General features: G+C 43.0%; 1 non-coding gene across 1 annotated transcript; it reads left to right on the top strand.

Annotated features, from left to right (window-relative positions):
- The first annotated feature begins 45881 nt into the window (after positions 1-45881).
- On the top strand, positions 45882-45956 carry Trnas-cga. Its single transcript has one exon. It is a non-coding gene; the product is annotated as a tRNA-Ser (tRNA).
- The last annotated feature ends 98223 nt before the right edge of the window (positions 45957-144179 follow it).

Raw genomic sequence — 144179 nt, 5'->3', positions numbered from 1 at the left:
AAAATGGCCCCAGTCGATGTTGGTCGCATCAGCGCTCAACTCGATCACGTTCGGACTTATTACCTGGAAATGAGCTATATTCAAGATACTTCACAGCTGCTTAACACCAGAAGGACCTATTACCACCTCACGAGACACCATAGGCAAAACCCAATTGAAGCGAAATATCCAGCTGTCAACTGGAGTAACGTCTGAAAAACATTAACAATCCCATCCTCCACTCCAAAGTAGTGTACACGTGGTATGACATTGTGAACGAGAAGGTCCCCACAGGCGAAAAGTTGCACAATATCAAAATGAAGCAGATTCCGTACTGCGATCATTGCCATACTGTAGATACCTTGGCACACATTCTCATCTGCCGCCACCAATACCACACATGGAACTGGACTAGAAAAAAACTCATAATAATTACTAGAACCACAGACTCTGTTATAACACTTAAAGATGTACTTCAACCAGACTGGCATTTCTTTCCTGCAACAAAGCACAATAGCTATGCTTGGATTATCGGCCAGTTTGCATATTTTGCAGTTACAAATACACATGCGAGTATAGACGAGTACATACAGTATATAATGGAAGAGCACCACAACCTTAAAAAGAGTCGGAAATACAAAGCTTTGTTTCAAAATTTCTTACTTCACACTATGCCATAATGAAGCGGATTTTTTTATACTACTTGTGCTTCATTATAATTAAGTTGGCATTTATTTATTTATTTATTTTTATAGTACAGCAGGTGAAAGTGCCTCAGGAAAACTAATTTTGGATGAGCCGTAACATAAAACAAATCAGAAGTGCTTGATTGATTTCGTGTTCTTCTGTTTCACGGGTATTGGACAGATTGTCACGGCAAGAAGATTTATTCAGTTCCTTTATATATTATTAAAAAAAAATAATGAAAAAATAAATAAAAAAGTAGGTTAAGTTAGGGTGAAAGTGGCGGTGGCAACAGATTTTTTTTTTTTTTTAATACGTTAGATAGGAAATAAAAATGGTTTAGGGGTAGCATCTTTGATTCATAATCAATACGTCTACGGTCCCGGGTTCGATCCCCGCCACTGCCTAAATTTTGATAAATAATCAGCATTGGCGGCCGAAGACTTCCGGCATAAGAAGTCAGCCTCATTCTGCCAACGGCCTACTCAAAGAGGGCGGAGGAGCGGATAGAGGTTCAGGGCACTCTCTTGTCCTATGGGTGGGAAATTGCCCCTAAAGGCGGAAGAATCAGCAATGATCAACGACATGAGGATGCAGAAGGCAATGGAAACCACTGCATTAAAGACACGTAACGTGTATCCACAGGACATGTGGCCTGTAATTGAGAAAGTGTCATGATGATCTCTCCATTGGCAAAAGATTCCAGAATAGTCCCCCATTCGGATCTCCGGGAGGGGACTCCCCAGGGGGAGGTTACCATGAGAAAAAGATTGAATAATCAACGAAAGGATAACATTCTACGAGTCGGGGCGTGGAATGTCAGAAGCTTGAACGTGGTAGGGAAACTAGAAAATCTGAAAAGGGAAATGCAAAGGCTCAATCTAGATATAGTAGGGGTCAGTGAAGTGGAAGGAAGACAAGGATTTCTGGTCTGATGAGTATCGGGTAATATCAACAGTAGCAGAAAATGGTATAACAGGTGTAGGATTCGTTATGAATAGGAAGGTAGGGCTGAGGGTGTGTTACTGTGAACAGTTCAGGTCTAATCAGAATCGACAGCAGACCAACACCGACAACGATAGTTCAGGTATACATGCCGACGTCGCAAGCTGAAGATGAACAGATAGAGAAAGTGTATGAGGATATTGAAAGGGTAATTCAGTATGTAAAGAGGGACGAAAATCTAATAGTCATGGGCGACTGGAATGCAGTTGTAGGGGAAGGAGTAGAAGAAAAGGTTACAGGAGAATATGGGCTTGGGCCAAGGAATGAAAGAGGAGAAAGACTAATTGAGTTCTGTAACAAGTTTCAGCTAGTAATAGCGAATACCCTGTTCTAGAATCACAAGAGGAGGAGGTATACTTGGAAAAGACCGGGAGATACGGGAAGATTTCAATTAGATTACATCATGGTCAGACAGAGATTCCGAAATCAGATACTGGATTCTAAGGCGTACCCAGGAGCAGATATAGACTCAGATCACAATATAGTAGTGATGAAGAGTAGGCTGAAATTCAAGACATTAGTCAGGAAGAATCAATACGCAAAGAAGTGGGATACGGAAGTACTAAGGAATGACGAGATACGTTTGAAGTTCTCTAACGCTATAGATACAGCAATAAGGAATAGCGCAGTACGCAGTACAGTTGAAGAGGAATGGACATCTCTAAAAAGTGCCATCACAGAAGTTGGGAAGGAAAACATAGGTACATAGAAGGTAGCTGCGAAGAAACCATGGGTAACAGAAGAAATACTTCAGTTGATTGATGAAAGCAGGAAGTACAAACATGTTTCGGGATAATCAGGAATACAGAAATACAAGTCGCTGAGGAATGAAATAAATAGGAAGTGCAGGCAAGCTAAGACGAAATGACTGCAGGAAAAATGTGAAGTCATCGAAAAAGATATGATTGTCGGATGGACAGACTCAGCATACAGGAAAGTCAAAACAACCTTTGGTGACATTAAAAGCAACGCTGGTAACATTAAGAGTGCAACGGGAATTCCACTGTTAAATGCAGAGGAGAGAGCAGACAGGTGGAAAGAATACATTGAAAGCCTCTATGAGGGCGAAGATTTGTCTGATGTGATAGAAGAAGAAACAGGAGTCGATTTAGAAGAGATAGGGGATCCAGTGTTAGAATCGGAATTTAAAAGAGCTTTGGAGGACTTACGGTCAAATAAGGCAGAAGGGATAGATAACATTCCATCAGAATTTCTAAAATCATTGGTGGAAGTGGCAACAAAACGCCTATTCACGTTGGTGTGTAGAATACATAAGTCTGGCGATATACCATCTGACTTTCGGAAAAGCGTCATCCACACAATTCCGTAGACGGCAAGAGCTGACAAGTGCGAGAATTATCACACAATCAGCTTAACAGCTCATGCATCGAAGCTGCTTACAAGAATAATATACAGAAGAATGGAAAAGAAAATTGAGAATGCGCTAGGTGACGATCAGTTTGGCTTTAGGAAAAGTAAAGGGACGAGAGAGGCAATTCTTACGTTATGGCTAATAATGGAAGCAAGGCTAAAGAAAAATCAAGACACTTTCATAGTATTTGTCGATCTGGAAAAAGCGTTCGACAATATAAAATGGTGCAAGCTGTTCGAGATTCTGAAAAAAGTAGGGGTAAGCTATAGGGAAAGACGTGTCATATACAATATGTACAAGAACCAAGAGGGAATAATAAGAGTGGACGATCAAGAACGAAGTGCTCGTATTAAGAAGGGTGTAAGACAAGGCTGTAGCCTTTCGGCCCTAATCTTCAATCTGTACATCGAGGAAGCAATGATGGAAATAAAAGAAAGGTTCAGGAGTGGAATTAAAATACAAGGTGAAAGGATATCAATGATACGATTCGCTGATGACATTGCTCTCCTGCGTGAAAGTGAAGAAGAATTAAATGATCTGCAGAACGGAATGAACAGTCTAATGAGTACACAGTATGGTTTGAGAGTAAATCGTAGAAAGACGAAGGTAATGAGAAGTAGTAGAAATGAGAACAGCGAGAAACTTAACATCAGGATTGATGGTCACGAAGTCAATGAAGTTAAGGAATTCTGCTACCTAGGCAGTAAAATAAGCAATGACGGACGGAGCAAGGAAGACATCAAAAGCAGACTCGCTATGGAAAAAATGGCATTTCTGGCCAAGAGAAGTCTACTAATATCAAATACCGGCCTTAATTTGAGGAAGAAATTTCTGAGGATGTAAGTCTGGAGTAGACATGAGGGAATGACTTCCATGGTACTAGAGGGAGCTGTAGAGGGCAAAAACTGTATAGGAAGACAGAGATTGGAATACGTCAAGCAAATAATTGAGGTCGTAGGTTGCAAGTGCTACCTCTGAGACGAAGAGGTTAGCACAGGAGAGGAATTCGTGGCGGGCCGCATCAAACCAGTCAGTAGACTGATGACCAAAAAAAAAAAAGGAACCCTTGTCCAGAACCGTACCAATTGGATATAAAATCAGTTTTCAGATCTGCTCACTTTCAAATCTTCCCATTTACAGTATGCCCGGAGAGGGTAGAGCTGAGCTTTCGACATACGCCAGACCGATCCAAATTATTAGGACAGGTCGACGGCCAGACTCCTCCCCCTGGGCTCAAGGCCATGTAACAAAATATGTTCTATAATGAATAACTAGTAGGACAGGTATGGCCCTAGCTAACAAGAGACAAGGGTGTTGCACCGCAGAAAAGATAAGAGTGATCAACTAACTATGAAATGAAACAGTGGTCCACACTAATCACTGTCTATTGCAGAGTTCCCTGCTAACACTCACGAATAACAAATTATTCGGAACTCAGTTGTGCAGAGAGCAGTGAGTGTATTATTCTGCTGCAGACAGCAAGACATCAGCTCTCTTTCGGATTCCCCATTCTACCCGAACCGAAGTCTGTTCTCTACCAAGTTCTTTCTCCTCTGTAAATATCCGCGCATTTCCCGTGCGCTAATGAAACTACTCTGCAAAATGCTGGCCAAATCAAATTTGTAGAACAATCAACAGTCGTTAAATACCCATGAACGCAGTTCTAAAACAATTTTCAGTTACTTTCCCCCTCCTCACCTAACTTCTCTACTTCAGCCAATACACTCGTCTCCATGTCCTAATTTCTCGGGAACTTGCATCCTCACTCGCCCTACTCTGTTATTTCTTTGTATTAACCAATTTCCCTCTTCTAACTTCCCACGTTAGAAGTTATAAATCACATGAGAAACGGTGCTGAAAAATCGGCTCATCGGTTTATGAAGACAAAAGAGCCCCTGTCCACAAAGCAGCGCTTCTTACGGAACACCGAGATGTTTATCTGTCGTCGACTTCCCTTGGCCCAGAGTTCTCGGAAGTAGACTCTTTGGTACAAAGAATGTGTTTTGTCAGCCCGCATGTCACTGCTTGTAAAAACTGAGACTCTGTCCAAGTGCAGGTGTTTGTCAAACTGCGTTACATGATTTCTGTGAAAGAAGCCCTGCACACCTTATCGTGCAGGGCGCATTATGTGAAAAACTGCAGGAATGCGACTCACAGACACCAGCACTAACAATGCACAGATCCCCGTCCGTTACATGTCGTGAGCAGTCAGCTCGTCTGAAAGGCGAAATACAACTGCCAGGCCGAGCGATGTGGCGCAGTGGTTACCACACTGGACTCGCGTTCGGGAGGACGACGGTTCAATCCCTTATCTAATCCGATGAGACCGATGGCCTGGGTGTTTGGTCTCTTCCCCCAAACAACCCAACCCCAACAACTCCCAGAGGGGTGAGTCGGACTACTAAGGCATTGGCCAGATCCACTGCACCCAGTCTGACTCATCACGTATCCAGCTAAAAGTCGGAGAATACTTCATGGAAAAGAGCCCCTGAGAAAGAGAAGAAATTAATATAAAAGTAGACAGCTTCATTCTGGCATTCACTAACGTTACTAGTCGCAAATATTAACAGTGGCTCTCATGTCACCTTTTCTTCCTGTTCTACCATGTCAGAAACGGGTTCAGTTCATGTTGGACTCCCGAAAACTCTACGTCAATATGGTTTACTATACAGGGTGATTCAAAAATGCATGTAAATATTTCAAGGGTGTATTTGTGAGGTAAATATAAGACAAAAATGTTCTATACAATTTTTTCCATACTTGGCTTATTACAGAGGTATGAACAAAACAGGATAATACATTCAATACAACGTAAGGTATTTAATTCCCAGAGTCCACAGTTTAATTACAGTGCATTTGGACTAACAACGCAAACTGATAAATAAACGTGACGTAACAAACTGAAACAATTCCTCGCGAACACTGTATTAATTTAGGTCCTGTTGATTGAACTACAGCAATGCACAATAACTAAGGAAAATTGAAGCATTTTACAGACTGTACTGTATTTGCACAAATCTTAATGCAATGCATGTTCAAAATGCTGTCCCTGAACTTGCAGACAGACCCGTGCTCGTCGCATCAATGATCTCTGCACATTACACAGTCCGTTCAACTCTCCACGAATAATTTCACAACCACCTTCAATTCTTTGTTGTAGCACTTCTCTGTTCGGTACTGCAGAAGAATACACCAATGTCTTTAGTCGGCCCCATAAATAAAAGTCTAAAGGGTTCAGGTCAGGTGATCTGGCTGGCCAAGCAATTGGTCCTCCGCGACCTATCCATCGATGTGGATACGCAGAATTGAGGTACGCCCTTACGTTGCGGCTGTAATGGGCGGGAGCACCATCGTGCATAAACCACATGGTGGCTCGTGTTGCAAGAGGGACATCCTGTAACAATCCAGGCAATTCTCCCTCCAAAAATTCGCAGTACGCGTGCCCATTCAGCCTTGGAGGCAGAACATGAGGTCCGAGTAAGTAATTCCCCACAATACCACACCAAATGTTTATGGAGAATTGATGTTGATATCCACGCACAATTCTCGCGCCAGGATTCTCGACAGCCCACTGGTGCATATTATGCGAATTGATTACACCCGCACGAGTAAACATGCCTCATCTGTGAATAATATCCGCCGAATGAACATTGGATCATTCAAATGACGCTCTTGTAACCACTGGCAGAATTGCTGACGGCGAGGATAGTCTTCAGGTGTCAATTCGTGCACTTTTTGCAGGTGAAATGGATGCAACTGTTGTCTCCGAAGCAGCCGCCATACAGTAGATTGTGGAAGTCGTACAGCTGCACTAATTTGTCTCGTACTGATAGATGGATCTTGGTCTACCAGGTCCAAAACATGTTCCTCGACGTTCACTGCATGCTCAAGTGGTCGACCTGAATGTGGCCCAGGACGAATGCCATACTCCCGCATACGTCTGTCCACAGATACAAACGTCTGATGACTTGGTAACCGTCTTCCTGGAAACAGCTCACTGTACCTTCGTCTTGCTGCAAGTGCATTTCCATCTGCTGCACCATACACAAGGTGCATATCAGCATACTCACTGTTTGAGTACATCATGTGCACGAAACCTTTAGCCTTCCGACGATGAATGAACGACAGGACGTACTTTTCCGTTACCAACAACATCAGCGCCATCTTCCGTACAGTAGGAGTAAACATCACGTGCAAACAAAAACAAACACTATTCATGCAGTTTCGAATCAACTGTTGGGAGATACGTATGTGAATTACGTACCAGAATATGGCATCCTGCTGCTTGCACTGCCGTCGTTTTGATACGGACATGACTTTCGTATTTAACGATAACTCTGGAATTAAACGTTTATGGAAAAACATTTATAGAACATTTTTGTCTTATATTTACCTCACAAATACACCCTTAAAATATTTACATGCATTTTTGAATCACCCTGTATACACGTTGGATTAGTGTTGCGTATTGTTACATGTTAGCAGCAGCGTGGTGCATATGTTTGCTTTCATGATATAGTGTCAGTTGATTCTTCTGTCTTGTAATTTTAAGCACTGAAGATGACTATTTAGTAGTTCAAATATAAATCTGCAGTAATAACACGACGAATTTCGCTATCGATTGCTGTTCTTTCCACCGCTATCTATATTTGACGGTATCTGAGTACAACGGGATCACACGGATTCCAGTGCGATTAACTGTTTTATTAGCTGATGAGAATAGAATTCAGATGGTAGGAATCTTAAAACAATTACGAATAATACATAAGACGTGCCAGTCCAACAATGGAGGGATTTGTATCAGCAACAAACGAAGAGCAGGGTACCATTACCAATCACACCAATCCCTGTGGCAGTTTTGGCATGACGTACCATTACAACAACTGCTGCGAGGAAGTGGTACGTTCGCATCTAGGAGGGACGGTTGTGGTGCTCCAAGGATGCGCCGCACCCATGTCTTCATCACGGAGAAGAGAAGCCGACGATGATTAATCGAATCATTGCCCAAGCCATGGGCTTCTGTAGGCCACACAGGTCAGCTTGTTGTCTTTTCTGTGTGAGTAGCTTGAAGCCGAAGCTTTGAAAGTGACCCTATCTTCAAATTCATTTTACATACAAACGGTACATTTCCAGACATAGCTTCCTTACAAAAACTTTATGCACTAAGTCCCTTATAGAACTTCTAGAAGATTGTGATATCAATTGTTAAACACCGTGTACAATTTAGTACCCAGTGTTAGTGCTGCATGGTATGTTTCCCACGCACTTGAACAATATTCTATGGTGATTTGTACAAATGTTTTGTAAGTAACGTCTTTTCAAGACTGACTGCCTTTACCTATTTACGAATTAATCGAGGTCAGCCACCCTTTTGGGACTGGGTGTTGCGTGATGTCCTTAGGTTAGTTTGGTTTAAGTAGTTCTAAGCTCTAGGGGACTGATGACCATAGCTGTTAAGTCCCATAGTGCTCAAAGCCATTTGAACCACCCTTTTGGCTACGTATGAGTCCATCTCATTCTTTCATTTCAGATACCTCAAAACTATTGTATCCAGATAATAGTATGATTTCACCGACGATAGTTGTGACACATCAATACTATAGTAAAAGGCTATTGCATTTTATCGTTTTATGAATTTCACAGTTTTAGGTTTACAAATATTTAAAGCAAGTTGCCCATTTTTGCACCACTTTCAGTCTGATCAAGACTGAATACTTGTTGAGCGTTTTAGATATAGTACCTGCTTACAGACAAAAGTACCAACTGCGAATCGTCTGTCGTTATTTATATTGTCTGCAAGGTAAATAATGAACAGGACGAGTGAAATGGGCTTTCACGGTTTATTAATACCACCCAAGGGTGAATGACGGAAGGTGTGGACCAAAGGGATTTGAGGCACTTCATTCACGGTTTATTTATTTTTTTTTTTTACAACACACTTCCTTATTAACAACATGGATAATACTTTTAAAAGGAAACAACACAACAGGCCTTGTAAATCGCCTAACTGCATAAGTGAACTACTAAAAATAATCGTTAATATGTTTAGCAACACAATAAACTTAATGAAATTAGCACTACCTGTGACACAAAGGGCAAGCCACTCACCAAAGTAATAAGGACATAAATTATTTGCATATACAACGTGTCCAAAACAGCTGTCTATCCACTACTTCCAGCACCTCAGAGGACACCACTTAACACAGTGAATTCAGTCACCTAAACATGCCGCGCAATCTGCGCAAAACCACATCAAATCCCTGTGCATGAGCACACTACGCTTAAGATAAGTACTAACTTAACACAACATACAACTTCTAAATCTCCGGGTGACTGGCCTGGACTCGTGAAATGGATCTACCAACACATCATCATGGCTAATAAACTGCCTCCGCTCTCCACTTGCGAGGCACAAATAGGATATGTCCTCCAACAGACTGATTAAAATGTCTAAAACAGTGTTCGTTACAAGATTAACACTCAATGTCACAGAGAAACATTAATCAGAAACAGACATCGGTTCGTTACAATAAACGCACAAATTACGTGGCTGAAAAATACAACCAAGTCAGTTGCGCACTAGAAGGTGAGTAATAGTAAGGCCCTTTATCATTTTCCCATTCAGAGGGGCGTAAAACAATAACACTTAAGCAGAGAAGTATGAATGCATTTGAGCAATTCAGTGACTGAAAACAACTAAGTTTTTAAATGCAGAACACAAGTCCTCACAGGATTAACGCGGCCTTACGCAATGGACTCCATATAGTAAGGTCAAGCGTCCAAAGCACACTGCTCAAATACACCACAACGGCAAGCACACTCAGTAATCGCCAGAACGATGGAGACTGAGAACAAAATGCTGCTTATATCCAAACCAACTATGCTCGCAATGACATCACATCAGTCACAGAGCCATAGAGACGAGAATGTAGTCACTAGAAGCAAACGGTAAATCCATCATAACAAGGAAGCAGCATGTTCCCGACAGCATCGGTGCCTCTACCCACCAAGTCCGCCGCGAACGCCCAAACACAATCAGGTAACGTGGCAAACTTTCCTCTTGCCACTACACACGGCGTCGGCAGCCACGGCTTCACGCTCCGCGCACTACTGCCTATCTCACTGTTTCTGCTCGCCCCCCAAAATTCAACTACTCGACTGTCACAGGTACCTCGCCGACTTCCCCCACGAGGGGGCGCCACTTCTCCTTTCCTCCGCGATACAGCGATAATACAGGGTGATTCAAAAAGAATATCACAACTTTAAAAATGTGCATTTAATGAAAGAAACATAATATAACCTTCTGTTATACATCATTACAAAGAGTATTTAAAAAGGTTTTTTTTCACTCAAAAACAAGTTCAGAGATGTTCAATATGGCCCCCTCCAGACACACGAGCAATATCAACCCGATACTCCAACTCGTTCCACACTCTCTGTAGCATATCAGGCGTAACAGTTTGGATAGCTGCTGTTATTTCTCGTTTCAAATCATCAGTGGTGGCTGGGAGAGGTGGTCGAAACACCATATCCTTAACATACCCCCATAAGAAAAAATCGCAGGGGGTAAGATCAGGGCTTCTTGGAGGCCAGTGATGAAGTGCTCTGTCACGGGCTGCCTGGCGGCCGATCCATCGCTTCGGGTAGTTGACGTTCAGGTAGTTACGGACAGGTAAGTGCCAATGTGGTGGCGCTCCATCCTGCTGAAATATGAATTGTTGTGCTTCTTGTTCGAGCTGAGGGAACAGCCAATTCTCTAACATCTCCAGATACTGTAGTCAAGTTAGAGTAGCACCTTCGAAGAAAAAGGGACCAAAAACTTTATTGGCTGAAATGGCACAGAAAACGTTCATCTTAGGCGAGTCACGTTCATACTCAGTTGCTTCCCGCGGATTCTCAGTGCCCCATATACAGACATTGTGGCGGTTGGCTTTCCCGTTAGTGCGGAAAGTTGCTTCATCACTAAACACAATCTTTGAAACGAAAGATTCATCAGTTTCCATTTGAGCAAGGATAAAATCACAGAAATCGATTCTTTTAATCTTATCAGCTGCAGACAGTGCTTGAACCAATTTCAGACGATAAGGTTTCATAACTAACCTTTTTCGTAGGACTCTCCATACAGTTGATTGTGGAATTTGCAGCTCTCTGCTAGCTCTGCGAGTCGATTTTCCTGGGCTGCGAACAAATGCTTGCTGGATGCGTGCTACATTTTCATCACTCGTTCTATCAGGAGGTTTAACACCATACTTCGTTCTAAATGCACGCTGAACAACTGTCGTCGATTCACTTCTGCCGTACTCAATAACACAAAAAGCTTTCTGTTGAGCGGTCGCCATCTTAGCGTCAACTGACGCTGACGCCTAGTCAACAGCGCCTCAAGCGAACAAATGTACAACTAAATGAAACTTTATAGCTCCCTTAATTCGCCGACAGATAGTGCTTAGCTCTGCCTTTTGTCGTTGCAGAGTTTTAAATTCCGAAAGTTGTGGTATTCTTTTTGAATCACCCTGTATTATACGTGGTACGTTCGATAGATCAAACCCGAGCCGCCACGGCTCAAAGGGTCTCAACACACTTCCCTGGACCACGATTGAAGTTACCTCTACATCTTTCGACGACTCTGCAGTTGACATAGCGTGCTGCGTCCTAAATTCTGACATAGATTTCGCTTGATAACCAACACTATGGCACTTTCTATAATTAACCCTATCAATACCAACGTATTTTCCATAACATGTACTGCCAAGATGGAAGTACTGCAAAACAGTTTAGAAAAAATCTAATTTCGTCAATAGTTGTTAACTTTTATGAAAAACACACTTTTTAAACAGGTACTGATGTGCAACTTTGGTTCACAAAACGAAAATTTACTATAGAACGATCTTAGCAATACCAACGCATTAAACATAAGCAAGGGGCAATACTATAAGACGACAACAAAAAAAAAAAAAAATAAAACATACGAATTTCATTAATTATCGTTATCTTTTATTCACAACATGCTCCTTAAAAATGTATTGATGAAGAAAACGGTCGTGAACATGAAGATATGAATGGGAAAATTGTTGTAAAAAGTCACGCACGGTACTAAGACGTAAACTTTTGGTTTAAGTTGTACTGAAAAATCCAAAACAATTCCGGAATATGAACGAAGATATAATTAAAAAGATTTTTCATGATTTTAAGGTATTAGGTAGATAACAATGTACTGAAAAGGTGAGCATAAAATACACCACCTCCATTGGTATTGCGAGGGTTCACATATGTTTGCTGACGTTCAAATGCTTTTCGAAAGTCATCAGACGCTGCCTCTGATCCATTGTTTTCAGGATAACACGTGCGAAAAGAGCTAGTTGGGTTTCGCATAGGCGATGTTTTCGGTATTACAGCTGATTAGCATGGAGGACGTCATCCAGTTGGAGATACATCATTACATTCGAGCGCATAATACGTTCTAAGAATCTACAATAAAACGATCTCATACATATTGGTCGGCAGTTTCTCATAGAATGACAGAGATAATAATAATAACGTGTTGCTCAATTGCCGGGTGCAAGTATTTCCTTCGGCAGTTTGCATGTTGATCTGCCCCATTTATGCAACAGTAAAAGATGACCTACAGTTGAAGTGATATCAGAACGACGTACCGATGCTGGTGACTTCCTCTTCGTTGAGAGGTGAGGGCCAGATTTAACAGCAGTCTAAAGTTTTTGTTGTCCGACAAGGATTGGATCGGCAACCTCTCTGTGACTAGGTACGCGCCTTACCTCTGGACCGCCAGGCCCGAAGTGACACAGGTGAAAGAGCCAAAGTATTGACGACTAGGAAAGAAGACGGCGTCTAGGATGATCTCTGTTTCTAGTTGAAGCCCACACGCTGAAGTGATGAGTCATGAGACAGCTGCTAATATCGTGCCCGACCTCCTTTTGCGCAATGTAGTGCAGCAACTTGACTTGGCTGGAAGTCCCCTGGACAATTATTGAGCCACGCTGGCTCTATAGCCGTCCATAATTGCAAAATTGTTGCCGGTGCAGGAGTTTGTGATCGAACTGACCTCTCGATTATGTGCCATAAACGTTCGATGGGAACCACTTCGGGCGATGTGAGTGGCAAAATCATTCACGCGAATTGTCGACAATGTTCTTCAAACCAATCACGAACAATCCTGGCACGGTAACATTGCACACTGTCATTCATAAGAATTCCATCGTTGTTTGGGAACATGAAGCCCATGGATGGCTGCAAATGGACTCCAAGTAGCCGAGCATAACCAATTCCAGTCAATGATCGGTTCAGTTGGACCGGAGGACCAGGAAGATTCCATGGAAACACAGCCCACACCATTATGGAAGCATGCACAGTGTCTTGTGGACAACCTGGATCCATGGCTAAACAGAATCTTCGCCACATTCAAACCCTGCCATCAGCTCTTACCCATTGAAATCGGGACTCATCTAAGCAGCAGACGGTTCTCCAGTCGCCTAGGGTCCAACCGATATAGTCACGAGCGTAGGAGAGGTGCTGCAGGCGATGTCGTGCGTTACCAAAGGCACTCGCGTCGTTCGTCGGCTGCCATAGCCCATTAACGCCACGTTTCACCGCACGGGTATGTTCGTAGAACGTCGCACATGGATTTCTGTGATTATTTCAGGCAGTGCTACTTGTCTGTTATGACTGACAACTCTACGCAAACGGCGCTGCTGTCGGTCGTTAAGTGAACGCTGTCGGCAACTGTGCTGCCCGTGGCGACAGCTAATGCCAGAAATTTGGTATTCTCAGCACGCTGGGGACACTGATGATGTCGGAATATTGAATTCACTAACGATTTCCGAAGTGGAATGTCCCATGCGTCTACCGCCAACTACAATTGCGCATTCAAAATCTGTTAATTCTCGTCGTGTGGCCATAATCACGTCGATTTTCAGATGAATACCGGGGTAAAAATGAGAGCACCACGCAAAATTCCATGGCCGCTAGGTGCGCAGTCGGCTGGGGAAGTGTTTGGGAGCGACAGAGGCCGGAGGGGGGGGGGGGGGGGGGGGGGAGGTCGCTCAGAGCGCTGTAAGGGAAATGCCGAGCACTGGAGGGAAATTGCCGTTCTAAACTATAGCCTACGCCCACATTTTTGCTAAATATGTCACCTGCATGGTGACCGTTCAAAAAGATCTGTCGCCTCTTCTTTGTTTAGTATCTAGAATGAATTCAGCCGAAAATGCAGCAATTTAATTTCGCCTGGTTTATTAACCATTTTTAACTTTCAGAGAAGTCACGAGGTGGGAATTTTGTGTAAAACCTGCACATTTCTCTTGTTGCCGTGTTAAAATTTGCTTCTTTTGCCAGAAGTCAGCGGAGTTTACACAATATCATCTCACTAACATTTTTTGCAGACGCAATTGCGAGAGACTTCTCAAACAGTAGTGAGGAAAAGTAAAGTCAGTATCTTATTAAAGAGAGCAATTGCGAGAGACTTCTCAAACAGTAGTGAGGAAAAGTAAAGTCAGTATCTTATAAAAAAGATAGTGGATGTTCCACTCTGGCTTTATCGCTGGCGCGGTGCTATCACAATTGAGTGCGCTACGTTAGATCATTTTTCTCGAGGTTGGTTACAAAAGAGAACACTTTTAACATTTTTAATGTTCGTATAATAAGTTGCCGTCTCTTCATCTAAGAATAGATGATGAATGCAGCTAGCTGCTAACTCTGTGCAATGTCTTGTCTGTATAGACGTGTATCTGTTGCCTTTAAGATCCCTTCACCTTCACACATAAATCTATACAGTAAAGTAAGGGCCTCCCATTTCTTGGCTGCTCCGTGACAAGACATGCGAAAAGTTAGACTAATGGAGGATTATTAGTATTATCTCTATTTTCATTCGCTCTCTCTCTTTCTCTCCTTTATCTATGTACAGTTTTTAATATAATAGTTCATTACGTGAAATCAGCCAAATAGAATCTTTGGTGGAGTCCTTCGTCTTGGTAATCAGCGGCTGGCTTGCTGTAAGAGATCTTTAAATTTATTATTACTGTTAAACACTGCAGTCAGTCGGGAGAATCAATCGTGTGGACAATTTGTTCCTTTTACGAAAGATTGCGAATTCCAGATGTGTACGAAGCCTTTTCCGACGATTTAACACAGACTCAGTGATTGCAGGCTCTCTTCGACACAGCTGAAATTTCCCCACTAATTACAGGGCCAACGTGATCATCAAATGATTCAGAAAAAACTCATTCGTACATTCACTCCAGAACAGAAAAGTCACAAACCTTATTTATGAAGGAAATTGTGTATTAAATCCATCTCCATTACATATCCAGATCTCCGGTGATTGCACGCCTTAATTATTTTCCTTTTACAGTCTCTTTCTCTTCAAACAAACCGCTAGCGGCACAAATGTTAATTGGCTCGCTTTAGCGAGAAGAAAAGCAGAATATGTATCTCTCAGAAACACGTCAATCCCTCAACTGATACTCCAGAAGCTGTCCTACTTACCACTCCAACAACCATGGAGAATGCATATATGCATCTCTGTTATTTCAAAGAATACACGCACTAGAAAATATTTTGGCGTCGCCGATCTGGGGCGCCGCATATATTACGGGAAAATCAGATCAGATAACTTTTCCAAAGTGAATGAATGTGGATGGTTTGATTGAAAATGATTAATTGGTGCGTGGTAGAGGGTATTTCCTGTGGGGACATTACAAACTCCAAACATGTCTCAAGAAAAATTCAGTATGTTAGCTAAATTTTGTACACAGCAACATATTGTGTGTGTAACATGCACCAGACCCAAAGTCTTAGCGACCCATATTTTTCGTTCCAAACTTTTTCAGCTTATACGCAGGGCTTACTTCCTCACAAATACCACGATGACTATGTAAATGAACGAAATTATGGAGGTGGAAGGAGCGGGTGGTGTGGCCTATAATGATCACTTGGGTCTTGGAGGGGTTGATACGTAGGAACCACTGGTTGCACCAAGCAGTGAAATGGTGAAGGTGGGTTTGGAGGATGCATTGGGACCGTTGAAGGGTAGGATAAAGGGCTAGGAAGGCGGTGTCATTAGTAAACTTGAGGAGATAAACAGGTGGGAGAAGGTTTAGGCATATCAGCAGTGTACAGGAGATAGAGGCGAGGGGAAAGGACGGAGGCTTGGGGCTCGCCGGCAGAGGGATAGAAAGTACGGGAGTTTGAATTGTGGGTAGTCACATAGGAGGGACGACGGGAGAAGAAGGAAGCAACGAGATGGACGAAGTTGATGGGGAGAGCATAGGTCTGTAGTTTGAATAGGAGCCTGGGATGCCAGACACGGTCATAGGCGTTCTGGAGTTCAAGGGAAACAAAGATAGCAGAGCGACAGGAGTTATGTTGGAGGGAAAGAAGATTGTTAAGGAGCTGGTCCTTGGCGGAGAAGCGAAGTCCGAAGCCACATTGGGTAAGGGGAAGGAGGTGGAGGTGGCGGTGAATACGGTGAGAGAGAATGGTCTCGAAGACCTTACTGAAGACGGAGGTGAGGCAGATGGGAGGATAGGAGGAGGCATCAGAGGGGGGTTTGTTGGGTTTAGGGAAAAGTAGGACACGGAAGTCTTTCACTGGTCGGGTTAAAATCCAATGGAGAGGAGGACACTGTACAGGGTGGCCCAGATGTTTGTGATGAAAACTGGTCACTGTCCATTGGCCACCATATCCTGCGAGGCCTATACGCGATACTACCGCCATCTGTATATGTGCATATCGCCATCTCATGACTTTTGCACCTCAGTGTGTTCTTCCTTGCGCCAGATGGTCGAGTGGCTACCGAAACGGTAAGCCTTTGCTGGCACGACAGCTGGGGCGGCGGCGTTGATGGCCCGCCGCGTTATCTGGCGGAGGCGGCGGAACAACTCGGCGCGCGTTGCGCTGCCGTTCGCGCCGCGCGTCCGGCGTTGTGAATCAGTTTTATCGCCGAGTTCCATCTGCGGCCGGCGCGCTCCTGCGCTCATTTGCGCGTTTATTACGCGGCATTAATCGCGTCCCGGGCCATCAGCGTGATTCAGTGCGCTTCCGGGCCTCCGCAGCCCGCCGGCTCTTGTCTGGCGCCGCGAAACACCGACAGCCGAAACTGATGCGCCGGCCGCGTAATGTCGCGCAGCCTGGCCAGCCGAAGACACGCGCGCCCCGCCGCCAGATCCAGTTTCGCTGCGGATTAAATCCCATCGCCGTTTTTCACCGCGTCGGGAATTTCAGCCGCCGCAGTGGCCGTCCGTCTTGTTAACTAGACTCGGGGCTTGTTCAACAGGGTGCTACGAATCCATTCCCATGACATTCACGGTCTAGCTTTCGCTCGCACCACAACACTGCAGACCTCGTCTCTCTCTGTCTCCCTCTCTCTCTCTCTCTCTCTCTCTCAATCGCGTGAAGGCTACGTGTTGTAGTTCTGTTCGTATAACCCACAAGCCGTTTTTAGTTTATCGGTCGCTGGGTTAATTCAAGTTACCTCCGCTTACAGGATAGCCAGAATAAAACGGGCCCGGAAGATATTTCGAGGACTGCCCCTTATTACTCCTAGCAATACCAACCTAATTGCTATAACACACGCTGCGAAATGTGGGTGGCGGTTATTTCTGCCCACCCAAAAGAAATGGAATAAGATTACAGAATTCATTAATTCTGAATGTCAAATCAAACACATTTCAGCCGTCTAATTTCCAAAGTGTTACTTTACTTTGCTACCAGTTTCAGCGATCTACTACGCCATCTTCAGGCCCCCTGACCGACATGTAGAAAGATTACAACCTCGATTCCGGTCAAAATAGGGGCCAGCATTCAAAGCTTGGTCCCTTACGATTTTTGCTTGATACAGTGACCACTTCAGCCATCATCTGACGACAGTCTGAATGTTGGCCCCTTTTTTGGACGTAACCGAGGTTGATATTTTTCTGCACGTTGTCTGAAGATGGCGTAGTAAGTCGCCGAAACTGGTAGCCAAATAAAATAACAGTTTGGAAATTAGACGGCTGAAAAGTGTTCCATTTGACATTCTGTAGTGAACGGCCGAGACCCGCAACCATCTCTGAAAAGATGGACATACGGCTACTTCATTAATTCTTGCTGAGTTACACTAACAACATACTTTTTAAAGTTTTGCAGATGTGCCAGTAGTTTTCTAAAATTGAAAATATCTTTTAGCACACTCTAAGCAACATCAAAGCATTTTCACTTCATGCCCACTCTAAGACAATTTAAAAATGCAAATTTCGTAAACTGCTTCCAGTCACAACCAAATTTTTAAAGACATTTTGATGTGTATGTAAGGTCCCGAATCTGAAAATATTGAATAAGGCATTCACTGTGGAAAGCGATATATAACGTTAAGGCTGGGTTAAGTTAAACTGAAAAATTTAAAATATTTATGGAATTTGGTAGAAGAATTCATTACAGACAATAAATATTTTTTTCCAAAATTTTAAAATGTGAAGTAACTGATTAGATTACAATATTTTCAAAAGGTGGGCAAAACAACCACGCTCCCCTTACACTTCCGCTTGATATTGCGAAGGTTAATGGCCGGGAGAATGTCCATGCACTTCTTTTCGTAAATGTAGTGGACTTTCATCATCACGACTGGCTGCTCCCGCCTGTTAAACTGCGTGATATTCTGAAACCTAGTGTGATACATCCTGTACTTCCTGTATTGAACTGCATTTAAACTGACGTACAAATACGCAAGTAGAACGGCAGCTATGTATTTGTGTGAATGGTTGCCATCCAAAGAGAAAATTATATACAGGGTGAATATAATTAAAGTTAAACTTTCAAACTGCTGTGGAAATAACACTAGTGGTCAGAATGACGTCAAATTGCAACGTAATATTATCGGAGGGGGAAAACGTATGACAAACGAAAAATAAATAGTTAGCAGTAGATGGTGCTGTAAGCATCATAATTTAATAGTGGTCGATTACAAATGGCAAATAAATCGTACAACAATGCCTAAGGTGTACGTTTGACATTAAACAAAATGTACTACTCGTTGTGCATGGGTGTACACGTGTAATACTGTTAGTTACATAAACCCATTCACCACGGCATGGTCATTTCACATGCGATGGGAAAAATAGGTTTTCAATTGTCCTCAGACCAAAAGAAAAGCATCTATCAAAATCAAATCGGATTATTAATTCCCGCGTGATTGGCGCAAAACATGTTCAGTATGCTGTCCACCATTTTCTGCAACAAGTTGAAATCGAGAAACAGCATGTTCCACAACTGATCGAAGTGTTTCCGGGGTCACGTTCAGAACGTGTTGCGCAAGGCGTGCCTCCAATGCAGCTAAGTTTTCAGTCGGAACACTGAACACAACATCTTTCAAATAGCCCCACAGCCAGAAGTCACACGGATTAAGATCAGGTGATCGGGACGGCCAGGCTGTAGGGAAATGGCGGCTGACAATTCTACCATGTCCAAAACGGCGCTTCAGCAACTGCTTAACTGGATTTGCAATGTGCGGAGGTGCGCCATCATGCACAAAAATGATCCCATCCACACATCCACGCTGTTGGAGAGCTGGAATGACGCGGTTACGCAAAAGACACTCGTAGCGCTTACCAGTGACGATAAACCGGAAGCATCTGTCTCTTCGAAAAAATATGGCCCTATGGCAAATGATGCTGTAAACCAACATCACACAGTGACCTTTTCAGGATGAAGTGGCACTGGTTGATTTGCGTGTGGATTCTCCGTTGCCCATATTCGATAATTCAGTATATTTACATAGCTTGCCAGATGGAAGTGGGCTTCGTCTGTCCACAAAATCTTCCACAGCTAATCATTGTCGACTTCCATGTGAACAAGAAATTCTAAAACAAAGGTCTCTCTTGCTGGCAGGTCAACAGGAAGCAACTCGTGCACATGGGTAATTTTGAATGGATAGGAAAGAAAGGTGTTTTGTAGTATCTTACACACCACGTTCGGGCAATTCTCCGTGTACTACACATTTCCACACCACTACTCGTCTCCTCCTGCACTGCTATGGCCACTGCTTCCACTGACTTCGAATCAATTCGTTTCCTCCCTCTACCAGTTTGCACACCAAAAGAACCCGTATTTTCCAATTTCCGAATCATTTTATCGAGACCCAGGGCAGTCAACGGAGCAACGCCTTTTTTTTTTCAAACCCCGCAGTGTCCAAAAGTTCTGCAGAGCGACATGTGCATCGTCATAATTCTTGTAATACAGCTTTACAAGCAGAGCGCGATCCTGCATTGACGGTCATGGCGAACGTCGCAGACGCGAAGGGTGGCGTAACCACAAGCGCCGAAACGACGAAACGAAGATGCAGAATGCAAGAGGAAAGAAGGCGGAGAAAAAACGTCAGCCAATGGTGAGCTGATTACGACCGCACCACGGTAGGAGCGGCATCTAGCCGAAGTGAATACAGGCGCTGCTCCTGGCGGACATTAGTGGACAGTATTCGCAGAGTATTAGCACGGCCTAGCAGAGTGCTACTATAGCAGTTATTATTCATCCAAAAACTGTATTAAACTTGCATGAACATTATATACAGCAAAGGGCTCCGATTTATGTTGCATGTTGCCCATCGCTTGCGGCACCACTGTTATTTCAAAGTTAAGTATTGTCAATCTGCTTTATTGAAATAAAACTACTAATGTTATTTGCTTGAATTGTTGTATAGCATTCGGAGAACACAGCATCCCTTAGGCACCGTACACTACGCGAGTGGGCAATATCCCATAGCAGGAAAAGTCGTGTACCCGACATGTTTATACCAACTTCAGTTGGTCGAGCGCAAGACAGGTGTTCTCATTTACGTATTCTGACACGTATTCTCACGCGTATTCTGACACGTATTCTGACACATAAAACGCCATCAATGATCAATTTCACACAATTTTCTCTCTTCTGCCATACGTTTCCCCCATTCTCCGATAATATTTTGTTGCAATTTGATGTCATTCTGACAAGTGGTGTTATTTCTACAGCGTTTTGAAAGTTTAAATTTAACTACAGTCAAGCTGTATATAATTGGCAGCTATGCTGAAAATGGCCGGCGTATATATACATATATATATATATATATATATATATATATATATATATATATATATATATACAGAGCATGCAATATTAGTTATAGACACCGAGCGGGGTGGCGCAGTGGTTAGACACTGGACTCGCATTCGGGAGGACGACGGTTCAGTCCCGCGTCCGGCCATCCTGATTTAGGTTTTCCGTGATTTCCCTAAATCGCTCCTGGCAAATGCCTGGATGGTTCCTCTGAAAGGGCACGGCCGACTTCCTTCCCAATCCTTCCCTAATCCGATGAGACCGATGACCACGCTGTCTGGTCTCCTTCCCCAAACCAACCAACCAACCAATATTAGTTATAGACGATTTCAGTCTACCGAGTATAGAGTGGAAGCTCTAAGGATCAGTTGCAGGTAGTACAGTCAGTCTCGTGAAGCAGTTGGACCACGTTTTCTGAAATCTGTGTTGACAAGCTATTTCGACAGTCCACACGCAATGGAAGTAGTTTAAACCTTGTAGCTACAAACAGACCTGACCTTATTGAGAGCGTCAGTATATAGACAGGGATTAGGGATCATGATGTCGTTATAACTACGGTTACTAAAATTAATAAATACATCAAGTAGGTTAGGAGAGTATTTTTGCTAGAAAGAGTAGATAAGCAGTTAGTATCGCATTTAGACAATTAACTGACATTATTTAGTTTCAATATAACGTACGTAGAGGAATTATGCACCAAGTTGAAATTGCAGAAACATACTCCATGTAAGTAGATAAAGGATGAGAAATGCCCACTGTGGCTTAAAAGCAACGTGGAGAAAATTCCGAGGAAACAGAGACTGCTGCCCTTTCGTTAAAAAAAGAACGCGCAAATGACAAGCAAAAGGTAGTAGCAATTCACTGTAGCAGTGCTTGGAGCCCCAATTCTGTACGAATATCTATGTGATTATTCAAGTATGATTTTTCAAGGGATAATAAAGAGTGGTGTCTTACATGCGTGTTCTTCATAGTAAATTATATATCAACTTTCACCCCGCTTCTAAAGACTGACTTGTAATATCACCTCCAGTGATGCATAAAATCATATTAATAGCCTTGAGCAATCCAAACGTAACTGAAATAATAAGCCTTCATCTCTTATTTGTGTTTTCATTTATAGTGTCCATCGCTTCGTATTGTTGCGCGTAATTAATAACGAAATTCAATTACCTGATTGTTTTTCATGACGTATTTTAGAAGCTGTAGCTTTTGTTATAAAGTCCGACGGTTCAAGGTTTAATTAATAATATTACGTTATATTAGTTTCTTGGCGCCAGAGACGACGACCGGACGGAGACACTCTACAAATGGCGGCCTTGCGTTTTCAGACTCGCAAAGAACAATAAGTCGCGCGGGACCAGCCGAGCGGGCTACGGCTGCAGTCATGGAGTGTGCGGCTGGTCTACATCTACATGATTACTCTGCAATTCACATTTAAGTGCTTGGCAGAGAGTTCATCGAACCACAATCACACTATCTCTCTACCATTCCACTCCCGAACAGCGCGCGGGAAAAACGAACACCTAAACCTTTCTGTTCGAGCTCCGCTCTTATTTTATTTTGATGGTCATTCCTACCTATGTAGGTTGGGCTTAACAAAATATTTTCGCATTCGAAAGAGAAAGTTGGTGACTGAAATTTCGTAAATAGATCTCGCCGCGATGAAAAACGTCTTTGCTTTAGTGACTTCCATCCCAACTCGCGTATCATATGTGCCACACTCTCTCCCCTATTACGTGATAATACAAAACGAGCTGCCCTTTTTGCACCCTTTCGATGTCCTCCGTCAATCCCACCTGGTAAGGATCCCACACCGCGCAGCAATATTCTAACAGAGGACGAACGAGTGTAGTGTAAGCTGTCTCTTTAGTGGACTTGTTGCATCTTCTAAGTGTCCTGCCAATGAAACGCAACCTTTGGCTCGCCTTCCCCACAATATTATCTATGTGGTCTTTCCAACTGAACTTGTTCGTAATTTTAACACCCAGGTACTTAGTTGAATTGACAGCCTTGAGAATTGTACTATTTATCGAGTAATCGAATTCCAACGGATTTCTTTTGGAACTCATGTGGATCACCTCACACTTTTCGTTATTTAGCGTCAACTGCCACCTGCCACACCAGACAGCAATCTTTTCTAAATCGCTTTGCAACTGATACTGGTCTTCGGATGACCTTACTAGACGGTAAATTACAGCATCATCTGCGAATAACCTAAGAGAACTGCTGAGATTGTCACCCAGATCATTTATATAGATCAGGAACAGCATAGGTCCCAGGACGCATCCCTGGGGAACACCTGATATCACTTCAGTTTTACTCGATGATTTGGCGTCTATTACTACGAACTGCGACCTTCCTAACAGGAAATCACGAATCCAATCGCACAACTGAGACGATACCCCGTAGGCCCACAGCTTGATTAGAAGTCGCTTGTGAGGAACGGTGTCAAAAGCTTTCCGGAAATATAGAAATACGGAATCAACTTGAGATCCCATGTCGATAGCGGCCATTACTTCGTGCGAATAAAGAGCTAGCTGCGTTGCACAAGAACGATGTTTTCTGAAACCATGCTGATTACGTATCAATCGATCGTTCCCTTCGAGATGATTCATAATGTTTGAATAAAGTATGTGGTCCAAAACCCTACTGCAAACCGACGTCAATGATACAGGTCTCTAGTTCGATGGATTACTCCTACTACCATTCTTAAACACTGGTGTAACCTGCGCAATTTTCCAATCTGTAGGTACAGATCTATTTGTGAGCGAGCGGTTGTATATGATTGCTAAGTAAGGAGCTATTGTATGAGCGTAATCTGAAAGGAACCTAATCGCTATACAATCTAGACCTGAAGACTTGGCCGTATCAAGCGATTTGAGTTGCTTCGCAACCACTAAGAAACTCATGCTATTAGCTGTTCATGTTTCAGATTCTGGAATATTCCAATCGTCTTTCCTGGTGAAGGAATTTCGGAAAACTGCGTCCAATAACTCCGCTTTAGCGGCACAGTCGTCGGTAACATTACCATCGGCACTGCGCAGCGAAGGTATTAATTGCGTCTTGCCGCTTGTGTACTTTACATACGACCAGAATTTCTTCGGATTTTGTACCAAATTTCGAGACAATCTTTCGTTGTGGAACCTATTAAAGGCATCTCGCATTGAAGTCAGTGCCAAATTTCGCGCGTCTGTAAATTATTGCCAATCTTCGGGATTTCGCGTTCTTCTGAACTTCGCATGCTTTTTCCGTTGCCTCTGCAACAGCGTTCGGACCTGTTTTGTGTACCATGGGGAATCAGTTCCATCTCTTACCAATTTATGAGGTATGAATCTCTCAATTGCTGTTGCTTCTGTGTCTTTGACTTTGAGCCACATCTCGTCTACATTTGCATAGTCAGTTCGGAAGGAATGGAGATTGTCTCTTAGGAAGGCTTCTAGTGACACTATATCCGCTTTTTTAAATAAAATTATTTTGCGTTTGTTTCTGGTGGATTTGGAAGAAATGGTATTGAGCCTAGCTACAACGACCTTATGATCACTAATCCCTGTATCAGTCATGATGCTCTCTATTAGCTCTGGATTGTTTGTGGCTAAGAGGTCAAGTGTGTTTTCGCAACGATTTGCAATTAGCGTGTGTTCGTGGACTAATTGCTCGAAATAATTTTCAGAGAAAGCATTTAGGACAACCTCGGAAAATGTTTTCTGCCTACCACCGGTTTTGAACAAGTATTTTTGCCAACATATCGAGGGAAAGTTGAAGTCCCCACCAACTATAACCGTATGAGTGGGGTATTTATTTGTTACGAGACTCAAATTTTCTCTGAACTGTTCAGCAACCATATCATCGGGGTCTGGGGGTCGGTAGAAGGAACCAGTTATTAACTTAGTTCGGCTGTTAAGTATTACCTCCACCCATACCAATTTGCACGGAGTATCTACTTCGACTTCACTACAAGATAAACCACTGCTGACAGACACAAACACTCCACCACCAATTCTGCCCAATGTATCTCTCACGAACACCGTCTGAGACTTCGTAAAAATTTCTGCAGAACTTATTTTAGGCTTTAGCCAGATTTCTGTACCTACAACGATTTCAGCTTCTGTGCTTTCTATTAGCGCTTGAAGCTCAGCGACTTTTCCAGCACAACTACAACAATTTACAACTACAGTTCCGACTGTTCCTTGATCCAAGCACGTCCTATATTTGCCATGCACCCTTTGAGATTGCAGCCCATCCCGTACTTTCCCGAGGCCTTCTAATCTAAAAAACCGCCCAGTCCACGCCACACAGCCTCCGCTACCCGTGTAGCCGCCAGCTGAGTGTAGTGAACTCCTGACCTATTCAGCGGAACCCGAAACCCCACCACCATATGGCGCAAGTGAAGTAATCTGCAGCCAACACGGTCGCAAAACCGTCTGAGCCTATGATTCAGACCCCCCACCCGGCTCTGCACCAAAGGTCCGCAGTCGGTTCTGTCAACGATGCTGCAGATGGTGAGCTCTGCCTTCATCTCGTAAGCAAGGCCGGCAGCCTTCACCAAATCAGATAGCCGCTGGAATCCAGAGAGAATTTCCTCAGATCCAAAGCGACACACGTCATTAGTGCCGACATGTGCCACGACCTGCAGCTGGCTGCATCCTGTGCTCTTCATGGCATACGGAAGGACCCTTTCCACATGAGGAATGACTCCACCCGGAATGCACACGGAGTGAACACTGGATTTCTTCCCCTCCTTAGCCGCCATATCCCTAAGGGGCCCCATTACGAGCCTAACATCTGCTATCGACGACTGATATATGACATTTCTTTCTAGTTTTATATTGACAACATTTAAACCATATTGTGGCTGTATGTTTGCTTAAGAAATATTCTTGTACTAGGCTGACAGTGCTCCTCCAAGTAAATGAGTTAGCAGTCAGTACAATGAGTAATTCTCAAACAGAAAACCTGTAGACTTTCTCTCCCGTTTTACGCAATAGAGAATAAGGTAAGTAATGTCGAGACATTCCTGCAGTTGGGGAAGTTGCAATATACATTCCGACATGTTCCCAGAAAGGTGTCTGAACTGGCTAGAGACGTCTCAGAGTGTCTCGAGACATTACTTTAGACTTACACTGTCTGCATTGCAAACGCTCTATTAGGTACTGCTGATTACGAGTCGTGATTTTGATTCTGAGTACTGGCCGCCTCTAGGAATATTTGCGTTCATGCCGGCGTTCGTAGAAACTCCCACTCCGCAGACATTTCCGCCCCTTCGCGAAGAGATTTTGGTGGAGGTCTTAATAAACTGAGTGCCCGAACCAAGCCTTACTTAAATTGAAACACCCCGTTCTTGTTTATTAAGTTCTCTCGACTTTCGCATTTTGAGAGACTCCTTAATTACTCTGTCACAGAAACTTGGAAGTCTGAGTGAGATACTGATCTGGTCGTATCTCATTTCGCGGTTATATTCCGGACGGTGCTCGGTAACAGCTGACTTAGATGGGTACGTCTCAGATGTTCATCTCTCCCCGCTTATTACAATATCCTGTCCCGTGTACGGCGTCTTACGAAGCAGATCGTTCTTCACTGACTGCAGTAAAATAAATTGCTCAAAACACTGCACCGACGCCTGGATATCACAGCGGTTCTTTAAAACATATCGCCATCAATCGTTTATGTTACATGAACGCCTATACTTTATTACGTGCCAGAGATATTATTTTATTTTTTCGTTTGTATTAGTGACAGACTGATTTGTAATTAGCAATCAAAGATATCGTCAATTACCTATTATAAGAGAATGCACTCATTTTATAAATTCCGTTCAGTTACTCATCTTCCTTTGGCCGCTACCTCAGCTAGACGTAATTGCATTAAACTATATATTATCCGTTCGGTAACAATGTTATTAGATAGAAGGGAGTGTTAACTGTCTTAAAAACGACTATCTTTCCTTCCTGCCATATCGTTTAATACATGAGTTTAATTTTGTGGCCGCTTCAAAGAAGACAGCGGCGGACTGTTTGGTAACTGAACGATAGAGAGATTTGTACTCTCATTCATTGATTATGATTGAAATACGAAAATGTATCTATTAAAACGAGGTCCGATAATTTGCATTTAACAACTTTATGTATTAAAATCTGAGCGAACTTACACTGCCAAACGTTGCCAAACAAGGATGACGTCCAACACTGAACATCGGCTTGATGCAATCATTTACTGGCGGTGGATATTTAATGATTGTTCTTTATTTATAAAAGTCTGTAACCTCCCCGCAAAATATTTAAATAAATAAATGTGGAAATTGAGCCAAGCGTAACCTCCCAACAGAATAATTGATAAATGAAAATTGACCATAAACCAACAACAATATTAATTAGATAATGAACCATGAACCGTATCTAACATCTCAACAGAAATAATTAAACCTGATCAATTTCATAAGGACAGCAGCGCTGACCTTCGGCCCTGTGAAATAATTAAACCTAATAAATTTTATAAGGACAGCAGCGCTGACCTTCGGCCCTGTATTCTGAATAAAAAAGCAAAAATTCTTACCTCAATAAAAAAACTGCATCTATATCTGCTCTTATCTATCGACACAGCTTCGTGCAATGCTGGCGTATATTCAATTTTGATTCTTGGAGGAAATGCATAGGAAATATTCTTTAAATTGAAATGAATGTTTTTCTTTAAAAGAGTTACTTTATAAAAAATTATTATTGGGGCATTTTTTGAACAAATTAATTACAATTAACATACATTACTAGATGTGCGCAATGCTGCTTCATTACCTTCTACAACAATACTCATCGTCCACCACAATCCTGACCAGAGTCGCAAGAAGAGCACGCCGCCGACACATGGCGACTTCTGCTCAGTACAACTGTCCACTCGCTACTACTGTCGACTGACTACTCCCTCAGCCGACTCGCTACACACTACTACTGTTCCTGACGACTCGCTACACGCAACTGTATCCGACATCTACTACAGACAGAGTACAACTGAACACTCGCGCGGTCAAGCGCAGACTAGCAACGATAAATAACTCTCTGGTCAGAGATTCTGTCATGCCTCGTCATCGCTGGTAATGAATACATACGTGTTTCAAGTCTCCATAATTTTAAAATATTTGAACACGGAATTATCGTTTTCTTTTCCATCGTTACTGGAATGTATCTTGTGGTTGTGACAATTCACAATTACGATCGAGTCGTTCTCTTTCGTTGTGTCTCTAGAAAATCTTATCCAAAAATATTGCAAAAAACATAAAAGGATACACTTAAACACTCAGAAATGTATCAATAAAATAAAAATACAAGTTTTCTTGTGACCAAACCGAGAAAGACTGTCAAAATGACCATATTGTACAGTAGAACCATTCATCTTGGAGATAGTAAAAAAAAATGGTTCAAATGGCTCTGAGCACTATGGGACTTAACATCTTAGGTCATCAGTCCCCTAGAACTTAGAACTACTTAAACCTAACTAACCTAAGGACATCACAAACATCCATGCCCGAGGCAGGATTGGAACCTGCGACCGTAGCAGTCCCGCGGTTCCGGACTGTAGCGCCTAGAACCGCACGGCCACCGTGGCCGGCACTTGGAGATAGTAGCTACTGACGTGTATCAGAAATACTGTCACTTTTATTTATCACGTTCCCCACTTGAAACTATTCGTTTATAAAAGGAGGAGGATACTCCGGGTACAATTATAACTTCCCTCCTTCCATTGACGAATGGTGCGTGGAAAGAACGACTGGTATTCAATCTGCCCTTTCAATTTTCGACTGACTATATGAACATCAACAAAAGCAAAACGAGGATCATGTAATGTAGTCGAATTAAATCGGGTGATGCTGAGGGAATTAGATTAGGAAATGAGACGCTTAAAGTATTAATGAGTTTTGCAATTTGGGGAGCAAAATAACTGATGATGCTCGAAGTAGAGAGGATATAAAATGTAGACTGGCAATGGCAAGGAAAGCGTTTCTGAAGAAGAGAAATTTGTTAACACCGAGCATAGATTTAAGTGTCAGGAAGTCGTTTCTGAAAGTATTTGTATGGAGTATAGCCATGTATGGAAGTGAAACGTGGACGATAAATAGTTTATACAAGAAGAGAATAGAAGCTTTTGAAATGTGGTGCTACAGAAGAATGTTGAAGATTAGGTGGGTAGATCACGTAACTAATGGGGAGGTATTGAATCGGATTGGGGAGAAGAAGAATTTGTGGCACAACTTGACTAGAAGAAGGGATCGATTGGTAGGGCATATTCTGAGACATCAAAGGATTACCAATTTGGTATTGGAGGGCACCGTGGAGGGTAAAAATCGCAATGGGAGACCAAGAGATGAATACAATAAACAGAGTCAGAAGCATGTAGGTTGCAGTAGGTACTAGGAGATAAAGAAGCTTGCACAGGATAGAGTAGCATGGAGACCTGCATCACACCAGTCTCTGTGCTGAAGACCACAACAACAACATATGTCAAGATGGCTACGTCTCTATGGAACTGCCCTTAGCGTCGCCAATGAAAAGTAGTCGTCTGCTTACGTGTACCAAGTTGACGGCCGTGTTAGGAATGTTCGAATTGATTTGAAGAAGCATATACCTTCGTATCTGTCCGTTGGTGGCCTACAGACTAACCTAAACTAACAAGTATTACAGCAGACAACACTCCACCTGCTCTTTTTGCGAGTCAGCTGAGCAGTTGATGGAAACTTGTAGTAAGGTCGGTATTACACTATCAAATTTCTTTGTCAAAGACTTGATCAAAGATGTGATCAAATATACCGTCAAATATATTTGACAAAGGTCTTCGACGTAGTGCTAGGAGGGGTATTACACTATCATCATATTTTTCGCCAAAGTTCAAGATAGCTGACAACAACAACTTGTTATTAACTGCAGCAGTTGCATGTACCACAATTGCACTGTGTGCACATGCGGAAGAGAAGCAGGGGAAAAAAGGAAATATACCTGGGTAAAGCGGTGGGTTTTACGACGACACGGTAAAAGCATTCAACAAAACATCTTACGTGAGCTTATAGTGGAGGAGGTCAAGTCGTACATCAATTACTTAAGAATGGATGAGCATACATTTCTGTATGTGTTCAATGAAGTGTATCCTCATATCTCAAAGCACAATGTTCACTTAAGAACTGCTACATCTCCAGAAGACAGGCTCACTGTAACACTCCGATTCCTTGCTACAGGAGAGGGTTAGGTTAGGTTAGGTCAGGTCAGGTCAGGTCTCCAATCTTCGTAATCTATTTTTGTATTTAGCGTGCCTCACGTTGCAAAGCGCCTCATCAGCTTCATACATCTCTATTAATTTTCTAGTTGTCGGCACACACCACTTGTATTTACCGGCAATGTTTATAAAAACACTGCAGACGACAGAATGCAGCGATGCTAGCGCTCCATGTGGTAACATGTCACATTGCAGTGAACAGAATACAAGCGACTTCTTTGATCAAATCTACAGCGATTTGATCAAATATTGGACGACATTTGACAATGTTCCCTATTACACCATCAAATATCTTTGACAAAGACGTTGGACAAAGGTATTTGACAAAGAAATTTGATAGTGTAATACCGGCCTAAGCGCAGACCGGCGCAACTTCCCCGTGAAGCGAGCCAACCACTGCCCCAGCAAACAGCTACGGTGCGGCACTCTTGCGCAGTGTTTTGGTTGACAAGGGCAGCGAGGCCGCTGACGCGTGCCACATTGCTGTCGCTCAGCAACCCGAGACGGCAGCTGCAGCTCCCCTTAACCGGGGACCACTCTCGTAAATCGGAGGAAGCTATGGTCACGGAGGAAGCGCCGTTACATGACGTGGAAGGTGTGGGTGACACCCCTTGTCCCACTGCAGGCTCCCTCGATGCCAAAACGGTAGCATCTGCCACTAACTGAGCCATAGACATTCCTGGCAAATGAAGCAGTGTAATTCCGGTTAGAAGTAATGACGACGCCGTCCTTAGCTCCACTCAGTGTTCCGACGACGAAATGTTATCCAAACAGCGACGTAACAAGTACACGACTGGCAAAGGACAGAAAGACACTTTACATCTGTCGCTGGAAAAGAAGAAATTCGCGTCGCGCCTTCCTGGGCGCAGAACGAAGTTGAACAACGAAAACCTACTCTATTTAAAACGGCCGTGGCCATTAAGGGTGGTAAACCCCCATCGGAATCTACACCTGGTACCACTGCTGGCGCTACAGCCATGGAAGAATACCCACCTGCACCGCCCGAAACATCGTCCTCGTGGGCCGAAGTCGAGACAGGAAAGCCACCTCGTGTTGCAGTGCAGCTACAGCCTCTTAATGCAGCGCCACAGTTACACTACTGGCCATTGAAATTGCTACACCACGAAGATGACGTGCTACAGACGCGAAATTGAACCGACAGGAAGAAGATGCTGTGATATGCAAATGATTAGATTTTCAGAGCATTCACACAGGGTTGGCGCCGGTGGTGACACCTATAGCGTGCTGACCTGAGGAAAGTTTCCAACCAATTTCTCATACACTAACAGCAGTTGACCGGCGTTGCCTGGTGAAACGTTGTTGTGATGCCTCGTGTAAGGAGGAGAAATGAGTACCATCCCGTTTCCGACTTTGATAAAGGTCGGATTGTAGCCTATCGCGATTGCGGTTTATCGTATCGCGACACTATTGCTCGCGTTGGTAGCGATCCAATGACTGTTAGCAGAATATGGAATCGGTGGGTTAAGGAGGATAATACGGAACGCCGTGCTGGATCCCAACGGCCTCGTATCACTAGCAGTCGAGATGACAGGCATCTTATGCGCATGGCTGTAACGGATCGTGCAGCCACGTCTCGACCCCTGAGTCAACAGGTAGGGGCGTTTGCAAGACAGCAATCATCTGCACGAACAGTTCGACGACGTTTTCAGCAACATAGACTGTCAGCTCGGAGACCATGGCTGTGGTTACTCTTGACGCTGATCCACAGAGCGCCTGTGATGCTGTACTCAACGACGAACCTGGGTGCACGAATGGCAAAACATTTTTTCAGATGAATCTAGGTTCTGTTTACAGCATCATGATGGTCGCATCCGTGTTTGGCGACATCGCGGTGAACGCACATTGGAAGCGTGTATTCGTCATCGCCATACTGGAGTATCACCCGGCGTGATGGTGTGGGGTGCCATTGGTTACACGTCTCTGTCACCTCTTGTTCGGATTGACGGCACTTTGAAGAGTGGACGTTACATTTCAGATGTGTTACGACCCGTGGCTCTACCCTTTATTCGATCCCTGCGAAACCCTACATCTCAGCAAGATAATGCACGACCGCGTGTTACAGGTCCTGTACAGGCCTTTCTGGATACAGAAAATATTCGGCTGCTGCCCTGCCCAACACATTCTCCATATCTCTCACCAAATGAAAACGTCTGGTCAATAGTGGCCGAGCATCTGGTACGTCACAATACGCCAGTCACTACTCTTGATGAACTGTGGTATCGTATTGAAGCTCCATGGGCAGCTATACCTGTACACGCGATCAAAGCTCTGTTCGACTCAATGCCCAGGCGTATCAAGGCCGTTATTACGGCCAGAGGTGGTTGTTCTGGGAACGGACTTCTCAGGATCTACGCACCCAAATTGCGTGAAAATGTAATAACATGTCTGTTCTAGTATAAAATATTTGTCCAATGAATACCCGTTTAACATCTGCATTTCATCTTGGTGTAGCAATTTTAATGGCCAGTAGTGTATAATATCGCTACACTCAACCGGTTGACTTGCGGCCATAAAATCGGTGCTCTTGCAGACTGTCTGTACGGTACAGCGGTCGATACTGCTCTTCTACAGAAAGTTACCACTATCAGTACTGCCCTTGCAAGCTATATAGCCATTTCTAACGTGAATGATGAAGATACTACTGAAACCGCAGTCTTAATGCGTGGCGACATTTCCTTCACTAATGTCCAGCGTCTTCTTAATGATCGAGGCATCTCATGTATGGTCAACGGAACACAGGTAGTAAACCTCCACGCTTCATCAGGCTCCACCAAATGACACGAGCGGTCCCTGTGTTTTAAAGAAGGCAAAGTCGTTTCGGCACCAACGGTGGTCCGCTACTTATAGCTGGAGACTGCAACTACGTCCTCCATGCTAAGGACAATCACCTAACTCCAGTAGGTGTCATGAACTGGAAACTTTGGCCACCGTGGAACAAGTACGTTTGAAATATTACTGAAGTTACCTGAGTGACAGTAGTCTGAAACAGAACTGTTGGAATGGGAATGGCATGTGAACGTGTATTAAATGTCGTTGCTTATGTGCTTTCCCGTGTACTGAACTTTTCTGACTACGAGAATGAAAATTTAATTTATCTGCGAGAATATAAACTGTCAACAATTTTAAACCAAAACTATGTGAATTTGTTGTTGTTGTTGTGGTCTTCAGTCCTGAGACTGGTTTGATGCAGCTCTCCATGCTACTCTATCCTGTGCAAGCTTCTTCATCTCCCAGTACCTACTGCAACCTACATCCTTCTGAATCTGCTTAGTGTATTCATCTCTTGGTCTCCCCCTATGATTTTTACCCTCCACGCTGCCCTCCAATACTAAATTGGTGATCCCTTGATGCCTCAGAACATGTCCTACCAACCGAACCCTTCTTCTGGTCAAGTTGTGCCACAAACTTCTCTTCTCCCCAATCCTATTCAATACTTCCTCATTAGTTATGTGACCTACCCATCTAATCTTCAGCATTCTTCTGTAGCACCACATTTCAAAAGCTTCTATTCTCTTCTTGTCCAAACTATTTATCGTCCATGTTTCACTTCCATACATGGCTACACTCCATACAAATACTTTCAGAAATGACTTCCTGACACTTAAATCTATACTCGAAGTTATCAAATTTCTCTTCTTCAGAAACGCTTTCCTTGCCATTGCCATTCTACATTTTATATCCTCTCTACTTCGTCCATCATCAGTTATTTTGCTCCCCAAATAGCAAAACTCCTTTGCTACTTTAAGTGTCTCATTTCCTAATCTAATACCCTCACCATCACCCGACTTAACTCGACTACATTCCAATATCCTCGTTTTGCTTTTGTTGATGTTCATCTGATATCCTCCCTTCAAGACACCATCCATTCCGTTCAACTGCTCTTCCAAGTCCTTTGCTGTCTCTGACAGAATTACAATGTCATAGGCGAACCTCAAAGTTTTTATTTCTTCTCCATGGATTTTAATACCTACTCCAAATTTTTCTTTTGTTTCCTTTACTGCTTGCTCAATATACAGATTGAATAACATCGGGGAGAGGCTACAACCCTGTCTCACTCCCTTCCCAACCACTGCTTCCCTTTCATGACCCTCAACTCTTATAACTGCCATCTGGTTTCAGTACAAGTTGTAAATAGCCTTTCGCTCCCTGTATTTTACCCCTGCCACCTTTAGAATTTGAAAGAGAGTATTCCAGTCAACATCGTCAAAAGCTTTCTCTAAGTCTACAAATGGTAGAAACGTAGGTTTGCCTTTCCTTAATCTTTCTTCTAAGATAAGTCGTAAGGTCAGTATTGCCTCACGTGTTCCAGTATTTCTACGGGATCTAAACTGATCTTCCGCGAGGTCGGCTTCTACTAGTTTTTCCATTCGTCTGTAAAGAATTCGTGTTAGTACTTTGCAGCTGTGGCTTATTAAACTGATTGTTCGGTAATTTTCACTGCGTGAATTTAAGTAATACAAAAACTAAATCTGATGCAACAGTGTTAATTTGAAATTGGCCCTGTTAATAAAACAAAACTTGATCCATTTGAAACTATTGGTCCCTGTGCTTCATGAAAGCTATTCCTGGAGTAATAAAATTTCTTACCTCTAACCGCGCAATGATAACGCTCTTAGCACTGCTCTCTGTTAGTACTTCAAATTGTATAGTTAGCAAACATCTATTGTGCAAGGCTGTTGCTTACCACTCATTTTAATTAAATTGCATATAACTGCTAGAGAAAAACAGTCAATCAAAACTGACGTGCATCTGGGAACTGGTATTGACTTGGACTAGGTAGGAATGTGGCAGTAACTTCAAAACCTGTATTTTGACTCTTTAAAAATAAATAACGCTTACCGAGCCGTAGTTGTATCCGGCTCTTCGAAAAGCGCGCCAGGCGGAGTGCTTTCGTTTCGCGTCTAGTGCTTGCGGTGGCGCTTTGGTGGGTTTGGCGCACTGTTCAGATCGCTACCGCTGGCAGAAGGTCGAGTGACGATCGAGGAGTACGTACAGGGCGGTGACCGAGGGAGGTGGTGCCGCGAGCGAGGCCCTGCAGTTGGGGGTCGTAAACTGCTCGCTACGGGCTTTGGCCGACCTCTTGGCTGTCAGGGGCTGTCAGCCTTTCCCGCATGTACGTGGCTTAGGAAGCTTAGAAGCCGTGGTGCAGATCAGAGCGTGGGACCGTATGTCTTCTTATCGGCCGTTGAAACCACTGGCAGCGGTTGGCTCTGACGAGCATGAGGAAGTGCAACGTGTTCCCGGCGCTGCGGTGGAGTGTCAGTGGTTTTGGTGGGGTCTTCCCACCATAGTTTTCGTTTGCCTGTCCGCCGGAAGGTGGTAATTGCTTCTTGGTCGGGCCGTTTCATTCACACCTCGATTGGGTGATTTAGGGTCGCTGTCGCGTGTCTCCGTGGTTCGGAGTCTGTGCAGACACCGCCCTTGCTACATCTTCTGGTTTTGGGTAACGCGGGGAGGTGGTGGCCTATAATGGAAGTTTTTTGAGGCTGATCTGCTGTGGCCCTGTAGACCACCAGTAACTATTCCGCCTATTGTGATTTGGGCCCCTTTACACGTGTCACTCGCTCACCGAGCTAAGTAAATTTTTTTTGGGAACAGCCTTTAATGTGAAGGTTTTTGTTTTGACTTATTGATGTTTGTCTTGTAACAACTGACAGGTGTAATGTGAGTTATTTAAATGGCGAGAGACAGCTATTTTAGCTTTAGTACACACTAGCTACTTAAAGGTGTATTTTTAAGAAATTGTTAACTTATAGATACATGTCAAGTTAAAATCTTACTACTTGGAAGTTGTTAACGTCATACCTGGCAATCTCCTTTTCATAAAGGAAATTCAAAGTTGTTTTCTTTTTAAAATGCCAGACTTAAACATTTATTATTCAGAAAGCCTTTAAAATAAAAAGATAACCTTAGCAGTGTGTGTTATTTCACCAGCACCTCCTGGCCCCTATTTCCACGATAACGTTTTTGGAATAACTTGTGTACTTGAGTTGTTGTTCGTGAACCACCCTTACTGACGGTCAGAGGTGGTTGTTCTGGGTACTGATTTCTCAGGATCTATGTACCCAAATTGCGTGAAAATCACATGTCATTTCTTGTATAATATATTTGTCCAATGAATACGCGTTTATCATCACACTCACAATTAACACAATCAATAAATTGATTATACATTAACAATTAGCTTTACAAGATCATTCGATGTGAGTGCTACAGATTGCCTCAATCAACACTTAGGAATACGTGCACTGCATTAGTAACAAAATAACTTTCTTTACCTTAGTTATTTTCAACTTCTGTTGAAATTCCTTTTACAAACATCATACTATCTTGCAAATAAAAATCGTTACTGCCCTTAGCGAGTAAGTATATATCCAGCATACATCAGATACAACACGTCTTTGCAGTTGAGAGTCCTCCATACATCTCTCGATCGAAAGTTACTCTAACACGTCACCCGAAACACTTGAATCAGCGATCGCTGTTCAGCAGGGACGCTATTACAAAATCTCTGGTTCAACATACACTACTGGCCATTAAAATTGCTACACCAGGAAGATGACGTGCTACACACGAGAAATTTAACCGACAGGAAGTAGATGTTGTGATATGCAATTGATTAGCTTGTCAGAGCATTCACACAAGGTAGGCGCCGGTGGTGACACCTACAACGTGCTGACATGAGGAAAGTTGCCAACCGATTTCTCATACACAAACAGCAGCTGACCGGCGTTGCCTGGTGAAACGTTGTTGTGATGCCTTCTGTAAGGAGGAGAAATGCGTACCATCACGTTTCCGACTTTGATAAAGGTCGGATTGTAGCCAATTGCGATTGCAGTTTATCGTATAGCGACATTGCTGCTCGCGTTAGTCGAGATCCAATGACTCTTAGCAGAATACGGAATCGGTCGGTTCAGGAGGGTAATACGGAACGCCGTGCTGGATCCCAACGGCCTCGTATCACTAGCAGTCGAGATGACAGGCATCTTATCCGCATGGCTGTAACAGATCGTGCAGCCACGTCTCGATCCCTGAGTCAACACATGGGTACGTTTACAAGACAACAACCATCTGCACGAACAGTTCGACGACGTTTGCAGCAGCTTGGACTATCAGCTCGAAGACCATGTCTGCCGTTACCTTTGACGCTGCATCACAGGCAGGAGCGCCTGCGATGGTGTACTCAACGACGAACCTGGGTGCACCGATGAATCCAGGTTCTGTTTACATCATCATGATGGTCGCATCCGTGTTTCTTGACATCGCGCTGAACGCACATTGGAAGCGTGTATTCGCCATCGCCATACTGGCGTATTACCCTGCGTGATGGTACGGGAAGCCATTGGTTATATGTCTCGGTCACCTCTTGTTCGCATTCACGGCACATTGAACAGTGGACGTTAAATTTCAGATGTGTTACGACCCGTAGCTCTACCCTTCAATCGATCCCTGCGAAACCCGACATTTCAGCGGGATAATGCACGACCGCATGTTGGAGGTCCTGTACGGGCCTTTCTGGATACAGAAAATGTTCGACTGCTATCCTGGCCAGCAGATTCCCCAGATCTATCACCAATTGAATACGTCTGGTCAATGGTGACCGATCAACTGGCTCCTCACAATACGCCAGTCACTACTCTTAATGAACTGTTGTATCGTGCTGAAGCTGCATGGACAGCTGTACCTGTACACGCCATCCAAGCTCTGTTCGACTCAATGCCCAGGCGTATCAAGGCCGTTATTACGGCCAGAGGTGGTTGTTCTGGGTACTGATTTCTCAGGATCTATGTACCCAAATTGCGTGAAAATCACATGTCATTTCTTGTATAATATATTTGTCCAATGAATACGCGTTTATCATCTGCATTTCATCTTGGTGTAGCAATTTTATTGCCCAGTAGTGTACAATATCACTACACTCAACCGGATGACTTGTGGCCATAATATCGGTGCTCTTGCAGACTTTCTGTACGGTACAGCGGTCGATACTGCTCTTCTACAGAAAGTTACCACTATCAATATTGCCATTGCAAGCTATATAGTCATTTCTAACGTGAATGATGAAGATTATACTTTAACCGCAGTCTTAATGCGTGGCGATATTTTCTTCACTAATGTCCAGCGTCTTCTTAATGATAGAAGCATCTCATGTATGGTCAACGGAACACAGGAAGTTAACCTCCACGCTCCATCAGGCTCCACTAAACGACACGAGCGGTCCCTCTATTTTAAAGAAGACAAAGTCGTTTCGGCACCAACGGTGGTCTGCTACTCATAGCTGGAGACTGCAACTACGTCCTCCATGCTAAGGATCAATCACCAAACTTCAATAAGTGCCATGAACTGGAAACACGTGAAACATGTACGTTTGAAATATGATTGAAGTTACGTACGTGACAGTAGTCTGAAACGTAACTGTTGGAATGGGAATGGCACGTGAACGTGTAGTAAATGTCGTTGCTCATGCGCTTTCCCCTGTACTGAACTTTTCTCACTGCGAGAATTTAAACTGTCAATAAATTTAATACAAACCAAAACTGCGTGAATTACGTAATACAAAAACTGAATACGATGCAACACTGCTGATTTGAAATTGGCCCTGGTAATAAAACAAAACTAGATCAATTTGTAACTATTGGTCCCTGTGCTTCATGAAAGCTATTCCTGAAATAATAAAATGTCTTACCTTCATCTGCGCAATGGTAACTCTCTTCGCACTGCTCTCTGTTAGTGCTTCAAATTGTATAGTTAGCAAACAGCTATTGTGAAGGGCTGTTGCTTATCACACATTTTAATTGAATTGGGATAGATAGCAATATGGCAGTAACTTTAAAACTTGTATTTTGACTCTTTGAAAATGAATAACGCTCACAATTAACACACTCAATAAACTGATTATACATTAACAATTATCATTGCAAGATCATTGGATGTGAGTGCTATACATTGTCTCATTCAACACTTAGGAATACGAGCATTGCATTAGTAACAAAGTAACTTTCGTTACCTTAATTATTTTCAACTTCCGTTGAAATTCGTTTTACATTTCGCAAACATCACAGTATCTTGCAAATAGAAATCATTACTGCCTTTAGTGAGTAAGTATACATCCACCACACATCAGATACAACACGTCTTTACACTTCAGAGTCCTCCATTCATCTCTCGATGCAATCGCTGTTGAGCAGCAACGCTATTTCACAATCGATACTACATTTGACCATCTCTGGTTCAATATAATATTTTCTTACAAAACTTGAATTAATTTGCCCTGTGTATGCATCTTCCAACGGGTCTTCATCTCGTTGACACTTAGGACCAGTTACACGGCCCCTGCGTTGAATTTACCTATTTGTCCTAATGTGCAGCAAGCAGGCAGGATAGGATACATATTTTTCCCACCCTGCAACCGCATGTCACGAGCGATGATAGCGCCAGTTCGTTTTTCTGACCGTTGTGCCTATTCCTGTTTTATAAATCTTCAACGACAACAGGTCTCTCGAGGTTTCGGCGACTGCAAACTGAATACTATGCGACTACGTGACCCCGAACTTGAAATCAAATGAGATTCAAATGTGATCAAATTCTACATAGATAACACCATCCCGACCGTCTGACGTGGAGGATTCGCTACGCAAAGCCTAGGCTTCAGTCAATAGTGAAGCAGTACGCACGGCGGAAACGATTCTGGCAAAAATCGAGCATAGAATTTTAGTATCAATGTATCAGGTTCAAATGGCTCTGAGCTCTATGGGACTTAACTTCTGAGGTCATCAGTCCCCGCGAACTTAGAACTACTTAAACCTAACTAACCTACGGACACACATCTATGCCCGAGGCAGGATTAGAACCTGCGACCGTAGCAGTCGCGCGGCTCCAGACTGTAGCGCCTAGAACCGCTCGGCCACCCCGGCCGGCTCAATGTATCAGGGACCTCTACCAAAGAAGTACTGTCCTAGACGCTGAATCATATGCAAAGCTCATGTATTTTAAAGTTAAAATCACTGACACATGGCGAACGCAGGTCTCTAAGGTCTTTGTTCGGTCCAGACCAAAAGACGTAGCGGCCGAAGAAAGGCTATAGCTTTTCCATGTTTTGCGACTTGCCCGCCAACGGAAAGCTCAACTAATTATTGAAGTTCTGAATGTTCCGGTCAGCGAGTAGTTTCTGAGTGGGGATTATAGGATGTGCCAAAGTGGGTTCAAAGGGCTCTGAGCACTATGAGACTTAACATCGGAGGTCATCAGTCCCCTAGAACTTAGAACTACTTAAACCTAACTAACCTAAGGACATCACATACATGCCCGAGGCAGGATTCGAACCTGTGACCGCAGGAGTCGCGCGGTTCTGGACTGAAGCGCCTAGAACCGCTCGGCCACAGCGGCCGACTGGGCTGTGCCGATGCATATTGTAGAAGCCTATATGAAAGACAAAATATCGACCATTTGGCCTGTCACGTAGTGCTAAACACCATCCAAGGACACCTGCAAGAGGCGGGTAGAGTCGAAGCCCCATACACGATCGACGGAATTGCAGAAGCAAGCTTCCGCGCAGCTAAGGAAAAGTCGCCAGAGCCTGATGGCCTCGGAGCAGAATCCTACCAGTGCTCTTGGGACGTGCTCAGAGAGTTCTTCAAGCTATTGCTAATGGCGAGGCGAACAAGTACCCGAACGTCTTAAAGAAGAGATAGTCGTACTTCTCCCGAAAACTGGTCAAAGTGCGCATGTAACCATTCTGTCATGCTGCTTAATGCAGATTTCAGAATAATTACACGTGCGTCCAATATCAGAATGGAGTCACTCTTGGAGAAGACTTTAGACAGCTATCAACATTGTGCAATCCCTTGCAGAAGTATCCTTACTGCAGCATGTGGACTACGGGACGTCATTTGCTCCGCGGGAGCAATTGTATTTTTAGACTTTTCTAAAGCGTTTGACTCTGTGAGCTATGAGTTTTTAATTGAAGCGTTTAAGATGGGGCACGTTGATCGCACTACAACAGTTCTCATCTCGGATTTTAATACATTGTTACTTCACAGTGTCTCTCCGCATTCGTCGATCTGTCCGCCAAGGATGCTCGCTGTCTATGGCTCTATATGCCAGTGGCCATTGAACCATTACTACGTCTCACTGAAGATAGGATTAGAGGACCAGTGGTTCAGAACACGCCGACCTGTTGCACAGCATACGCAGACGTATTTGTTGTGTCTTGCCGACAAGACCTGGCCTCTCTGGAAGACGTACTTGAAACCTACAAGAAGGCGTCTGGAGCTGTAATCAACAGCAGGAAGACGACCGTACTTAGCCTTTGTGGTTGATTTGGCAAAGCTCCTGAAGTGACACCGGCCGAGAAACGGACCTCACACCGTTCTCTGGGCACGTATTGGAAGGCCACGCATGGCCACATGGTAACGGAGAACTGGACGGGACTCCTGAACCGCATCAGAACCACAGTGAAACTGCACCACGACAGACATCTGAGTCTTCCGCAAAAGTGCAAACAATTCATGTATCCATCACAAGCAAAATACACTACATGACCCAAGTACTTCCGCTCCCTGTAGCTTTGGCGCCGAATATTCAGCAGGCATTCAGCTGGTGTCTTCTACGTAGCAACACACAGTTCGCGGCACTTACCCGCCACTCTCACTGGTGAACCTTGGGCTAATCAGCGTCCGACACAAATGTGCAGCACTCCTCATCAACTGAACGAGAAAGTATTACAGCGTCAGCACGCATGCCTTCTCGGCGGTCTCTTAACCAGCATGAGACTAACGATTCCAACGCCACCGATACACCTCGCGACGACTCCTCCGAAATATCAACACATCCAGAAAACCTTGCTTAATTGTATTTTTGTGCGTGCCAGCGTTCCAAGCACCTCACAGCTCCACAACGAGACAATATAAACAATCATGACAAACACAACATGTGCAAACCCCAGTGAAGAAAACGATCCACAGGTGAAATGGACAGTATTGTAGCGAAACATGCATCAGCCGTTTCTGCCTTCACGGATTCACTCACGGTGGCAACTGATTGTCAGTGACAAAATCCCCATGACCGACGAGCTACGTACACCTTAGTGCAACAGCCGCCTGCCGCAATTACGGGAACGTCGACTCACTCGCACAATGCTGCGTCACATGTGAAATTTGCTGAATTTCGACGGGTTACTCCTGTAACTGAAATATCAGATCTGAAGATGGTTCTGAATGAACCGAAACCGGTCATATGAAAATACAAAAATATTTTCAATCAAGACGGATTATTAGTAATATTATGCAAATAGACCTCTTCCCCAGTTCGAGTCTAGACTGGCACAAAGTTTTAATCTGGCAGGAAGTTTCAATACTTGAGTAAATACTCAACTGATGACTAATTTTAGGTTGAAGAAGGGCAAACATACGTTTACAGCAATGTAGATTCAAAAAAAGCTTTTGAGAATGTTTGGTGGACTAAAATCTGAATCATGAAGGCGTCAGGGCTAAAATACTGGGAGTGGAAGGCTACTTACAACTTATACAGAAACCAGAGTGCTGTTGTAAGGGTCTAAGGACATGAAAGAGACAACTCGCGACCACTCGCATACCCATCTAACAACAAAACTGTTTCTCGCACTTGAGATGGGACGCCTGGCTTCTGTCTCAACTCATTACAGATCCGGTCCAGTAACACTGGAATTCAAGCAATCACTGACTTATTCTTTTCCAAACGCCCAACCTACATTCGATCCTATAAATGTCAATATCAGACAGCGTAAATTGGTGGATTACTGTTTTAACTACAGTCACTTTTTTGTTTCATCAGACTTCCAAATCGTTTGATGTGTCCCGGTAGGAGTTCCCTTGCTTTGCCAAACTAGCACCCAACGTCTTCGGTTATTTGTTGTATATATTCCAATGTCCGTCTTCCACCTACAGCTCACTCTAGAAACGGGGAAGTTATTTCCCTGGCAGCTAATTCCTAATGTCTTAATACGTTTTGAATCATCCTTTCCCTTCTTCTAGTCAGTGTTCTCCGCAGATTCCTTTCCTCGTCGATTCTGCTGCGTGTCTCATCATTTATCTTATCAGCCTCTTAAATTTTATAAACGTTCTGTAACGTACACTATCTGATCAAAAGTATCCGGACATCTGGCTGAAAACGACTTACAAGTTCATGGCGCCCTCCATCGGTAATGCTGGAATTCAATATGGTGTTGGCTCGCTCTTCGCCGTGATGACAGCTTCCACTCTCGCAGGCATTAGTTCAATCAGGTGCTGGAAGATTTCTTGGGGAATGGCAGGCCATTCTTCACGGAGTGGTGCAGACCATTACATTACCAGGATGTTATTGTCTAAACACACAGCCAGAGGCAGGCCGTGTATTATGAACAGGTGCTTGATCGTGTTGAAAGATACAATCGCCATCCCTGAATTCCTATTGAAAAGTGGGAACCAAGAGGCACTTAAAACATCAATATAGGCCTGTGCTGTGATAGTGCCAAGCAAAACAACAAGGTGTGCAAGCCCCCTCAACGGAAAACACGACCACACCATAAACCACCGCCTCCGGATTTTACTGTTGGCACTACACACGCTGGCAGACGACGTACACCGGGCATTCGCAATACCCACGCCCTGCCATCGGATCGCCACATTGTGTACTGTAATTCGACACTCCACACAGCGTTTTTCCACCGTTCAAGCGTTCAATGTTTACGCTCCTTACACGAAGCGAGACGTCGTTTGGCATTTGCCGGCTGCTCGACCATGAAATCCAAGTTTTCTCAACTCCCGCCTAAGTGTCATAGAACTTGCAGTGGGTCCTGATGCACTTTGGAATTCTTGTGCGATGGTCTGGATAGATATCTGCCTATTATACATTATGACCCTCTTCAACTGTTGGCGGTCTCTGTCAGTGAACAGACGAGGTCGGCCTGTACGCTTTTGTGCTGTACGTGTCTCTTCACGTTTCCACTTCACTATGGCATCGGAAACAGTGGACCTAGGGATGTTTAGGAGTGTGGAAATCTCACGAACAGACGTATGAAACAAATGACACCCAGTCACCTGACCACGTTCGAAATCGATGAGTTCTGTGGAGCGCCCATTCTGCCGTCTCACGATATCTAATGACTACTGAGGTCGCCGATATGGAGTACCTGGCAGTAGGTGGCAGCACAATCCATCTGATATGAGAAACGTATTTTTTGGCGGGTGTCCGGATGATTTTGATTACATAGTGTATATTCAAAGATTTGGTAAATTGTGGGATGCTAAAAAATATTTGCATGGAATGACGCAGAATGTGAGTGAGTCATTAATGTTGTGTCGTTCTTGGTGCCTAAAAATATTTTTGTTGTAATAACTTTTAATGGTGAGGACTGTAAAGAAATGAACTTTCTGCAGAAGATAGAGGTGAGATTAGGACAGAACACAGCGAGGTCTGTGAGAACTGGATGCGCTTTGTGTAGCCCAAGCAGGGTTTGGTGCTCAGTAAATGACAAAAGAATCAAAAAAGAAAGGAAGGAGGCAAGAACTGGGCGTTTGTGACACCGAAGAGGACACAAATAGTGGGCCAGGACAATTCTAATGCATTAGAAAGTCAGAATTGTAAGTCTGTATACGAATTAATAATCAAAACTTTTGAACCTCGATATCTCGGAACTCCTTTGGAACGACATTCATTTATTTTCAAAATTCTCCCAAAAATATTTAGAGTTGGCGAAAAATATTATATCATGCTTCATAATATATCATAATATACTTTTTGCAATAATTATAGTTTAATGTATCCACAAACTTACACCGTTAATTATGGGAAAACGGAAACTAATGTCTTAAAAACTTTCCAAGATAATGCGTCACATATTTGATAATTCAACGTCGGCATCATTAGACATTTAATCTCTCCTTAACAGCTGTGGCAATTGACTTTAAAATAATAAACGGTATATCTAGAATGAGATTTTCACTCTGCAGCGGAGTGAGCGCTGATATGAAACTTCCTGGCAGGAAATTTCATATCATCGCTCACTCCGCTGCAGAGTGAAAATCTCATTCTGGAAACATCCCCCAGGCTGTAGCTAAGCCATGTCTCCGCTATATCCTTTCTTTCAGGAGTGCTAGTTCTGCAAGGTACGCAGGAGAGCATCTGTAAAGTCTGGAAGGTAGGAGACGAGGTGTTGGCAGAAATAAAACTGTGAGGACGGGACGTGAGTCGTGCTTGGGTAGCTCAGTTGGTAGAGCACTTGCCCGCGGAAGGCAAAGGTCCCGAGTTCGAGTCTTGGTCCGGCACACAGTTTTAACCTGCCAGGAAGTTTCGTATCAGCGCTCACTCCGCTGCAGAGTGAAAATCTAATTCTGGAAACATCCCCCAGGCTGTGGCTAAGCCATGTTTCCGCAATATCCTTTCTTTCAGGAGTGCAAGTTTTGCAGGAGAGCTTCTGTAAAGTTTGGCAGGTAGGAGACGAGGTATTGGCAGAAGTAAAGCTGTGAGGACGGGGCATGAGTCGTGCTTGGGTAGCTCAGTTGGTAGAGCACTTGCCCGCGAAAGGCAAAGGTCCCGAGTTCGAATCTCGGTCCGGCACACAGTTTTAATCTGCCAGGAAGTTTCAACGGTATATCTACTTTTTCCCATTTTTCTCGTTTTCATTTGACTACCCCTTATATAAAAAACGGTTTAGGAGACTATCTAAGGAACTCTCTTACACTGTTTTCAGATAATGCTACCGTCTAGCAAAGGCATAAGAAAGTGAAAACCAATTGTAAGATGATTTAGAACTATATCTGTATGGTGCAAAAAGTGGATACTGGTTTTAAACACTAAAAGACGTGAGTTCGTCAACATCAGTACTAACCGACGTCTGTTAAACTTCGGTAACACATATCTAACAGCTGTCAATTCAACTAAATCCCTAGGAACTACAATAACGGACAACTTAAAGGTTAACAATTATTGTGCTATACGAGATAAAATCGTCATAACTTCTGAACGGTTTGCGTTAGGCCGTTCAAACTGCACCGTTGGCCACGGGGTACTATAGGAAATAGTAAGCACATGCATGGTTTGCCTTAGCGACGGAGCCCAATTTCATTTTGATGGATTCGCCAATAAGTAAAATTGGCGCATTTGGGGAACTGAGAATCCGTATTTCGCCATCGAGAAGTCTCTTCACCTTCAATTGTACATTTATACTGCTAACGTCTGGGACGTAACAGTGGAATGAAAACAAGGAAACTCACAGCCTTCTAGATCGTATGATTTCCAAGATATCACTGTTCAACTCTGGCAGTGTATGTGAGATGATGATTGATAGTCACTGAGCTGTGCAGGGCCCGTGTTCGTGCCATTTATTGTTTGTCATCTTCTGCTACAGTACCGCCTCCTCGTTTTCTTATTATATTTACTGGCGTCACTAACTTCCTGCCATACTTGCCCGTGAGCGGCAGCAGCAGCGCGTATCGATAAGTGCACTGTCGTACCATCTCTGGAGCGACCGATAGTACAGGGTTATTACAAATGATTGAAGCGATTTCACAGCTCTACAATAACTTTATTATTTGAGATATTTTCACAATGCTTTGCACACACATACAAAAACTCAAAAAGTTTTTTAGGCATTCACAAATGTTCGATATGTGCCCCTTTAGTGATTCGGCAGACATCAAGCCGATAATCAAGTTCCTCCCACACTCGGCGCAGCATGTCCCCATCAATGAGTTCGAAAGCATCGTTGATGCGAGCTCGAAGTTCTGGCACGTTTCTTGGTAGAGGAGGTTTAAACACTGAATCTTTCACATAACCCCACAGAAAGAAATCGCATGGGGTTAAGTCGGGAGAGCGTGGAGGCCATGACATGAATTGCTGATCATGATCTCCACCACGACCGATCCATCGGTTTTCCAATCTCCTGTTTCAGAAAGGCCGAACATCATGATGGAAGTGCGGTGGAGCACCATCCTGTTGAAAGATGAAGTCGGCGCTGTCGGTCTCCAGTTGTGGCATGAGCCAATTTTCCAGCATGTCCAGATACACGTGTCCTGTTTTTCGCAGAAGAAAAAGGGGCCGTAAACTTTAAACCGTGAGATTGCACAAAACACGATAACTTTTGGTGAATTGCGAATTTGCTGCACGAATGCGTGAGGATTCTCTACCGCCCAGATTCGCACATTATGTCTGTTCACTTCACGATTAAGAAAAAATGTTGCTTCAGCACTGAAAACAAGTTTCGCACTGAACGCATCCTCTTCCATGAGCTGTTGCAACTGCGCCGAAAATTCAAAGCGTTTGACTTTGTCATCGGGTGTCAGGGCTTGTAGCAATTGTAAACGGTAACGCTTCTGCTTTAGCCTTTTCCGTAAGATTTTCCAAACCGTCGGCTGTGGTACGTTTAGCTCCCTGCTTGCTTTATTCGTCGACTTCCGCGGGCTACGCGTAAACTTGCCCGCACGCGTTCAACCGTTTCTTCGCTCACTGCAGGCCGACCCGTTGATTTCCCCTTACAGAGGCAACCAGAAGCTTTAAACTGCGCATACCATCGCCGAATGGAGTTAGCAGTTGGTGGATCTTTGTTGAACTTCGTCCTGAAGTGTCGTTGCACTGTTATGACTGACTGATGTGAGTGCATTTCAAGCACGACATACGCTTTCTCGGCTCCTGTCGCCATTTTGTCTCACTGCGCTCTCGAGCACTCTGGCGGCAGAAACCTGAAGTGCGGCTTCAGCCAAACAAAACTTTATGAGTTTTTCTACATATCTGTAGTGTGTCGTGACCATATGTCAATGAATGGGGCTACAGTGAATTTATGAAATCGCTTCAATCATTTGTAATAGCCCTGTATTTGCGTGTCGCCGTGTGTCTGGAGTCAGTTGGAGACCAGTAGGGCGGTCAGGACGCAGCAGCAGTGCAGTCGGGGACAGAGCCCCAGTGGTGTCCGCACAGCCAGTACCAACGGGGTCGACCGTTCGTTGGCCGTTCGGTCGGTCGCCTCATCGACGACGAGTATTTGGGTCAATTCCTTCCTGTGCAGAGATGTCAGTAGTGTTCCCTCTCCATGGTTGGGTCCGAGTCAGTGTCTCCAGGACATCGTCTGTCCGAAGAAACTCAGTGAGTGGGAGACGCACCAGCAGGGCAGTCGCGACGGAGCAGCAGTCGCGGACGGACCAGCAGTCCAATCGGTCGGTTGGCGTGGAGCAGCAAGCAAGCCCCGTCGCGCGGAGTTAGGCCAGAGCCGATGGCGGTGTGCATGCGCGGTTGGAGTGTGAGGAGCTGCTTGCGAAAGCTACGAAGTTCGTCGCCCAGCGATCTTGGACATGAAAGTTGAGTCCTCACTTAACTTACTATCGAGTCTCAACTGTTGACATTTCTTCCTCTGATCCTGGTTGTCGCTTTTGGGACCTTCCCGCGAGCTGTGTGCGACGCCATATTGGCGGGTGACCTTGAACGAGTTTCGCTCGGCCGCCGCTAGTGCTCGCAGGATCGCGCTATAGTTCTAACTAAGCGCGATCCGCTGGAAAAAATACAGCATCCGGCCGCCATTGCGGTTTCTCGGCGGGCTACTTCCTGCCGCGCCCAGCTTATCAGTGAAGTACATCCGCTAGGCAGGCAGCAGCACGCTCATTCGACTCGAGGCAGCCGCACTGAGTACACAGCCATGCCGTACAGGAGGAGAAGATATACAAGAAGATCAAGAATGCCAGTGTACAAGACTGTGGATACATTTAGTCTTACTCCTAATAATGTAGCACAAGAAGAGCTACTAAACGGACCTATTACTTTTGTAGGAGCTAAGATTAATTTTTCTTGTACAACTACAGAGGTTGTAACTGGTAATAGTTGGTTAACTATTGCTATTGTAAGGGTCAGTGATAAGCCTCTATTAGGTTTGGAGTCCTATTATGATAGAGACATTATTTGTTACCGTACCTGGTCAATTGGAGTTAAGGGCTACAGGAATTATGGTACAGCTGTTGTACTTACTGATAAGCCATTTTCTTTATATACGTGTGTGTATTTAAGTCGGCTAAGATTCCAGCCGTCTTTCTGTGAAATTTAATTTATTCCCTGTTTTGGAAGTTCACCAGCGGTATCTTCTGCCTTGTGGCCGTTGACGTTCCGGTTACCTGCCCTTGTCGTGGACGTAATTTTAGGCAGTGTATTTTCCTCGTAATGTTGTTGCTGTCCATCGCGGCGTGTAGTTCGACAGCTGAGGTGTTGTCAGTCGGTGTGGGTGCCAATATTCTGTGTGTTGTGTATTGAAATCTTGTGGTCGTTGTAATTGTTGCATGGAGCGGAACTGATTTGGTTGACTGGTCGGTCGGCTATCTGTCGGTTGGGTTGCCTCCAGATTAAGAAGTCGTTGGACAGGCGCCTGTCTCACCTAAACGGGCGTTATGTTACAATCACAGGCAGACCCTTGGAAACTTCTGAGCGCCGTTCCATGTGTGTTATGCAGTAATTTCCCTGTTTGGATTTTAGTTGTTGGTCGATGTGTAGCCTTCAGATGAGTTTTAATGTCTCTTAAATTAATGTCCTTGTCTTGCCCCTAAGGCATAAGATTGTTATGCTTATCTTTTAAGATAAGGCCTTCTGCCTTTTGATTGAAACTCTTCTTATTGCCTAATATTCAGCCAAGTTCCATTAGAATTAAATTGCAAATGCATTCAGCCTGTTTAGATTGAATATTTAGAAAGCATTTCTTGCTTAGGCCATGTGTTTTGGATTTTGAGTGTGGCCTTCAGCCGATCTAAAGTTAATCATAGGAGGTCGATTAAAGTTGTGAGTGTTTTGCATCCTTGTTGTGTTGATGAATAAAGTTTGTATGTCGAGTGAAACTGACAGCAACATTATTTGGCCCCTTTCCACAACCTAATCCTCTCTGTCCTGCTAGCGCAGGCATCTCAGTCACGTATGTATAAAAATATTATTTGAAGATCTTAGTGTAAGAAATACGAAAATATTCAACAGATTCTAAAGTATATTGTGGAATAGGAAACAGAAAATGTGAGATTTAAACTAATTTGACATGCAGTCTCCCCTTAGGACACTTATCCCACTGTGAGACGGGCTGGTCAATGCCTTCATGGAAAAAAAAAAAAAAAAATATTGTGGTTGGCTGTGAAACCATCATTGTACCCAAGCGAGAACTTCTCTGTCTGAAGCAAATTGACAGACACGAATGTGTTTCTTCAGGGCTCCAAAAATATGAAAATCACATGAGAAAGATAGGGCCTTCATGGGGGATGTGTAAGGAAACTTCTTTTGTAAACCCTCGTCGGTACTGCTGTGAAGGATAGTCTGTGAGTTTGTGCAACGGCTTCTGCTGCAGTACACCGCTGAGACAATTTCTCCCTGCCACTACTACACAGTTATGCCCAAGGTCAAGTAACAGGATAGGAGAACAAAGGTTCTACAACACTCCAACAAATTAGTAACAAAGTCACACAAATGAGTTAAAAAGGTGTACTTACCTTTGTGACTTGTCGTATAACGTAGTCTGCAGCACTGCATGTAATATAACACAAAAATGTCCCTCAATGGCTAAGTGCAAATAATCATAGGTAAACTTCACAGTACATTGCCAATGCAGTTTACAATAACACTTTTACGAGTTCACTAAACGACGTTCTGTATCCAAGTCGGCCCTGGACGATGATCTATAGCAAAGTGGGAGAGAGCTGCACTTCTCTCTTCGGAGTAGGCTTCTGTCGTTGTCGTCCGATCGTTGGCAGATTGTATTCGGCTGGCAACTGCCCGAGGAGAAGTCGATATCTTCATCCTCAGTGCCACATCTTCATCCTCAGCGCCTCCGTGGCGCTGGTGGAACTCGAACAAGTGGCGAGTCTGTATGACACCGGCACCAGCTCTCATCTCTGCGCCTGTGGTGCTTTTGCCCTGGCCGTGACTTGTTCGGACGACACAGAAACGTCTGAAGCGTAGTCGGAAAAACTTCGGCAAGACGTGAAGAGCACGGGGAGACGGGCAGGGCGGTCGTGGGTGCGCTGCCGTCGGCGGGTAGGGGGTAGGGGGCGGAGCTGGTGAAGATCCACGGCCACGACACTGGAAGATACAAATGCAATAACAGACAAGGCAAGCAAGGAAAGTAAATACAAAACCAAAGAAAATTCCTGCAACGTCCACCTGAAAACACTGATTAGTAAAAACACGATAAGAGACTGTTAAAGCAAGTAAATGCCGTGCAAAAAAAATACAAGAGAGAATGAATGCGCCAGCAAAACAGTAGCCCACGAAAAGTCAAAACAGGGAAGCATTGGTGGCTGTCGACTTGTGATTCGTGGTACACTCCGTCCCCAAAGTTACGTTCCGCCCATCGGACCAAGATAGGGTGCCCAGGAAGCCTGCCTTTTCAGATCGCTGGACAACAATTCAAGCAAATTGGCAGCCACGAATATGTTTCTTTAGGGCTCCAAAAATATGAAAATCACATGGGAAAAATAGGGACTGTATGGGGTGTGTAAGGATTGTGTACCACGAATCACAAGTCGACAGCCACCGATGCTTCCCCGTGGGTCAGCCGGCCGCAGTGGTCTCGCGGTTCTAGGCGCGCAGTCCGGAACCGTGCGACTGCTACGGTCGCAGGTTCGTTTCCTGCCTCGGGCATGGATGTGTGTGATGTCCTTAGGTTAGTTAGGTTTAAGTAGTTCTAAGTTATAGGGGACTTATGACAACAGCAGTTGAGTCCCATAGTGCTCAGAGCCATTTCCCCGTGGGTCCATTCTTTATCGATGGCACATTAAATGGTGATAAATATCTAATATACTTGATGGACAGTCTTCTAGTATTGCTCAGACATTTGCACATGTGACGAACAATGTGGTTTCAACATAATGGTTGTTCAGCACGCTATTCTGTAGCAGCAAGGAAAGTATTAGATTGCGTGTACAATCTTCGGTGGATCGTAAGAGGCCGTCCAGTGTCTTGGCCTGCAAGATCGCCAGATATTACTTCGCCTGCCTGTGGAGTTACTGAAGAGAGAGATTTACAATGAAGTGCCAACACCACGCAATAAAATGATGCAGCCAGTCACCCATGAATGTCAACAGTTTACATTGGAGACACTTCTCCGTTGCGTCGAATCACTCTATTCGCGGATAAATAAGTGCATCAAAGTACGCGGCGACATTTTTCAGTGCTTGCTGTCAGATAATTGTTACGAAAAAGCGCTTTGTTGGTAAGAGGTGAGAGGACACACCTGAAGCGAGCACCCCGTTGGTGAGAGGTGAGAGAACAAGCCTCAGAAAACATTTTTAGAATTACTGAACACGTCCGGTTTCCTTTTCTTTATAAAATGCATTTTCTCGCGACAGTAAAAGTTTCGAACTCAATTGTCTCGCAACGACGAACGTGTTAATACAGAAGTTACGTATTTTCGCTGTAGAATCCGAAACTACAATAAAAATGGCACATTCCTGTTTAGGACGTTAAAGTTGCCACTCCCCTCTCTCCTCACCTCCTGGTCGGGGGTCACGTGGGTCGACGTTGATATCACCGCATAACATTTTAAAAAATACTGAACATGAGGTATTCCGTGTTTTAATCCGCTACGTAGTTATTTGCATATTTTGTTGCCTCGCGATAAAAAAACTTGGCCTGTATACATTGAAAAGGCAACGACGGATATAAAAGAAAGTGTAAGGAGAGGGATTAATATTCAGGATGAAAGGATATCAAAGATGACGTAGCTATCCTCAATAAAAATAAGTTTTGGAAGGCCTGCTAAATGGAGTTTGGAAGTTTGTGGTACGGTCTCATGGGACAAAACTGCTGTGGTCATCGGTTCCTAAGCCTACACACTACTTAATCTAACTTAAACTAATTTACGCTAAGGCCAACACACACATGCCCGAGGGAGGACTCGAACCTCCTACGGGGAGAGCCGCACGGACCGTGACAAGGCGCCCCAGACCTCGGGGCTACCCCACGTGGCTCTGCTCAATGAAACGAACAGTCCAATGAGTACAGAAAATGACTTGATGGTAAACCGAGGAAAGACGATAGTAGCGACGGGTAGCAGAAATAAAATTAGCAATACACTCAAAACATCAAAACTGGGGATCACGAGGTAGAGCATGTGAAAGAATTTTCCTAGCTTGTGAGCAGCGTAGCGCATAACGGACGAAGCAGACAAAACAGTTCAGGTAAAGAGGGCAGTTCTCACTAAAGGAAATCAACTCGTATCGAAAATTCCACCTCGTTTGAGGCAAAAATTTCAGAGAATGTACGTTTGGAGTACAGTATTCTATGGAAATTAATCGTGGTTTGTTGGAAATTGGAAAGAAAGAGAACTGAAGTGCTTGAGATGTGGTGCTACGAAGAGTTGTTGAAAATGAAGTAGAGCTGAAAAGATAAGAAATTAGTCTATTTCCTGCAGAACATTCAAGGATAGCAATATGGGACAAACACTAACTAGAAGATAGGACAGGATGATAGGTCAGCTGAGACATCAGGAAATACAGTCCACTTGGAACCGTAGACAGCATAAACTGCAGGAGAACAAAGAACGGAATAAATCCAACAAATAATTGAGGACTTTGAGATGAAGCGGTTGGCACAGGAGAGGAAGTCGTGGCAGACCCCATCAATACAGGGTGTTACAAAAAGGTGCGGCCAAACTTTCAGGAAACATTCCTCACACACAAAGAAAGAAAATATGTTATGTGGACATGTGTCCGGAAACGCTTACTTTACATGTTAGAGCTCATTTTATTACTTCTCTTCAAATCACATTAATCATGGGATGGAAACACACAGCAACAGAACGTACCAGCGTGACTTCAAACACTTTGTTACAGGAAATGTTCAAAATGTCCTCCGTTAGCGAGGATACATGCATCCACCCTCCGTCGCATGGAATCCCTGATGCGCTGATGCAGCCCTGGAGAATGGCGTATTGTATCACAGCCGTCCACAATACGAGCACGAAGAGTCTCTACATTTGGTACAGGGGTTGCGTAGACAAGAGCTTTCAAATGCCCCCATAAATGAAAGTCAAGAAGGTTGAGATCAGGAGAGCGTGAAGGCCCTGGAATTGGTCCGCGTCTACCAATCCATCGGTCACCGAATCTGTTGTTGAGAAGCGTACGAACACTTCGACTGAAATGTGCAGGAGCTCCATCGTGCATGAACCACATGTTGTGTCGTACTTGTAAAGGCACATGTTCTAGCAGCACAGGTAGAGTATCCCGTATGAAATCATGATAACGTGCTCCATTGAGCGTAGGGGGAAGAACATGGGGCCCAATCAAGACATCACCAACAATTCCTGCCCAAACGTTCACAGAAAATCTGTGTTGATGACGCGATTGCACAATTGCGTGCGGATTCTCATCAGCCCACACATTTGCACTGAAATGAGGATTGACACATTGTTGGATGAACCATTCGCAGAAGTGTACCCGTGGAGGCCAATCAGCTGCTGATAGTGCCTGCACACGCTGTACATGCTACGGAAACAACTGGTTCTCCCGTAGCACTCTCCATACAGTGACGTGGTTAACGTTACCCTGTACAGCAGCAACTACTCTGACGCTGACAATAGGGTTATCGTCAACTGCACGAAGAATTGTTTCGTCCATTGCAGGTGTCCTCGTCGTTCTAGGTCTTCCCCAGTCGCGAGTCATAGGCTGGAATGTTCCGTGCTACCTAAGACGCCGATCAATTGCTACGAACGTCTTCCTGTCGGGACACCTTCGTTCTGGAAATCTGTCTCGATTCAAACGTACTGCGCCACGGCTATTTCCCCGTGCTAATCCATACATCAAGTGGGCATCTGCCAACTCCGCATTTGTAAACATTGCACTGACTGCAAAACCACGTTCGTGATGAACACTGATGCAACGTACTGATGTGCTTGATCGAGGAAGTACAGTACATACTGACGAAACTGAAATGAGCTCCAACATGGAAATTAGGCGTTTCCGGTCACATGTCCACATAACATCCTTTCTTTATTTGTGTGTGAGGAATGTTTCCTGAAAGTTTGGCCGTACCTTTTTGTAATGCCCTGTATAGTCGTAACCTTGATCACCTAAAAAGAAAGAAAAATAGCACGACTGCCCCCTTGTACCCTTGGTCCAAACACATCGCACATGCTCTTACTCATCGCTAGAACACAGCGGGCCTCAGAGTCGGTCTAAGTGCATGTATCGTTACTGGAGAATGATGGCATCCACTTCACTGTATCAGCTCTAGTGTTTCAGAATTTTGTGGAAAGATATTTACGGTAACCAAAGGATTTAGTATATACAAAAGTAGGTCTTACATCCCATTTATTACGCGGTGTCTTCGGAGTTAACAGCACAGGGTCTCTTGAAACAGTTGTTCTCACATATATAGGGGCATCAAATTAAAGCGAGATAAATGGGAAAAAGTATGAAAACCGTTTGTTATTTCAAAATAAATCGCCATAACTGTTTATACATTTATCTCACTGTGACACTGTGAAACAAGACGGCCAATGATTCCATGGAAAAATGTTTGCGGTTGCCTGCGGAAGCACGATTAAACACAGGGTGCACCTCTTCGTCCGAAACAAATTGACAGCCACGAATGTCATACTTCAGGGCTCCAAATGAATGGGAACAGACCGGAACTCTATGGAGCATGTGTAAGGACCTCGTAGCGAAACTTCTGCTATCCGCATGCTGCCAAGGTTGTTTCGAATACCCTGCAGAAATTTCGCTGTGAAGCCCCTACACATCCTCAACACAGTCCCGATATCTCCCCATGCGATTTCCATATTTTTGGAGCCCTGAATAAAGACATTTGTGGATGTCGATTTCCTTCGGACGAAGAGGTGCACCCTCTTGTGCAATCATGATACCGTGGTCGACAGCAAACATTTCTCCATGAAGGCGCTGACGCTCTTGTCTCACAATGGGATTAACACTTACACGGATTACCTTTGTTGATAAAATAAACAGTTTACTTACTTTTTGCATCTATCTCTTTTTCATTTCACTGTCCCTTATAGTACATCACACGAAAGAATTGTTCTTAAATTGTAAACTTTTCAAAGATAAGGTTGTAAACGATGATAACGTACTTCTTATGATACTGAAATATTACGTTGTTGTCATCCTTCCTTGCAGTATTTTATATATTAATATCTACTATTTCGACTGTCGGGCCATGGAGTGTAAGAGATTCAAGTTCATTTTGTTTCCGACTTGTGTTGACATCATGCAGTACCATCTGACAATGGCCTGAAGGCTGAAATTACAATTGGGAATAAATGAAATGGCACGGTCAAAGGTGACGGCATGATGTCATTTACAAAACGTCAGAATCACTGTACATCACAAACAAGAGAAGTGTTGCAATTATTTGTTCTGTTGCCCCTTGGCGTCTCGCTTTAGCTATGACAGGCTGTTCTCATTACAGTTCAGTCATTTTATTATTCTTTCATCCTCCAACTGAACAACATGTGAAATTTATACTTGCAAAAGACAAGTTTTAAGTTATGGAATAGCTCACATAGTCTAGAGAGAAGCGCAAGAGCGCCAAAATTGTAAGGGAAGACAGTGATTAGAATACATACTTCAAATAAAGAAAGAGGGTGAGTGTATGTGTTACTGAGATGAGGAGATTGACAGTCAGAATAATTAAGACCAGAAAAATTCTCATTTTTTGAAATTGATGCAAATGGCTCTGAGTACTACGGGACTCAACATCTGAAGTCATCAGTCCCCTAGAACTTAGAACTACTTAAACCTAACTAACCTAAGGACATCACACACATCCATGCCCGAGGCAGGATTCGAACCTGCCACCGTAAAGGTCGCGCGGTTCCAGACTGCAGCGCCTAGAACCGCTCAGGCACACCTGCCGGCCTCATTTTTTCGAAAACGATTATCGTCTAACAGACTGGAACAAGGCTTACACAGTTCACAAAAACAACTTACACTAACGTCGAGAGATTTTGATATAACTGAAGATAAAATACTTAAGTTAAAAAAAATGTCGACAAATTCCATGTTATCTCCTAGTTGGCCTGTATATGGGTTAGAGTGGCAGTGGAAAATGAAATACGAAGGCTCGCTGAAAAGTAATGCCTCCGAATTTTTTACGAGTATGTGAAAACTCTTATAGCTTTTTAAATAAAACAAAGGTTAACATTTAACAGCTTTATTCTTCATCTCTAAATATTTATTTCTCAACATATTCACTCAAGTGACGAACACATTTCTCCCAACGAGATACTAGTCAGTCACTGTAGAATGTTTGACTTGTCTGACGGAACCACAACCACACCTCTGCTTCCATAGCTTCACTACACACCTCGAAGGTGTACGAAAATCGGAGCCAAATTGGGACTGTATGGAAGGTGCTCGATGACAGGGAACCCAAGGCGTTGGATTGATGGAGATGTTGCAGCGCTTTGTGTGGTCTGTTGTTGCCACACTGACGGAGTGGGTTCTCCATGTGTGGACGAACTGTTCGAATTCGTGCTTTCAGTTTTTCATCTACAGACACATTTACGTTGCACACCGACACGTTACACGCTACAGTTTGGAGCCCTCTAGAGACGGAGGGTTGCAACTTGGATCAGCCAAGCGGGAAAGTCGATCGAGTTATGTGCGTGAGATGTAGTACTTCAGCCAATACTGAGAACAGAATAAAAAATTCGAAGGCATTACTTCGCAGCACGCCCTTGTATTACCACTAGCAAACCGTATTCTTTTTATTACTGACACACTGTTTCACCACCGACAGCTCAGTATTCTACAATTTGAGAAGGTGCTATCATATTTGTCGAATGATTCCTGGTATTTGTCTGACAGTTTGGACAAATGTTTCAGTTGACTTCACTGATCTGAAGAATAGTAAACCCCTTCATAGCGTTACAAATATAAATGCACTACCAGCAAATTCAGTAATCCTGGCGTTGCTAAATACTACGACCCTTGCAGAAATAACTAAACTGTCGCACTATCAGATTCATACTAGACGTAATTTAGACATATTTTCGACAGCTTGTAGAACGACCTGCCACAATTATTAAATGTCGAAGGTTCCTTTTCATAGACAAACATTCTCACTGAAATTGTAATCAGATATTTAGATGTTTCGGAACTTTGCCATTATATTGCTGCGTAGAGACTTCAGACAGTATGTTACGCATGTATTCTCACGCTAAAAGCATTGCTTAAAAGGGTTGCCAGGAAAGATTGCATGTTTCAGGATTACTGCAGACACAGTTCTGTTGCGGTACGGATAACAGGTGCAGCTCAAAGTGCGACTGAAATAGCGCGGGAGTTGAAAACGTTCTCCGAAGTTGAAGTACTAGAGATAGTACAATTATTGTGAGCAAAGAGTCCAAGATTCAAATGGTTTCACCGCGAAAGTCTGGCAGTATGTGGACCAAATGTAATGTCTCGCCCAGACGAAGTGGAATGGTGCAAACAATTTTGTCAGTTTCACACAGCTCCCGGTGATGCAGATCGGCAAGTCAAGGTCTTGCACCATACAATGCCCATCTTTTCGGCAACTTAAAACATCATCTGAGGCGGAAAGAGGCTTCCCAACGATGAGGACAGTTAGGCGGCGGTTGTCGAACGGCTCCGTGACCAGTGAACGGATTTAAACTGTCGAGAAATCGAATGACTGCTAGAACATTCATACCCTTGTGTACAGAGACTTCGTAATAACTTTGAAAAATACTGACACGTTTTGAGTCACTCTGAAGTGTTCTACAGCACAATAAAAGTTGCTTTTCCTGCGGTACGAAATGTGTTGCCTGTTTTTGAAGTCTCTCGTATTAACTGCGTTATTCAGTGTAAAAAAGGAGAGAGAAGCTAGAAATAAAATTTCTATGTTTCGCTGCATATATACCCGCATCGAAGTCGCGCTTGGTTGCATATACGCTGCAGAACGCACTCAGACTGAAACTTTTTGATCGACCCTTATATTAATGTAAAGTTCGAATGACACCATAAAAATATATTAATTGTGAGAAAATATGCGAAATACAATGATTTTTGAAGCGAGTTGGTGCACGCTATGAGAGAGCTTTAGCATCTCTTAATAACTACAGTGAAACCATATAACGGTTGCAAGTAACAAGAAGCAATAATTAATTTTGCGGAACCTCATTGCGTTCTTTTCACATAGAAGATTCACTGAAAAATTTTTAGTAAGTAAAAAATTTCATTTTAAAGAGCACTCGTGTTTAGTAGCCCTAATAGCTAGGTCTCACGAATGTCGTAAAACTCAGGGAACTGGAAACGAGGAAATTGTCATACTTTTCTTTTCAAGGAAAATGGAAAAGCATTCGTATTTTGCGCATCATACAAGCGTTGAAATGCATTGAGAAACCTTTTTCTAAATAAATACTGCCCTATTTTTTTATATGATAACGTTTCTCATGGAAGCACCCCTCCAGAAACTCCAACATCGAAGAAAATTTGAGTAAAACCATTGAAAAAGTCTAGAGGGAAGACGAAAAGGCGTCCGCTAACGATGATTATCTACAAGTCTCTGAAATGGCGGCTACTAGTAGTTCCTAGCGTTATCAGACCAACGGCAGCACTAGTGAGAGATATCTGGAGGTACACGGTTTCACCTGCTTACACGTTTTCAGCGCACTCTCTCCTTTTATGTGGTAGACGTGTGTTGAATGCCCGGTACCGCCAGCGATTCTGCGTTGGTGGAAGTACTGGATGTACTTAGCCCCGTGAGGTCAAAAGAAGGACTTACTTAAATGACAGTCTGAAGCTGATATGCACAAACAAAGACGCACACGTGTGGTATCCCTACACTCTTTACTTGCGGGTCCAGCTGTTAAAAACACCCTTCCCTCCCCGCCCCCCCCCCCCCCCCGCCCCCTTACGTTGGCTTCTATGAAGAAGAAACTTGTACCCCAGTTTGCAAAAGCAGCCGGCCTGAGTGGCCGTGCGGTTCTAGGCGCTACAGTCTGGAACCGAGCAACCGCTACGGTCGCAAGTTCGAATCCTGCCTCGGGCATGGATGTGTGTGATGTACTTAGGATAGTTAGGTTTAATTAGTTCTACGTTCTAGGCGACTGATAACCTCAGAAGTTAAGTCGCATACTGCTCAGAGCCATTTGAACCATTCTGCAAAAGCAGTTAAGATAATTAACTCTGAACGTCGAAGGAAGAAAAGGAAAAGAATGCACAATGCCACCTGCATCCGGACTGTATGCGAAGTCGGCGGCGACGAGAGAAACTGTATGCTGGACTGGGATTCGAACCCTTGATCTCCTGCTTATGAGGCAGTTACGTTAAGCACTGATCCACCTGGACACATTGTTAAGCGCAGCTGCACGGACTATCTCGGCCAGCTCACATTCCACCCTAGTGTCACCTATCCGGAGTCCCTGTTCAGGTCCCGCTTGCTCCCTTCTTTGGGATTCCCACAGGAGATCCACTGAGGATTGATAGCTCACAGAGGCGAATCACTTACATGAGTGTGGTGTCTGTTCTTCCGGATATGCCGAAAGAACAACCACACATCCATACAAAAGATGGTCCAGGCAGAGGTTCGAGCCCTCCCTCGGGCATGGGTGTGTGTGTTTGTCCTTTGGATAATTGATGACCTTAGCAGTTAAGTCCCATAAGATTTCACACACATTTGAACATGCAAAAGATTAATAGAATGACGTGATCTTAAAACTGATTATCTACTCAATCTCCGACCGAGTAAGGCGTCGGCAATGTTCTGATTTGCTGAGGCCCTTGGTTAGCATGCAGGATGACGAAAATAGGGAAGGGATGTGGCAGGCAAAGAAAGAGAATTTACAACTCAGATTAAAAAATATCATGTTAAATGATAACAAAATGGGTGTATTCTGAGATCATAGGTCACAATACTTAGTCGACAGCAGCCATCACTAAAGCAATTTTGAAGGACACGGATAACATGAATGGAGATCTCAGCTAACTTACGTACAGTGAAGCGACAAACAAACTGGTGTAGGCATGCGTATTCATATGCAGAATACGACGCTGGGGTCGGCAACACCTGTATTGTATAAGACAAGTGTCTGGCGCAGTTGTTAGATCGGTTGCTGCTGCTACAATGGCAGCTTATCAAGATGGGACATAGCATACCAAGGTAGCGATGTAGTGGGAATTTTCCCGCACGACCATTTCAAGAGTGTCCCGTGAATATCAGGAATCCGGTAAAACATCAAATAATCAGGCATCGCTGCGGCCGGAAAAAAAATGCTGCAAGAACTGGACCAATGACTGAAGAGAATCGTTCAACGTGACAGAAGCGCAACCCTTCCGCAACTTTGCTGCATATTTCAACGTTCGGCCATCAACAGGTGTCATCATGCGAAACATTCAAAGAAACGACATAGATATGGGCTTTCGGAGCCTAACGCCCACTCGTGTACTCTTGATGACTGCACGCCAAAAGGTTTACATTTCGCCTGCGCCCGTCAACACCAACGTTGGACTGTTGATGACTGGAAACATATTGTCTGGTCGGACGAGTCACGTTTCAAATTGTATCGAGCGGATGCACGTGTACGGGTATGGACACAACCTTATGAATCCATGGACTCTGCACGCCAGCAGGGGACTGTTCAAGCTGGTCGAGGCTTTGTGGGTTCAAATGGTTCAAATGGCTCTGAGCACTATGGGACTTAACATCTGAGGTTATCAGTCCCCTGGAACTGATAACTGTTGTGACTTGGCAAGACAGCCAAGCCACTATGAGAGGAAGCCGAAAGGCACGCGTTTAAGCTCACGCAGGCTGGCGTGAGGTCTGGAACAAGTTAAAGGAATTGAGTCTAGTAAAGAAAGTACGGAGCTTCTGGAATACTTAACTTTAATCCATAATTGGTGAACATCGGTCTGACGGTACTTGCATCACAAGATAAATAGCAAATGATAATGGCGCCTTGCTAGGTCGTAGCAATTGACGTAGCTGAAGGCTATGCTAACTATCGTCTCGGCAAATGAGAGCGTAATTTGTCAGTGAACCATCGCTAGCAAAGTCGGCTGTACAACTGGGGCGAGTGCTAGGAAGACTCTCTAGACCTGCTGTGTGGCGGCGCTCGGTCTGCAATCACTGATAGTGGCGACACGCGGGTCCGACGTATACTAACGGACCGCGGCCGATTTAAAGGCTACCACATAGCAAGTGTGGTGTCTGGCGGTGACACCACCATAACTACTTAAGCCTAACTAAACTAAGGACATCACACACATCCACTCCGGTCGGCATCTTCTTAACTTTTCGACACGAATAAGATGTACAATAAAATATACATTTTTTTTATTCTCTTGATACATGTGAGATCTGGTACTTAAAACATGTTCCACTTGCACTCTTCAGTAGTTTCATGAGCCCCTTCTCAGTGTTCGTTTGTGATGGAATCAGATTTTCAGATATCTCTAACGACACGGAAGTTATTTTAGGTGAGAAAGTTATGCTGTACTTCCTGTATGCTCTCACTAGAGATGTAGGACCAGAGGAATGTCGTCGGATTTCCTTTCGGCCTACAGGAGATAGGAGTCTAGAAGGCAGCTACAGTGGGTGGACCCCGAGAAGCTGCGGCGGCGGTGTGGGGGCGCCACTTGCGGGTTTACGACGCCCCGCAGGCGGCGTGGTGGCGCATCTGTGAGCAGCCGGTCGGCTTTATCGCCGGGACGGCTACGGTCGGCAGATAACGGAGGCAGGGCGGAGGAGTGGGCGTGGCGGCGAGCCTGCAGCCTCCAGTGGCCGCAGCGCAAGGTCGTCGCCCCCGGAGGAGGCGCAGCGGGCAGCGGAATGTGGCCGCCCAGGCCGGCGTCTTGCTTTCTACCTCCGGGACGAAAGCGCACCTGACGGACGGTGCCGCGCAAAAACGCGTGCGCCGTTTAGTGCGCGGGGAATGCTCTTAACACACGACCTGTTGCCACTGTAGCCTCTTCTGGAATTACGTGGGTGGACGTCCTGTAGTGTCTGAAATGAGCTCTAGAGCGTCGATGGGGAGTCGTGCTTCTACTAACCGAATTTATTGCAGACATTAATTGGAGAAAGTCCACGCTTGTTTGCAATTGGTCGCGGCGGATTCTCAGGAAGCTTTGCCCGCCAAAGGTGCGGCAGGAATACCTGCTCGTAACCTTTTAGCCCACATCACTGCCTCTAGAAGAACGTAAGCACGGACACGGACATACACACACACACACACACACAAACTAACACACATATGCTGATTCTGTAACACAAAATTTCACAACTTTGTCAATTCATTTTTTACTCCTTTATTATAATCAAAGTCGCTGCGGATATTAACCTAATGGCATTTCACTTTCAAGCGCAGATTTGAAGCCCAGTGTCGAAGACTAGGAGATAATAAAAATAAAACTATACAGCATAAATTGAGCCTTTTATCTAAGGCGCTGCAGTCATGGGCTGTGCGGTTGGTCCCGGCGGAGGTTCGAGTTCTCCCTCAGGCATGGGTGTGTGTGTTTGTCCTTAGGATAATTTAGGTTAAGTAGTGTGTAAGCTTAGGGACTGATGACCTTAGCAGTTAAGTCCCATAAGATTTCACATACATTTTTTGAGCTTTTTATTTTTATGTGCAAAGTAGTTGTAATTAGATTTAATTTGAAGTGTTATAGTAAATTTATTTCTTGATCTGTTTTTTCGCACTGCGTGAGCAATAGCCACACGTGCACGAGCCTTTCGAATGCCCTGCGTCTACGTGGTCATTATATCTAGTTTTCTTATTTCACCTAACTATATTCTCTGAATGTAGTAAGTAAGGCACCTAATCTTTATGTTTACAATTCACTCTGTAAAGACAGAGAAAAGACCAACAAGTTTCAACATATCTGGGGAACTATAAACAAAACTTTTAAAAAAATTAGCGAAACCACAAAACAAAAACTGTATAAATCAATGATAGTGTCTCTGCAAGTTTGTGGTAGAAAATCCTGAAATGAGAGAAAAACAAATGAAATTAATAAGCAGTCAGCAGAAATGAGATTTTTAAGAACTGTCAAAAGTTGATTAAGGTGGAGCACGTAAAATGTGATGACATCCGAGCAGGAGTGTGAGTTTGTAACTTAAACGGGAAGAAGGAAGAACGCAGGGAAGAACGGAGACAACACCTCACGCTGATGGATGAAGATGGAGTTACAGTCGTTGTAAACAAGTATAAGCCCTCCGCAACAAGAGACGTACGACAGCCGAAAAGGGGATGAAAGTAATTATGTGAAATCGATACAGGCATACTGCTTGAGTCCTTGACGCGCAAAAGAAGAAGAATTTAAATTTCGTAAAATTAATATTGCGTAATATTTAACAGTGGTGCCGCTAAAAACGCTTTTTCAATAAAAGGCGAAACTGCTATGCGTAAAGCATATGCAGAGATTTCGGAAAGTATGTTACGCATGACGACGCACGCTACGACCATTGCAAAAAAATCAGTAGCACAGTATTAGAGGAGACTACATGTTCCAGTTTTCCTGAAGAAATAGTTCTGGTATAGTACGGATAACAATTGCATCACAGTGTGCGTCATAATTGTCTCGGAAACTGGAAACGTTCTCCAAAGTTGAAGTACGCGAGAAAATTCGATTCTTGTAGGCAAAACCTTTAAATTGCACATAAATTCACCGTGAAATTCTGGCGGCATATGGACCAAACGCAATGTCTTCTACAGCCTTAGCCAAACAGCACCGAAAGTTTGAATTTGGACAAGTTTACAGCCTGTTTGATGCTGATAGGAAAGTCCAGAACTTGTACCATGCGGTAGTTTCTCGGCAAGCAATCTGGAGGGTAAGAGATTTTGTAAAGACGAAAATATTCACACAACTTTTCTAAAATAGCTCCACGATGAAGCAGAGGATTTCTGTCGTCGAGGAACTGAACGATTGGTACAAACTTACGAATATTATTTGCAGATACTTGGTATCTATGTTGAAAAATAATGTCATCTGTCTGCGTCTCTTTGAAGTGTGGTGGAGGATCTATGCAATGTAGCTAGCCTGTCATAATAACGTGTAGCTTACTTTCCCAGGTCCCCTCGTATCTTCAGAGTGAATCAGAAACTCCACCCACAAAACTTCAGATACTGCTCAGAGATATTATCTGAGTATCTGCGTACTAGGGACCGATTGTCTCCGGCGGTTCCTTACAGACTAATTACATTTCGTTTGAAATTTTTACGCTCGTTTATCTTTGTATTTTCATTTCACTGAAAATAACTGCACAGCAGTGCAAGCGTCAACGGCGCACGTTGTGTATCCTCTTTGGCCACAAACTCGTTCTATTACCTCACCGTACTTGCCGTTGAGTACAGTAACGCTCACTTTACACTTCGCCCTCAATTTTCCAGTCAGTTCTGCTGAGATCGGTCTGAGATCCGTTTTCCGGGAAACGTGGTTTTACTTTCTGTTTATCAGTTGCGAAACAGAAAGATCTGTTGACGATGTCACCATTTCATCTTCAACAGCACACGGATTTCTACAGTAAACTTCGCAACAAGAGATACCAACCGTGGAGCTGTATTACTAACACAAGACAACACTGGGGATTATTTCTCTGAAATGAAATGTCGTGTGGCTAGGCCTCCCGTCGGGTAGACCGTTCACCTGGTGCAAGTCTTTCGATGTGACGCCACTTCGGCGACTTGTGCGTCGATGGGGATGAAATGATGATGATTAGGACAACACAATACCCAGTCCGTGAGCGGAGAAAATCTCCGACCCAACCGGGAATCGAACCCGGGCCCTTAGGATTGACAGCCCGTCGCGCTGACCACTCAGCTATCGGGGTCGGACATTTCTCTGAAATACAAATTTTTTATTATCTTGTAAAAAAGATAAATATGATCAATTAGCCGGCCGGATTGGCGGTGCGGTTCTAGGCGCTACAGTCTGGAACCGAGCGACCGTTACGGTCGCAGCTTCAAATCCTACCTCGGGCATGGATATGTTTGATGTCCTTAGGTTGGTTAGGTTTAATTAGTTCTAAGTTGTAGGCGACTGATGTCCTCAGAAGTTAAGTCGCATAGTGCTCAGAGCCATTTTTGATAAATTATTTTTCTTGTCTACAATTCTGCTGATTAAACACTATTTCCGTATTTCTGTGGTTGTATTGTCGCAAATATAAAAGGCAATGCCGTAGTATTAATGGCAGTTGAAAAAAAAATCATTTTTGTTTCTTTTTGTAATCAGTTACCTTGTATGAAAATTAGAACGTTCTTAGTAAATTACTTATTTTCTAATTCGAATGATTATTTTTTTTTTCAGTGATGAGCACCGTAATTCTGTGGTACCAAATACATTTTCAATTTTTGAATACATAAAAGTTATGTACAAAGAGACGTACATTCATGACTTATTTTCCTGACAAACGTGAAATTTGCACTAAGAACATTTCATATTTTGACTCTTCATTTTGCACTAATGACTGCTGTTACTGCAGCATTGGCTCACGAAGCTGTTTCCAACTGCAAACTGAATCCCTACAAATTAGTGGTAGTGTAATGAGTAAGCTATTCAAGTAATATTGCTCAACGGTAGTACTGTAACTGACTATTGCATCCTGTGCATAATGATGAGGTTGAGTACAGGGTGACGGAAACAGGCAATAATAAATGACATGTGTGACCAGTAATCTTCTAGTCAGACGATAAATTTGTAGAAAAGCGATTCATGATTCTTTAAGTTTTATCTAAATATAAAAATACACCCTGTTGAACAATTTAGATTACACTGTAGATTTTTTAATTTTTCTCACACAGACAGCGACAACAGTTGGACATAGTCATGTCAGAGAATTAACGTCTGAGAAAATTTGAAAAACCCACTGTGTGATCTAAATTGTTCAACTTGGTTCATTTTCATGTTTAGATAAAATTTCAAGGCTCTTCAATTGTTTTTCTTATTATCTGATTAGCAAAGCGCTGATCACGGACATATCATTTATTGTAGTCTGTTTCCATCACCCCATACTAAAGGAAACATTCTCTGTGCAGTAAATAGATTCACTCTTGAATGAATTCCTACCGAGCGGGATAGCGAATTGGTTAGCACACTGTACTCGTATTCGGAAGGTTCAAACTCGCGTCCGGTCATCATATTTAAGTTTTCCGTGATTTCCCTAAACCGCTTAAGGTAAATGCTGGAATGGTTCCCCCGAAAGGGCATGGCCCCTTTCCTTCTCCATCCTTACCTAATCCGAGCTTCTGCTCCGTCTCTAATGACCTCGTTGTCGACGGGACGTTAAACATAGATCTCCTCCTCCATGAATGAAGTTCTCGTCCGTGTTTCGTCGCTTTGTGATGCGAAAAGTTTCGGTCACTACATGGAGTGAACTTCATCAGGGTCCCATGCCGTTCAGATCGGTACGCTTTAATGTTCAATATGTGGTGTGGTCACACAAACAAGTATGTAACTCAAAATATTAATGGCTATTAATAGCTGTGCGCATGAAGCTGTTATGTAGGTGAAAAGAACAGTTCATCGAGTCAGAATGCTTCATACCGAAAGCAGTGTGTCTTTATAAAGTCCTCGAGAGAAGATCATGCTAGATATCTTATTATGATAGAAGATAGGAAGTGCCTTATTTGGAACCTGCAGCTGAGCACGACAGAAAATTTGTTGTTTAGTAATTTTGCAAACAACGAAGAGCTTCAGTTCGAAGTACTGTAAATATCAAAGTGTGAACTAGAAACACTTAATGATTTCTTAATGGCTGCAGTAGTTGCAATTTAACACAAGGGTAGTCACTTTCATTACTAGTGGAGTACATGTCTGCAGTGGTTGCAATTTAACGCTAAGGTAGTCACTTTTATTTCTAGTGGAGTACTTTCTATCGAGTTATGTTAGTAGTTTTGTGTGCCTAAACTCTGATAGGCACTAGGAAAAATCGAAGCTAGCTTTTAAGCGATTTCCGTCATCGCCAGCAAAATAACGAACAGGTACGTCTGTCTTATTCTCAAGGCATGCAAGGGAGAGTGTCGTATGTAGGGGATAGTGTACCTAGGTACACTTGGTGTTTTTGGTCGGTATTTCAGTCTAGCGACTTATTTTACAATCACATGAAGGATTGCGCACTACATATCCTCAAAAGTTGTTTCCCCGTTTTCTACAGATTTTGTTCTTACGAGACACAAGTTGTGTGTCGTGCAGCGTCTGTGAATATTTCGAATTCAACACATTTAAGTGCTGTATAATATATTAAAGATATTTGGAATATATTGTTAAATCTTCAGTTACAGATCTTTATGGCAACTAAAAATCTACACATTTTTAAAGTTAGTTATATAACATTAGCACGTTAAAGCCACACTCCGTTGGTCGTACACGATCTTGTATAAAGAAACAGAACTTCTCTGACCATAGCACACGTCATTCTTAGAAATGAACTGATTTTCTATGTTTCAACAATTTCACCTGCCTTAAAAATGGAAATTAGTTTTCGTTTTCAGCAGCTTCTATTTCCAAGAGTACTTAAATTATAACGGCTCCTTGATAATACTTCTGTTTAATTTTGTTCCAATTACTGATGGCAAAATGGTTCAAATGGCTCTGAGCACTATGGGACTTAACATCTGTGGTCATCAGTCCCCTAGAACTTAGAACTACTTAAACCTAACTAACCTAAGAACATCACACACATTCATGCCCTAGGCAGGATTCGAACCTGCGACCGTAGAAGTCGCGCGGTTCCGGACTGCAGCGCCTAGAACCGCACGGGCACTAGACCACCGCGGCCGGCTCCAATTACTGATTAATGGTGTGTAGCAGAGTAATAATGTAACAGATACTTTTCCTAAGAAAAAGAAACCTGAATATGGCTCAGATTTACGTAATTGCGCAAAGTTCTTTACTCACTTATATATCATCTCCCCTAGATCTTCCAGAAAATATTTCTTCCACAAAAGTAAATTTTATTGCTCAGTTGTTCCTGGACACGGTAATGGAAACATCTGGAGTAAGCCTAAATGTGCCAAGAATAAGAACATGTTCAAACAGGAAGCGCAGAGAATAACAACGTTCAGTTTGTTCTACTCTCTGTGACGGACAGTTGGTTCAAATGGCTCTGAGCACTATGGGACTTAACATCTATGGTCATCAGTCCCCTAGAACTTAGAACTACTTAAACCTAACTAACCTAAGGACATCACACAACACCCGGACAGTTGTACTTGTTGACATTTGTAGGACTTCTGACTTCAACATGTACCAGATCATAAATTTTCGTCTTCACTGGCGAATTTGTGACGAACTAATGACGTGTTCGAAAAGAATTTGTCGTTTTCTACTAGAGGTTCAAAACGGTTCAAATGGCTCTGAGCACTATGGGACTCAACTGAGGTCATCAGTCTCCTAGAACTTACAAGTGGTTAAACATAACTAACCCAAGGTCATCACACACATCCATGCCCGAGGCAGGATTCGAACCTGCGACCGTAGCGGTCTCGCGGTTCCAGACTGCAGTGCCTAGAACCGCACGGGCACTTCGGCCGGCACTAGAGGTTACTAGTTTCCTGCGCTGCAGGCACTTCTAGCGAGAGTTGCTACAGAAGTTTTTTCTCCAATACGCCTTGATAATAGTGACCCGTTTTTGGGCGGAAAATCAGCGGAGATCCAGACTTACGTACTGACACTTTCACATCCGGGACTCGAAATTTTTGGCCCCTAGTTATACGAAAGAAGTGTATAAATCCAGTTGTTGCCTTATTAAAACGGCAGAGAAAATTTCCTCTGGCTAGGATGTAGCATTTCCCTTCGATTTCTTGTTTCCACTTTCTTGCTTCCTGTCAACATGTGTCTCAAGAATGCCTTATTTAGTGGGTCCAGTTGAGATCTGGAAACGTTTTGAAAGTAGAAGTGGTTTCTGCCTGGACCAGTACTCTGCATCTTTTAGACGCGGCACGACTTGTTTAAGGTAAGAGCATCCGATTTCTGATGCTATAACATGTGTGACCTCGAAGAACGTTGTTTTACTAAACGTCCCTCAGCACTCGTGAGGTGAATAGCCGACAGAGTTCAAATGGTAACATATTAATGTCCATGACTGTAATTACAAATAGACGTAATAATAACTACTTTGAGATCGTTCCCAAATGGCCCTGCCTGCAACTCAGTTTTAATTTGAAATATTACACATTTCAAGAAAAGGTTGTGAAACTGCGATTTCAGTACTTGCATCAGCCAGTAAGTTTATCAGAAACGACCTATGTGGAGGTTAATATCATAAGAGCTTGCATCCACTCTGAACTCTATTAAAGAACACTGCGTTGGCAGAAGTCATGGGATAGCGATAAGCAATCATACCTTTATACAACGTATAAAAGGACAGTGCATTGGAGGAGCTGTCAGTTGCACTCAGCTGATTCATGTGAAAAGGTTTCCTACTTGATTGTGGCGGGGCGATGGCAATTAGCAGACTCTGAACGCAAAGTAGTATTTGGAACCCGAAGCAAGGGACATTCCATTTCGGGAATCTTTAGGGAATTCAATATTACGAAATTCACAGTGCCATTAGTGTGCCAACAGTGCCAAATTTCAGGCATTACCTCTCACCATGGGCAACATAGTGGGCCGACTGCCTTCACGTAACGAGCGAGATCAGCGGCGTTTGTGTACTATTGTCAGTGCTAACAGACAAGCAACTCTGCGGAACAGCCACAGAAATCAACGTGGAACGTAAGACGAACATATCGGTTAGGACAGTGCGGCGAAATTTGGCGTTAATGGGCTACGGCAACAGACATCTACATCTACGTGATTACTCTGCTATTCACAATAAAGTGCCTGGCAGAGGGTTCAATGAACCACCTTCAAGCTGTCTCTCTACCGTTTCACTCTCGAACGGCACGCGGGAAAAAATAGCACTTCTGTCCGAACCCTGATTTCTCTTATTTTATCGTGATGATAATTTCTCCCTGTGTAGGTGGGTGCCATCAGAATGTTTTCGCAATCGGAGGAGAAAAGTGGTGATTGAAATTTCATGAGAAGACCCCCGTCGCAACGAAAAACGCCTTTGTTTTAATTATTGCCACTCCAATTCACGTATCATGTCTGTGACACTATCTCCCCTATTTCGCGATAATACAAAACGAGCTGCCCTTCTTTGTACTTTCTCGATGTCATCCGTCAGTCCCACCTGATCCGGATCCCACACCGCACAGTAGTACTCCAGAATAGGGTGCCAACACCACGACACCGCCTCCAGCGCCTCTCCTGGGCTGGTGACCATTTCGGTTGGACCCTATACGATCGGAAAACCGTGGCTGGGTCAGATGAGCCAAGTTTCAGTTGGTAAGAGATGATGGCAGAGCTGGAATGTGCGCAGACATCACGAAGTCATGGACCCAGATCGTGAGAACAAGGCACTGAGTCAGCTGGTGGCGGTTCAATAATGGTGTGGGCTGTGTTTATATGTAATGGGCTGTGTCCTCTGTTATCTTCGGCTACTTGGGCACCTTTTGCAGCTATTCATGGTCTTCGCGTCCCCGAACAACGATGCAGTTTTTACGTAAAGCATCGCGCCGTGTCACCGGGCCACAGTTGCTCACAGTTGGTTTGAAGAACATTCTGGACAATTCGAGTGATTGATTTGGCCATCCAGATCACGCGGCATGATTCCCACCGAACAGTTATGGGACATAATTGGTAGGTCTGACGTGCGCAAAATCGTACATCGGCAACACTTTCGCAATTAGGGACGGCTATAGAGACAGCGAGAGTCAGTATTTCTGGAAGCGACTCCCAATGCCCTGTCGAGTCCACGCCACGTCGAGTTGCTGCGTTACGCCGGGGAACAGGAGGCCCGACACGACGTTAGGAAGTACTTCTGACTTATGTCACGTCAGTCTAAAGGGCGTGTGACTCATCCTTGATGCAAAAATTCTTAAAAGGTAACACTTTTCAAAACAACCTTAGCATGTAAGGAGCAAAAATATTATTCCTGCTTTATTTTTGTTGCTGTACTTCCATGTTTCGCACAATGCATCCACTTCCTTTAGCACTTCAAAATTTCTTTATGAAGGGGAGGTTTACTATCTTTGGCCCGAAAAAAAATGTTTTTAGAGAATTTTTTCTCTCGGTATGTGTTATAGATATCAATGTGAAATTTGGTCAAAATGTTTATTTATATTTCCTCTACAAACTGGAATTTTTCGATCGGAAATATCGAAGAGCAAAGGCAGAAGTGCCGTCGGAACGGAACAAAATTTCGAGGTAGACCTCCACGCCCGGTATGTCACAGGTGAGCCGGCTCGTCTGAAATCAAAATTGAGTTGACGTTAGCGAAGTATACGAGATTCTTTAGGAGTTGTACCTCGCTTAAGTTATTTGGACCGTAGGAAACAAAATGGCGCCCATTTGAAAAAATAGGGTTTTTTCATAGTTTTTTCGACTTCGTCGGCCAAGTAAAAACATTTATAGTCAATGGATAGGATTAAAAGTGGTACAGCTCCTAGGCAATTTAGTTAGCTTCGTCGGAAACAAAGAATGATGCCAATCGGTTTAGTAGATTTGAAGTTACTATACTGTGCGATAAAAAAACCTCATTTCGAGGAAAACGCGTTTGAAGTTTTGACTACATATAAATGCAATATTATGCAACGTACGTTCAATCTGCTGTTCCGCCTACATAAACTAGTCCTTCCTCTTCCCCATAGAGGGCGTTCTGCTCGATCTGGGCCCTCCTGTGCTGCACCAGAGCCTCTCGCACGGCCGGTGACAAGCGGTTTTCGACCGCTTGAATCCGGTGGTCGTCCGAATGCTTGGCAAACTGCGTCGAATAGAGTCCCAGGGCGACGTCCATCGTTGTCATGGTCTTCAGAATTGGTGAATACCCTTCGTTGAAGCTGCTCACTGCCAGGAAAGTCGCAATAGCACAGTCTTCGCACCAGAATGCAAATGCTTGGGGGCTAATTTCCAAACACACGCGTTCGAACCTTTGTGTGTTTCTTCCCAAGAACCTCTACACTAAATCGCCCTCCGAAAGAAAAAAAACTAGTGCGTGAAAAAGGCCGATTTCAGCCGAATAACAACATTTCCGTTCCGTATTCGGAAAAACCGTTTCAGGGGTGGATTCCAAACACTTTTATGGATCCAAAAATGCAATTTAAAGAAAATCGATTTTTTAACCAAAAGATAGTAAACCTCAACTTCTCGTTTTTTCGTGTCTGAGGTACTGCTGACTCACGAGGTACGACGTTCTACCAATCATGCAGGAGTTGTAAAATACAGGTGATTTTCGAAGTACAGGAAACACAACAACATACGTTGTCAATACGTCTTTTGCACCAGTGCGCAATGGCATGACATGGGCTAACAGGCAACGAGTTTAAAATTCCCATTTGGTCGTTGTAGTTTTTCTGCGGGTTTTCTAAGTCACTTCAAGTAGACTGCGAAGTTCACAGCTACGAGTTTCTGCTTCATTTATGATAACCTCAGTGGTTACATGGTCAGGATGGGAATTTCTAAGCACCATGACGCAAACAGTTAGTTTATCCACCCCAAGCTAGTTCTGGCGACAACTCACCACCATTAAAGAATGTTTTTTAATTTTGTAACATGTGCAGTATAGAAGGACATATTGCAGAAACGTTAATTTCGAAGTGGTCTTTCGAATTAAAGTTTGCTAAAGTTCAATTGACTAAATTTTCTTTTGTTTCTGTTCCTTACAAGCCTGTTTTTGAAGAAAGAATTTGTGTACAGGAAAGACATTTAAATTGAAAATGGCTTGCCCGATTTCGGCGAAAAAATACAATATTACAGTGCCTATTTTGTTCAGAATAACGATACAATGTTCCTTCGGACATGCGCCCATCTAATGGGATCGTCGTTACGGGACGCTAATCCGTAATCTTCTTCTCTTCTGTCATTCCTGCCGAATATTTGATAATGGTTTTGTGCTCATTACCTACGGAAAGTGTTCGCCTTTGTTGAAGCTGGCTTAGGAAACGGATCAGGACAAACGCTATAAAGAAGAATGGAAAAGAGGGCGCGCTAGATAATGATCAGTTTGGCTTTAGGAAAGGTAAAGGTACGAGAGAGGCAATTCTCACGTTGCGGTTAGTAATGGAAGCAAGACTAAAGAAAAATCAAGACACGTTCTTGGGATTTGTCGACCTGGAAAAAGCGTTCGATAATGGTGCCAGATGTTCGAAATTCTGAGAAAAATAGGGGTAAGCTACATGGAGAGACGAGTCATATACAATATGTACAACAGCCAAGAGGGAGTAATAAGTGCGGACGACCAAGAAAGAAGTGCTCGCATTAAAAAGGGTGTAAAACAAGTGTGTAGTCTTTCACCCCTACCGTTCAATCTGTACATCGAGGAAGCAATGATGGAAATAAAAGAGGAATTAAAATTTAAGGTGAAAGGATATCAGTGATACGATTCGCTGAGGACATTTCTATCCGGAGTGAAAATGAAGAAGAATTACATGATCTGCTGAACGGAATGGACAGTCTAATGTGTACAGAGTATGGATTGAGAGTAAATCTACGAGAGACGAATGAGTAGTAGCAATGAGAAAAGCGAAAATCTTAATATCAGGATCGATGGTTACGAAGTAGATGAAGTTAAGGAATTCTGCTTCGTAGGCAGTAAAATAACAAGTGACGGACGGAGCAAGGAGGACACCCAAAGCAGACTAGCAATAGCAGAAAGGGCATTCCTGGGCAAGAGAAGTCTACTATTATCAAATAACGGCCATAATTTGAGGAAGAAATTTGTGAGAGAGTACGTCTGGAGTGCAGCATTCTACGGTAATGAAACATGGACAGTGGGAAAACCGAAACAGAAGAGAATCAAAGCAGTCGAGATGTGGTGCCTAGACGAATGTTGAAAATTACGTGGACTGATAAGGTAAGGAATGAGGAGGTTCTATGTAAAATCGGAAAGGAAAGGAATATGTGGAAAACACTAAGGAGGAGACAGGACATCTATTAAAGCATGAGGGAATGACTTCCATGGTACTAGAGGGAGCTGTAGAAGACTAAAACTCTAGAGGAAGACAGAGATTGAAATACATCCAGCAAATGATAGAGGACGTAGGTTGCAAGTGCTACTCTCAGATGAAGTAGTTAGTACAGGAGAGGAATTCGTGGTGGGCCGCATCAAACCATTTAGAAGACTGATGACCCCCCCCCCCCCCCCAAAAAAAAACAAAAATGTGAAGGCTTATCTCCGGAACTACTATAGGGATTTTAATACGGTTTCCACTAATAGATAGACTGATTTACGATGACTATTTGTGGCTACCGGAGATAGGTATAATATTGCCTGAATATAATGCTTGGGACACCATGAGCTGCTACTAACCTGAATCTACTGAAAGTTGGTGTCGACTTGCGATACAACGTGTTATGCAAGAATTAGCTAATATTACGCCTGAAAAGAACAGCTTATTTTGTACAAATTTTTGAGGGATGTGAAGACAAATGCGGGGAAAGGTGACGACACAGGAAATGGGGCTCGCGTCAGACAGGTGCTGGATCAGGCAGCCGGCAAGTGGTGGCATCTCGCACTTGGCGCCACCCTGCGGTCGTGTGGGCGGTGCAGTGCTGATGCAGCTGTCGGGTGGCCAACAAATGGCAGTAGCTCAATCCAAACTGATGCTGCAGTCAGCTGTGTTGTGACTCGCCGTTTCTGCATTTGCCACGAGATAACACTCCATACTCAAATCAAATATTGAATCGGCAAAATTTATGCCCCCTGAGAGACTTTCATGTAAGTTACATGAAAATGATGATATTCAGTTATATAACATTGGCCTCGGAAATTTTAGCATAACTACGAGGGTTGGAACTTCAATAGTCTCAACTATTTAGTTACAGCCCGTACAAAATGGATACGTGTTTCAGAGTTTTACTGACCTTCAAAGTAGTCATCAGCAATGTATATAACCCGTTGCCAGCGATGTGGAAGTCGTAGGATACTCTTACAAAGGAACCTCCCCATTGCACCCCCCTCAGACTCAGTTATAAATTGACACAGTGGATAGGCCTTGAAAAACTGAAGACAGATCAATGAGGAAACAGGAAGAACTTGTGTGGAACTATGAAAAAATAAGCAAAATATACAAACTGAGTAGTCCATGTGCAAGATGGGCAACAGAAAGGAGAATTTACGAGGATGAGCGCCGTGGTCTCGTAGTTAGAGTGAGCAACTGCGGATTGAAAGGTCCTTGGTTCGAGTCCTCCCTCGAGTGAAAATTTTACTTTCTTCATTTTCGCAAAGTTACGATCTGTCCGTTCATTCACTGACGTCTCTGTTCACTGTAATAAGTTTAGTGTCTGTGTTTTGCGACCGCACCGCAAAACCGTGCGATTAGTAGACGTAATGACGTGCCTCTCCAATAGGAACCGAAAACATTTGATCGCAAGGTCATAGGTCAACCGATTCGTCCACAGGAAAACTCGTCTGATATATTCTTTACGACACCGGTGATGGCATGTGCGTCACATGACAGGAATATGTTGTCGACCCACCTAACTTGCACACTTGGCGAATGGGTAAAAAGATTCTTCTACCTTACCCGATTTAGGTTTTCTTGTGGATGTGACAATCACTCCCAAAAAAGTGATGAAAACATAAGAGTTTGTCACATAAACTGCATCAAATGAATGCAACAGTTTCACAGTCGCACAGTTTTCCCTGTGCTCTGGTCTCATGGACCACTCAGTTTTTATACTTTGCTTATTTTTTTCATAATTCCACACAACTTCATCCCGTTTTCTCGATTGATCTGTGTACAGTTTTTCAAGGCCTATCCCTGTGCCAACTTATAACTAAATCTGAGGGGGGTGCTATGGCGAGGTTCCCTTGTTAGCAGTGCCAGTTGTGTTGACAGTTCGAGCGGCGCGGTCTATTGACCGACGAATTTGTAGCAATTCTGAAGCGAATGCCGTGAAGTGTATCCTTTAGTTCAGAAATCGAGATGAACTCACGAGGGCTTAAGCCAGGGGAGTGCAGTAGGTGGTATAGCAGTTAGCAGCCCCGTCAGTCAAATAATTCAGTAACAGGTTGCATTGTATGTGCTTGAGCATTGTCCTGCAAGATGATGCTCAGGTCCTGCAGAAAGTGTCATCACTTCTGTCTCTAAGCTGCTCAGTTTAGGAATACAGCCTCCGACCATGTACGAGAAAGTTGACCCAGATCCAATACATCCGATGTTGAGGAAAGACGCATTGTACACGAACGTCCGATTACTTCAACAAGGAGTGGTTCTAGGCGCTGCAGTATGGAACCGCGAGACAGCTACGGTCGCAGGTTCGAATCCTGCCTCGGGCATGTATGTTTGTGCTGTCCTTAGGTTAGTTAGGTTTAAGTAGTTCTAAGTTCTAGGGGACTGATGACCTCAGAAGTTAAGTTCCATAGCGCTCAGAGGTATTTACGAACTTCAACAAGGAGGGTTTCTACCCAAAAGCATTCCTGAGTCATAGCAGTGTGTGGTGGGTTTTACATTGGTCAGTACTCTATCCATATCATCTCCAGCGAGTGCGAACCCTCATAAATGCAGACTTCCATCCTAGAGAGAATTTCTGCCAATGGCTGCAACACCAGTGTACCCTGAATCCCTTGTTCGTAAGCAGTATTCTGTTCAGGGATGAGGCTGTGTTTACCCGCCACGTTGTTTTTAACTACCATAAATGTCGCACTTGGGCCGATTTCAATCCAAATGCAACACACGTATCACATTAGCAGCGTTATTCGTTGAACGTCTGGGCGGAACTGCTCAGAGACCGCATAATTTGACCACACTTCTACCACAGAGACTAACCGGATAGCAGTGCCTGCGGTTTCTGAAGACTGCTTCTAGATGTACATGATGATGTCCAACTGAACCAACGCCTCAACATGTGGTTCATGCATGATGGTGCTCGAGCACATTTTCATTTACGTGTGCGGACGTATGGTCAAAATGGTTCAAATTGGCTCTGAGCACTATGGGACTTAACTGCTGTGGTCATCAGTCCCCTAGAACTCAGAACTACTTAAACCTAACCAACCTAAGGACATCACACACATCCACCCCCGATGCAGGATTCGAACCTGCGACCGTAGCGGTCACGCGGTTCCAGACTGTAGCGCCTAGAACCGCACGGCCACACCGGCCGACACGTATGGTCAACATTGGATAGGTAGGGGAGGGCCTGTGCCATGACCTCCAAGCTCTCCAGCTTTAAATCCTATTGATTTCAGTGTGTGGGGTCATGTTTGAAGTCTGGTTTACCTACCGAGGTCAATTCTCTTGAGGAATTACGCTTACGGATTGAAGCAGCCTTCCAGCAATTACAGAATTCCCCAGGACTGACTGAGAGGATTCGCAACTCATTTCAGAGACGAGTTCAATGTTGCATTCAGATGCATGGACAACATTTCGAACACCTAATTTAACGTTTAGATATGCCATCTGTTCCTGGACACTAACGAACCGCAACAGAAAATGTGTTGTATCTCGACAACGGTTGATTTGTGGATTCTTGTTTATTTGAGCTTTTTATCTACTTTTGTCCTGTACTTTCTGTGTGTGGATCACTGACCATTACTTTTGAAACGTCCTGTACAGTGTTTCGAATTATTCGCATCAAACGTTAAAGGGTGACAACTGAAGTCCCGGGAATCAACTTTCGAATATAAAAAAGAAGTAGCTACCCATTCCAGTTAGCTAACTGACACGAAATTGCCTTATTTGAGAGGAAATATAAGGAGGCAATGATCAATATATTACCCTCCTAAGAAGACCCCCAACGTATTTTTCAATACGTAGGGACGTCTCCGACACTTCCTTTATTGTGAGTTCAGTGAATTCACTCACAAGCAGTGGCAGGCCACATCTTCGTCAACCACCTGCGTGTTGCAGTCCATGTATCAGATTTTAGTAACTGCCTCTATGTTACATCTACTTCCACTATATGGAGCTCTTCTCTCTCATTTTATCAGATGTCTGCCATGCTGATATTCCAGTCAGCAATGGCAGACTGATTTACTAACTTACCTTAGCCACAAGCCAGCTTTCAAAAGGACAATAACCCGTCATTTAAGCCAGGCTATGTGCAATCGTAACTGATGTTTCCTACCCGCCTATGTACTTGAGGTCGGCAAAAAAAAAAAAAAGTCTCAAAAGAAACTTCGTAATTTCCCTCTCATATAATCGAAATCTAATTAACAAGAAACTGCAAAAAGGTGGGAATTTAAGGAGATGGGACCTGGATAAACTGACTAAACCAGAGATTGTACAGAGTTTCAGGGAGAGCATAAGGGAACAATTGACAGGAATGAGGGAAAGAAATACATTAGAAGAAGAATGGGTAGCTTTGAGGGATGAAGCAGTGAAGGCAGCAGAGGATCAAGTAGGTAAAAAGACGAGGGCTAGTAGAAATCCTTGGGTAACAGAAGAAATATTGAATTTAATTGATGAAAGGAGAAAATATAAAAATGCAGTAAATGAAGCATGCAAAAAGGAATACAAACGTCTCAAAAATGAGATCGACAGGAAGTGCAAAATGGCTAAGCAGGGATGGCTAGAGGACAAATGTAAGGATGTAGAGGCTTATCTCACTAGGGGTAAGATAGATACTGCCTACAGGAAAATTAAAGAGACCTTTGGAGATAAGAGAACGACTTGTATGAATATCAAGAGCTTAGATGGAAACCCAGTTCTAAGCAAAGAAGGGAAAGCAGAAAGGTGGAAGGAGTATATAGAGGGTCTATACAAGGGCGATGTACTTGAGGACAATATTATGGAAATGGAAGAGGATGTAGATGAAGATGAAATGGGAGATACGATACTGCGTGAAGAGTTTGACAGAGCACTGAAAGACCTGAGTCGAAACAAGGCCCCCGGAGTAGACAACATTCCATTGGAACTACTGACGGCCCTGGGAGAGCCAGTCCTGACAAAACTCTACCATCTGGTGAGCAAGATGTATGAAACAGGCGAAATACCCTCAGACTTCAAGAAGAATATAGTAATTCCAATCGCAAAGGAAGCAGGTGTTGACAGATGTGAAAATTACCGAACTATAAGTTTAATAAGTCACAGCTGCAAAATACTAACACGAATTCTTCACAGACGAATGGAAAAACTAGTAGAAGCCAACCTCGGGGAAGATCAGTTTGGATTCCGTAGAAACAATGGAACACGTGAGGCAATACTGACCTTACGACTTATCTTAGAAGAAAGATTAAGGAAAGGCAAACCTACGTTTCTAACATTTGTAGACTTAGAGAAAGCTTTTCACAATGTTGACTGGAATACTCTCTTTCAAATTCTAGAGGTGGCAGGGGTAAAATACAGGGAGCGAAAGGCTATTTACAATTTGTACAGAAACCAGATGGCAGTTATAAGAGTCGAGGGACATGAAAGGAAAGCAGTGGTTGGGAATGGAGTAAGACAGGGTTGTAGCCTCTCCCCGATGTTGTTCAATCTGTATATTGAGCAAGCAGTAAAGGAAACAAAAGAAAAATTCGGAGTAGGTATTAAAATCCATGGAGAAGAAATAAAAACTTTGAGGTTCGCCGATGACATTGTAATTCTGTCAGTGACAGCAAAGGACTTGGAAGAGCAGTTGAATGGAATGGACAGTGTCTTGAAAGGAGGATATAAGATGAACATCAACAAAAGAAAAACGAGGATAATGGAATGTAGTCGAATTATGTCGGGTGATGCTGAGGGAATTTGATTAGGAAATGAGACACTTAAAGTAGTAAAGGAGTTTTGCTATTTGGGGAGCAAAATAACTGGTGATGGTCGAAGTAGAGAGGATATAAAATGTAGACCGGCAATGGAAAGGAAAGCGTTTCTGAAGAAGAGAAATTTGTTAACATCGAGTATAGATTTAAGTGTCAGGAAGTCGTTTCTGAAAGTATTTGTATGGAGTGTAGCCATGTATGGAAGTGAAACATGGACGATAAATAGTTTGGACAAGAAGAGAATAGAAGCTTTCGAAATGTGGTGCTACAGAAGAATGCTAAAGATTAGATGGGTAGATCACATAACTAATGAGGAAGTATTGAATAGGATTGGGGAGAAGAGAAGTTTGTGGCACAACTTGACCAGAAGAAGGGATCGGTTGGTAGGACATGTTCTGAGGCATCAAGGGATCACCAATTTAGTATTGGAGGGCAGCGTGGAGTGTAAAAATCGTAGAGGGAGACCAAGAGATGAATACACTAAGCAGATTCAGAAGGATGTAGGTTGCAGTAGGTACTGGGAGATGAAGAAGCTTGTGCAGGATAGAGTAGCATGGAGAGCTGCATCATACCTGTCTCAGGACTGAAGACCACAACAACAACAACAACAATTAACAAGAAAAATAAAATTTGCCTGGTGCGTCTCTAATCGAGTTGTACGTGCCCCTGTGGCACGTACAGTATGTAGTCGATATACCAGCTCCGTCCAAATACGTCGAAACATGTCAACGTCAACGTCAGCTGCCTCAACAGCTGCCGTTGGTCTTGTCTTCAAATCAGAAACATCGTGCACGTGCTTACGGAACAGTAGGTCCTTGATATAAACCCGTAAAAAGAAGTCAAGGGGATTCTTGTGACTCCTTCCAAACAGACATTTGTGGTGAACGCTGGAAAACCTGTCGAATTCTCTGCGTATCTTCGTCAATTCTCCTACATGGTGCTCCAAATCTACACACATTTTTCCATGGAGTTCCTGTACCTTTCTCTTATAGAAGCCCGAGAGGGTCGTTGTTTCCCTTATCGACTGTTAAATTTTCCCAGGAATTGGGAATAGACAATAAACGAAACAGTACACTGTGCCTTTACCAGCACAAACTTCAGTCTTCGATTCATTTGCGGTGCTCCTACCACCATTTTTCCAGTTGTGTAGTTCATCTCACCTGAAAAGAAAAAAACATTACCATACATAAGAACACTTTTTGAGTTGGTTCGTTAGACGAACTTTATTTTCTTTCTCTAAGTGAATTATAAGTCGAGTTAAATGTCACTGAAATTGTAAGGTACCTTTTGGAACACCCTGTATCATGTATTAATTACACGCAACGCAAATTAAGTTAGCAGTGGCATTTTGTTCTACATACTAGAATGAAATGAAGTTTGTTTGCTTTACACATTTCCGTATGAAATAATGTTACCAGGCGGTGACTGGTGACTCCATTAAATGACTATTAGTGAAAGGGTTTTATTTTCCCCAGAATCATTCGAAATTTCAGATACGAATATTATGATATTTCTTATGACACTATGAAATCATCGATACCGACACCATAGGTGTCTAATGGAAACTTCAAGGAGTGGCCTTCAGTTAGTAATGCAACAAATTTCTTTCTCGAATAATTGTAGTTGGCAAAATGGGGAATTTGTTGTGGGTCGTCTTGGAGTATTTTTCAGCATCTATACTTTCATTAAGTTCTGATGCGTAATGGCGCTATGCGTAGCCTTCAAAATGGCGTTTGTATGGGATAATCTTTCCAAGCAGAGAGCATTAAGTTTCTTTTGTCAGAAAAGTTTTCATAGGTGCTTATGCATTGTCTACGGAGAGCTGGAAGTGAATAAAAGCAAGGTGACTCCTTGGGCTAGGCGTTTGACATCTACGCGAGAAGGTCGCGCAGATCTCTCTTGTCTTCCGCGTGCCAACCGGCCGCACACAGCTGTAACTCCTGCACTGTTGAACGGTGCGGACACTCTCATTCGAAGTGATCGGCAGATCGCAATCAGACACCTCGCTGCTCAACTGGACGTCTCTGTTTCTCGTGCTGAGACACGTCCGCCAGTTGTGTTAGTTAAAGGTGTGGGCCGCGTGTGTTTCTCGCCTCCTAATAGAAGACCGAAGCAAAGGAGGACCATCTGCGCTGAAAAGTTCAAAGACGCATCATCATCTGGAAAGGCCACACGGACCGTCTTCTGGGACTCTGAAAGGGTTATTCTGTTCGACGTCCTCCTTCATGATGCACTGATGCACTATGAAGTGTATTGTGCTACTGTCAGAAAATTGGAGAAACGACGTCAGCGAGTTCGTCGCCACAGAAATGCGAACTAATTTCTTCTTCCCCATCACAACGCAAGACCTCATTCAATACAGCGCACCCGAGAACAGCTCACAAAACTGTTGTTCCTCCTCCATCTGTTTGATCCAATGAATGATGCACTCTGCAGGAAGCAGTAAGTGGGGAGATGGTGAGTTTACTGATGCAGCAAGACATTGGCTCTGACATCTACCAGTGTAGTGGAATCAGTAAGAAGGTGTAAGGCCGTCCAACTGATCGGAGGTAATGCTGAAGAATAGGATTTTGCATTGGGGAATAATATTGTGTAATGGAACCTTGAACAAAACCAACAGGTTTTCAGCAAAAGAATGTGTTGCATTACTTATTGAACGCCCATCGTATTTGTAACCGTAATTTTGGAACATTCCAACTCGTAAAGGACTGGGACCTTTCTCTACGATCGGATCGCGGAAGGAAACTCTACATCGCGTAACTACTGCCGCGGTGCAGACTTCACGCTTTCAATAAATTGGAGCTTGGCGGAGGCGGAGCGGCGCGCCCACGGTTCGGCGTGCTAGCGTCATCGACCTGCGCTCCTCGACCACTTTCGCCTCGTCTGCATGCGGGCCATCCACCGCCGTGGCTGCCGTGATGCACGCGATCCGGAGACGTTGAGAATCTGTGCGCCCTTAACTCAATAGAACTGGCTGAGGAATCGGGGAACATGAGCTCTCTAACTTTCGGCAGCACTTGTCTACCTCGTCAGTTTCTGTTCCGTTGGTCTGCGAAGAAGCCGACTTGTCGTTATTTTTAATCCGCGGTGTCGAACTCTGCAATGTTCGAGAGACGTTCAATAAGTAATACATTTTTTTTTCTGAAAGCAGGTTGATTTCAATATACACTATTGGCCATTAAAAGTGCTACACCAAGAAGAAATGCAGATGATAGACGGGCATTCATTGGACAAATATATTATACTAGAACTGTAATGTGATTACATTTTCACGCAGTTTGGGTGCATAGATCCTGATAAATCAGTTCCCAGAACAACCATCTCTGGCCGTAATAACGGCCTTGATACGCCTGGGCATTGAGTCGAACAGAGCTTGGATGGCGTGTACAGTTACAGCTGCCCATGCAGCTTCAACACGATACCACAGTTCATCAAGAGTAGTGACTGGTGTATTGTGACGAGCCAGTTGCTCGGCCACCATAGACAAGACGTTTTCAGTTGGTGAGAGATCTGGAGAATGTGCTGGCCAGGGCAGCATTCGAACATATTCTGTATGCAGAAAGGCCCGTACAGGACCTGCAACATGCGGTCGTGCATTATCCTGGTGAAATGTAGGGTTTAGCAGGGATCAAATGAAGGGTGGAGCCACGGGTCGTAACACATCCGAAATGTAACGTCCACTGTTCAAAGTGTCATCAATGCGAACAAGAGGTGACCGAGACGTGTAACGAATGGCATCCCATACCATCACACCGCGTGATGCGCCAGTGTGGCGATGACGAATACACGCTTCCAATGTGCGTTCACTGCGATGTCGCCAAACACGGATGCGTCCATCATGATGCTGTAAACAGAACCTGGGTTCATCCGAAAAAATGACGTTTTGCCATTCGTGCACACCGTCCGTCGTTGAGTACACCATCGCAGGCGCTCCTGACTGTGATGCAGCGTCAAGGGTAACCGCAGCCATGGTCTCCGAGCTGATAGTCCATGCTGCTGCAAACGTCGTCGAATTGTTCGTGCAGATGATTGTTCTCTTGCAGACGTCCCCATGTGTTGACTCGGGGATCGAGACGTGGCTGCAAGATCCGTTACAGCCGTGTGGATAAGGTGCCTGTCATCTCGACTGCTAGTGATACGAGGCCGTTGGGACCCAGTACGGCGTTCCGTATTACCCTCCTGAACTCATCGATTTCATATTCTGCTAACAGTCATTGGATTTCGACCAACGCGAGCAGCAATGTCGCGTTTCGATAAGCCGCTATCGCCATAGGCTACAACCCGACCTTTAACAAAGTCGGAAACGTGATGGCACGCGTTTCTCCTCCTTACACCAGGCAACGCCAGTCAACTGCTGTTTGTGTATGAGAAATCGGTTTGGAAAGATTTCTCATGTCAGTACGTTGTAGGTGTTGCCACCGGCGCCAACCTTCTGTGAATGCTCTGAAAAGCCAATCATGTGCATATCGCCGGCCGAAATGGCCGTGCGGTTAAAGGCGCTGCAGTCTGGAACCGCAAGACCGCTACGGTCGCAGGTTCGAATCCTGCCTCGGGCATGGATGTTTGTGATGTCCTTAGATTAGTTAGGTTTAACTAGTTCTAAGTTCTAGGGGACTAATGACCTCAGCAGTTGAGTCCCATGGTGCTCAGAGCCATTTGAACCATTTGCATATCAGAGCATCTTCTTCCTGTCGGTTAACTTTCGAGCCTGCAGCACGTCACCTTCGTGGTGTAGCAATCTTAATAGCCAGTAGTGTATTATTCCCCGCTCTTTTGGCTATAAAACAGTATTTCCCAATATAATTTCCGTTCAATGCGACGACCTTACGCACTTTACTGGGAGGGCCTGTGTGCCCTGATGGTGTCTGACGGTCGGAGCTAACGTCTTGCTGCGTCAATGATGTCCCCCTCATCCATGTACTTTTCGTCGTGGAATGGGCCAAAAAGATGTAATTCGAAAGGTGCGAGTTACGGGCTGTCGGGTGGATCAGGTAGGACAGTCCAATAAAGTATTGTGAGTTCTTTTCGATGTGCCGACTTGTTTGAGGCCGTGCGTTGTCAAGGAGAAGTTTGTCAGCATTTTTATGGGGATGAACACGACGACCTCGTTTCTTCAGTTCCATGAGGATAGCACAAAACACTTCATAATTGACCGTTGCACCCCGAGGGAGGACATGAAGCAGAATAACCCCTTCACAGTACCAGAAGAGCGTCGCTATGACATTTCCGGCTGAAGGTGTGGCTGTCAACTTTTTCTTCGGAAGAGAGGTCGTGTAGCACCACTCCATGGTTTGCCGTTTTGTTTCCGGTTCGAAGCGATGAACCACGTCCATCGCATGTGACGAGGTTCGACAAATGATTATCACGATCAGCCTCGTAGTGCAGAAGCAATTCCACAAAGATCATTCTTCGTTGTTCCATATGGTCTTCTGTTAGGAGGGGAGCAACACAGCTGGCACACACGACGTTGAGTATCGCTGTCGGTGGACGAGTATGTCAGCACTACGAACAGAGACGTCCAGTCGTGCAGCGAGGTTTTTGATTCTGATGCGGAGATAGCCTCGAATAAGAGTGTCTGGACGTTCCAACGTTGCAGGAGTCACAATTGCATGCGACAGACTTCACGCGGGAGGTCGGACAGGCTCGTGCAACCTTGTTTGATGATGACAGACGCCTCACCCAACGACTCACTGCGCTTTTGTTCGTTGTCAGGTCACTGTATACAACCTGCAAGCACCTATGAATGATCTGCAGTGCTCTGGTTTCCCGCCAAAAGAAACTCTCTGCTCGGAACACGCCACCGTTACGGGTGCCAACTTGAAAGCTATGTATAGCTTCATGATGCTGTAGAGGCTGAAACGGGAATATTGCAAGACGTCCCACAACAAACTCTTGTTTGTTTTCAAACTGGCCGAGAAAAAAGTGTTGCATTACTTGTGTAACGTTCCTCGTACAACACACAAAAAATACCTTGCAAAGGGCAAGAGATGTTTCCCTTTCAACTACTTTGGGCACATCGCCGTCTCTTCACGCTAACATTGAATCACCAGGGTGACTCCAAAAGAAAGGCTCAATATTTTTTTTAATTCAGCTTTTATTGTTGAAATCTGATTGGCAGGTAGTCAGAGAGCGCACAGGATAAGGTTAAGATTGTGAATGGGGCCGTAAACAGTTACTGTGCGTTGCACAATCAAACACACAGCTTTGTTTTTCTAAGAACCACTTATTTACACATTGGGTTAAAAGATCACAATTAAACAATACGGCTGAAGGCCTAGTTAAATAAAACTTGAGATGCTTTCTCGGCTGAAGGCCAAAAACCATCAGCAAACACAAGTCTGAAGGCCTGGCTTAGAAATCAAAGCAATTAAAAATACACTCCTGGAAATGGAAAAAAGAACACATTGACACCGGTGTGTCAGACCCACCATACTTGCTCCGGACACTGCGAGAGGGCTGTACAAGCAATGATCACACGCACGGCACAGCGGACACACCAGGAACCGCGGTCTTGGCCGTCGAATGGCGCTAGCTGCGCAGCATTTGTGCACCGCCGCCGTCAGTGTCAGCCAGTTTGCCGTGGCATACGGAGCTCCATCGCAGTCTTTAACACTGGTAGCATGCCGCGACAGCGTGGACGTGAACCGTATGTGCAGTTGACAAACTTTGAGCGAGGGCGTATAGTGGGCATGCGGGAGGCCGGGTGGACGTACCGCCGAATTGCTCAACACGTGGGGCGTGAGGTCTCCACAGTACATCGATGTTGTCGCCAGTGGTCGGCGGAAGGTGCACGTGCCCGTCGACCTGGGACCGGACCGCAGCGACGCACGGATGCACGCCAAGACCATAGGATCCTACGCAGTGCCGTAGGGGACCGCACCGCCACTTCCCAGCAAATTAGGGACACTGTTGCTCCTGGGGTATCGGCGAGGACGATTCGCAACCGTCTCCATGGAGCTGGGCTACGGTCCCGCAGACCGTTAGGCCGTCTTCCGCTCACGCCCCAACATCGTGCAGTCCGCCTCCAGTGGTGTCGCGACAGGCGTGAATGGAGGGACGAATGGAGACGTGTCGTCTTCAGCGATGAGAGTCGCTTCTGCCTTGGTGCCAATGATGGTCGTATGCGTGTTTGGCGCCGTGCAGGTGAGCGCCACAATCAGGACTGCATACGATCGAGGCACACAGGGCCAACACCCGGCATCATGGTGTGGGGAGCGATCTCCTACACTGGCCGTACACCACTAGTGATCGTCGAGGGGACACTGAATAGTGCACGGTACATCCAAACCGTCATCGAACCCATCGTTGTACCATTCCTAGACCGGCAAGGGAACTTGCTGTTCCAACAGGACAATGCACGTCCGCATGTATCCCGTGCCACCCAACGTGCTCTAGAAGGTGTAAGTCAACTACCCTGGCCAGCAAGATCTCCGGATCTGTCCCCCATTGAGCATGTTAGGGACTGGATGAAGCGTCGTCTCACGCAGTCTGCACGTCCAGCACGAACGCTGGTCCAACTGAGGCGCCAGGTGGAAATGGCATGGCAAGCCGTTCCACAGGATTACATCCAGCATCTCTACGATCGTCTCCATGGGAGAATAGCAGCCTGCATTGCTGCGAAAGGTGGATATACACTGTACTAGTGCCGACATTGTGCATGCTCTGTTGCCTGTGTCTATGTGCCTGTGGTTCTGTCAGTGTGATCATGTGATGTATCTGACCCCAGGAATGTGTCAATAAAGTTTCCCCTTCCTGGGACAATGAATTCACGGTGTTCTTATTTCAATTTCCAGGAGTGTAGAAGGTAAAAAAAATTCTTTTAAAAACATGCAATGAAAACAATTTATGGCTGAAGGCCTATACTACATGTCTGAAGGAAAACTATTATTAAGACACATTAATAAACAATTTCTTTATACAAGAAAATTTCTTTTCAAAGTTACAACAAAACAGCTGAAGCCTGATTAATTTATTGCACGGCTGAAGGCCCAAACAAATTTGAAACAATGGCTGAAGGCCTGTACAACAAGTCAGATAAATAATTTAGATAAACCGCTTACTTCTTATTTAAAAAAAATTCCTTTAGAGAATACACATGGCTGAAGGCCTTATTAAGGCGTTCATGCAAATCCTTGGCTGAAGGCCACATATAACACATATAACACATAGAATAACTAACGGCTTAGGGCCTGGCTTACAAACAATTTCAAATAAAACAATTTCCAAGAGTAAAAAATTTGTTTAAAAAACAATCAATGTTCAAAATTTTAATTTAACACAGCTGAAGCCCTTTACATAAAATTTTAAAATACTGAATTAATACAGGGCCGAAGGCCTTGCACAATACTTCAACTAAAATGAAAATCACAATTTAAAACAAACTAAACAAGTAGTGTTCAGAAGTGTTCCAAGTGTCGGCCTGGGAAGGTAGCTCAAACGTAAGGTGAGGTGAGACAGGCAGCCAAGAGTTTAAGTTAGGTAATCGGATGGCAACCCAAACCTGGGACAGCTCAACGACCGATCAACAATTTAACCAATTCCCTCCCGTTCAACCAACGGCAGAACGATGGGGAATATCGGTCAACGATGAGAATACGAACAGCACTATGCCTCCAGAAATTGGCGGCCAAACACAGCCAGGTGAACAATAACCACTCTAAGCAAATATGAACCAAACAATTTAAAAGACTGCCGAACTACATGCCGTGGTGGACAGCAACAACACGACAAGGAAAAGGCACACTGCCTACCGACTACACTAACGACCAGGGCAGGAAACTGGAACGTTAACGACCACAGGGCAGAAAATACCGCTGTTGCTTCACTGATAAATAACAGTGAATTTAATAATTAATCACAACATAGGAAGACAGCTGCAAGATTACGCTGACTCCAACACATCATATGATGCTGCTAGCCGGAATGGCCAAGGGGGAAAAAAACCTGCAAATGAACGAAGAGATGTTACAATACTTGAAGTTTCATAATGGATTAACTGATCACTCAACTTCAGCGTCCAGGTTTGGTGGGCAACGAAATTGTCGTTCTTGCAGCTAGCGCCTCACGATCCGACGGCGCGTGCGCGCCGCCAGCGGCCCCGGCCTGGCCTCGAGCCCCGGAGACTTGCTTGCTGCTCCGTGCCAACCGACCCACCAGCATACACATCGACACCTGGAAATACTGGCGGTCACACCAAAGACTGTACGACAGTACTAATATCGATAAGCGTTGCTGCTGCCACTCAAGAAGGCAAGCCAGCAACTTGGTTACGCCAGTAAGTAAGGAAGGAACAAAACACCACTCGATGTAAACGTGCCAAAGAAACAACGGCATGAACGCGAGCCTTCCATGGCTCAACTGTACATCTTTGCTATTCGTGGAGGTCATAGAAACATTTTTCTGCTTGTACTCAAATTTAATCCACCACGTTTCTGCAACTCACACTGCCGTATCAATCTGTCAAATGGATGCTACACTTTATCTTCATCTGAAGCAACATCCTGTTGTAGAGTTTTCTTGTAAGATTATACAGTGACAAATGCAGCCTGAATGAGGTGGATGGGGACGACGCTGTTAATTACAGTACGGTTAATCTTTGGGCAAGTAAATTACTCGGTGGACGTGGGCACACCAGGACTCGAGGCCTCCCCCACATACGCAGACCAGTCACTACACAGACTCTTATAATGTGTAGTGCATTCACTGTCTGATTTTGGTTGATAATCGTATAACAGCGAACTGATTGTTAATCCGAATGGGTGTAGGAGAAGCTAGTGTGTACAGAATATTCAGACAGCTAAAATCAGTAAAGATTTGAGCCATGTGGGTGCTTAGAATGCAGACGGATGCCTACAAGGAAACACTGAAACATTCTGCAGCCCTGATGTGGCACCATCCGATTGCCACCTCTTCGGTATACTGAAACAATCCCTGCGCGGAACAAGATTTGAAGACGGTGACTGCCTCGTGAAGCCTGCCAGACAGTGGCTCCTCCTGACGTCTGCTGTGACAGGTATCCAGGCTTTGGTTTCGCAGTGGCGTGAGGCAGTTGAAAGGGACGGATTTTATGTAGAAAAATAACACTTTGTCTCTCAGTAATGCACTGGGCTGATGCATGAGTTCGTAGCGTTTTTTCTGTAATTTAATAAACACAACAGATTCACGTAATAGAGACTTCACTCATCACTGGTATATTCCCCTTCACCATTTACAACAGTCTGCAAACAGTGGGTTAACTTCACGAGTCCACAGCTGTAGAAATCACGCGGTTTTGAGGCGAAGAACACGTCGAACCACGTTCGGAACGCATATTGAAAAATATTAATGATTGCTAGCGATCTTTGCAAACTTGATTCTTGAAGAATAATGAAACATTGAAAAATATTAATGATACTGCAATAGCCCAGGCCTGATGGAACCATAACCAGGTCAAATGGTGCACTGGCATGGATTTTGGTACTTCCCGTCGTTCTGTTAATTGACGTTGTCTCTGATGCTCGGCAGTAATACCTGGCGGCAAAAAGCTAGTTCCCACTTTGTGCTTTCTCGGTATGTGCCATATTTTTCGTGATAGCGCGCCGGTCTACGACATAGTGACAGTAGCTCCCTTTTACTCTGTAACTTCGCCCATCTTCAAAAGATTTACTGTAGTGGTGCGGCGCAGAGCCCGCCCATCTGCCGATGCGAGTAATCATTTTCCCAGAACCCAGTTCTGAGATCTCCCAGTTCCCGTGGGAGAGTTTTTGCATCTGAGATGGTCCCCTCCCTGTGTGCTAGCGTTTTCTGCACTACTTTCCTCTGTGTAGGATGGTGGCAGGTGTCTGCGTGGAAATACATGCGAATGCGATTTTCCTTCTATTCAGGGTGATATTTTCCACCGTGTACAAACTCTAGGGATAGATCGATGATAGGATACGAAACAAGAAAGGTCTAATGATCCTATGTTCGGTAATGTGAGGTTTCCATGCTAGGTTCAAATGGCTCTGAGCACTATGGGACTTAACATCTGAGGTCATTAGTCCCCTAGAACGTAGAACTACTTAAACCTAACTAACCTAAGGACATCAAAATGGCTCTGAGCGCTATGGGACTTATGTGGTCATCAGTCCCCTAGAACTTAGAACTACTTAAACCTAACTAACCTAAGGATATCACACACATCCATGCCCAGGCAGGATTCGATCCTGCGACCGTAGCAGTCGCGCGGTTCCGGACTGAGCGCCTTAACCGCGAGACCACCGCGGCCGGCCCTTAGGACATCACACACATCCATGCCCGAGGCAGGATTCGAACCTGCGACCGTAGCAGTCACGCGGTTCAGGACTGAAGTGCCTAGAACCGCTCGGCCACCGCGGCCGGCTTCCATGCTAGGGACCATTTATTCAATTATACATTGTTAGAAAGACTGCTGTGTAATACGCGCTGTACCATGTAGCTAAAGTTGCAGTATGTGTCGAATATGGTTTGCATGTGTCTCAACGCATCTGTGCAAGCGCCATAGCTTGTTCTGTCTCACACGTTCACGTCAACAGGCTGCAACGGAATAGCGTCAAAGGCAGCATGAATTCGCTGCTCCAGTGTCTCCACATCTGGAATGGGCTCTGCATGTACTATACTTTTGAGATGGCCCCATAACCAGAAATCGTACGGGTTGAGATTCGGTGAAAGAGCAGGCTATGCAACTGGGCCCCGCGCCCGATCCATCGACCAGGGAGACGCGTCCTGACGTTAACGGCGAAGTGTGCCCGAGCACCATCATTTAGCAGCTACGTAACGCTTCGAATCATCAATGGCACTCTTTCCAGCAGGGGATGCAAAGTCACCGCAAGGAAAGGTAATAGTTCCGGGCCGGTAGGCGACGTGTAAGGAAGACTGGTCCCAAAATACGGTCGCCAATCACCCCGGCCCACACATTCATGCTGCACCGATGCTTAATGATACGCTGCCACCATGTTATGGGGGTTCTGAATACTATCCTCTACATGAGTATTATGAAAGGTGAAGACACCATCGTGTGAAAGGTAGCTTCATCTGTGTACCGGATGAATGACACAAATCCCGGAATCGTGGTTGCCTGTTAAAGAAATCAATGACAAAGGTGCTCCCGAATGGAAAGTCATTCGTTAGTAAGCTCTGCACGCGCTGTAAGTTATAAGGGCAGCAACAGCTGACATGGAGAATGTTCCACACGGTCGTCTGGCTTACCTGTACTAACGGTCGCACTGCCTGCTACTGGCACGACGGTCGCCTTCCATTGTGTTAATCACATTTTCCTCCAAGTCTGGTGTCCGAACATTTCGGGTACGTCCTTCACGATTTCCTGCTTCCTGAAACGACCCTGTCTCAGATAAGCGGCGAAGCACTGTTGCCAAATTGAACACTGTTGTTATTGTAGGCGGGGATAAGTTTCGTGATGCAACCTTGCTGCCCGCAGATCCTTGCCATTTGCTTTCCGTAAGTAAACAGCATGTAGGCAAGCTCTGTACACAGCTGTATCACATCCACTGCAAAGTGAGTGAGCAACAGAAGTGAATCGGACACAACATTACCAGTTACTAAGGAATGAGACGGATCTAGGAGGACATGACGTATGAGAAACAGCACCACCGTCTAGGGAGATACCATGTATTCTGTAACTGTGGCAGTATGGTATAGCGCGTATTAGACCGCGGTCTCTGTGACTGAATAAATGGTCTCTAGCACGGAAACCATTCGATCCTGACACAAGTTCATTAAACCTTTTTGGTTCTGTACCCTCTCATGCATCAATCGGTAGAGTTTGTACTCGGTGGAAAAAATCACGCTGTAAACACTGTGGCCCAGGGTATCATCCGCTCTGCTCTCGACCATGACGTCAAGGAATGATAGTCTTTTCTCATCCTCGGTCTCCATAGTCAATCTGATGTTGGGGTGTGTGGAGTTTAGATGTGTGTGAAAGTCATGCAGCTTGTCTCTTCCATGGGGCCTAGTGACCAATGTGTCGTGCAAGGAACATCTGGATGACTTCTGGATTTCTTCTTCGGACTGTTCAATATACAAATTTGCAACCACAGGCGAGAGTGCGCTGCCCTTTGCGACTCCTTCAGTCTGTTCGTAACAGTCGCCATGAAATAGAAGGCACGTAGAGGTCAGAATATGCCTAAATAAGTCGATGATCTTCGAATCAAACTTATGACCAACGAGATGCAGTGACTGTAGCAGAGGCACCCTAGTAAATAACAAAACGACATAGAAGTTTACGAGGCTGTATAAAATAAATAAATAAGAAATAAAATATTAATTATTAATTATGTATGATAGTGATTGGATGTAATTAATATTTGCTTATCTGGAACGTGGATGTTTAATTAGTCGGTATCAGACGCTTGACAATGGCTTTTTCGTAAATGTAATGTTATTCGTAGTTGACCGTGAAATAAGACTCAAATAATCGGACTTCGTATTTAAATCGTTTCCAAAGACTGCTGCGGTAGGTGCGGACTCAAAATCTAAATCTCAATATTAGAATAATTTGCCAGCCATGTCAATACGTCGTACAGAGGTGACTGTCTACTAAACATAAAAGTTTACACAGTTAGTTAAATCAGATATATTCAACGAATAAGCCTACAGTTAAATAATTCTACTTACCTTCATAAATATAAATTCTTTACAGAATCGAGTGCCTAGTAAGATTGCAACTCGCAGTGTTCTTATATAACATCAAATATGGCGGTCTGCCAGTCAATGAAATATACGTGCTTCCCGCACCACTTGTCCAAGACCTCTACTTCTTAAAGAAACATAAGAGTATCGTAATTGCGTTTTTGTTTCATCAGCGACACAGCGCTGCAGTTCTGTGCCATAGGCTTTATTTATTTGTCACAGATTAATTATTTAATTAAGATTTCGCGTTTCCGAGGAAACTCACGCACGGCATGCGAATGTGCCTTTATATTGCCCCCTGAATTGCGAGGCGAAAGGACACACCTGCAGGCGAGCAATTCACCTAAAGGCACAAGAAAATCTAAGTTATCTACAAATATTTACATGACTTACATTATACTGCATATTATATACAAAATTTGAATGACGGGCGTGCGCCGTAAAAGCTCTTATGTTGGCAAAATAGAGTGCGCGCATGCGCAGAAGCGTCTGTGTGACTCCAGCACTGCCGTTATATCGTAAATTTAGATCACGCGGCACAGCATTGCAGTTCATATTGTTCGTGTGCGCGCGCATTTCTTAGTCGTTGCACAAAGAAAATATTCCACCAAGATTACATATGAAGACTACATTCTATGACAGGTAACTTAGTTTTAAAATTACAATATTTGTTATAATACAATACAACTTTAGATTGTTGAATGTTCTTAGTTACATAGTATTGCATTGAAATGCTTCAAAGAAAAATGTCTTTTTGTTTCAGGTGCGTTGACCTATACACATCGTGTCGTTATTACAGATTATATTCATCTGCTGCACAATAATTTTTCACAGGTTAGGGTCGTCATGGTAATTTTTTTTTTTTTCACAGTAACATCGCTGTATAACAACGTGATTGATACATAAGCATGTCTATTTCCTATTTCCATTATAGTCGTTGTGATGCAGTTCGTTGTGACAAAAAGCATTGTTTATTACAGATCAGACATGACCCGTCGAGTAATTGGTCCATATGCAGTTCGTTTTCGATATTCCGTGGAAGCTTGGTTGCAGAACCTCGGACAGTCCAGGTAAGTATGTCCGTCACATTTCGAGAACATTCCATTCCCTGAAGTTCCAACCAAAATTCTTCCACTCGTCGTGTTGTTTTCTGGACAGGCACGTTGTGGCCATTTAATCCAGATAACATCTTGAAGTTAGATACTGTAGTAATGTCACTAGACGATGCACAAATCACGCACTTCACATTTTCAGTTTTTTGCTAAATATAGCTCACCTAAATGTTCGTTGTTACTTATCAAAGAAATCGTTCATCGCGTTTACAAAGGTACGATGCATGATGAATGTCATTAGGAGTTTCTTTCACATAGGTTTCTGCGTAGTTGCAGACTTAGTAATGTACGTTAATGTCCGTGAACAGTCGTTCACTATGCAATTTTTTTTAAGTTTTTCACGTTTTGGCACTCGTTATGGTTCAAATTTTCACATAGTAACAGTTACATTATACACCATTTTTTTAAAAAAACATAAGTAATCATACATATACACGTCACATATTTTCTTAGCATAAACATAATACAGTTACACATAAACATGTTTACATCATCATTACATAGCTATAAATTATTACATTATGTCACATTTGATTACATGAATTGCAGATATTTACGTTCTCTTTAACGGTTTTGCTGGGATTTTATCGATGTTTTTTGTGATGTCATCTGAAATTAAGATAGGTTAGAAACAACATTCATTACATCAGTAGGCAAGACCAGGCGTTTTCACTACTCAATAAATATTCAAAATAGTAGGAGACGGAAAACTGTTCGATTCCTCGCGTTTTGTGCGTGTGTGTATAGTGTCTGTGTGGCCTTGGCTACTGGTAGATGCTTTTCTTGCTGAGAGATGTGCGTCTAATCTATTTCTCGAAGTAAAAGATCGCTTCACAGATGACGTCTGTCGGTTCGTCAGGTGTCATACCAAGTCAGTGGTACCTACAGTCACAAATGTTCCGTGAAAAATTAATATATCATTCACTGCTACGTAATCATAAATATTACTTTAATATTCAGTCTTCTCGGTGGTGCCGCGGCGTTGAAAGAAAAGTTCTTCTGTCTTCAACTGCGTCACTGGAACCGCTGAAATGAAAACTTCTATACTACTTATTATCTGTGTTGTAGCAAACAGAGTTTTGCGAGTTGCTTAGCAATGTTTTCATGGGTATGACTTTGACATTATTTAGCATGAAATGCTCTAAGATCTCGGTGTGCGTATAGCCCAATAATTTTGTTAGTTCTAGGATGTTGTAACAGATACGCACCAGGATGCGGTATGTTAACAATTATATAAGGTCCTTCATATAGCAGACGCCACTTAGCATTGCGTCGTTTGAGTGCTACAGATTTATGATGAGTACGAAGTAGTACGAGCATTCCTACCTTGAATTTTTGTATTCTTTTAATTATGTTTATGTGATGTTTGTTTCGTATCTGTGCGTGATGTGTCAGTGTAGTCAGTACTTCTTTTATTTTCTGTTCAGGTGTGATTTCCTTGTCTGACAACTTAGGTAATGGTTCTATCCATTGATCGTTCTGTTTGCAGTTGAACATGATCTCGTTAGGTGTGTAATTTGTATTGTAAATATTGAAGTTATTGTGTACGTCTTCGAAAAGACTTAGGTAGGACACCCGATTAGTATGTTTTGATGAAATATAGGTCCTCATGAATCGGTTTAGTTCTCGGAAAAGTCTCTCAGTCGCGTTACATTGTGGACTAAACCTTGAAATAAATATACTTTTAATGTTATTGTCCTTCAAGAAATTTCTCCATTTGTACCCAGAGTAGTATGCTGCATTATCTGACAGAATTGCTTTAGGTTTTCCCACGTGCGTCAGGTAATCACTTGAGAATCTTCGTATTATAGCATTTGCAGTGGCGGATTTTAAAGCATAAAGTTTTACATGTTTAGAAAATATATCGTAAAAAGCTAAGATATATTTGACGCCTCCAGAGCTTGCTGGATGCGGTCCACTGATGTCAGTACACAGAATTTCCAGGGGTTTACTCGGTAAAATAGAATGTAAATCTGTTTTTGTGGATAAGTTCTGAGGTTTTGATTTTTGACATATGACACATGTTTTCAGTTCCCTGTAAATTTTTCTTCTCATATTGCTAAAATAACAGTATGTGCTGAGCTTTGCCAAACACTTTTTCGTCCCATAATGACCCCAAACTAAGTGTGTGTGCCAAATCAAATTACGTTCAGACTCTTTGGGAATGCATACACACCAGTTAGTAGCATTTGGATGTCGGCGATAAAATAACACATCATTATGTAACTTGTAATACCTAGTCAAAGGATGATTGTGTTTTTCTACCAGTAATGTTATTATCTTATACCAGTGAGGATCAGATTTTTGTAATTTAGCCATGTTTCTGCACATATCAATATAATATTGGTGATACTGCTTGTCTTGCATTAAGAGAATCCTGTAGTCATTTATATTTTCTAAGTCACTGTTGGTTTCATTCATACCTTGTGGAAGTCTAGACAAAGCGTCGCCAATGGTGTTGTCCTTACCTTTTATGTACTTAATTTCAAAAGAGTAGTTCTGAAGAGTAACTGCCCATCGTGATAGTCTAGGATGTACAAGTTTACAAGTTAACAAAAATGTCAGGGCCTGGTGATCGGTACAAATTACTGTATGTTTTCCATATAAATAATAATTGAATTTCTTGAATGCCCAGACTATGGAAAGTGTTTCTAACTCAGTAGTGGAGTATGTACGCTCACATTCAGTTAGAGTACGACTTGCAAACCCAATAATTCTTATCTGTTCCTTTTCTTTATTCTTTACAACTTGAAATAAGCAACAGCCCAAGCCAGTACGTGAAGTGTCACAAGTCATACAAAAATCTAAATTGAAATCTGGATGGCTCAATATGTTTGCATTCACTAAAGCATGTTTAATTGTATTAAAGTCATTCTGTCACTGTTCCGACCAGATCCAAACTTGATTCTTTCTGAGTAGATTTAGCAGATGTTTACTGTTCAAAAGTGGTTGTGGTAAAAAACGTCTGAAAAATGAACATAGCGCAAGGAATGATTTTAACTGCTTTTTAGTTCGAGGGCTAGGAAAGTTTCTGATAGCATCTAATTTACTGGGATCAGGACGTATGCCCTGTGAATTAATGATATGTCCTAAATATTTTATCTCACTGCAACCAAAACTTTGATTTTCTAAGATTGGCTGTGACTCCAGCTTGTGCAAATTTTTCTAAAATTCTTTGAAGTGTGTCAACGTGTTCATTCCAAGACTGTGTAGCTATCAGTATATCATCTACACAGTGTGTGACTGTCTCAACTAAATCATCGCCAAACACGGTATCCAGGGCTGTAATGAATACCCCAGAACTGACATTCAATCCGAAGGGTAGAACACAAAACTGATAGGTTCGCCCCCCGAACATAAATGCAGTATATTTCCGAGAATCAGGAATGATACCTTATTGCCAAAATGAATTAGCGAGATCTGTTGTGGAAAAACATTTTGCATCTAGAAATTTCTGTAATTGCTCTTCTAAATTTTCGGGTTTTGTGTGAACCGGTAAAATTATTTCATTAATTGCTCGTGCGTCTAACACTAGCCTAATGCTACCATTTGATTTTTTGACAACAAGTAGAGGACTACAGTAAGGTGAGGTGGATGGTTCAATGACCTTCCAGTCTAACATTTGTTTTAATTCTTGCCACACAGCAGGTCGTTGAGATAACGGTACGTTATATGTCTTGTGGTAGAAGATTTTGTGAGGCTTAACTTCAATCTTGTGCACATACGTGTTGATAACACCTAATCGTTTGGTAAAAACTTGTAAATATTTGGATAACACTTCCTGTAGTTTTATACGTTCATGTACACTGAGAGCTGTAGCTTCATTTATCTTATGATCAAGCAATGTTTTAAAATCCATTAGCTCTGTGTCAGATGAGTATGTTTGCATGTCTTGAATGTCATTGTCAAGTACTAACTGAACCTTGTATCCTGTACAGTGATTGTCATGCTTTAGAGTTCTCCTGTCCAAATCAATAATAATTACACTGCCTTTATCATTTAAAATACATTTACCTTTGGAGAAGTCTATAATGCAGTCCTTCTCGCTCATAATATCTATTCCTAATATGCAATTTGTCACAAGGTTTTGTACAACCAGGAATGGCCATTGTACGGTTCCATTACCTATTTTAATGTTTACAAAAACTTGCTTCGTAACCCTACATGACTTATTACCTAGAGCAGTAGATATTTTACAGTTTTAGGCGGGAAACTCAGGAACAGGCTCCAATTCACACATCTTTCTATAGAAATTAAAAGACAAAACGCTCACAGCTGCACCTGTATCTAAGATAATAGTAGTTGGAATCCCACCTACTACACCAGTAGTAGATGCTAAAACAATTTCATTTCTGTTTGAACGACATTGTGTACTGTCTTGCAAAAGTTCATCTGATATATTGTCATTGTGGTTGTATCTTATTTATAAGATACCTGTTTTATTTATAAGTTTTTGTTTAGAATTATTAGGCATATCAATGTTTTGTTCTTCAATTGTGGTGTCAAATAACTGATTAACATTGAAGTCGCCCCCCAAGAATTCTTCAGCCACGACCCGGGGCATAGAAGTGACTGTTTCTAGTTTGTTGGATGAGCATTTGTATTAGGTATTGACACAGATTGAGGTTGTGTATCAGGTGTCATTTCTATTATATTCACATTCAGATATTGCCTGTTGTGATCTCCAAACTTTTGCGGTTGTAGTTGCTGTTGCGCATTATAACTTACCTGTCGGTCGTAAGGTATGCTCCAATTTTGTCCTGGTGGCTGCTGTGGTAAAGCAGTGTTTGAATGAAAGTATTGATCGCTACGAGTCCAGCCTTGATGCTGTCTTGGCTCGTAGTTATTATTATTTCTATTTCTGTTTGTGTTTTTGTTGTTACATTTGTATCCGTTGTTACTGTTGTTGTTATTACCGCGGTGCCTTTTGTATGGATTGCCGCATGGAGTGTTATTACTGTTGTAACTGTTGTTTGTATTGGAATACGCGTGTTGATTTTGATTTCCGTATTGAGACGGCATGTGAGTTTGCTGTTTTTGCTGTACCGCGTATCCAACTGTGGGCGCGCCAGAATTGAGTTGGCAAGCCTGCATGTTTTGCATACCACTAGTATAAACATTGTGGCTGCTGTTTTGCCGCGCGAAGCGCTGTTCTTCAAGTAACATGTCAACCGAATCTGAAGCTGTTAAAAAATAATCTGGATCGTCATCCGGAATATGTAAGAGTTTTTCTGTAATGTTGAAAGGCAATTTGGCCTTCAACGCACGGAGTATATCACGTATTGCGACTGGTTCGTCCAAAAAATGTCCCATGTTCAAGTATTTTTCAAAATATCTGCGTAAGTTACCATTTTCACAGTTAAAAGTTTCAGGTTCTAAAATTTGTCTTCTGAGTCGCTCCTGGACGGATTGCGACCAGAATTTGTTCAGAAAGGCATGCTCAAACTCACTGTACGTGGTACATACGTCAGCTTGATTGTATGCCCAGACAGCTGCATCGTCTTGGATGTAACCGACGATATATGAAATCTTTTTCCGGTCACTCCATGTGCGTGGAAATGCGTTACTAAAAGATTTAAGAAAAATCACCGGATGAATGGTTCGTTTTTCTGGGATAAAAGCCTGAAATTGCCTGTGTTTTATTAAGCTTTCTTCTTCCTTTGCATTATGATATGGATTTCTTCCACTGTAATTACTGCAATGTTCAGCTGGCGAGTAATTACGATAATGTTGCTGTGGTTTACCATGATAATAGCTTGTGTTTGTGGTTGCACGTCGTGGTATGTGTTGTAGTCGTGGTGTATTTTGTTCTTGTGTGTTTGTCGTGTGCGGTATGTGTGCGTCATACTCGAATGTATATTGGTTTCTGAACTGTACATTTTGACTGATATTTTCGTTACATTCAGACTGTGGTTGATCGGTGAATTGTCTCATGGGTGCAGTGACGGATTGTACTGCGTCACTAATCAGCTGTTTGTTATTAGTGATGTATTCCGCTACGGAGTCGTGCACAATTGTTGGTAAATTTTCACGTATGCATCTGTCAAAATGTTTATCTTTGTTCTCTACCCAGTCATGAAATTCTTTATTAATATTTTGAAAATGAGCTGTGGCATCAGATTGTAAGATGTCAGTCAGGTGTTGTTCAACATCGTCAAATTTATTCTGCACGTCAGTAATTCGTTTTTCAAGGTTGTCGTGTACTGAAGGATATGTTTGAATTTGTTCAGTAAGAGCTTCACACGTGACATTAAGGTTTTTTAATTGTGTCTGTAAAAGTGCTACGTCATTTGTAGTCTTTTCTTGTTTCGTATTAAGCTTGGAAAATTTCGTACTGAGTTCAGTCATCTGTTTGGTCAGTGTGGCGTCTATAAGTTCCACACGTTTACACAAAGTGTCACTACCTGTCTTGATTGCTATGAGATCAGATTTAATTTCGTCATTTTGTGTCTTTAACTGTTCATTTTGTGTCTTTAAGGTTGCCATGTTTTCCGCGTTCTGCATCCTTAAGGTTGCCATATTTTCTGCGTTTTGTTTCATTAGCATTTGTAACATGTTGGCAATGTTTACTGTTTGCAAGGTCTCTGCCCCCGCCGCGTCATTAGATGTGACGTCATGTATTAACATGGGCTCTGACTGAGACATTGAAATTTTTGTGGTGGACGGCCTATTGTCAAAATTTCCGTTAACACTTGCGTCAATATTTGATGAATCGTCACTACCGGTTGCTGTCGTAAAGTCATTTTCTAACATTTATCTCTCGTCCGAGTCGGATTGCGTCTGAATAGTATGTCTTTGCTGTTCCATCTCTGCGTATTGTTTTCTAGTTATGACCATGCCACACGTGATATATGTTTCAAGAAAATTATGTTTGACACTGGTTTTAAAATAAAATGCAGTTGAGCATGAATCGCTCGAAGCAACAATGGCTGTTTGTTAATTTAAAAATGTAAACTGAATATGGGATTATTGTTAATGGCTGCTGTCCATGTTACAACGTATCGTACAGAAGTCGGCCATATTGTACACTCGTGTATTGGTATTGTTGCAGAAGTTATTGTTTAAGGAAAAGTACTGAGAATGAAATTTATCACTGAAAACTGCTACACACGAAAGAAATACTACAGAATCTACTGAAGAGCTAATGCACAAATGTTGCGTCTTACCTTATTTTGCTGGAAGCTTCATTGCGTCTTCCCGCAAAATTTTAGAATTGGAAAATATCTTCAGATTTTTGTTATTTCTCATATATTCAAGTCCAGGTCCAGAAAGTTGATTTTTCACATGAAACAAAGAGAACAGTGTAACAAATGACAAATTGAACAACGTCCTGTCACGGTCGCCAATATAAAATAAATAAATAAAAAATAAAATATTAATTATTAATTATGTGTGATAGTGATTGGATGTAATTAATATTTGCTTATCTGGAACGTGGATGTTTAATTAGTCGGTATCAGACGCTTGACAATGGCTTTTTCGTAAATGTAATGTTATTCGTAGTTGACCGTGAAATAAGACTCAAATAATCGGACTTCGTATTTAAATCGTTTCCAAAGACTGCTGCGGTAGGTGCGGACTCAAAATCTAAATCTCAATATTAGAATAATTTGCCAGCCATGTCAATACGTCGTACAGAGGTGACTGTCTACTAAACATAAAAAGTTTAAACAGTTAGTTAAATCAGATATATTCAACGAATAAGCCTACAGTTAAATAATTCTACTTACCTTCATAAATATAAATTCTTTACAGAATCGAGTGCCAAGTAAGATTGCAACTCGCAGTGTTCTTATATAACATCAAATATGGCGGTCTGCCAGTCAATGAAATATACGTGCTTCCCGCACCACTTGTCCAAGACCTCTCCTTCTTAAAGAAACATAAGAGTATCGTAATTGCGTTTTTGTTTTATCAGCGACACAGCGCTGCAGTTCTGTGCCATAGGCTTTATTTATTTGTCACAGATTAATTATTTAATTAAGATTTCGCGTTTCCGAGGAAACTCACGCACGGCATGCAAATGTGCCTTTATAGCTGTCTGAATCTTCCAACTTGAAGCTGCTGAGGCGCTTCACAAGCAGCACAAAGTTGTCGACGTGGTGAGGGTTTTACCCACATAAGGAGGTACTTTGCCAGCAAATATTTAAGTGTACTGATATCTCTCGTAATGGGATGTGAAAGACCCTAGGGAGTCCATAAAGTTTTGGCTGGATACGATCTCGTGGTGACAGGCTCATGTTAACCACCAATGCCAAATCTAAGTTTTTGAGAAGTGTTGTCCTCCTCCACCCTCTTGGTAGGATCAGAGTCGATCTTCCTGTAGAAGTCGTCGTCTAGCACACACTGCATATTCTCAGCGTAGTCATTGTGGGTGAAGAAAATAACATCTTCGCGTTCCCAACACGTCGGACAAGAATGTTAGGGCAATTATATGATCATTGGCTTTAGGAAAGGCAAAGGCACCAGAAAGAAAGTTCTGACGTTGCGTTTGATAACGGAAGAACACTAAAGACAAATCAGGACATGTTCATAGTATTTGTCGACTCAGAAAAAACGTTCCACTATCTCAAACGGCGCAAGATGTTTGAAATTATGAGGAAAATAGAGGTGTGATATAGGGAGACAACACGTACAGGAACCAAGAGGGAAAATAAGAGTGGAAGACCATGAACGAAGTGCTCGGATTAAAAAGGGTGTAAGGCAGGGATATAGTCTTTCGTCCGTACTGTTGAGTCTATACATCGGACAAGCGGTGATGGAAATTAAAAAAACGTTCCAGAGTGGAGTTAAAATTAAGAGTTAAAGGATATCAGTGCTAAGATCCGCTGATGGCATTTCTATCCTCAATGAAGTACTGGTTCTGCTAAATGGAATGAACGTTCTGAGGAGTAGAGAATATGAATTGAGAGTAAATCGAAGTAAGACGCGAGTAATGAGAATGAGCAAAAATGAGAACTGCAAGAAAATTAATATCAGGACTGATGATCAGAAAGTAGATGAAGTTCAGTAATACTGCTACCTAGGCAGCAAAATAACAAATGACGGACGGAGCGAGGAGGACATGAAAAGAAGATTAGCACCGGCTAAACGGGCATTCCTCGTCAAAAGAAGTCTACTAGTATCAAACATAGGCTTCAATGTGAGGAATAACTTTCCAAGAAGGTACGTTTGGAGCACAGCACTGTATGGCCGTGAAACATAGACTGTGGGAAAACCGCAACAGAAGAGAATCGAAACATCTGAGATGTTTTGCTAAAGACGAATGTTAAAAATTGGGTGGACTTATAAGGTATGTAATGAGGAGGTCCTGTGCAGAATCGGAGTGCAAGGAATATGTGGAAAACACTGACAAGGAGAATGGACAGGTTGATAGGACATCTGTTAAGATATCAGGAAAAAACTTCCACGGCACTAGAGGGGCCGGAGATGGTAAAAGCTGTAGAGGTAGCCAGAGATTGGAACACATTCAGCAAATAATTGAAGTCCTAAGTTGCAAGTGAGATGAATTGGTTGACGCAGAAGAGGAATCAAGCCAGCCCGAAGACTGATAACGTTAAAAAAGCATGATGTTCTACGGCCCCATGGTTACTCTGCAGGGTCGTAGTACCGTCAAGAATTACTTGAGCATTTTGTCTGAACAGGACCATCCTTCGGTACAAAGAATGCTGGTGGTGTTGAAAGACGACATACAAGCATTGATTTTGTGAGCACGAAGATGAATTGTCGCATCTCCCCTTGCCAGGTCTCAATATTATTGAGTCTTTGTAGTCTACTTTGGAGAGATGTGTACGCGATCGCTGTCCACCTCCATCATCGTCACACGGAACTCGCCAGTAGATTGCAGGAGGAGTGGTATAATATTCCTTTGATAACCATAGATGATTGCATTACTCCATTACGAGACGATTGCTGGCTATTTTGAATGTGTTGTGGTTTTGGCGTTTCCATATAAAATTGCTGACGATGCTGCTGTGGGCGGGAACCTGTCGTCATTTGACGATTGTTTGGAAATGCGGCAATTCTGGGACATGAAATATGGATAAGAGTAAGATAACACCTATAAAAAAATAATGAACCAATATGTCTGATTACAAGATCAACATTTCAGCACGTCATATCTTGTAACTATTCAGGGGTAACATTAAGAATTAATATGAAATGGCTCAACCTCTTAAAATCAGCATTAGTGGATGCAGATAGCATATTTGGAGTTGTTCGAAGGTTTCTGTCAAAGTACAATGCATCTCCAAGAGAACTGCAAATTAGACACCATCGCGACCAGTTCTAGAGTACTGGCTCTGAGCACTATGGGACTTAACTTGTAAAGTCATCAGTCCCCCAGAACTTAGAACTACTTAAACCTAACTAACCTAAGGACAGCACACACATCCATGCCCGCGGCAGGATTCGAACCTGCGACCGTAGTGCTCGCTCGGTTCCAGACTGTAGCGCCTAGAACTGCTCGGGCACCCCGGCCGGCTTCTAGAGTACTGTTCAAATCTTTTACATTCTCATCAAGTAAGCATAGATGTCTCATAAGTTTATCCAGGAGGACAGGGGCTAAGTCTCTAAAGTCTCAAGTTTTGATATGACTGAGATGGTCAGTTTCGAGAAGTGTCATGCCTGAAGAATAAATTGTATAGGTGACACAAAAACTTTTTATATCCCAAAGAACTGATGGTTTTCCCCTCAATTCTAGAAGTCTATGAGAATTCTGTAACGTTTAATTGTACTCTGGGGGAGGGGGAGAAGTGACCCTTTCCGCACTATCTTGTGGACACCTGTGCAAGGAGGTGATGCCAACTGCTCGCAGATTAAAAATGTTACCTACTCTTGAATGGTCAGCTGCACACAAGCAAGCTTTTCAGAATAGGTCAGCTACACGTAGTGGTAAATTTATGAGTAGATTAAGCAGCGCGATGATGAAAACACAAGTTGAGTTGGTATTATAACATTTTCCTTCCAATTTTCAGGGACTTAGCAATGTCGACTGCTGAGTTAGACCAGTCGTAGGTACAGTTTCAATTTGTTGTAGGTTGTCTGAGACTGAACGACAGCGTCAACAAAATGACGTATGTGAGGATTTGCAATTTGAAAACTGAGCCGAACTCCCTGTGAAATGCCTCAGGAGCACTGGTCGCTGTTACAGGACTTCTAGCACTGGAAGCTAAATTTATGGTCCATTGGTGGGAACTTCTCCATGAATTAATTTTCACGGTTTCTCTCATAATTGTCATAATTGATAATTCGGTCGTGGTTATGACATTCTTCAGGATGCTGAATGAAGAATTTTTTAAGTAATAAGTAATTTTTTTTTTTTTACTGATCACCTCCAGCTACTCCACGCTGTGTTTCTCTGTCTTTCCGAAATTCATTTCTTCTAACAATCATAGACTTATGGCCTCTTTCACGTGATATATGGTCCATTGAAACGTTGCAACCAACTTCCAAATTACCAGTCACATAAGACGATCAGTAATTCAAAACTCGGAAAACAACAGTTCAGTCACCAACAGTCAGTCCGACCATTACCAAGTAGCAATTAAAGACTCGCACGCAGTAGACGTGTAAATAACAAACATTTCTCACCACGCAAAGACGACATGAGTGCTGAGGTACTTGTAACGCTGAATCTGCACTCGTGTAATTGGAGGAAAACTAAATCGTTTCGCGTGCAGTGGGTACCAACACTACGAAAGTACGATGACAACAAACGTCAAACCATTTCAGACATGCACTGCAAAAATCGCAATAGGTGGACATAGACATTACGAAAGTGTATTAGAAATACTCTGGGAACTTAAATGGGAATCCTTTGAAGAAACACGTTGTAGTTCCCGCTTAACACCGTTGACTATATTCAAACAACGTGTACTACATTAAGCTGCCACCACCGTTTATCTAGCGTGGGAATAATGAGAATGAGGTAGAGAAACTTGGATCGGGTGGTTGTAATTAAAGTGTATCTATTCACATAGGTCCACTGTCGGCTGTCATTATCGTATGGCAAGAAAACTTGGTAGATATTCTAGTGCGTTAAAAATTCAAATGGTTCAAATGACTCTGAGCACTATGGGACTTAACATCTGAGGTCATCAGTCCCCTAGAACTTAGAACTACTTATACCTAACCAACCTGAGGACATCACACATATCCATGCCTGAGGCAAGATTCGAACCTGCGACCGTAGCAGTCGCGCGGTTCCGGATTGAAGCGCCTAGAACCGCTCGGCCACCACGTCCGACTTCTAGAGGGTTAATGCAGAACCGATTTACGATGGAAAGAAATCAGTACGAATTTTGGCCACGAGGTGTAAATCCGGCGCAGTGAATACTAAAAGACGTATAGAAATGTTTCTATGTGCCGTGCATTACGAAGGAGACGTAGGCAGAAATGTCAAACAAGTGAGAAAGGCATACTGTTGATTTTATTATTAACGTCGCTTTCACAATTTGTTGAACATGAGCAGAGGAAACATCGATGAGATTCTGCATCCGTCAAAAGATGTGATCAACAGTTGTTTGCAGCTGAGCAGCGTGTCCCTGTATGCTGGCCTTTAGATCAGGTGGAGACCAAACGTGTATCTAGTTAACGCGTTCTTTTAGACATCTACAGAGGCAAAAGTCGCAGGGATTCAGATCAGATGATCTTGTAGGCCATGCATTTGGAAACCCTATAAATACAAAAAGTTCATGTAAGGCTGCATTCAACAGATTTTTCACTAGGCGAGCGAAACGGGGTGTGGCACCATATTGCTTGAAAACTGCCGTTTCCATGTAGAAGCGCTCTTCCAAAGCAGGAATCACTTGCTGTACAAGGAGGTCTCCATAACGTGCGAACGTAACGGTAGACCCTATAGGCCCTCTGCGTGTATTCTCTTCAAAAAAGAAAGGATCGAGATTAAGGTGCTTGTGAATCCAACACACACAGTCACATGTGACGAGTGGAATGGCCCTTCGTGCACAACACGCGGTTTAGCAGTACCTCAATTTCGCCGGTTCTGTCTGGATCTTGCACTCGTACCAGTGTAAAACAGTCCGCAGAACTTTCCGTACTGTTGACCACGGGCTGGACAATTCTCGTGACACTGCACAGGCAGTTAAACTACGCGGGACACGTGCTGCGTGGTCAGTTACAGCAACAGCTCCGTCTTCAATAAATTGCATCGGGACAGGACGCCTTCCAAAAATGGTTCAAATGGCTCTGAGCACTATGGGACTTAACTTCTGAGGTCGTCAGTCCCCTAGAACTTAGAACTACTTAAACCTAACTAACCTAAGGACATCAACACACACCCATGCCCGAGGCAGGATTCGAACCTGCGACCGTAGCGGTCACGCGGTTCCAGACTGAAGCGCCTAGAACCACTCGGCCACCCCGGCCGGCAGGACGCCTTCCGCTTCCAGCTGCCACATCAAGTTCACCCCTGTTTTCGAATTGCATTCTTGTTTTCTTTAGGCCACGTAATGACATCAATCCTCTCCTCAGACCTTTCTGTGGCGATAATCTTTCAATGCAGCACTGTGATTGCTTCTGTTCACATCGAACAGTTCCATTAACAGCACGCGATCTGTCTTCTCGATAGCCATACTGTCCACTTTACGTTGTGGCTTGTCAGATGACAGCCTGGATGTCGCAACGTGATACAGTGCACAGTGATAGACGTGCACGTGGTAGCCAAAATTGGAACTAATTCTTTTCGAGCGTAAATCAGTTGTGCAGTAACGCATTAGCGCATCTACAAAGTTTTCCTGCCATTAGATAATTGCAGCCGACAATGGGCCTCCGCGAGTAGCTACACTTTAATTACAATCACCCTGTCCCAAGGCATACAGAGTAGTTTCTCCGTCGCTCATGACGTGAAGAGAAAAGCAGTGGCGAAAATTAAATTTACGTTAGAGCTCCATTTTTCGGCCCCATACCGTCCATTTTTCGGCCTCACACTGCCCAAAAAATATGACAAACGTTTGTTGGCAGTCATCAGAAAACCAACGAAACACAGATACAATTATCGACACCAGCCACCCAAAAAACACAGATAGACATATTTTATATTAATGATCCATAGGCTCGTAAAGCTTACCATCCAAAAATTACGAAATCGCGAAGGAACTGCTCCTAATCTTGCAAGCGGCAGGAGCCAAGGATGTAAAAAGAATAACGCGAAGAAAGTGTTCAGCAAGCTGAGGGAAAAACAAAAAACTACTGACTGTAAACAGGGCGCTCGTGATAGAAAATACGTGTCAGTGGCATACAATGGTGCACACTCGGAACAAATCGTTTATAGTTTTGTGAAAAAAAGTAAAGTGAACGTCGCCTTTCGCTCCAAAGCAACTTTAGAAGGAAAACTACGTCATAGAATCGGTGAGATATGTAATAAATTCATGGATCTGGTAGTTTATAAAGTAAACTTCCAAAACTGTAATACATTTTGACGTTGACGTGCAGGAACTTGCAGTTAGATTTTAGAGAACACATATATGATCAAAACAAGAGCGCCCTCGGCAATCATCTAAACTCAGATGAATTTAAAATAGCCAATAGTCGAGACAGAAATTTTATTCAGGATGCCTAAAAGCTACACATTAAACATGCCAGAAGAAATGGAAACCGTCGTTCATAGCAAAAGAGAACATAATGACTTCACATTAAATTAGTATATTGTCATCTTTCAAAAGCTATCAGTGTAGTTGTGCGGCGCGTGAGGCGGGCTGTGTGGGCAACGTATGGTGAGTGCTTGCCTGTCACCCATCGAGCGCACATAGACCATGGGCCGCGGCGGATGTGGCTACTTTACGCAGCGTCATCACAAGAAATGAACACAGCAGCCACAGGAGACAGCGTACGGCTCCAATTCCTTATGTTAATAATTTAATGCCCTTCTTCTGTATTTTAATAATAAAGTCATCATGTTTTATGTCTTCATTTTATAAATGGGAAAGAAGGGGTTGCAAAGTAGATTTCACATACTTTACTGTAGGGAGAAAAGCTTTGCACAGTCAAATTTAAGCTGTACGCTAAATTATTTTCAACGTCTTAACTGCATTTTATTACTTTTATAGATTATTTTTACGAAGTGATCGTATGCTCAGTATGAAATATAGAAACGTCAGACAAGATCGATAAACACAGCTTCATTTTGATGACCAGTTTCGGTATCTAAGTTGCCGCCATCGAATCTGTAAAGCTTATGGATAGAAATTATCAGCATATTATCAGCGGATATAATAGGGTGTGGCAAATATTTACAAGACGTGGCTTTGTACCTTTTGCCACTTACTGCACAGTGCCTTGCAGAGTACGACGGTCACTCCAAAAGAAATGCACACTATATTTCTAAAAATACACTTTTCATTCTGAATGTGTGAAAGTTCTACAGTGTGTAGATACATCCTTCCCGCTTGTTTTCAAACTTAGTTCAACGTGTTCCCGTGAGTGGCGCCGTCACAGCATGTCTTCAAGATGGCTGCTACACTTTACGTTCGTCAGAAGCAACTTGCTGTCATAGAATCCCTGTGCTGTGAAAACGAGACAGTGGGAAACATCCAAAACAGGTTAAAAAGGTGTATGGAGATGCTGCTGTCGATCGCAGTACAGTTAGTCAGTGGGCAAGCAGGTTACATGATGAAAGCGGGCACGGCAATATTGAGGATTGTCCTCGCAGCGGCAGGCCTTGTACTGCACACACTCCAGACAATGTGCATAGAGTTAACGAATTGGTGCCTGCTGACAGATGCATCACAGTGAACGAATTGTCACGTTTCGTTGGGATAAGGGAAGGAAGTGTTTGCAGAATACTGTAAGTGTTGGCGTTAAAAAAGGTTTGTGCCAGGTGGGTTCCCAGGATGTTGACAGTGGCTCACAAAGATACAAGAAAAACGGTATTCAGCGAACTTTTGGAGCAGTACGAGAATAGTGGAGGTGAATTTCTTGGAAGAACTGTGACAGGTGATGAAACATGGCTCCATCATTTTTCACCAGAGACGTGGAGGCAATCAATGGAGTGACATCATGCAAATTCACCCAAGAAAAAAAATTCAAAACTACACCTTCTGCTGGGAAAGTTATGGCTACGGTGTTTTTCGATTCCGAAGGACTGTTGGTTGAGGACATCATGTCAAGTGGAACCACCATAAATTCTCACGCATATGTGACGACACTGAAGAAACTTCAAGCTAAACTGAGTCGTGTTCGACCACATCGGCAAAAGCAGGATGTTTTGCTGTTGCACGACAATGCACGGCCACATGTCAGTCAAAAAACCATGGAAGCGATCACAAAACTCGGATGGACAACACTGAAACACCCGCCTTACAGTCCTGACCTGGCTCAATGTGACTATCATCTCTTTTGGAAACTGAAAGACTCTTCGTGGAACAAGGTTTGAAGATAATGACTCCCTTGCGCACGCTGCCAAACAGTGGCTCCATCAGGTTAATCCAGAATTTTACCGTGCGGGTATACAGGCGCTGGTTCCAAGATGGCGTAAGGCAGTTGAGAGCGATGGAAATTATGTGGGGAAATGAAAATATTGTTCCTAAAGGATGTATCTACACACTGTAAAACTTTCGAACATGTAGAATAAAGAATGGATTTTTAAGAAATAGTGTGCATTTCTTTTGGAGGGGCCCCCTATATACGCTGATGAAGATATACAGGGATGTTAGCCAGCAATTGTGACTGAAATTCGCGTAAAAAGTGTGTGGTAGTGGAGGGATTTGAGAGGGTTGGTAAATGGAAGAAGAGAGGCAGGGACATGAACGTACAGCAGGGGGCGCGGCAGTCCATTCACTTGCCCGCGCCGTCAGTCACGCTTCGCTGCGCCTGAATTCAGATCTGGCGTCCGATTGTTCAGTGCCGTCGAGACGACTCCCGGCGGCCCTTCATCAATGCCAGCGAGTCTCTTCTCAGGGGGAAAGGAAAGGCGCGCGTCCGCCGAGGAAAGATCAACGAGGCTGCCCGGGCCCCGACGCATTTCACTCGCTCGTGATTTCGACGACCGCTTTCCATCACATTTCTCCCAGGCGCACGGGAATGCTGCTGCATCCAACACATATTTCGAAAATTACTGACTCCTTTGTGAATATTAAATGCTACATTCCCACAAAAAAAATACAATTTACTCAACTGTTTTGCGTTAAAAATTGCCTGATGCAAGTATTGCCACTTCAGAAATGTGGGTGGTGATATCGGCGTTATTTAACGTCAGAAAGAGGTGGATCAGATTTTCACGATATGCAGATACTAGAAACAAAAAAAAGTTTGGGACTGATACCCAGGACCTCTTTATAGCCTTCATACTGCGACGTTTTCTATGGTTGGCTTCAATGAAAATAAAGCCTGACCACTATTTCAATGATGCCACAAACTCACTTGTTGGATTTCATCAGTATTATGTCGTGAATTATAATGCCTGTGCTTAATTGTAGTTTCTGTTTCCTGGTTTCAATTGTGCTATCACGTTTTTTGCTGTGCCACATGAATACTGGTAAGTCAAAACTTGTCTTAATATCTCAATATTTATTACGTAAACAAGTCATAATACTGTTTCTTAGTAACAACTTATCTCCGACTATTTATACGCTGTTTCCAACCTACATTTGCATGACATTCCCCGAAATTAAGGCGATAGTCCACTTTTAGTATTTAAAAAGGCCGTTTTTTTAATATTTTGGTTTAGAATGTTCCCTGGAGAGACTACCTTGTTCTATTTAGCCGACCGTTGTGGCCGAGTGGTTCTAGGTGCCTCAGTCCGGTACCACGCTGCTGCTACGATCGCAGGTTCGAATCCTGCCTTAGGCATGGATGTGTGCCATGTCCTTAGGTTTGTTAGCTTTATGTAGTTGTAAGTCAAGGGGACAGATGACCTCAGGTGTTAAGTCCCATAGTGCTCAGAGCCATTTGAACCATTTTTGTCTATTTATCCTAAATTCTTCAGAAAGTCAATTATTGAATTATAGGGCAATCTGTGAAAAAGTCTCTCAGTTAACCATTTACAGTAGGAAAAAAAAGCAACATGCTATTTCAGCGACGGACTAGCAGAAGTTATGGTAATGATGAACGTGCTCGCACTTGAAAATGCACCAGTCTGCTACAACTTCTCACAAAAGCAGATAAAAAGCGAATGGAGCAAACAGAGCTGCGGGTGACAGAAGCCGCCAAAGGGGGCCCGCAAGACCACCATGACCACGAAGAAAATGGACGAGGACCTCCTTTTATATTTGAAAGGTTTTATGTGTGGTCCATTGATCAATGACCAGAGGTAGAGTAACCAAAACTTTCAAAACTGTATTTTGTAAACCGACGGGAAACGTAGCCTGACAACGGTGCATTTGATCGGAATTCGTTGCCGGCATTCTAAATCGAATACTCTGTCAGCATACATAGCCCTTGCGTGATATCTTCTAAAGTCTGTTTCCGGTCACTGTCTTTTGAGCGAAGAAAATATTTGTTTCAGTAGGCATTTTGTTAGAAGGAAATTTTTCCAATTATCCTGTCTATGCTGATACAAAAAATTTTGAAAATGACTTGTTACGTGTCGAAAAAGAGTGTTTCGAGAACTCCTGCCGATGACCTATTTTTCGGCTGCAAAGGGTCCTTCCACCTGGTAAAGTGGTTACGGGAAGCGTCCTATGGGGCCACAAGAATGATTTCTTAAGGACAAAAGGAATATAACTATGTCAATAGATTTATAGTTACTTTTAATTTACTTTAAAAATGGTCACAAACATCACCTATTTTTTCAAATGTTGAAAGAGTGCCGACGCCTTAAGCCGAGCAAGGTCTCGCAGTAGTCTGCACACTGGACTCGCATTTGGAAGGACGATGTTTCAGTTCCCCGTCTGGCGATTTTCCGATTTCTTTCCCCATCCTTTCGTAATCCGAGCTTGTGCTCCGTCTGTAATGTCAGTGCTGTCGACGGGACTTTAAGCTCCAATCTCCTCCTCCTCTTCTTTTCCGCAGAAATTAAAGATATTCCAGATCCAGACAATCTACCATATCAAAGTTCACTATGAAGTGCCCTTTGCCTTTTCTCTAAATTCTATTTCAAAAGGCCCCTCGCCCCACCAGTTTTGGGAGTGTGACCTACAAAAGGCCGTCATAGCATTGGCAAGGTTGGTGATGATGATGATGATGATTATTATGATGATGATAATGATGATTAGGAGTGAGAGCTTACACAAACTTGGCTACGTTGTTATGAATACAATCATTTTTTCTTCATTTTATTTATAATTTCCAATTCCACACATTTGTACCTCTACGGAACAAATTATTTTGGAAACCTCTGCGTTCGACCATGATTGTTTAAAATATTGGCTTATAGAATAGTGACTTGCTTCAAAATTTACATAGCTAACTTGAATACGCTGGATATGTTCAAACAAGAGTTCGCAACAGAGTTTTCAAATCAAAAGGTAAATAGTCAGGATGTAAGTGACAATTTCTTTGTGGTCCTAATGTGTCTACAAAGAGGTTAGTAATTAAATGAAGCCTCTCACGACGCCACTTATAGGCTAATGTATCAAAATCTTCATTGACGGTTCGTCCTCATTTGTGGAGGACAGCTTAACAGATATAACGAAAACTGTGTCGGAATCTCAGGAGGCCCCGAACAGGCACTGTCCGTTAACATTAATGTTGCCTCCTGCCAAAAGCCTAATGGCTACATTGGAGGGCAGACCGCTTCGAGACGCGCAGGAAGTGAGTCACTGAGGTACTTGAAGGTACCAACATGGGTATGGAGCCATGACGACTCCAGTGACGTGACCAGCTGCGTTAGGTTTCTCGGTTGGGGATTCATGGTGCGAACAACCCGATCGAGGTGGTCCCACATATTTCCGATTGTGTTTTAATCTTTTTTGGTGCCAACAGAATACGATAAAATCGTCCTGGTGCTCTCCGAAACCACGCACGTACATTGTGAGCTGTGTGACACATTGGAAAAACTGGTTCAAATGGCTCTAAGCACTATGGGACTTAAAATCTGAGGTCATCAGTCCTCTAGAACTTAGAATTACTCAAACCTAACTAACCTGAGGACATCACACACATCCGTGCCCGAGGTAGAATTCGAACGAGCGACCGTTGCAGTAGCGCTGTTCCGGACTGAATCGCCTAGAACCGCACGGCCACAGCGGCCGGCGACACATTGCATTGTCCTGCTGGTAGATGCTATCGTGCCGAGGAAAACAAACTGCGTGTAGGTGTGGACATGGTCTCGAAGGATAGATGCATACTTCTGTCGATTCACTGAGCCTTCCAGAACAACGAGATCACCCAGGGAATGCCAAAAAATCATTCCCCGGTGAGCCCCGGTGGCGCCACTTGAACTGATCCATCGCTGGTTGCGTATCTTTGATTTAATGTCGCGCGATGTGGCTGGGTGGCGCTCCGGGACAGAATGCGCGCAATGAAGGGGAGTGGCCGTAGTGGAGTGACGCAAGTGCACTGATTCTGGGTAGACCGCACACAGGGAAATGAGCGCTATTGGGCGTGTTTCACGCCGGTGAAACCACGCGGAGTAGCCGTGCGGTCTGGGGCGCCTTGTCACGATCCGTGCGGCCTACCCCGTCGGAGATTCGAGTCCTCCCTCGTAGGTGTGTGTGTGTGTGTGTGTGTTTTGCATACAGCGTAAGTTAGTTTAAGTTGGATTAAGTAGTGTGTAGGCTTATGAACCGATGACCTAAGCAGTTTGGTCCCATAACACCTTACCATGTTGTTGTTGTGGTCCTCAGTCCTGAGACTGGTTTGATGCAGCTCTCCATGCTACTCTATCATGTGCAAGCTTCTTCATCTCCCAGTACCTACTGCAACCTACATCCTTCTAAATCTGCTTAGTGTATTCATCTCTTGGTCTCCCTCAACGATTTTTACCCTCCACGCTGCCCTTCAATGCTAAATTTGTGATCCCTTGATGCCTCAAAACATGTCCTTCCAACCGATCCCTTCTTCTAGTCAAGTTGTGTCACAAACTTCTCTTCTCCCCAATCCTATTCAATACCTCCTCATTAGTTACGTGATCTACCCACCTTATCTTCAGCATTCTTCTGTAGCACCACATTTCGAAAGCTTTTATTCTCCTCTTGTCTAAACTAGTTATCGTCCATGTTTCACTTCCATACATGGCTACACTCCATACAAATACTTTCAGAAACGACTTCCTGACACTTAAATCTATACTCAGTGTTAACAAACTTCTCTTCTTCAGAAACGATTTCCTTGCCATTGCCAGTCTACATTTTATATCCTCTCTACTTCGACCATCATCAGTTATTTTACTCCCTAAATAGCAAAACTTCTTTACTACTTTAAGTGTTTCATTTCCTAATCTAATTCCCTCAGCATCACCCGATTTAATTTGACTACATTCCATTATCCTCGTTTTGCTTTTGTTGATGTTCATCTTATATCCTCCTTTCAAGACACTGTCCATTCCGTTCAACTGCTCTTCCAAGTCCTTTGCTGTCTCTGACAGAATTACAATGTCATCGGCGAACCTCAAAGTTTTTACTTCTTCTCCATGAATTTTAATACCTACTCCAATTTTTTCTTTTGTTTCCTGTACTGCTTGCTCAATATACAGATTGAATGACATCGGGGAGAGGCTACAACCCTGTCTCACTCCTTTCCCAACCACTGCTTCCCTTTCATGCCCCTCGACTCTTATAACTGCCATCTGGTTTCTGTACAAATTGTAAATAGCCTTTCGCTCCCTGTATTTTACCCCTGCCACCTTCAGAATTTGAAAGAGAGTATTCCAGTTAACATTGTCAAAAGCTTTCTCTACGTCTACAAATGCTAGAAACGTAGGTTTTCCTTTTCTTAATCTTTCTTCTAAGATAAGTCGTAAGGTTAGTATTGCCTCACGTGTTCCAACATTTCTACGGAATCCAAACTGATCTTCCCCGAGGTCCGCTTCTACCAGTTTTTCCATTCGTCTGTAAAGAATTCGCGCTAGTATTTTGCAGCTGTGACTTATTAAACTGATAGTTCGGTAATTTTCACATCTGTCAACACCTGCTTTCTTTGGGATTGGAATTATTATATTCTTCTTGAAGTCTGAGGGTATTTCGCCTGTCTCATACATCTTGCTCACCAGATGTTAGAGTTTTGTCAGGACTGGCTCTCCCAAGGCCATCAGTAGTTCTAATGGAATGTTGTCTACTCCCGGGGCCTTGTTTCGACTCAGGTCTTACCATAAATTTCCAAAATTTTCCACGCTGGTGACAGCTTCGCGGGCTGTGGGCCTGGTAGTGGTGATTATCCTGGTGGTCAGGACGTATTTTGGTTGCACGTTGGCCAACAGACAGAACTTATTTTGGGAGCTTCCCGTTTGTCCATTAAGGAGGGAAACCATATTAGGAAGCTGTTTTACACTGATTTTTGGTATTCTTTTAGGTGGGAAGAATTAATGAGAATTTAATCAAATTTTGACTTCATTTCATTCATATTTCTAACAATTTTTTGAATTTATTTGCATAATAAAACAGCAAAGTTACGCTTTGATGTCCTCTGAGGATTGTGAAAACATTTCTCCAATTGCGAGCAGTGTAGCCACTCCGATTTTCATCTGATAACAAAAAGGATTTCATTGTACATTAATAACTAATTTTCTAAGAATATGACCCACAATGCAGGTGCAAATAATGAAAATTAAAAATTTTGCCGGCGTTGAAACACTTTACTTCGTTTTTCACGACTTTTTCTCTAATTATGCAAAGAAAAATACCCTTAAAATCATGATGTCATCTCATAAGTTGGTTCATGTAATTCGGAATTTTATAAATAATCATACTATCAATTTTCATAATGATCAGTTCTGTCCTTTTTGCCTGCACGCAAATATGAAAAAAGTCATTAATTTGAGATAAACGCGTTTGAAAAATAAATTCTCGGAAACTTGAAATTCAGGGTAGTTAACAATAACATAAAATGCTTACCGATTAATCTGCCATTCCAACAATATTTAGTAATCCTTATTCGTCCTCATAGGCATCGTTTTGCGCTTGCAGCAGTTCTTTCCGAGCTTTCCGACCGTCCTTCAGTTCCGCTGAACTACGTCCATTCTGCCGGCTGACGCGCTAGTTACCCATTTGTTCGGCATAATTGAAGCTTTGCGTGCCTACTACAATACCTGCCTCGTTCATGACCATCAGAAGGGATGAATTTCCTTCAATGAAAGAGTCCGCTGCTAATACGATGCCAAGTCAACGACTTTTAGTTCAGAGTGCAAGTGTTTCGGAGCTAATCGCCAAATAGTTGAATTAAAACTTTCATTCACATTTTGTGCATGGCCATCTAAATATCTCTCCAGTAATTCATCCCTTGGTAAGTCTTCATATGTTGGAAGAACTTCCTTCTGTACGTCGGGGTGCAATGGAGTAGGGTGCGGTTCATGTTCCACTCCAAGGGCTGTTCGCTGGCACCAGCTGTCTTCTCCCTCTGGGCAGCACTCGTGTCGAAGATTATCATCCGTGGAAATCAGATGATAGAGTGTCACCATATTTGCTGTACCCCATGTGCACTCGGTTCTACGCTTATAAAATCTAAACTAATGCGAATTTAGCTTTGAAATTTTGACAGCGAATTCTTGGATAGTTAAGCTAACGATTTACGCAACAAAAAGTCGGATTTTTTAATCTACTAATCTGGTCCCCCCCCCCTCCCCCTTGAAGGCATATATGTGGAGAACGAAGTCGAATCTTCCGGAAGCAAAGGTATTATTCTGGTTCCAAGCATTGTAATTGCTTCCTGCTTCGTGTGTGTTTCCAGTGTGGCTGATGACTGGTTTGAGGTTGTGTTTTAGAACACTGCTTTCACGTACTTCAGCTCCAGTTATGCGCACTGTGACTTGGCTAAGTCGATTGATATATTTATTTGTATTGAAGCTGATGGAAATCTTGGTGTGTTTTAGTACTGCCCGTAAGGACTGCTAAATTTGAACTATACCTGCGTCACATGACGGTTGTTCTGCTGGGTCGGTCTGACATGTTATTTACTTGTGGATTCATTGCTTGAGCTGTGGTAAAATGTAACACCCATTTCATCTAGATCATAACGCTCCCTTCTCTTGCCTGGCCACTACCAACTATTGTTGTAGGCTGTTTGCCATCTGTCCGATGGAGAACAAATCGTGATTCATCTGAAAATGCCATCTGTCGCCCAACAGTGCGGTACTGGCGTGCAAATTCCGATGAACAACAGTCGGCATGAGTGCCTAAAGCAGGCAGTGGCTGCGGAGGTCCATATGCAGCAACGTTCGCTGGACGGTCGTTGAGAATACACAGTTGGTAACGTTGGTTAGTATGGGCAGTCAGTTGTTCAACAACTGCACGTCTACCTGTCCGTAAATGTTTGTGCAGCCGTCGAAACCCTTGTCATCTATGGCCCATAAAGCACCGCACTTGTCTCGGCGCTAGTATTGACGTCGAACATAGGTGGTAATATTAATATGTCGGTCGTGGCGCAACATGGGTATCATAGTGGTGACCATAAAATATAAGTTGTTGATTGTAACGTTTTATTTAAGGCAACGTATTATCATGAGCGCGTGCACAGGCAGCAGAAATTTAAAGCACCATGAAAACGGAAAAGAATAGGACGTTAAATGCGAAGAAATATAGATACCAACTTCGCAGAAAGAGAGTAACTGTATTCAAGAATGGCGTGACCATCCAGAAATAATCACACATTCACCATCACTTCAGTAATTCGAGGGCCCTTGAGCTTTCGATGTAGTTTCCTATTAATCTTTGAAGACGTCACCCACAGATAGAAACGAAACGTTAGTAAATGTTTTTATATGTCTTACACGGCTTCTGAACCAGAAAGTAAGACATAATAACGTTCCACCTGTACTGTAGCAGTGCTGTGGTTGAGAACGGTAGATGCTTGAGAAAAATAAGATGCTGAGCAGCCACATCTCATTGATTCGTAAAGTAAAATATGCTGAGTCGAATGCATATGCTGGGATCGTTCCTCTCATCTATATCGACGTACTTAGTACACAAGCCAACTTACAAAGCATGGCGCAGGGTAGCTTGTATCACCGCTACTCATGCCCATACCTATCCCACTCGCATCTGGAGAGAAGGAAAACAACTGTCTATATTGGTAATTATAAGAGATTGGTAATTGTAAACGAAGGTGCTTCTGTCAGTAAAGCTGGTTTTCTAACTTCTTTATTATATGGTCGGTTTCAGGACTATTAGCCCCTTACCCACACCGAAGTTTTTCAATAATTACATTACACCAATGCAAATACAACATAACAGCATTTCTCGTAAATTATACGTAACACGTTTTCAAGCGTTTCCATCAGAAGATTAGCTTAAACTTATTTTGCTTAAGTCACACTATACATATGAAATTACAGTAACGCGCAGCCCCGATCAACTATTAAGTTAAAATTATTTTATACATTTGGAATGCTAATGTCACTACACAATGTCTGTAACCAATTAAAAGGTTAATGACACCAATTATAGAAGGAGTAATTTTACTTTCTGCTAAACATCTACAGTGTTTTCAACAAACCCCAGAGCACTGAACATTACTTTGAAACAACACTCAAATATAACAGAGCACTATTTTATGTCCCATCTGCTACCTGGTCTGAGTGCAAGATTAGGTGAATGTTCACCTGTAAGAACGTCATATGATAAAACAGAAATTGATACAAGACTAGAATTATCTTGTTTGACACATGATGTAATTATTCATTGTAATGGAAAACTATTATCATAAATATCGTTTTCTGCCTTACGTGTCACAAACCAAAGCGTAATGTTAGCAATCAACTTTCTGTTTAAAATTTATAAACATTTATAGTGACAATATTACCTCTGAAAATATAAACCACTAATGTGACTATTAACGTTATGATAAAACTGAATGTATATTGTTCTGGGACGGTACCGAGATGTGATAAAATAACTATTATGTATCCACTGAGATGCGTAATCAAATACTAAAAGGTATATAAAAAAACGGAATATCGAAGATGTAGTAATAGTTACTAGAACCACAAGGAACTATCTTCTTAATACAAAGTATAGCCGTCTTAAGGTATGTATTCAATATATAATGGTTTGACATAGGTGAATTTGCCTTGGGTCAGAAAGGCACCTCACATTACACCACTGAAGCATCATCATTGTGCTGGTAGTTTTCTGAGTATAGTGACAACTGAACTGATGCGTCAAACTATACTGACCAGAATATGGACCCATTGTATGCAAACATTTATTGTGTTGTGCCTGCCGTCCTTCAAACCAGTCTGGTGGCTGCCTAAGCTGTGAGGTAAAAGTATAAGCCAAGTGAAGTAAAAACTCCGTAGATATGCTATACGGCAGTGTTAAAGACCCATTTCCTTTCCTGTATATGAAATAATGCACGTTAAATCGATATGAATGAATTGGATATATGATTGTCGGCAGTCTAGCAACTTAGTCAAAGTAAATAACATGCTAACCATTAGGAACAAAATGCATATTCGCTATCATACTGAAAATTCATAATACACATAGTTGTTACGTAAGACATAATTCTCTTAACTCTGTCTTCCTGGTGCCATGGGTCTCGCTCCATTGTCCAGCACTCGAATAAAAATAACCTTGATTATGTACCGTAGACAGTAATGAAAATCACAGGAGCAAAATTTTTAGAATGTGGATAATAAATGTAAAGGCCTTAAAGTGAATTTATCATCTCTTTAAGCATATTAAAATCGTATTGGATCCTGTTTTAGGTAATCCTTAAAAATACGTCTAGGATTAAAAAACATGATAAAATTGTATTTAATATAGCAAAGATTGCATGAAACCAGTGTTTTCTTAGTGCTATGCGCATAATGCAGGCCTGTCCTATTCTAATCATTTAGCAAGCGATTTTCTACCCATGTTTATACTGGCAATTGTTGCACGTACTAGACTCCAACAACAACAGTAATGTTGAAGTTGACCACAGAAGTGAAAGATGTTAGACTCGTACCCAGTGTAAGTAATTATTAAGGCACAAAGAAATTACAGACACGGGTTGCGAGTGGGCACGGATTTAAATCAATGGGGAAAGTGGAAAATTTGTGCCGCACCGGAATTCGAACCCAGTTCTGCATACTAGGAAGATTCTCTGATCACTGAGCCATCCGGACACAGTGGCCGTCTCAACCGCACTGACTACTCCAGCACGCCTGCTGTCAGACCCAAATTCTCAACTTTTCCACACACGGCTAACGTAGAGCCCCATGTTCATTATCCTCATTGCTTGCGGCATTCCGCCGATTCCAGTAAGGGTTCGAGCCTAGCGTGCATCGGAATTAAAGAGACCGTTGGCCACCCTCGCCTTAATTATATATATTCGGTACCTGTTCTCTCTCACACGTCTTTTCCCTTTATCTGACGAAGTAGCTACTTAGACTTTCTTTCTAACCAAGGAACGTTCGTTTCTTACTGTATGGATTCGTCTAGCACTTCTCTACACTTTTTAAAATATATATTTAGTGATTCAAACGCTTGAACGATTATTCCTGAATGAATGGACGAATGTGAATCTAATATTTCTTTCGAAGAGGAAATTGATCCTGCATATAGACCTACATCGGACAGTTTAGAATCTGAAGAAAGAAGTGATGAATCTTGGAACATAAATCATGTAGGCTTACCAAGGATAGCCTAGCTTGGTAGCAAAGCGCAGCCTGCAAATTCAAATAATTTACCAAGTGCACGCCAGCCTGCAAACACAAATAATATACTAAGCACAACCCATCCTGAGAATGCAAATAATATAGCAAGTCCATCCCAGTCTACAAACTTCTTTTAATAGATGCGATGGAACTCAGTGGAGCGAAACACCACCTCCTTCTAGCAAACGCATACTCATAGCGTAACGAAAGTTTCTCCAGGTCTTGTTAAGGTAACAAATACACAAACGCCAACGGTGCTTGGAGTTTCTTCATCACGAATAATATTATGAATGAAATAATTCAATCCACAAATCTGAAATGACGACGCTCAGCAGATAAAAAAAAATCAAACATGAAGTAATGTCATCAACTAGGAAATCAATGTATTTTTTTAGAATTCTCCTATTAGCTGACAGTATCAGAAGCTGGGATGTTCCTATTAGAGCAGTATTTTCACAGCTCCACTGTTAACTCTGTTTAAATGGAAACTTTTTCTACGAACAGGTTTGAAGAAGTAAGGAAAGCCATATAATGTGACGAAAAGCAAGGGCCCGGTGTATAGCAACTTTCTGCAATGTGTGGAAACTAATCATAAACTACTGCAGGCAAAGATTTCATCCAGGAGAGAACTCCACAATACATGAATAGCTAGTGTCTTTCAGAGTGATTTGCTGATTTATACAATTTATTCCAGGCAAGCCAGGGAAATATGAAATAAAGATATTCTGTCACTGCGACTCTTTGACATCGTACGCTACACGTGGGCTAGTGTACTCAGGAAAAAAACCACATCACCCTCACCAAGCCAATGTTGCCGCCCATGTGGTAAAGATCGTGGCAAAGACGCTTACAGGAAGCTCTGTCACTATGACGACGGAGAGCTAATGTACCATTATTTCCCTGTTCCACGATTTATTGAAAGATGAAATTACAGCAGTCGGTACTCTTTGTCGTAACAAACCACAAATTCCACCTAAAATTAAAATTATGTTAGAAACGAGACGTTCTATCTTCAGCATTCGGAAACAGAGATGATTTGACTATTATGAGTTACGTACGAAAGAAGAATTAGCGTGTGGTGTGATTAAGTTCATGACGCCACAGCTGACGAGGCTCACAAGAAGAAGAAACGAGAAATGATTTTATTTTATAACAAAACAACATCAAGTGTAGATTCCCTTGACCGAAAGGTACGTACTTACAATTGAAGAAGACAGACAAGAAGACGACAGTTTGTTTAATGGGCTAATGTAATGCATGTTGCAGATATAAATGCTTTCCGTTTATTCAGAAATCAACATCGAGAATATGACAATGGAAAATAGGTTAAAAGGAGGATTTTCTTGAAAGACTGCGCCCTAGAACTTATTCGTCCACATCTGGAGTCCAGAGCCAAAACTTAAAAATGAACTTGCAAAGAAATTTTCTACAAGCCTTGGCCATGTACAGCATCAAAAAGAGCTAGGAAAGATCCACCAAAGAAAAACATCCAGAAAAGATACTTTTTGTGTCCATTTGTATTGGGAAACTACTTAGTGTTTTTGAAAATGTTCATACAATGTACGTAATGAATATAATGTGCTCGTCTGTGAATAATGTTGCCAGTAATATGTAGACTTGTGTGATAGGCAGTATAATCTTTATTCGGATAAAAGATTGTGCAGCTTAATTTTTATTGTGCTTATGTAATGAGCATCTCAGCCATTTTCTTTCTTTCTATTTTGTATTTGGATGATTTATGCATATTGATTTAAATTGGTCCTCACCAAAGTGCAATTCCTAGCTTATATAAATGCCTAAGTTTTATATCGCAAAACAATAAAACTGGCGAAGATGAATTTGAAAGTTCTTCCACTGAAGTTAATGTCCAAACATTTTCTTTAATATTTTCCTAATTTAAACTAACTACAGATGTTTTATAAGGCTGTATTCACTCGTTTATCAAAGTAAGATTTCATAACAAACGTAAGAAGAGTGAAAAATAACAATATTTATTGGAATCTCAATGGGGGCTTCTGAGGTTCTCAGACATTAATGTCAATCCGAACACTCATGAATCCGAGGGTTAAAATGGAAAATAGAAAATAGGAATAACCCATCTAATCGATGTTGTGTATTATTTTCCGGAACACAGCGGCTGCCAAAACAATTGCAAGTGTGCACTTTAAGGATATGAACAAATGTCATAACTGGGTGCCCACAAGAAGACGCAGTGCAGTGCTTTCCTCGCAGAGAGAGAGAGAGAGAGAGAGAGAGAGAGAGAGAGAGAGAGAGAGAGAACTGTGGCATCGTCATAGCGGCAGTTACGAAAATATATACCTCAACGTCATCTCCCATCCAACAGCATTGCCAGTTACTGATAATTTCAAACACTATTAAAAATTTCAAAAAAATATTAGACATCAACAATTTAAGACTAGAATATGATGGAGTATTTCCTAAAGGAAAATTCTTCCCAGCTGCTACGACAGAAAATAATAACTAATCTTGCAATAAATTTTGAACAAAAATATCTTTTTGTTTCAGCTTTTGGAAATAAAAGAACCACTGACGTATTTGTGTTCAAAATAATATATGAACATTCTCCAAATTTATATATGCCTTTGATACATACTTTATCGTGAAAACTAAATTATTCCGAGATAAAAAATAAAATGCCGTAACAGGTGCGAAACTGCTCCGCCTGTGTACCGAAAAATGTCGTTCTTGATGAATCTCTGATATGTTGGACCTTGTCGAAACTTCCAGTAAGAAAATTGTTAAGAAAACTATGAAATTAATTTTGATAACATCTGAGACATTACTACTGTATTGTGTCATGTTGTAACGCATTTTATATGCGAGAGACACCGTGTGCAACAGCACGCGAGTACTCGTATGCCGACGCCAGGATTTTAGTTCAGACGCCTCGCCTTAATACCAATGAGAATATTCCCTACCTCCAGTAAAATTTTCATTTGCATCTCGTACTGGCCCTCCGTCACTGCACCCATCCCCCAAATCGCCCATATATCATATATATTAAGATAACTGTAGGTACTTTCAGGCCAATATTTCCGTTGAAGAAGAGCAAAATAATTTTTTTCGCTTTGATTTTGTGAAACCCAAGTTTTATCAAAGTATGCTACGAAAGCTGGAACTTAAATAGTGGCAACTATTTCATCACAACCGATACAAAAAAGTTACATTTTTGCAACTGTTACTATCCTTCAAAGTAGTCACCAGCGTTATGTAGTACGCGTTGCCAGCGATGTGCAAGGCGTAGTATACCGTTAGCAGAACCTGTTCTGTTGAAGGTGCGAACGGCGGAGCTGTCTAAAGTTATTTTCGTGTACGACTATGATGGTGTTATCCTAACACATTACGCTCCTCCACGGCAGACCGCCAATGCACAGTATTACTGTTCGTTTTTGGAGCATCACTTGCGACCAGCTTTGCGAAAGAAGCGGCGACACTTTCTGCGCAACTCACCGATCATTTTACACGACAATGTGCGGGAGCGTACAGAGCAAGCTGTGGCTACTCTGTTCCGTCGATGGCACTGGGAAGTACTGTACCGTCCACCATACTCCCCGGAATTAAGTACTTGTGACTTTGATTTGATTCCGAAGATTAAGGAAACGCTTGGTGGCATTCGCTTCAGAACTGTTCCAGAGATTCGAGAGACAGTAGACCGCTCCATTCGCACCATCATCAGAACAGGCCCTGCTAACGGTATACTACGCCTTCCACATCGCTGTCAACGGTTTTTGCTCAACGCTGGTGACTACTTTGAAGGACAGCAACAGGTGCAAACATGTAACTCTTTTGTATCGGTTGTGAATAAATAGTTGCCACTATTTAAGTTCCAAACCTCGTACAAGACTATTGTCAGCAATGTGCAGTAAGTGCATTTTACTCAAAATTTCTTTCTTGCTACTGCAGTGTCTCTGTATTCAATTAAGATTTTTTGTCCAACATTACGCTTTCTGAATCAAAACCCCAGTGAGCGGGGAAGACAAAGGAGGGATGTCTCTGGGCCAGAATAAATTTTTTCACTGAGTTCAGACTGTATTTTTCTTGGCGACGGGTACCGTCCTCTGTCATAGTTTCGAAGTGCAATTCTACGCGCTAACTTTCTTCGAGATTGTTACTCTTAAATTCCGTAATTTCTGTTTCCATTTATATCCTTTACTTAGACAGTCAAGGCACGTGCTGACATCTACAGACTCTGCCAATGTTACTGCACTGTTAACACGGAATACTGTTTATTCGGCAATAACGCAAGGTTTTGTTTTCATTTTATAAACTTTTGTAAAATTTATATTGTCTCTGGCTTAATCACTGTTGGCCAGATCTGTAAACAATCTGGCAGATTAAAACTGTGTGCCGGACCGAGACTCGAACTCGGGACCTTTGCCTTTCGCGGGCAAGTGCTCTACCAACTGAACTACCCAAGCACGACTCACGACCCCTCCTCACAGATTCAGTTCTGCCAGTACCTCGTCTCCTACTTTCCAAACTTCACAGAAGCTCTGTACTTCCTTTATGACAATCTTAGTAGTTTTCGAATGTCTTGTCCTTTATGTATACCGACTTTTGTAGGCCCTTGCTACTGCTTTACACTCATTGCAAAACACAAGTCACTGAGTCTTTACACGGGAGATAGAAAAGCACAGAGGAAAATTTCTGAAATATAAGACAAAGGACAATGCAGTAAGATGAAATAAGAATGTGAACAAATTCGACACTTCCAGAATGAGATTTTCACTCTGCAGCAGAGTGTGTGCTGATATGAAACTTCCTGGCAGATTAAAACTGTGTGCCCGACCGAGACTCGAACTTTTTTTTTTAATCTCATTTGTTCGTTTTTATTCGTTGTATCTGCTCGGGGCAGACGTCGAAAGACACCCATTTCAGTTCGTTGTTGATCCATCAAATCAGTTTTTTTATTACAGAGGGCAGCTAACCCTCTAACCGAACACGCTGAGCTACCGTGCCGGCTGTTACAATAATAGACACGAACTTCTAATTACGCGTCGTTCAAAAATTGGTAAATCGAAAAAATTAGAATTTGTAATGTAACTCGGGACCTTTGCCTTTCGCGGGCAAGTACTCTACCATCTGAGCTACCGAAGCACGACTCACGCCCGGTACTCACAACTTTACTTCTGCCAGTATCTCGTCTCCTACCTTCCAAACTTTACAGAAGCTCTCCTGCGAACATTGCAGAACTAGCACTCCTGAAAGAAAGGATACTGCGGAGACATGGCTTAGCCACAGCCTGGGGGATGTTTCCAGAATGAGATTTTCACACTGCAGCGGAGTGTGCGCTGATATGAAGAGCTTCTGTAAAGTTTGGAAGGTAGGAGACGAGATACTGGCAGAAATAAAGCTGTGAGTACCGGGCGTGAGTCGTGCTTCGGTAGCTCAGATGCTAGAGCACTTGCCCGCGAAAGGCAAAGGTCCCGAGTTCGAGTCTCGGTCGGGCACACAGTTTTAATCTGCCAGGAAATTTCAAATTCGACACTTGTTCTGATGAAAAACTGCCGCTGTTAATTGATGCAGTGCTGAGAGTCTTATTTTAAATGGCAGTTACTGGAAAGTAAGTTAACTGAGATCACTTGTAAGAGGTTTATCACATACGTAAGAGAAAAATTTATTCGCAGTGCGTCAGCTATAACGGAAATAAATAGAGGGGAAATTTTAAATCAAGTAAGTTCTTTGTATAGCCTATTGGTGAATGTTCTGGTTCAGAGTCTTCAGATTCGCTAGGTGCACCATAAAAGGTTCCACTGTTTCCCTTAGACCCTAGCTCACAACATCAGCCCTCGCAGCGGTTTCGTATGTTTTTCGCACCTCCCCCAGTCATGCTGCGTAACTTTGTCCAGAGCGTCATGTGGCAGCAGCTCGACATCTGTAAGTTTTAAAATAGCTTTTTCTGCCGCTTCTCATTTAACCTGGGCCCACGTCAGCTGAATAGTATTATATTGGCAGTGACGTATTTGCAAGAGTAGCACTTGGTGTCACACTTCGTTTGCCAATTGATCCAATTCACGCGTCTTTTTGGCAGCTGGGGTTTCTTCTTTGGTCAGAAGTTCAGCCTTCGTTTCATCGGCAGCATTCTCTCTCTTCAACCACTCCACAATGTCTGGCTTGCGCCAATCTCAACGTGGCAGGTTTTCTGTTTGATTGGGTTGATAACTGGCATTATCTGTCACTATAACCGAGAGTTTTTCCAGCGCAGACAATTATCGAATAAACGAATCCTTCATTTCTGAATGATAACTGGATTGGCACGAACTTTCAGCACCACTGAAAACAAGTTTGGCCTCTGGTATGAAGCCTGTGTTCAATGAACCAGCATGGACTATGATTAATCTGCCACCTCTACCAGTAGGCACTTTCAAACCACCGTTTCCTTTGGAGACATTCCATATGTACTTATTCGTGTGGTCCTGTGAAACCTAAGTTTCATCTAAGTACACTCAGGCCTATTGTCCTCAGCATCCAATAAGTGCATTGCAGGTAAAAACTTTGCTCTTGCTGCTGCAATGTTACATTACATATTCTGGCTAGAAAATGAAGGGAGCCGAGAAGACGACAAAGGACAGAGGTTTCTGAGCCAGCTTTCATTCTGTTGGATACTCTTTCGTAATAACCCAGTACAGGTATACATACAAGCTCCTTGTTCAGATCGTCATAATCTGTAGATTTCGGTTCTAATTTATATCCCTTTCTTGGAGAATCGAAACGATACCTGGAGATTCCTCTGATGTTACTGATCTGCTGATATGGGTTACTTAAGACTTCCAAATACCACACGTTTTTCCTGTCAGTTTATGAACTTGCGCATAACTTATATTGTTCCTAGGTTCTTCATTGTGAACCAGATCAGTAAAAAACTTCAGTACATTCGATACGACAATTTTAGATTGCTGAGAAATTCTTTTCGCCCTTTACACGAACCGACCAGAGTAGTACTACGAATAGGCCGTTGCTCCTGTATTTCGCACACTCCCAAACATACGTCAACGTATCGTTCTACGGAAAACCTAACATCATATTTGAACACACGATATCGTCCAGAAAGACTGAGTATTGTCGGCCGAAGTGGCCGTGCGGTTCTAGGCGCTGCAGTCTGGATCCGCGAGACCGCTACGGTCGCAGGTTCGAATCCTGCCTCTGGCATGGATGTGTGTGCTGTCCTTAGGTTAGTTAGGTTTAAGTAGTTCTAAGTTCTAGGGGACTGATGACCTCAGAAGTTAAGTCCCATAGTGCTCAGAGCCATTTGAACCATTTGAACACTGAATATTCGGCTGGCACTGTCCTCAGACGCTGTTAAACCTGTACATGCGGCAACGAAGCTATAAGGCGGGCGAATCACACCACTTAGTGCCGGAAAGCTGCAGAGAACGGGTACGATTTTGAGGTGTCCATCTTCGTTACACCGTGGTCTTTGTCTCTGTCGGCAGTTTGTGAGGTGGCGAAACGATGGTGTGCCTGTACAGTCATCCTGCATCAATGATTTCCTAAAGGTGAAATCTGAAACTCCAGCTTCCTTTTATTGTCATCTATTGCCACACCAGATTGCTCGACGAGTGACTGAACAGAAGCTTTCGACCTGCTGAGCAGTTCTACGGAGATTCGGAATTCTGTAGAGTTCTTGAAAAGATCTTTCGCTAACGTACGGTTGTGGAAGGTACTTTATGATTCGTGGATCGATCTTTTTGTAGAAGCAATAATTTCTACTAGCTTTTGTCTGAAGATATTTACTCATTCTTTTCTGAATTGAAAATCCAACACTTTCTGTTTTCTCGGCAATTTACAATTTTTATTATTAAATCACAGTGGGTCTTTCCCGTTACTGATACACTTACTAGGCACGTATGTCTGCAGAGCATGATGTTTAGACTTCGTTGAAAATTCTTCTTCGTCCATTATACTACAGCTAAATATTGTCATTTCGTTGTTTAAGATGTATGCTAACAAACGTTTTTGTGTTCTTTCCAACATAAAAACTCATCTTGTCGTCTTGATGAATTTATGAACATTGATTACCAACGTGGCTAATTTGAGTAAACCTATGCTGGTTACTCACAGTCGAGCTCGATACAGAAAATTTTTTTGTAGATGTCAATGAACACTCCCCTTCCTATGATATCTAACGTGTCTTTTCAGTATCCGTTCCACGTCTCGTAATATACACTCTAAGACACAAGAAAGACGCACCACGAAGGAGCTATGCAATTGGTATTCATACAAGTATCAATCGAGAATGCAAAACTGTAAACTTTGGCGGTCGATGGGTGAATGTGAGGCGCTGCAACGCAGTTTCACCGCGCAGCTGACAAGTACAGTAAACAGAGGACATGTCGATACCAGGGCATAAAGTATTTACGAGTTTTATTGCGTGTACTCGGTTGGTCAGCAACTATGCTTAGCAGACAGCTGCCTGAACAATATACTCACATGTCAACATTTGAGAGAGAACGTTTAGTTGGGCTCAAAGATGGCGGTTGAAATAATCGGCAAATCGCTTGACTTTCGAATTGGACTGATGCCACTGTTCGACGATGTTGCCAGAGATCGGTGAACCGTGGCCGAACGCAGCGTCAAGGAGGAAGCGGTCGAGATTAAGGCCGGTTCCCACTGGGGCTGCAGCATGTCAAAACCGCGCGGTAGCGGCGTGGTTGTCATGGAAACGCCGTCAGCGGCGCGGCGCGGCGGGCTCTGCGTCGCGGTTTGCCCATGTCGACCGCTTCCGCTGCCGCGTGCCGCGTTCCAGGTCCGCGCCGCCAATCACAGAACGCGCTGAGCGTGACGTCAGGTACGGTAACCCGGGCCACACCAACTTTTGCCTAACCGCTGACACGGACACGGCGACAGCTTTGAAAAACTTATCACCCGATACCAAGGAAGCTATTTGGTAGAAAAATTTGATTCTAGTGCATGTTACAGCCTGATATCTTCTCTCGATAAAGGACCGAATTTCTTTTCGCTATTCGTCGTGGTTACTTGTTGTATCACATTTACGTAAATCCTTACACGAAATTTTAATGAGTGTGCAGAGGTAAAAACGCATTGCGTGGACTTTGCGTACAGTTCATTTTAAGTAATACATTATTGCATATGATATTTAGTCAACATATCGAAATTGTTTTTAGAGCTGAGAGCAGAACGATAGCAATCACCGTTCTCGAGATATTGAATGATATGTCGGCGGACGGGCTGTGCGGTGACAGCGCGGAGGTCGCTCGCGATGCGACCGATATTCTGTCCTGCTCACCGTAAACCATTTGGTTGTATCAACCGCAAATTTCGTAAATGGTTCAAGAAATCGAAACGTGTTTTTTGCAAACGATAACTTGTAAAAAGTCATGTATTTCGTCGCATGATAAATATCCAAAATCTATTTATCTACCGAGGTATGAAAGTAACTACAGTTTTGCAGAAGTGATAGATGAATTTTTTAAAACGACATTTAACAGCACGTTGAATGAGAAGTTAAACCGAAACTAATTTGCTGGTATGTCATAAGATTTGCTAAGTCTCTACAGCTATTGATTATTTCCTTTGATAAGTAACAAACATTTTTTTTTCTTGATCCAGTGTACTTTATTGGTTCAAGACGCGTTTCGCCTTTTACTTTAAGGCATCTTGTTTTGATATGTGATACTTGCAGATTATAAAACAGTTCATATCTTTTTTTACGTGAATAACTGATTACTTACAGTGAATTGAGTTTTTGACGCACATCTGCGTTTCCCCTCACCTGGTCACATGCTGGAGGTTGAACTAAAACTTAGATAATGGAACATAAGCATATTTTCATGTTCGCTCTTTTTTCTTCTGTCACTAGCTATAGACATTTTACCGAAAACTCTTATTTGAAGTCGTAACTACTGTGTGTTCACCTCATGTCCCTTCCTGTTTGGTTTGTTTATGTACATATTGCCAACCTAAAGAATTACATGCTGAACTTATGTTTGTTTATTTCAGTTCTCCTTGTATCTGTATGTGTGTGTGGCTAGCCAGTGATAGTTATAGAAAGTTGAAAGTGAATGCAGTAGTTGTCAGACAGTGGTTGAAAGGTTTGGTGTTCAGCTGATTTCAGTTTTGGTTTAAATGTTTTGTGGAGGAGTGCATGGAAGAGTAAATTCACTGCTTACATTAATACACAAAATAGTAGAATAGCATTTCAGCAGATGATTATTATCAGAATACTATCACCCAACCCCTTTGTCCTCACTCTTTGATACCTCATAATATGTCCTGTCAACAAACCCCTCTTGTAGTCAAAGTTGTGCCGTAATTTGCTCTTCCTCCTCTTATAAATTCCGTACATCTTCTTTAGTTGCACGATCCTCGTATCTAATCTTCAGCATTCTTATTGATCACCACGTTGTGAAAGCCTCCATTGTCTTCTTGACAGAACTGTTCATCGTCCACGTTTCACTTGCGTAGAAGGCTGCACTCCACACAAATACCTTTGTAAAATAGTACACAACCATTAGAATTTATATTCGATGTGAACAAATTTTCTTTTTCAGAACGCTTTTCTTGCTATTGACAGTCTTCATTTTATATCCTCTCTGCTTCTGACGTCTCAATTACTGCTTCCCTTTCAAGTCAATGAAGTCTTAGAAATGCAGTTTGTTTTCTGTACAAGTTGTAGATAATCTTGTGTCCCTGTGTTTTATCGATGACATCTCCAGAACTTCAAAGAATGTTTTAATTAAGATTGTCAAAACGTTTCTCTAAACATGCAAGTGCTATAAACAGAGTTTCGCAGTTCTTCAGTCTGCCTACTTAGCTAAGTGGTAGGATCAGTATTGCCTTGCGTGTTCAGACATCTCACAGGAATCTAACATCGTGCTTATGTTAGTTTGTACAACGTCCTCCTGCTCTCCTCTCTACATGTTCCTTCCACTTTCTAGCCTTCTCTTATTTGTTTAGCTCTGGCTTGCCAAATGAGCTCTTGACAGTTGCTTCTCCTTTGAGCAAAGTTCTTTCTCATTTTCATTCTCCTATGTTTTCCAAGTGCAAAATCGCGTTGCGATTTTGGACTTTCTGCCAACGTCATGTTTAGACATTTCTATTTCCCATGGCCTACTTTATTTGCTGCATTTTTATATTTTTCCTCTTGTCAAATTTAATATATCACGTTTTATCTAACGATTTCTACTGTACCTTTCTCCCGTTCACATACTCTGCTGCATTCACCATTTCTTCTCTCAAAGATATCCATTCGTATTCTAGGGGATTCCATCCTCTGTTTCAGTCAGTCGTTGCATTACGGTAACTTTAAGATTATCAAAAAACTGTGGGTCTTGACTTATTCAAGTTCCATCTCCTTAATTTGCTACTGTTTACTGTCTCTTTAGTTGTAAACTGCAGCTCGTAACCAATAAATTATTGTAGGTTTGCGTCTGCACCCGCATATGTCTTATAATTTCAAATCTGGTTTCGAAAACTCTGTTCCAAGTATATATTATTCTTTCGTGATCCTTAAGCAAGGTGCTGGCGATGATTACATTATGCTCTGTGGGAAATTCTATCAGGTGGCTTCCACTTTCATCCCTTCCCCGTAGCCTTTGTGTTCTTACTGTTTCCGTGTACCTGCTACCGTATCACATTTTAAATTTTTCTCTCGGTTAATTATCTGAATAATCTCTTTTATCGTACATTGTTTCAATGTGTTAGGAAATAGTGAACAATCATGAACGGTAGTCATGAAATCTGTCTATGGTGAAATAGGAAAACATGAATAATGAAATATGTGAAAGAGTACATTGTACAGAAAATGAGAAATTGGTATGTCTTCACCCAACTTCGTCTTTCCTTCATGTAGGTGTAAGATATAGTTAATCAAACGCACCGGGCGTTTCAGTGGGTCCCGCCCCAGTGGCTGTCCGTCATTGGCTACCGCTAGCGTCTGCCGCTTCCATATGGGAACGCCAATTCCGCGAGCCGCCGCGTCACAGCGGAAAACGGTTGCCGCTGCCGTTGCCGCACGACGCGCTGCCGCGCTCTAGTGGGGACCGGCCTTTAGACAGGCGACAGAATGCGAGAACGGAACAATCATGAGAGACGCACTCGCAACCCCGGGTTCGTCCTTATCATCGATCCGACGTGCACACGGTGCTTCAGTGAATATAAGGACCGTTAACATGCGGGCACACAGAAAGGGGACAGAGCTCACGCCCGCCTTGTGCGGACTACCATTGACCTCTGTACACTAACAAGCCAGTATGCAATAGTGTTGGGCATATTCGGCCTGGAATCTCTGAACTGTCTTCAGTGATGAGTCCCGCTTCGAAATGAGATCCGATAACCAGTGAAGACTATCTGGAGACGCCCTGGACAGTGCTGGGATACAAACGTGGCTATTGTCCGCCACACAGGCCAACAACCATGAGTGATGGTCTGCAGTGCCATTTATTTCATTATCCCTTTGGCTGAGATCCTCAGCTCCCGTACAAAACAGCGACTTTCTACGCCCCGTTTTGTTGTCCCTAATGGCAAGCAATCCTAGGCTTACTTATCAGCAAGATAATGCCCACCCACACACGGAAAGAGTTTCTACTGCTTGTCTTAGCGTTTGCTAAACCCTACCTTGACCACCAAGGTCGCCGGAGCTCTCCCTAATAGAGAACGTTTGGAGCATAATCGGCAGAGTCTTCAACTAACGTGGGATTTTGATGATAAACGCGCCAGTTGGGTAAAATTTGGCACGATATTACTCAGGAGGACATCCAACAACTCTATCAATTAGTAACAAGCCAAATAACTGCTTGCATAACAGCCAGAAGTGAATCAACGTACTGCTGACTTGCTCAGTTTGTGATGCTCTTTCTCTTGAATAAATCGTTCTGTTTTTCTGAATCTGTAATTATATTTTGTCTGTACATTTGCATTATATGTAGCGATTTCCGTCCCTTTATGTTGGGTTTTTCTATTCTTTGTGTCTTCCATCCAGTTCACAGTCCCGAGCATAATTTGAGGGCGGTTAACTCGGGGATCTTGTTGCGAGTACTACCGCTATTCACTGTTACTGTCATTCGACGTGTCTTTAGTTTGTTGGAGATCAGGTTTCTGTCTTTCCGGATTTACTGGTGAGAGTCCGCTAGAAGACCTCATACTATCGCCTTGTTTTAAAAAAAATGTGTACTCCACATATAATTTACTAACCGAGTAGCTGGTTCCGACGTTCCTCACTTGAATGTTCACAGCAGATATTTGTCCCCATATTACCTCAATCTCAGCTTGTCCTCCATGTTGAATGACCTCCTCATCGATGGGACATTGAATAGGTATTTTCCTTCCTTCTTTAATATCTGTTTAATATTTATATATTTGGCACATGACTACTAGCAAGTAAAGTTGTTTCATGCTGTCGCTCCAGGTTCTCCTGCAAGGTAATGTATGTATCCATTCTGTAGCGTTACTATTTGACAACATTGTCTATCAGTTGCTTCCATTAACGATATATCAAAAGTGAAACTCGACGTAATGATGTTTTCAGACCAAGTTCCATTGCACTCGGCAAATGAGCGCATTTACACGCACTTTAAGATGGTCATCGTAATTCACAAATGCTTCAGCAGTGAAGTCGTTTATGCTTGATGGTGATACGTAAGTGAAATTGGATGCAAATAAAGTATCTGATATGGCCGTCTTTGGTATCAATATGGGGCTTAACAAATATATGAAAGTTGTATAGCGCCATTATTAACAAAATGAAAGCTACGATAAAATCTCTTGGCTTCGATTAGAAATTCAAATTTTTGTTAGCAGTGCACATGCTGTTCCATTCCACTATTTTTAATACCTTAGTTGAAATTCCATATTTGGATAGTGTTCTATTCTGCTGTGGAATGACTAGTGTCCCTCAAGAAGACACACGAGCAGGTAATGGAAATAGTCGTTTTGAATCAGGTTATGCTGAGAGAATTAGATTAGGGAGTGAGATATTGAAATTGTTAGGCGACTTCTGCTATTTGGGGAGAATAATAACTGACGCTGGCAGAAGTAGAGAAGATATGAAATGAAGACAAGCAATATCATGAAAAGCCTTCTGAAAAAAAAAAAAACTATGAGTGAGAGAGACAGAGACACGAAATTTATTAACAAAGGATAACTTTTGCTGACAGAAGTGTGACAATAACAAATGGATGGGATGCGAGCCATAGTTATAAGCGGTCATGTTATTTCTATTGCTGTAGCTCAATACTTTTATGAATTTTCATTGGAAACCAAACTCTATATGAAGAAATGAACTTTAAAGACAAGCAATTTATACAATGTTTTGATCGGCTTATGTGTCCTTCAACAAGTGCACGGTCAAGTGTGGTGACCTGAAAATATGTGTGCAACGAAATAACTTATGAATATCGTAGCTCACAACGTTTGGTACATGGCCAAGTGAACTATAGTTGTTCGAGCAGGTACTCACCTCATCGACGGATGCTGTTGGTCAGGGTTCTCTCTGCTGAAAATGCGAGTACGTCGGGTAGTAATGACGCCCGGGCCGTAAAAATGCAGATCTTTTGCCACAGAGTCGGATTTTGAACAATAAACACACACTCACTGCACTCGTAATGAAGACAAACGCCACAGCAATTCATCGACACGTGGCACACAATGTGACATCAACACCAAGAAAACGAGTGCACGCACGTGCAACGGTAGCATATGGCATGTTGACCCTTGGCAACTGGTTATTTCGGCCAAATCAGCCAGTGCGCCAGGGCGAAAGCCGGCAGCGAGAATGGAGCAAACTGGACATTATTGTTAGCGCGCTCAATTTAAATATGAAATGAACTCACATATTACGTATATAGTATTTTAATTTCTTGTAGAGCTTTAACATGAATAGGTTAAGTTGACGTGTCGATTCCACAAAAAAAAACAAAAAAAATAAAAATAAAAATAAAAATAAAATAAAAGAAGAAGGCGACAATAAAGGGCATTGACCCCAGTTGGCAAACTTAAATAAAAAAAAAACACTGTACGTCTTCCCAACATGATGAAAGGTCCCCAGGATACTGTAAAATTAAGATTTATTAAAAAACAACAATCGAAACACCGAGGGTTGGCAAAGACGTTAGTTATGAATGCGCAGTAAGACTCAGACAAACGAAAACGTTTTCTCATTCAATTTATTGTATAGTTTTTTGTTTTAGACAGACACAGTCTAACTCTCTCGTATGTAGAAGGATGATGAGAATGTACGATTTTAGAGATGAAGTATTGTGATCTCGATGTATTATATGTGTGAGTGAATAATATAATGTTAAAGATCCGTATCAAGAATTTTATTTATTGAAGTAAGAGAGGAGAAAAATTACTAGAAGAGGATTTCGTGATTACGACAAGCGCCGGTGTCCCCGGAATCCTCCGACACCTGCAGCTTCAACAAAAATGTAAGGAAGTACGATGCCCAAAAGAATACCAATAAGCAGAGAACATTCTAACAGCGCAGTCATATGCAATTAAAATTTATATACAAAAAATGTCTTTTTTATATTACATCTTCCACCAATAACGCCTAATAGGTTGTAGAAATATTTCCGGTACCACTCACAGTAAAAGATTATTTATTCGTCATGCGACGGGTTTGGAGCTTGTGCCAAACCTCAGGTGTTTATACGTTCATTTACATGTTTATATTGCTGGAGATCACTGTATCAAAAAATTATTTGTTTAGTCACCAGCAAATAGTTTTTTGTACTTATTCAGTGATCTCCAGCAATATAAACATGCAAATGAATGTATAAATACCTGAGGATGGGCACAAGCCCGAAACCGGTCGTGTGACAAATATATAATCTTTTATTGTGACTGGTAGCGGAAATTTTTCTACACCATATAGAGGAACAGTCACAGAGTTCAGCAGCATCCACTATGGATAAAATTCACTTAATAACGCCCAAGTTAACATTTTCTTCTCGTTTACGTGTTTACTTCAGTTAATGAATTTATGAAATTTTTATTAATCTCCTATCAGTGCAAGTAATGTTGACGGTGTGGCTCGAGAATCTTAACAGTATTCAAATGATAAATATTAATTAACAGCATTATACTGCTTTGTGCCACGATCAATATGTGATACCTGGTTGTGAAAACTCCAGCATAATACGTACAGTCACCGCCAGCAGGCACGTTTCCACGATCTAAAACCCTCTGTCGCACAACTTAGTGTACAGTACTCCTCCCTGCCTTGCTGCTATTGAATGTTGTTGTTCGAGTGACAGATGGAAAATACAAGTGTAATAAAAAATGTAATGCGGGCGGAAAGTGTGGCAGAAACGCCGCAGTGCCTGTCATACGGCGGCGGAGTTGGCGACAGAATGGCTGGGTCGACAGAAGCGTCCGATCCCACGCGTCGCCTTTGACCCGTAACGTAAGGGTGTTGTCGTGTGTGACGTCATGACGGCGCGGAGTTTGGTTTGTGAGAATAATAACTGACGTAGATGTCGTCGTGTTGTGGTTTGTTGCGCTCTCTGGTGGTACGTTCAGGGTTGTCGTTTGTGTGGTGTAATGGGCTCAGTTTGCTTTTGCTCATTGTCCAGAATTGTTCGAGTGTCGGCTGTGTTTGTAGTGGAATTCGTTTCAGTGAGTTAACGATTTTGTGTGAAAGTTAATTTAGTGTTGTTCGCTGTACGTCGTGTGGTAATTTTAGTAAAATTAATCAGTTGTTGTTTTTGTTCATGAATGGATCTGACGGATAAAATTAGCAGTGCGCAGGTCAAGGGAAGTGTTCGATCCCAATGTGTGGCTGTGTATGTTGTTACTGGTATCGGGAGAAGTTTTTGAGCTATATAGGCTAAGGGAAGTGTCTGATCCTAATTTATGGGATCGGGAGCTGCCGTTGAGCTATATAGGTCAAGGGAAGTGTCCGATTCCAGATGCTATTGTGTTTAGTGGTATTTGGGGAGTTTTGTGATGTCGGTTTTTTTCGTCGATTTGTGTGGTTTTGTATGGGGGTGGATGTCTAAATTTATATTTAGTTTGCCCCCACCCAAAAACACACGATTTCCCGCGCTTGTCCCGTTAGTGTCATTAGGCATTTTGTGGAAAGTGTGTTTGTTTGTTTTTCGATATATTTTCGTCCTCATAATGTGTACGTAACGACTTTATATGCGCCACATTGGACTCGTGGTTTATGGTCGTTTCCGCCACATTTGTGACGTCATGGGTCAAAGCAGATGGGCGGGATCGGACGCTTCCGTATTTACGAATGGCTTAGCTTGTCAGATGAAATTCTTCCCTTTCAGTATCTCCCTCGTAAATGACAATGATGGAAGGCAGAATGAACCCATGTCTTTATTCTAAAATAATTCGTTTCCGGCTTTAGCAGCTCCACCTCGAACACGCCTTGCTTGTAGTAGAGTGGTCGAGACATGCGGGATCGCAGATTGTCGCCTCGCTGCCCCGGAAGTCTGGACATTAACCCCACCTGGAAATAATCAGATGGCGGCGCGCCGAGACAAAGCACTCCGCTTTGTGCGGCCGTAACAGGTGAGATGGAGGCTCATCGCGGCGGCCGCTAACTTTATTCAAATTGGCTGCTATGCTTATTCATGAGTGTCCCAGAGGCGCCGTATTTGCCGACAAACGGCGCTCGCTCGCTGCCGCAGACGGGCCGAGTGTTTAGCGGGCTGCGCGCATAATAAACCCGCCTCCATTTCCTCCGCCACCTCAGCCTGGCTGCCACGTGGCGGCCGCTGGCGTGCGTGCATGCATGCAAAATCTCATTTACCTGCATTATTAAATCTCTTACAGGGCCGCGTCCACGCTGCGGGAGCGCTAGCGTCCACCCTTGTGCATAATTCTTGCGCAAAAATAGGATGGAGGGAAGGAAAGAGGCGATTCCTTCCAACCGGAGCAGAGAGAGAAAGGACGCTGTGTTACTTCATTAAAAAAACGACCTTGATTAACGTGTAGCAGTGGCAGTAGAAAGGTCACCTACAGACCTGTCAGTCGAAGCACTGTTAAGTGTTCTCCATTAATCTAGAATAGCTACTCAGTTACATTAATAGAGAACTTACGGAGGATCTGGAGAAGATGTCAACTTTCTTTAAGACCTGGAGATTAATCCCAAACACATCAAAAACTGAAGTCTCTTGTTTCCATCTAGCGAATCGTGCTGCGAACTACAAACCAAAAGTTCTGCTCAATGGATAAACGTTGAGGTACAATCCTTTCCCAAAATATCTCGGAATCACTCTAGATAGAACCCTGAGCTACGAAGAGCACATAAAGTTGCTGCAAGGAACAACATCCTACGTAGGCTCAGTGATACCACCTGGGGAACCTCTGCTGACTGTCTGCGTTTAACTGGCATCAGTCTTGTGTACTGTTATGTACATAGTTCCGCGTAGTCAGCGCGTGCACAACTTTCCCACTAGAGCGCGCCCCGCTAAGCACAACAGCGCAGGCACAGCGCTCGTCCGTCTCCGCACTACGAGATGGCGCTGTCTTAGAGACGGACCAAATTCTGCTCCCGCCGATCCGCGTATTAATATGTAACGCAGCCAATGAGATTGCCGCTAACATAGAACCTTTTCTCCTCGCGGATCACACTCGCGCAGTGATACCTGAACGCGCGAGGTATTATAATAAGTGTACAGACCTCCGATTAGTCAGTCTGCATTAGTATATAGTCAAGTTTCAGTCTGCGCCTAATAAGATTATCATATTCCTGTACATAGCCATGAAGAGAAGTGTATAGACACTTTGTCAAGTATCAGAGATATGTGAGAATAAGATTAGCGTACCAAGACCAAAGGAACTTCAGATTGTCAATCGTAAACAGCATCCAGAATCAAGTTACGTAATGTCTATGATTTTTATTATTTTAATAAATGTGTGTGAAAATTAATCAAGTTCTGTTTAAAGTTGGTCACCGTCAATCTGCTACTCTAAGCGTGCAGGTGGCATTTCTATCGTCTGACCTAATGGCAGAAGATAAACACGCCACGATAAGACCACGAGACATATTGCTGACGCTCGCCTACTTCGTTAGAGCGACAAGTCAAATAATCTGATGGTGTGTGTACCGAAGGTCTTACAGTAAGCACACCACATGTACTCTGCTACCGAGTACTGTGCACCTGTCTGGTTGAAAAGTGTACATGAGAAGAAGGTAGACACAAAACTTAACGACACAATGCGCTGCATTACTGGTTCCATCAAATCAACCCCATTCCACTGCTTACCTGTAAATCACATCCCTGCACCTCACTTAAGGCGGAAACAATCTCTACTGTGGGAGGCCAAGAAAACCTCTGCATCGCCCTCTCTACAACTGCACAAAGAATTCTGTGATCCGCCAAAGCAACGATTGAGATCAAGAAGACCAGCAAGTGTTACTGCAGGACAGCTCATCGCGGATGGTTTTGATCTAAACGAAAGCTGGAAGCATGAATGGTCAACAAAAACATTGGAAACAAGAGCCCATCACATTGATCCCACAAAGAAGCCAAAAGGTTTTGACCTACCGAGGAACCTTTGGTGCCACCTCAACAGGTTAAGGACTGGACATAGTGTTGTAGGTACTTCAGTTCAGCAGTGTGTGAATTTAATCAAGAAGAGCAGATAATTGAACATCTAGTCCAACGCTGTCCACTTCATTCATACTCTGGAATTCCAGATGACTTGTTCACTCTCACACCCAGCTTAATTAACTGGTTGAAATACACAGACTTTAAGGTATAATCTTGTCTAATATCATATGTATATTGTATAAAATCATTTGCGTTATATCAACTGCATATTGTATAAAATCACCATACGATTAAATAAATAAAAAAGAGAAGTCACACACTGGCATGCAAATCTTAGGGACGAAAGTAACTTTCGCGTTATGCGTCACATAACTGCATAAATGTTGCACCGAACATACAAAGAACTGATATAGTAAAGCACACAAGGTAGCTGGAAGAAATACGTAATGAGGCGAACAGAAATAACACTGATACTCAAAAACAATAATACACTATTCACTGTGATTTATAATAGTCCCCTCGGTATTACAAAAGTCGGGACATCGTTCTTAATAGGGTTTATGGACACCACGGACGACAATGCATTCAGTGTAACATGCTCCCATACCGCCATATGGTTGGTAAGCATGTTCTTGTTGTAGGGCTTTCCATTCCTCCACCAATGTGGTTGACAATAGCTGGTTGGTCGTTGGTACATGTGCACGTGTTGCAATAAGTTTCCTCGACGCATCCCACACGTGATGTACAACTTTTTACGTCGAGGAAACGGGCAGGCCAATCCATTAGCGGAATATTTTCTCACTGCAAGAGCTCCTCCGTCTGTGCAGTTCGATGCTGTTGTGCTTCATGATCCATAAACATGAAACAATAGCCACTACATTGTGGAACAGCTAAGAAGGATCTGTAGAGTCTTGTATCATAGGATGGTGTTTGTTGGTCAGTATCCTCTTTTCACAACACAACTACACACATATATTAACGGGGTTCTTCATTTACATAAACAGGAAGCTACTTATCTTTAAGAGCGTCCATGTGTTGTGGTACAAGCCGTTCAACATTAGTTCACGTTAGCCTCATTATTGGTGCAGTACATGTCCCACTATGCGATGAACGACAGACGTCAAACTGGAGTGTGACTTCGGGCGTCAGTGACTGAGCAGTGACTGAGACAGAGCTCGTGACTTGAACCGTGTCGTTTGCCGCGGTTCCTGTTTTTCCCT

This window comes from Schistocerca piceifrons, chromosome 5 (genome assembly GCF_021461385.2).
Source record: "Schistocerca piceifrons isolate TAMUIC-IGC-003096 chromosome 5, iqSchPice1.1, whole genome shotgun sequence".
NCBI classification, from domain to species: domain Eukaryota; kingdom Metazoa; phylum Arthropoda; class Insecta; order Orthoptera; family Acrididae; genus Schistocerca; species Schistocerca piceifrons.
Note: the sequence above shows the minus strand (reverse complement) of the source record. Positions and strands in the feature narration are given on the sequence as shown.